At 42.6% G+C, this 144179-nt stretch overlaps 1 protein-coding gene and 1 non-coding gene across 3 annotated transcripts; one reads left to right on the forward strand and one right to left on the reverse strand.

The window, feature by feature from the left end:
* The first annotated feature begins 4983 nt into the window (after positions 1 to 4983).
* Positions 4984 to 79749, forward strand: RALA (RAS like proto-oncogene A). 2 transcript variants are annotated; one of them, XM_045864924.3, is made up of 6 exons: positions 4984 to 5244; positions 30022 to 30125; positions 63968 to 64120; positions 66389 to 66597; positions 71644 to 71818; positions 77745 to 79749. In XM_045864924.3, exons 3-6 carry the CDS (start codon positions 64007 to 64009, stop codon positions 77865 to 77867), a joined length of 621 nt encoding a protein of 206 aa, XP_045720880.1. In that variant the 5' UTR covers positions 4984 to 5244; positions 30022 to 30125; positions 63968 to 64006; the 3' UTR covers positions 77868 to 79749. The 2 variants fall into 2 exon arrangements, with proteins under 2 accessions (XP_045720880.1, XP_045720878.1); XM_045864922.3 differs by lacking the exon at positions 30022 to 30125 and having other exon boundaries at positions 4993 to 5244.
* A 16114-nt stretch (positions 79750 to 95863) lies between these two features.
* LOC123836250 (U6 spliceosomal RNA) lies at positions 95864 to 95969 on the reverse strand. Its single transcript, XR_006788924.1, has one exon. It is a non-coding gene; the product is annotated as a U6 spliceosomal RNA (small nuclear RNA).
* Positions 95970 to 144179: the final 48210 nt, after the last annotated feature.

Below are 144179 nucleotides of genomic sequence, written 5' to 3' on the forward strand. Positions count from 1 at the left end.
TTTGTTTGCTAGAGAGAGAGTGAGAGGGAGCACAAGCAAAGGGAGTGGCAGGCAGGGGGAGAAACAGGCTCCCTGTTGAGCAGGCAGCCGGATGCAGGACTCGATCCCAGTCCTGGGATCATGACCTGAGCCGAAGGCAGACGCTTAACCGACTGAACCACCAGGCGTCCCTCTAATAGGTATACTATTAACATTTCTTTTAAGATGTCAGGAAAGATTAAAAGAAACAATATAGAAATACTTTCAGCTATACAAATTCAAAGCTTCCATGACAAAAAAAAAAAAAAAAAAAAGACCGGGGATTCCACCATTATTTACATACATTTTTTTCTACACAGAAAATGCCTATATCTAACACAATCTTAACCAATTTTAACCCTGGGCAACGGGAGCACTGTAATTAGACAACAGACTTATTATTTAACATGTTACTTGCCTCATGTCAGGTACGGTTCGAAGCACTCTACAGGTATAAACTCATTTAATACTTTTTTTAAAAAAGATTTTATTTATCTGACAGAGATAGAGAGCACAAGTAGGCAGAGTGGCAGGCAGAGGGAGAGGGAGAAGAAGACTCTCTGCTGAGCAGGGAGCCTGATGCAGGGCTCGATCCCAGGACCCTGGGACCATGACCCGAGCCAAAGGCAGACGCTTCACGGACTGAGCCACCCAGGCGCCCCTAAATTCATTTAATCTTAAAACCATGTAACAGACGGGCACCTGGCTGGCTCCATCGGTGGAATATGCAGCTCTTATCTCGGAGTCGTGAGTTCAAGCTCTATGTTGGTTGTAGAGATACTTAAAAATAAAATCTTAAAAAAATAAAACAAAACCATGTAACACAATATGATAAAAAATACTTTAAAAAACTTGAAATTGCTTTTTCTCTCCTACCCCATCATATGTATTCAGTAAAGGTCCAGTGAAAAGATCTTTAACTTGGACTTGTAAGATTTGAGTTTGTTTCTGGGTCTATTTACAGTTCTGGGTGACCTTGGATAAGGTAATGAAACCAGAGCTTCCCAAACCTGACTGATGATCAGAATTCAAAGGAGGGTGTTATATATGTGTGTGCGCACACACATACACACACACATGCACACGCCTGTTTTGGAGGTGATTATATATATGGGTTTTTCTTTTTCTTATTCAACTGATCATCACAATATACTTTTTATTTTCATCCCTAAAATACTTTGAGTATTTATGCCTGACATCATGGATACAAAGATGAATAAAACAAAGTTTTTGCTGAAGACACAGCCATAAACATAAGAATAGCAGCTTAAGTTTTAAAAATTTAAGTCTGGCTGAATTTTAGATTCTGCAGGCAATCACAAGCCAAAAATGTCCGTACTATAAATACGTTCTGGCCTGTCACATCAAGCTGGTAACCACCAAGTACTACAGGGAACAGTGCATTTGAGAATCTCAAAAGTTTGACTTTGACTCTGCTATTTGACAATTTGTAGCAAGTCTTTAAGCCCTCTGGGCCTCTTTTTTTGAACAATGTGTGCCTCACAAAATTGTGAAAACAAAATGAAGTAATATAAATGTTAAGGAACCATGAGTATTATAGACAGGAACATATATTTTGAGTTGCTTTTCCATCAATAGTGACAAATTGTCTATAACCACTGCTTTCTTATCTGGCCAATACACCCAAAGAGGCTTTTGTTGTTAACAGTTGTTAGTATATGTGTAGTTAATGTACATTCATATAATATTTTTATAAATTGGTATATAGTAAGTATGTATATAAAAATATGCACATTATATAGTCATGGATGTTTAAATGTGTTTATGCATATCTTTCAAAATAGAAATACTGAAGCCACGAATCTAATGGGCAAAATTTCATCTACTGTAGGGTAGACACTGGATAAAACCTCACAGGCCTACATATTTGATTTTGTATTTCTGATTAAGCAATGATGGGAATGACAGAAGACTCACAGGAATGCTTCATGTTTCAGATAAACATGTAATTGCAGGTAAAATTCTTATTATTCTATAGGGACATGAATAATGCTTTCATAGAAAATTCCAGTGAACTAATTGCAGTAAACTAATCATTAATTCTAAAACAAGATTCTGACAAAAGCATACCTACCTATACATCCCCCCCAAACATAGATTAGCTATAACAGCAGTGAACATAAGAATTGTAGTTACTAAAAATTTCTTTTACTTTTACTCATACTATATTTAATATATATGGTTTGATCATAAATAATAAAAATTAAACTCACAAGAAGAAATCTAAGCTTATCTTTCTTTTTTTTGTAATCCAAGCCTATTTTAAAAACAGAATCCTTCATGTTCTTTGAGTCACCCAGGCAGCTAATTTAGGAACGCTCATGAGTTCTACTGGATATTAGTGCTAATTATTAATGATATGTAGTTACAATTATACCCTTTCATGCAAGTACCTCAAAGAGCTTTTAAAGCATTAATTTGTTATTTCTTATAATATCTCTGAGAGGCAGGCCAGTAGAGGGTTATTATTATTTCTATTTTACAAAGAAACTAGGGCATGGAGAGGTTCAGTGACTGTGCTAGGATCATATGGTGAACAAAGAACAAAAAAGGGCCTCGAGATCATTGTTCTCATTTCCAGTTCGGTATGGTATCCATTAAAGGGTTGTTTAATACACCTACATGTATTTCTACTCTAGGAAAACTGAGAATAATATATTTGAATAATCTACGAACTAAAGGTGAGAGTTCCTTAGTTTTAATGTTCAAAAATGCTGAATAAAAACTAATAATTACTCTTTGGTTTGCCACTGTAGCTCTTATTTACAGGGCTTTTGTTATTTGTAGCTTTCTGAAGTCTCTGCTCAAATTGATCCATTCTATTTCTGACTGCTTTCAGCTAGGTTAGCGTGGCTATCAACAACTAAGAAGCAGCTGAGACAGGCTGACTAATGAACTTGAGGTTGTCTGTCATTGTGTTCTCATTGCTCACTCTTCTTGAAGTCATCCTCCTTGTTTTCCATTCAACAGATATCTGTGCAGCCTACCATCCTCAATCCTTTGTGGCTGCTTTAAAGAAGTTGTTTATTGTCAATGATTAAGCCTAAAAATTTTTTAAATTAACAATGACATTTCATCTTCTGAGTTTATGATTATATCCTAGTTAATCATTGTCATACTTGGTTTTTTGTAAGCCTGACCTTTCTGGTCCTTAACAGGAACATTAAACATTTGAGTATTAGCACGTCGTTGGGCATACGTATCACCACGTGGGGATTTTTAAAATGTAGTATTTCAGCAATTTTCCCAAGAAAAGGGAGAAGTGGTTCTGAAACTGTGCTCAATGAAGTGAGACTGCAGTGGGCTTGGATGTAGTGATACAAGCCTGTGGTTTCTAACTTTAGCCCAGAATTTCCCCAGAGCTCTAGACCCATGTAGCAACTGCCATTAGACAGCACCACTGGTACTTCAAGCCCGCCAGGTCCAAAGTGGCACTTGATTTCCACATCCCCTCCCCTATCCCATCCCAGCCATTCCCTATCTCATTTCGTAAATTACACCTTTACCCTCTCCCAAAAGCAAAACAAGGCATTATGTTGCTACTTCCATTTGCTTACCCAGAATCTGCCCCCAGCAATCAATTACAATCAGTTTATTTGGCATCCTGATATTTTAGGAATCCACCTTCTTTGGGTCCTCACTGACTCTCCTAATGGTCCTTATCCTGTCTCTTGATTTCACGGCCCCTTGTCTACAAGCCCTCTTACCCTTCTCCTCCCCTCAACTAATGTCCTCTACTAACAACAGCCTAAGCTGTAAAACTGTCCAGGGTCATTCCTCTACCCACTGCTTCACCAAGGAGTGAAAGTTCACAATTTGGTTCCTATCTGCTTCTCCAGATTCATCTTTTTCAGCAACTCAGACTTGAACTTTTAAGTCCTGTCATTACTACCCAGACTTCTAAACACATATTATTTGTCCCTGTGCTGTATGTCCTTTTGTTAGAATCTGGATTTACCATCCCACCCCTTATTTTTGTGTTGGAAAATCCCTTATCTTGAAAATCTTAACGCAGTTACGAGTCATCCATTCTTTCCTCTGAATACCTCGATATACCACACTTCCAATCATAATTATTTGGTTTCATGTCTGCCCATTAGACTGGGTATTCCTCGAATGAGTTGTGCAAAGCAGGGAGTTGGTACTCAGCGGTGGGAGGAGATAAGGGGATAAATATATGTCAATAGATAAGTCTGTAAGTGCTAACGGATGTTAGGCAAGCGATCTATTTCCAATCTGTGGAAGGATTCGAATAAAGCAACCGATTTAGTGGAACCACTTTTAACTTAAGCTACCAAATCACAAGATGGGGGCGCCGTTTGAGCTCAGCGCCGCACCAGACACCAGACCTGCGGTGTCCGGGAGGCTCGAACCCCCTGAGTAAAGGACCACAGACCATCCTCCGGGCCGAGCTCTCCAGGGATCAGCAGTTAGACAGGAGGCCAGGGCAGCTACCGAAACCCTCCAGCCAGGGCAGGCCACTGACCAAACCATCTCCAAGGATTCGGCCCGCAACGAGCCACGTCGCCAGCTCCACGCTGGAAAACCCCGGCCACGGCACAGAGCGGCCTCCACCCTTGGACAACCAGGGAGAAGCGGCTGCCCCCCGGAAGCAAGATGGCGGCCTCCGCTTTCGCCTCCTTCCCCGAGAACCCCCTCCTGGTCCCCAGAAGAGAGACAAGGACGTCGCGGCGCCGACGCCGAGATCCGGGAACCTCCGCGAGGCCTGCGGCAGCTCCCGAGCCCCCGGGAGGCGACTCCACCTCTCCGCGCGCGGGGAGCCGGGGGGGGGCGGTCCAAAGGGCAGCGCAGCCAGCTGTCGGCACGCAGCGGGCGGACGCCGGCCAGCCCGCGCCCTCCCGGCCATTGTTCTCCAGCCCCGGCCCTCAGCACCTTCCTCTCCGCCCACGGACAGGAAGTCGCTCCCCAGCCGGCCCCGCCCCGCTCCCCCAGCGCCCCGGAAGTGATCTGCGGCGGCTGCAGCAGAGCGGCCAGGAGGAGGGTGGATCTCCGGAGAGCGGAGCGCCCCGAGTCCTCCTCCTCCTCCTCCTGCCGCCCAGGCTCCGCCGCCGCCCGTCGGACTCGTCCTTCTGCCGCTCGCGGCGGGGAGCCTCCCAGACGACAAGGGCCAAGCTCTCTCCGGCCGAAGCCAGCTCAGCCGCGGCTTCCGGAGCCCGCGGGGCGGCGGACCGGCTTGCGGTGCAGGTGAGCGATGCCTGCCCGGGCCGCCCCGGGAGGGGTTGGGGCCGCCGGGGCGGTGGCGGCGGCGGGGGTGTGTCCGGGCGGCGGCGGGCCGAGGCCCAGGCTCAGGGCCCGGACGCCGAGATTGCACATCCCGCGTTCTACCCGGGAGCGAGCTGCGGGACGAGCCCGGGCTGGAATCCGGGGCGCGGTGTTCGCTGCTGTGCGGGCGAGCGCACCCCCGAGAGCCGGCGGCTGCGGCGCGGTCCTCCGAGCCGAGCACCTCCTTGAGTTGGCCTCGTCGGAAGGTCACCCTGTATCTCTGGCCCGCCGCGCCGAGGTCCCCGCCTGGGCGGTGCCCGCGACCTGGGGGGACCCGTCGCCACCGCCGCAGTCCCCGCGCTTCCCTCCGCCCCTCTCCCCTCCTTCCCTTTCTTTCACTCCTCGCCTGTACTAGAGCAGTTGCTTTTTAAGCATCTTCGCCAGGGTTTTGTGCCAGTTAAAGGAATGGCTTTTTCAGACTGAAGTCATTAGATGCTCTGCATTGAACTGCACAGGTTTACCCATATTAGAGTAATCTAGCCTCTCAAGCGAGGAAGAGAATATAGATTATTTTTGAGTAGGGGGTAATTCCTGTGATTTGTTCCTTATGGTTTTCCGGAGTGGAAGATGTGATTTGTATGCTTTAGCCTGGGTATATGTGTGTAAGTGGGCAGGGATGACCGCACAGAGAGGTGGCAGTGTTGTTTCAAGGTTTAAGGAGAATTAGGGAGTTAACTGGCCTTTGCTTGGGAAACCTGAATGTCCAGACTTGTGAGAGCTTATCCAAGTGTCTTTGGGGTTGTGTGAGAACTCCAGTGCCACGCCCTACGTGTCACGCTGAAAAGGACCCAATTTACAAATTGTGTTTGGTGTGTGTTGGGGGCAGGGGGAGTGGGGAGGCCTTTATAAAACATGTGTCATAAGTTAATTTTTGTCCTGAAAGTACATTACAACTTTAATCATGTTCCCAAACTCGGATAACAAAATTTGTTAGTAAACTCGCAGTAGAAGGCCTTTTCTTTAGCTTATTAATGTATTTAAATGTATCTTACTAGTTTGTGTTTCTGTGCCTATGAATACAACATTATTATAAAATGACTCTTGTGACTCTTCAGACATTATTTTTAGACTTTGAATTTTTTCAGGGCAGGAACCATGTCTTATGCATTCCTGTGTTCACAAGTGATGACTGGAACGTAGAAGTTATTCCCATATTTCTTCACTGAATGAATGAATGTGTAGGTGATCCCACAGTTGCCTCAGGAGTCATTTATTTTGTTGGCTTTTTGTTTTGTGTTCCAGTTTCTTGGCACACAGACTTTGCGTTGTCTTAATGTTTTTTAGAGTGGTGAAAGGACAATCCAAGAAGAATCCTTTGCTGTTCTTCCAAAACTATCCTCCCCTGAAAGGTTGAAATTATATTTGGGGTATTGTGATTGGACATTGTAATAACTAGTATTCCAGTCTTCAGTACTTACTACTTAAACATGTTTAGCCAGGGTTATTCAGAGATTTCCTAGTGATAGTAAGTTTATGTTTGGGGTTGATAACTGTACCATATCTTAATAAAAAAGAGGAAATTAGGAGTTACCACGGTTTGGAAAACCTGATACATCACAGAATTGCTTATAGTGGCTTATTTCTGCCATGGGTGCATGAAATCCTCTGGCATCCTGATATGACCTTGGCATGATTTACCAGTAGCCACTTTCACGTTTCTTTGCAGAGATCCGGATGTTCTGTGGTGTGTCTGCTGAGTGTGCAGTCATCTGTGTCACTTATTTTGAAGTAGTTTCATACAACCCTTTCTTTGCAGGGCTTTCAGGGGAAAAAAAGGGCTAATTATAGGGAAAAAGCTTGTGTACCATTTGTGTGGGGGAATAATTTTTGTCTATAGATGGTTAGTGCTGATATCTTCTTTCCTCTCCACATGTCTTGTGTGGTCCTACACTGGTTTTCCAAGCTCAGCTTCTGCAGGATATAAATGAATGTACCAGAATCACTTCTTGTATATGTGTGTATCGCTCTTACACACACTTGTAACCCTTATAGATGGGTGACAAGGACAGTCATTTTTGAAATAGTATGTATTTTTAATGAGGCAAAGAATTATGATTTGCAAGTAGCAGGGAGACGGTTTATGGTTTTTATTGGTTTATAAAATGTTTTAACTCTTAGACACTAAGGAGAGAAAAGCCTGCAGTTTCTTATCTCAGCAAAATCACCACTGTACAGAGGTCAGATCTCTCTTTAATTCAGCAACCCTCTTGGTAATAACAGTCTGTATACATTGATTGCCTGCCAAGCACTGTGATAAGAGCTTTAGTTATATTATTTTTAATTTCCACAGTACCTCTGTAGGATAGGTAGTTTTTCCATACTTTACTAAGGTCAAGTGAAGCTATTGGCCGGAGGGTAATACCTAGTATTTAGGAGAGTCTGGATTTGAAAGTAACGATTTCTGGGAGCATTGCATATTGCAATTAATCCTAAAAGGCTGAGGAAAAACAAGTTTCTGATGGAGCTGAACTTCAGGAAATGAATCTAATGATCTCAGCACTCTTGGCCATCAGGTGGGCCCTGGGGTTACCACTGTTTATCTCCAGCGTGCCTACAAATGTGGTGTTACCATCCACTGTGTGTGCCATGATGAAGTGGTTGGTATTGTTCAGAGAGGGGTCCTGAAGGAGGAGAGTGTTAGGAACTCAATAGTGGTGTTGATTACTGCTTTTCACCTCTGAAGTACCTGAATAATCCCTACTGGAGGGGACTATGGAAAACCTATTTTGTAGTGACCTTTCCTGAAATCTTGTTTTTTAGTTCTTTCACTAAAGGAGGTAGTGGGGGGAATGTTGGGGGTGGGGGCAAGAGGCAGAATTGGGAAGAATGTAAAAGAAGCAGAGGTATCCTGGGTCTGTTTTTACCATTTCAGACCATGTATCATTTTCACTTTGGGTTTAATATAGAGGTTTAAAGGTGGCAGAGTTCTTGTAAGGGTCTAATTGCTATTCAGTGCTGGTCGAACTCTCTTTACTCTTCTCAAGACTGTGCAGTTGTGTTTTTTTTTAAATGCACTTTTAATGGTCTTAATTTGAAGGATGTGTTCATCTCTTGGTTAAAAAAAAAAAAAGGTATGTAGCTCTAAGTAAAAAATGGCTCATTCCCCAGCCCCTATTAGGAACAATTATTCTTTGTTTTTCTAAGACACCTTTCTTACTACCTTATTACACTCAAAAGGATTTGGTTACAATATAGAAAAAATGAAATTAAAGCTCTATGAGTTTTAAGTCATGTGAGTAAATTTTAGAAGAGAATTTGAATCTTTGATGTAATTCCTCAACATCAAGAGGGTAGTCTGTACAAGCCAAAAACAGTAAGCTTACATAAAATATTAGGATACTATTCTTCAAGCCCTTCACAGTTAGAATTCTCTTTTAGATGCAATAGACCTAACGCTTGACACACATAATCTTTCTGAAGTCTGGGATCCAATTGGGTTGCTGAATTCACTTATTGAAACTAAGTATCAGGGTTTGACAATGTCATGTTGGAGAATGAAACATAGCAAGATTATGAAATGACTTCTACTCCCAGATGCATCATGAAGGGCAGGCAGAGATCCCCAGTTTCCACAAAGATCATGATTGTAGTCATCTAAGCCACAGGATCCCTGCTTTCTAATGCAGTTGAGTAGCTAGCGTAGTAACTCATTGAAAATGGAGGTTGCCCACTATGGATTGCAAATGCTTTAGTTCATCTGCCCCTCTTACATCTATTCTGGATTACTGCAGCAGCCTGTTAGCCTTTTGTTGCCCACCCCACCTGGATCTGTTCTCCACACTTGGTTAGAGCAGTCGTGACACTCCCCTGCTTAAAGCCTTTTTTGCCGCTCCTTCTTGCCCATTAATAAAATCCAAACTCCTTTAATCCTTAATCTCATATACAAAACTTTCAAGACCTGCTCCTTCTAGCCTCATCTCTTCCCTTTCAGGATATTCTGTTTCAGCAGTACCAAGCTTCTAGAATGCTAGCGTTTTCTTAGTGCCCAATTTCCTCTTCTTGTCGTTGTAGCCATTCCTCCTTACCCCAGTCCGCTGTATGCCTGCTTGTCTTCCAGCACTCAGTGCAGGTTGTACCTCTCCAAAACTGTATCTTGATTAGATTCTTTCTCTTGATCTCATCCCTCAAAAACAAGAAGCCAAAAAACCAACAAATAAAAACTTTAACAACTTTCAAGACTGGGCTAGCTGCTCTTTTTTGGGCTGCCTTAAAATCCAACATAGCACTTTTACCACTATGGGCAGTGCCTTCATTAGTCTATTATAAACTTTGTTGACCACAATCCATAGTAACTACACACATAACTCATAACTACACACATAAATACACTCTTAAAAGCCTTCACAGGCCTTTACCAGAAGTTCCCAAACTTTTTTAGTTCATGACATCCTTATCATATCAATAACTTTTTCACAGCATCCCTAGATCAAAAGAAACACCTAATGGTTTAATTTATTAGATAAGCCCAACCAACTTACTAAGTATTTAAGTCCTAAAAACTTAGTAGCTGTTTGGGAAAAAAATACACATGAATTAAATAATTTTCTTTCTTAACTGCATAGTACTCCATGGTTTATTCAACCAGTCTCTTGTACTTGGACACTTAAGTAATTTCCAGTATTTTTCAATTACAAATGACATTATAATGGAAATCTTTACATATGTGTGTCTTTGTATCGTTGGAAGTAAATATTCAGGATAAATGCATATATAAGATTTGTTGGGTATTGCCAAATTCCTCTCCTTAATGGAGCTGTACTATTTTGAATACCTACCAGCAGTGTGTAAGAGTGCCATGGCCTCACCAACGGAGTATATTGCCAAGCTTTTGCATTTCTGCCAATCTAAGAGGTGAGAAATGGTATCTCAGTATAGTTTTAATTTGTGAATTGAACATTTTTTTGTATACTAAAGGGCCATTTTTTACATTTAAAAAAATAATTGTTCACGTTATTTGCCCACTTTTTATTTTTATTTTTTTAAAGATTATTTAAAAAAAATTTTTTTTTAAGATTTTATTTATTTGCGAGAGAGAATGAGAGACAGAGAGCATGAGAGGGAGGAGGGTCAGAGGGAGAAGCAGACTCCCTGCCGAGCAGGGAGCCGGATGTGGGACTCGATCCTGGGACTCCAGGATCATGACCTGAGCCGAAGGCAGTCGCTTAACCAACTGAGCCACCCAGGCGCCCCTTTATTTATTTATTTGACAGAGAGAGATGCAGCGAGAAGGGAACACTAGCAGGGGGAGTGGGAGAGAGAGAAGCAGCTTCCTGCAGAGCAGGGAGCCTAATGCGGGGCTCGATCCCAGGACCCCGGGATCCTGACCTGAGCTGAAGTCAGACGCTTAACGACTGAGTCACCTAGGTGCCCCCTATTTTATTTTTTAAAGATTTTTATTTATTTATTTGAGAGAGCACACAAGCAGGAGGGCAGCAGAGGGAGAGGGAGAACTGAGCAGGGAAGCCCGACAGCTGGATCTCAGGACCCTGGGATCATGACCTGAGCTGAAGGCAGATGCCCAACCGACTGAGCCACCCAGGGGCCCCATCAAATATATTAATCTTAAATTTATTACATCTGGATTTTTAGTTATCATTAGAGAGTCTTTCTTTATCCCCCAGTTATAGAGGAATTTACCCATGCCTTCTAATACTCAGTATAGTTTCATTTTCCACATTTAGTTTTCTGATCCATTTGGAGTATATTTCTGTATATGGTGTGAGGAATGGATATAATGTTATCATTTTCTGCATGACTATCCAGTTGTCCCAATGCCATTTATTTTTTAAAAATCTTTGCTCCCTTTATCACATACTAGATTTCTATATGTAGTTGGTGTATTTTATTCTGTTGGACTGTCTGACCGTTCATGCACCAGTGCTACACTGTTTTAGTCATAGAGGCATTGTATATGATTTCTTTGTAGGACTAGTCCCCATTATAGCTCGTCCTCTTCATTGTTGTCCCTGCTATTCTTGCATGTTTTATTTTTCCATGTGAACTTCAGCATCAGTTTATCTAAGTCCATTCATTAAAAAGCTTATTGCTATTTTTTATGGAGATTGCATTAAACTTATGATTTAACTTAGAACTAATTTCTTGATGGTGTGGAGACATCTTAACCTAGAACAAGCAATGTTTTTTCATTTTCTTAAATCTACTTTTATGTCTTTGGGGAATGGTTTATGGTTTTCTTCATGCAGGTTTTGAACATTTCTTGTTAAGTTTATTCCTAAGCATTTTATGTTTGTTGCTGTTGTTGTTGCTATTATAAATAGAATTTTCTTATACATCATATCTTCTAACTGGTTATTACTCATGTATGTGAATATTGCAGATTTCTGCTACCTTGCTAAACTCATATTGTTTGAGTTACTTTTATCATTGCTTCTTTTAGGCTCAGATACTATTATATCACCTGCAGAGATTTCATTCCTTTCTTTTCCAGTGGTTATGCCTCTAGTTGTTTATCCTGTCTAATTGCATTGATTAATATCTCCAGGACAGTTAAACTGCAGTTTAACAGTGTCTTTAATAAGAGGTGCTGATTGCCTCATTATTTTTTCTGTGGATATACAAAGATGTACATGGCACTAAATATTAACTTGGATATGGAAGTGCCTTTCAAAGACTGCAGTCCTTCACTGTCTCTATAATTATAAATGGAGAGGCAGAGAAGACGGATTTTCTTAGCGGGCAGAGTACAAAGATAAGCAAGGTAAGGACTGATCTGTAGTTTCCCAGCTCACACAACCAGTCCTAAGTTTGTTCTTTCTTACCTTGCCACACACAGTTTTGTCGAACTTCATCGTAATCTTCTCTCAGCCAGTCATGGATGCCACAGGGTGACCTCCTTTTCTCCTCTGGGCTGAAGCTGCCATGTGTCTCTGATGATCTAAGGGTGCCCTTCCAGGCTTTTGCAGTCTCAAGTGGTTTCTTTGCATTGCAGACAGACAAATTAGGCTTACCTTGTGTTGATGTGGTTATGGCTTGGGTTCTTGGGGCTACAGGTCATGTGGTGAGGCAGGTTTGTAATTAGATGAGTTTATCCATGGGGGTGACCTAAAGTACACAGATGTGGGGTGGTTCCAGACAAGTTTGTAGGGCCTGGATCATCTGTTCTTTCTCCAAAATTCATTTTCAAAGACTTAGTCCTCTAGCTGGAAGCGATATGCTTCTGTGGAAGCAAGTGTTGGGCCTCTAGCACACATTCCATCCACATGTCAATTATGGATACACACCAGTGCTGTCTCCCAAGTTCTAGAGGTGCTTTCATTTCACTGCCATCTAATTCACCCACAGAGTTTAAATAGCATATTTTCTGTAGATTCTTATAATTTCACAATTATCTAGGTCCATTTGTGAACTCCCAATCCACATCCTGTTGTCTTTTCATTCTAAGTATTTCCTTTCCCAGGAGTGCTGGATGGTAGGATATTTATTAATTTCTTGCCCCTTATGCTGAGGAGCTCCTCCCCAAAAGTCCCTACAAGTCTTATTCCATGGCCTGTTGTCCATCTTCACTGTCCCAGGAGCACTGGTAGGTAGGTTGTTTAATAATCTCTTCTTGTCCTTAGGTTGAAGAGCTCTCACTCACCAGGTGAGTGAGTGGTCCATTTGTCCATCTCCACTTTTCCTGGGACTCATGTTGCCTTTTTCTCTCTGGGTCATGTTGCTATTTTTTTTTTTTTCCTTACTTCACCTACCCCTACTTTATCTTTCTAAGTATAGATGCCTTTATTTTTCTCTACTATTTGAAAGAAGGCTGGAGACCTCATGAAACTTCGCCTCTATATACTTCATCTTGCATCTTCTGAGAATAAAGGCATTCTCCTATATAACCTTAATGCTCTTGTAACACACAAGGAAATTAGTAATTCCATAACATCATCCAGATTCAGATTTCCTTCCCTAGTTGCCACCCAGTGTTTTTTTGTTTGTTTGTTTTTTTTTTTTAAAGATTTTATTTATTTGACAGAGCACAAGCAGAGGGAGAGAGAGGGAGAAGCAGGTTCCCTACTGAGCAAGGAGCCCGATATGGGACTCGATCCCAGGACCCTGGGATCATGACCTGGGCCGAAGGCAGTCGCTTAACTGACTGAGCCACCCAGGCGTCCCTCACCCAGTGTTTTTAATAGCTGTTTTTCCTCTGATCCAGGGTCTGATCAAGGTTCATGATTTCTGTTTGCTCATTATGTCTTCTTTAGTCTCTTATTCCATCTTTTCTAATTAACTTTTTTGAGGTATAATTTACATATCATAAAATTCACCCGTTTAAGTTTACAGTCATTTTTAGTAATTGATTGTGTAAACATCACCATAATCCAGTTTTAAAACATTTTTATCACTTCAATAAAATCCCTTTGCCCATTTGTAGTTAATAATCCCCATTCCCACCTCCAGCCCCAGGCAGTCATTAACTTACATTCTTTCTCCACAGATTTGCCTTTTCTGGGCATTACTATAAATGGAATCATTCCATATGTCATCTTTGGGTTGTTGTTTTTTTTCTTTTTTTCTGGTTCATCATGTTGTGGCATGTGTCCATAATTCTTTTTATTGGTGAATAGTAAGTATGTATTCCATTTTATGATATGCCACATTTTGCTTATCCATTTACCAGTTGATGGACATTTGAATTGTTTACCCCTTTTTGGTTATTATGAGTAATTCTGCTATGAGCATTCATGTACAGGCCTTTTTGTAGACATATGTTTTTATATACCTAAGAGTCGAAATGCCTAGTGGTATGGTACATTTATGTTTAACCTTTTAAGAAGGTGCTGAACTGTTTTCCAAATGGCTACATGTTATTTTGCATTTCCACCAGCCGAGTTTGAGAATTCCCATTTCTCTGCATCTTTAACAGTGGTTATAGTCTTTTTAGAAATTATTATGGCCATTCTAGTGGGTATAAATTGGTATCTCAGTGTGATTTAATTGCATTTCCCTAATGACTAATGGTGGAGCATCTTTTCATGTGCTTATTAGCCATTCACAAATTTTCTTTGGTGGAATGTCTACCTAAATCTTTTTCCTGGGGCGCCTGGGTGGCTCAGTTGTTTAAGCGACTGCCTTCGGCTCAGGTCATGATCCCAGGGTCCTGGAATCGAGTCCCATATCGGGCTCCCGGCTCAGCAGGAAGCCTGCTTCTCCCTCTCCCACTCCCCCTGCTTGTGTTCCTGCTCTCGCTTTCTCTGTCAAAGAAATAAATAAAATCTTAAAAAAAAAAAAATCTTTTTTCCTATTTTTTTAAATTGGGTTATCTATCTTGTTATTGAATTGTGAGTTCTTTGTGTGTTTCAGATACAGTCCTTCATCAGATATGTGATTTGCAAAGATTTTCTCTCAGAGAATGCTGTTTTGTTTTTGTAATGATGTTAACCATGAGCCTTGCTTAATTTTTCTCATTTGCCATGGGGCTTTTTTAGACAATTGGAATAAAAGCTAAATCTTTTCTTAATTCTTCCACATGTCTAGCTAGTACAAAAGCAGAGTAAATAATTAAAGACAATGATAGTCACCTTCGTCTTCATTCTGCAATTAAGCGGTGGGAAACTTCCCTTCTGAACCGTAAGAAGCAAATAGAGATAGATACTGCAGATATTAGGGCTCTTTTGGTTGTAAGAGCCAGAAATCCAGTGTAGACTGTCTTTTTTTTTTTTAAGATTTAATTTATTTATTTGACAGAGAGGACAAGCAGGGGGAGCAGGAGAGGGAGAAGCAGGCTCCCCACTGAGGAGGGATTCCCGGTGTCGGAAGACGCTGGGCTCAATCCCAGGACCCCGGGATCATGACCCGAGCCGAAGGCAGACGCTCAACGACTGAGCCACCCAGGCGCCCCTCGAGTGTTCTTTCATGTAGTTTTCTTTAGCTTTCTGAATGGGGGTTATATCTGACTGTCTTGGAGTTCCTACATTCCTACAGATTGCTGAAATCAATTTTTTATAATTAGTTTCCTTCTCTCCTCTTTCATTTACTTGGATTCTCAAGCCCTGTCAGTGTCCATATGTTGTATGATTCATCTTCAAAGTGGTTTTTTAAAAGTAAGGATAGTTCCCAGTTCCTTTTCATGACATTGGGTGTATGATGTGTATGGTGCTTGTGACGATGCTGTTGATGTAGTTGTGGTTTTCCTGCTCTAAAAAGGAGATAATTTTTATCACTTAAAAGGATTCTTATCTAAAATCTTTAATAGAGGGCACCTGGGTGGCTCAGTTGGTTAAGCGACTGCCTTCGGCTCAGGTCATGATCCTGCAGTCCCTGGATCGAGTCCCGCATCGGGCTTCCTGCTCGGCAGGGAGTCTGCTTCTCCCTCTGACCCTCCCCCCTCTCATGTGCTTGCTCTCTCTCATTCTTTCTCTCTCAAATAAATAAATAAAATCTTTAAAAAAAAAAATAAAATCTTTAGTAGATAGCTCTAACCACTGTATAAATACTGTCCCTGAAGTTGCTTCCATACCCTTCCAGTACTCTTTAGGGTTTGTTTTCAGTATGGAAGTGAAATGCAGAAATGAGAACTTAGGGTTTGGGCCTGTCTGTATCAAATGTATCATCTCTCATTGAGTTAGAAGAATGGGCTTTGAGGGGCGCCTGGGTGGCTCAGATGGTGAAGCGTCTGCCTTCTGCTCAGGTTGTGATCTCAGGGTCCTGGGATCGAGCCCTGCGTCAGGCTCCCTGCTCAGTGGGAAGTCTGCTTCTCTCTCTCCCTCTACGACTCCCCCTCTGCTTGTACTCTCTCTCTCTGTCGAATAAATAAAAATCTTAAAAAAAAAAAAAAAAGAAAAGAATGGGCCTTGAAAGGTTTTCTAACGTATTCTTCCACCGTTTACAAAAACCCCTTCAAAACTACGCAGCCATGAGCCATTGCTTAAGCACTTGCAGTGATCTTACGGAAATCTGGGTCATTTTTGGATGTTTTCATTTAAAAATTCATTCTTGATTTGCACTGAAATGTATTATTCTGTGACTTCTCTTTGTGCCTGGTTTGCTCTCTGAAGAAGCACTTAGTACCCAGACGTATTTTTGAACCCTTGTTAAACACAGTATATCTGTTGACAGAATTGAGAACAGGCATTTTGCAGATACCTTTCTTCAAGTAATTGAAGATGGCAGTGATACAAGTCCTTTGCCAGCTTCCCAAGTGTCTGCCTGTTCAGGCCAAAGACCCCTCATTTCTTTAGTTAGTTCCTAACTATTCTGATCACAGGCTTCCAAAAACAATGCGGTAACATTCACTTATTTCGAGGTCAAATTTTACAACTTAAAATATGAAACACACTGAATAGAGGAAGGAGGAAACTTGAATCTGTAGATTTCCTTCTGTGGCCAGGCCCTGACGCTAAACAATTTCAGATTCATTATTTCCATTTAATTGTCCAGATTCAGCCAGATGAGGTAGAAGATGAGGAAACGGAAAGGCTATCAGAATGAGGAAGTAAAGTTTAAAAACAAATAGAAAAAACAACAGACCTTTGAACATCCACAGTAGAAAAGCAAGGTCCTAGCACCAAAGGCTATTATGCATCTGATGCTCAAGAGAATAATTATGCCATCTTTCAGAACTCTTACTTTATATCTAATTACAGTAAGCCTGGTAGTTTGCGTCCGAACAGTCGTTAGGGGTGAAGGGATGCTGCTGAAGGCAAGCACATAGGCAGTAGTGATCAGTGAGGGACAACTATCAGAGGAAAGCAAGAGGCAGAAAGACTTGTACATGACCATAGGAGAATTCACAGTTCCACATTCTAGGGCTACAGAATCCGGGGAAAATGGCCCCGGAGTCATAATAGCCTCTAAGAACAGGAGAATAGTTGCTTATTAGGATTCTGGGTTATCAAGGAATTTTTTAAAAAGCTTACTCAGTTAAGTTGAGGAATTTGTGAGACCTACAATTCTGAACTCAAAAATTTTGTTGACTGCACCTCAAAAATTAAGAGTACTATCCTACCTGGATACTGCTTCTGGTGGCTAAATCGCCCGTTTCTCATCGATTATCATCTCTTTACTAAATTCCCATGATGATGATTTTTTTAATGTGTGTTAAGCATTAAGTAAAATAAGCTGTTCACTTGTTGATGATTGATTGCGGGAGGTAATCTATACAGTTAGAATTTGTCATTTCCTATAACGTTGGCTGAATTACCAAGGTTCTCCCATCTTGGATGTGCTAAGGTTTATTACAGCTTGTCTTCCCTTTGTGTGCCAGCACATTCTGATCCACTTCCCCTGCCATCAGTTGATAAATATTTAGAGAATGCTGTTATTAGACTAAGCAGAACAGTTTAAATTTTCATATAAAAATGTATGTGAGTTCTTCTTAAATTACCTAGTTAACAGTTGCTTTCTTTTGGATTGGGAAGTAAAAGTGTAAGATTGTATTATTCCAGAAATACTTTAGGTTTTACCCTTCTTCTCCTTTTCTTCCAAACCCCAGTTTGTTCACTTGGTTGCTGTTTTGATATAAGTGGTCAACTGCCCTTTATTCTTGTAAGTTTCAACGGTCTCTAATATTATTACATCTTTAAGTCTTTGATGCACATATTGACAATTTGTTCTTCAATCAAAAAAAGATTAAAATATATAGTGCCAGAATATTGATAGGGTCCTTTTTTTTTTTTTTTTTTGGTTGTTTAAAACCTGGTAGTAATCTTGTCAGGGCATTGCTACCATTGAGGATTATAAAACAGTAAGCTTCTCTGTGCTTTTAGTGAAATTTTAGTAACTTTATATTAAGAACAGTTTGTCATGCAGCATAGAATGTATATAATTACCTGACAGATTTGTGAAAAATGTAGGAAACCCAACCTCTGCTTATAAACTACTTTGTGCTGTTTATATGTTGATAGATGAAGAAGTATGATACATTCAGACTTTCCAGTGACTTTCCATAAAAGTGTGAAGTGTTGGGGCACCTGGGTGGTTCAGTAGTTAAGCGTCTGCCTTCAGCTCAGGTCACGACCCAGGGTCCTGGGATGGAGCCCCGCATCGGGCTCCCTGCTCGGCGGGAGGCCTGCTTCTCCCTCTCCTACTCCCCCTGCTTGTGTTCCCTCTCTTGCTGTGTCTCTGTCAAATAAGTAAATAAAATCTTAAAAAAAAAAAGTGTGAAGTGCTCTTTGGCTTAAAATACTGAGACTGTAATTATAACATCATTTGGGTTCAGAACTCTGGACTCATTTTTTCAACTTACTGTCAGTATAAAATATTTTCACTTACACTGAAGTATTTGGGCCAAGGATAAACAGCAGCAGGTTTCCTTTTTGTAGTTTATTTTTCCTAGATTAGTCAGTAAACCTGTGTTTTAGGGCAGGAGGGTTTAGAAGGAAGCATTCTGGGTTTTTTTGTTTTGTTTTTTTGAGAGAGAGCGAGAGCGTGCGCACACATGGGAGCAGGTGGGGAGTGTGGGAGGTGGGTAGGGGCAGAGGGAGAGGGAGAATCTTAAGCGGGCTCCACACCCAGGGCAGAGCCCTACATGGGGCTGGATCTCACGACCCTGAGATCATGACCGGAGCTGAAATCAAGAGTTGGACACTTAACCGATTAAGCCACCCAGGCATCCCAGGAAGCATTCCCTTTTAAGGCAGTCATATGAAAGTAATTTTGAGATGAAAGTTGTTGCTAATGTGTTTTTTCTTCATTCCGAAACTTGGACATGTTGGCAATAATGTTTCATAAATGAAACGAGAAAGGGAAGATTGATAGTAGTTGGGGGATTCCCTTTAGAAATTATAATCTGTTTTGTTTATTCTTTAATATTTGACGCTGATAGACATCCATTTATTTGTCAGTAGAATGAAACTTTTAAGAGAAGTATAGAACATTTTGTGGGAGACAGTGTGGTGTGGTGACATGAACGTAGGTTTTGTTTAATAAAATGTTTGTTGAATGAATAAGCACCTGTTGTGTGCCAGGTGCTGTGCTGGACACGTAAAAGGACCGGCACTCAACCTACGCTTAAGGAACAAGGAGAGTTTTCTGGAAATGACCACCAGGAGGATGAGTAGGAATTTGGTAAAAGAAATTAGGATCAGGTTGAGCTGGACATTGAGGGTTCAGGACCAGGGAATCAAATTCATGCCATGAATTTAGAGTGAGTGTGGTGTATTCCTGAGGGGTAAGGAGGGGAGAGTGCAAAGGCCCTGAGGGAGAGGGTTGGGAGGGTTGTAGACCCATCATAAAGCCCCTCATCTCAGGCCCTTGTGGAGCCATCAAATAAATTTAGGAAGCATTATGATCAGATTTGTGTTTTGATCATTCCCGATGGCAGTGCTTCTGAAATTAACTTTGATGAAGAACTGTTTTTAAAATTCTCAATACGTATCAGACTGAGAAGTTTGTAAAATACGATAAAAATGAATTCCTAAAAAATGAAATTTTAAAAACAGAAAACAAGCCCATTTCAAAAGTTAGATTGAACACATACAAAATCACTCTTAAGTTTCTCTATAAGTTTCCGAATGTATGCTCTCAAATTTGTTCTTTCCTGGTCATTAACTAGTTAGGCTTTGAGTACCTCTGCTACAGAGGAGTGATCTCTTTTTGATCATATGCCCCATCACTACAGAATTCTAGAAACCCCCATGTGTATATTTATTTTTAAATCGCACACATATACTGCTGTGCGGTTATACAGTATACATTATAAATCATAAAATATAAATTAGAAAATAATGGGAGGTTATATAAGCTATTTTAAATTTAAAAATTTTAATAGTATAAATTTTTTCTTTGGCACTAAAACATTGTTTAGTGAAAGCACTGTAGTCAGATGTGCTTTATTATAACTTTTACAAGTCTTGGTTCATTCATACAACAGATAAATAGTATATTAAATCATCATGTTGTATACAATTTCTCCAAATAGAAATTTATCAATTTTACCTCAATAAAGCTGGAAAAAAATAAGTAAAAAAACAAGTGTTATTTAGGCCCTCTTACAGGTGCTAGGGGATACGGTAGACCATAATATATGCCAAAAAAAAAAAAAAAATCTCTGCTTACATGGTCTTCATTCTAGTGAAAGTCACTTCACTTTGTGAAATGGTGATTCAAAGGCTTGGTTTTAGGTGCAATCTGTTCTATATTTGTTTTAATGCTTGTCACATTTGAAATAGATGCCTCATTAAGATATAGATAAAAAATGGGAGAATGATGTTGTTGATTGTGTTGGCTTAAGATAGTCGTCAGTTTTTAATTTTATCTAATAAATAAGAACAGTTTTTCATGAAATTTGTCTTGCTGATTTCCATTTTCTCTGATGTCAGTCAGTTCTTGCAAATTCATCAAAATGTGTTTCCTTTTTTGTGTCTATTTGTAATAAATGTTTTCAAAATCCAGTGAAATTATAGATTTAAACAGGTTAGAAATTAATTTTCAAGTTGGTGTTCAGGTGAGATTATCTTCTAAAGTGGATACATTTACATTCGTAACAGTAAAAGTTGCCAACTCCTGGTGTATCCATTCACTAATATCACACTGTCTTAATGATTGTAGAAGTCTTTATAGTCAGTAGAGTGGGAGTCAGCAAAGGTTTTCTCAGAGGGCCAAAATATCAAATGTAGGCTTTGCAGGCCATATGGTCTCTTAAAACTACTCACCTCAGCTGTTGTAATAAAAAGCAGCCATAGTCAATACATAAGCAGATGGGAGTGGCTATGTCCCAACAAAACTTTATTTACAAACCTAAAACTGCCCTAAAAATTAAAGTCTGTTAAAAAGAAATGCGGACAGAAGAAACAGCATCACTTTTTCGTTGTTCCTATGGAAAATGCATAACCTGAATCTAATCATCAGACAAAACTCAATGAAGAGACATTCCATAAAATATTTGGTTAGTAATCTTCAAAGTTGTTGAGTTCATGAAAGTCAAAGTATGAAGAATTGTTCCAGACTGAAGAAGGCCAAAGAGATGGAACAATTAAATGCAATACATGATTCTAAGCCAGTGCAGAATCTTGGATGGGGTCTGAGGATTCTATGATAGGACTATGTTAATGTTCATATCCCAATGATGATGACTGTATATTGGTTTATAGGGGATTGTCCTTGTTTGTTGGAAATAAACTCAAAAGTGTTCAGGTGAGATGAAGCATCTTATCAGCAACTTACTCTTTTCTTCTTTTTTTTCCTGGAGAGATGGGGGAGAGAGAGAGAGCAGAGGAGGGGCAGAGGGAGAGAGACAACCTTAAGCAGGTTCCACGCCCAGCACGGAGCCAGACGCACAGCTCAATCTCACAACCCTGAGATCATGCAGGACCTGAGCTAAAATCAGGAGTTGGGACGCTTAACTGGCTGAGCCACCCAGGTGCCCCAGCAACTTACTCTTAAATGGCTCAGGGAGAAAATTTTCTGTATTGTAACTTTTCTATAAATTTGAGATAGTTCCAACACTTAAAAAATACATTATCATTAAAAGTAAGTAAAATAGGGGAGCCTGGGTGGCTCAGTCATTAAGTGTCTGCCTCCGGCTCAGGTCATAATCCCAGGGTTGTGGGATCGAGCCCTGCATCCAGCTCCCTGCTCCACAGGAAGCCTGCTTCTCCCTCTCCTCCTACTTGTGTTCCCTCTCTCGCTGTGTCTCTCTCTGTCAAATAAATAAATAAAATCTAAAAAAAAAAAGTAAGTAAAATAAATTTATTATAGGAAGAAACCCAAGCAGCCTAGTTTGCCAACCACTGGGTACTTTGATGACTGTTCTTCAAAATTGGTCTTGGATGTTGGATGTTATACAGATTTTTGTTTTAAGATTTTATTTCTTTATTTGAGAGAGAGAAAGCATGAGTTGGGGGCAGGGAGAGCAGGCTCATTTCTGAGCGTAGGGCCTGACACGGGGATCAATCCCAGGACCACGATACCATGATCTGAGCCAAAGGCAGATATTCAACCAACTGAGCCACCCGGATGCCCCATGTTTCCATACAAATTTTTAAATCAACTGCCAAGTTCTACCAAAAACCTGCTGGGATTTTGATTGGGATTGCATTAAATCTATAAATAAACTTGAGAAGAATTGACATTTTTTTTTTTTTTTACAGTAATGAGTCTTCCAGTCCATAAACATAAACTAAAGCATATTTAGGTCTTCTTTAAATTTTCTCATTGCTGTTTTATAATTTTTTATTTAAAGTTCTCTGTGGTCGCCATCCTCCAAATTGCCCACCAGAGATTGTTGCCTCTTTGTTCCCTTTCACATTGACCAAATGACATCGTGTGACTTCCAAGACTAGGTCATAAAAGACACTTTGGCTTCTGCCTTGCTCTTTTGGATCACTCATCTGGAGAAAGCAGCTGTCATGTTAAGAGAACATTTAGCAGCCCAGTGGTGAGTGACATCTTAGAGGTAGATTCTCCAATGTTTAAGCCTTTAGATGGTTGCAGTTTGACAGCATCTTGACTGTAGCCTCATGAGAGTCTTTGAGCTAGAACCACCTAGCTAGGCTGCTTGAACTGTAGGATAATAAATGTTTGTTATTTTAAGTCACTAAGTTTTAGGGTAATTTGTGCAGCAAAAGACAACACAGTCTTATACATACTTTATTTTTAAGTTTTCATTCTCAAATTCTATGTAATTACTGGTTTTGTTTCCTTTTTTTGTGCTAAAATACATAAGCTATTTACCATCTTAACCATTTTAAGTGTACAATTTAGCGGTATTAAATACATTGACATTCACGTTGTTAGGCAACCATCACCACTGTCATCCGTCCCCATAACTCTTTTCATCTTGTAAAACTGAAACTCTGTACTCAATAAATAATAACTTCACATTCTTCCTTCCCTTTAGTCCCCGAACCACCACATTCTTGCTGTCTTTATGATGTTGATTGCTCTAAATACCTCATATACATGGAATCTTACAGTATTTGCCTTTTTGTGTTAGCTTCCTTTGCTTAGCATAATGTCCTCAGCATTCATTCATGTTGTAGCATGTCAGAACTTACTTGCTTTTTAAGGTTGAATAATATTCCATTGTGTGTGTGTGTTTACCACACCACATTTTGCTTATTCATTTACCCATGGACACATGGGTTGCTTCCATGCTTTAGCTATTGTGAATAATGCTGCTCTGAACACAGGTGCACAAATATTTCTTCAAGACCCTGCTTTCAATTCTTCTGGGTACAAAGCATGACGTGGAATTGCTGGGTCCTGTGGTAAGTCTGTTTTTTATTTTGGGGAGAACTGCCATACTGTTTTCTACTGTGGCTGTGCCATTTTACATTCCCACTGCAGTGCACAAGGGTTCTGATTTCTCCACATCTTCGCCAGCACTTGTTTTCTGTTTTTCTGATAGTGGTCATCCTAATGCATGTGAAATGGTATCTCATTGTAGTTTAATTTGCAGTTCTCTTAACAATTAGTGATGTTGAGCAGCTTTTCATGTGCTTGTTGGCCATTCGTTTACCTTCTTTGAAGAAATGTTTGTTCAAGTCCTTTGCCCATTTTTAAACTAGGTTGTTTGGTGTTTTTGTTGTTGAGTTACAGCTCTCCCTCGATGTTCTAGATATCAATCCCTTATCAGAGATGTGGTTTGCAAATATTTTCTCCTGTTCTGTGGGTTGCCTTTTCACTCTGTCGATAACATCTTTTGATGCACAAAATCTTCTCATTTTCATGAAGTCCAGTTTGTCTATTTTTTCTTTTGTTACCTGTGCCTTTGGTGTCCTGGCCAGGAAACCATTGCCAAATCCAATATCATGAAGCTTTTGTCCTTTTTTTCTTCCAAGAGTTTTATTATGTTAAGTCTTATATTTAGGTCCTTGATCCTGTAATTACTTTTTAGATATTGAAATATAATGTTAAATTAGGACCACATTTTCAGCAATTTTGCTAAATTCACTTGTTAGTATTTAAAATTTGATTGTTTTAGAGTGTTGCCTATGAATAGTCTCAATTTTGCTTCTTCCTATCCAGTCTTTTGCCTTTTATTTCTGTTCTTGCTTTATTGCACTAACTAGAATTTCTAAGACTTTACTGACTAGCAGTGATTAAAGTAAGCAGTCTTGTCTTATCCCTCATCTCATGGGGAAAACATTTGCTATTTTACCTGTAAAGTTTTTGTAAATAGTATTTATTAGTATAAAGAGGTTTCCTTCTGTTTTTATTTTGCTAATAAGGCTTTTCCTGTGAATGACTGTTGAGGTAGCCATATGATTTTCTCCCCCTTTGTGAATTACACATCAATTTGTGAATAGAACCTTGTATTCCTCGAATAAATCCAGTTGGATCATGATTTTTTTTTTTTGATATATCATTGGTTTTGGTCTGCTAATATCTTTAATGTTTCTACATCTTTGTTCATGAGAGATTGTCCTGTAATTGACTTTCTTTTCATTTTCAGGTTTTCATACCAAGATATGTTGGTGTTACAAAATGAGTGGGGATATGGTCCCTCTTCTCTTCTGTATTTTATGGGTCTTACTTTTATAAAATGAGCCATATTAATGGCATAACATTTTGTGCACTTCCAGTTTCAGTTTTGTTACACTAGCTGTGAATTAGGCAGAGAATAAATTTCAGATGTGGTGCTACCTCTATGTGCTTATCCTAGAATCCTCCTTATTCATCAGTATAGCTCCATCAGTGATATATGTACATAGTTTTTCCATGTAGCACATTGTTTTTATGAAAGAAGTACTTTGCTTTTGGAGATCTCTTCTCTGCTACCTTTTGCTTTTTTAGCAAATAAAAAAGCAGCTCTTGTGTGTTATGTTATTCTGGAATCCAGTAAATACCTTAGCTGATATGTTAAAAACATCTGCACTTTAATCTACCTAAGAATCTTGTACTTGTTAACCTAAAACCTGTATGATTTCCAGCACTGTTTGTTGTTAGTGAAATTCAGTTTAATTTTGCCTTTTGTTTTCTGTGTTATTTTGGACGTTTTTACCATGACAGAAACAACAAGTGTTAATAGAATATAATGTGGATTTTGCTATTAAGTAAGAAGCCTGAATGGATGCTTATGAACCTTTACCATTAATTTCAGAGTAATGATAAATAATGAAAGTTTTGAGGGCGCCTGGGTGGCTCAGTCGTTAAGTGGCTGCCTTTGGCTCAGGTCATGATCCCAGAGTCCGGGGATCGAGTCCCACGTCAGGCTCCCTGCTCAGCAGGAAGCCTGCTTCTCCCTCTCCCACTCCCCCTGCTTGTGTTCCTGCGCTCGCTGTCTCTGTCAAATAAATAAATAAAATCTTTTAAAAAAATCTTTAAAAAAAATAATAAAAGTTTTGATTCAGTATTGCATTACTTTAAAGATGACTAAAAAACGTGGAGATTTTCTTATTCTAACCCTTAATTTTTAAAGACCTTATTAATTCTAATTGTTACATAGTACTGTTCCGTAGTCCTTTTATCCAAAATGGATGTGTTTTAGGATTTGGAATCCTTAGACCTAAAGAAAGATAATTTTATGCATATACTAAATATTTCATAATTTGGGGCAGTACCCATTAATCAAATAATATTTCTACAGCAAAGTATATGACTGTTCACACTAAATAAGTCAATAGTACAAATAGTCTCTTGTCTGTTCAGTACAGGTTTTGCCTCACATCAGTTTGCACCATACTTACCTGCAAAAAACTTCATCATTCAGACCTTTTTGTATTTTGGTACTGTGGCTGACTCTTGGTTAGCAAGGAGGAATAGAAATGAGGGTTATTGTTTATACGTTGGAGACAGCTGATCTCAGCGTTCCCCTTCTTTTGTAATGAACTGATATGGGTCCCTGAGCCTGAATGGATCATCATTTGAGTTTCAGTTGTCTGTGAATATCCAAATAAATATGAGTAGTAGCACTCCGGGGATACTAGCAGGGCGTGCCACTGCCCAGGATAAAGACTACAGTTCCCCATCTCCCTTACAGTTAACCATGGCCAGGATGGCTAGTGAGATCAAGCAGAAATGATTTGTGAAACTCCAGGAAGGGCTTTCAAAGTTGAAAGGGTTGTACACCTTAAACTTACTTGTAATGACTGGGAATCCTCTGCGCCATGGGGATAGCTGCCCCCTGGAAAACTGGAAGCATGCTGGTTGCTAGATAACATTGGAGCCGTGTTGTCAGCCCTGGGTTGCCTATAGTTAGATCATCATGGAAATTAATTTCTTTTTTTAACCGTCATTTGGGGTTTTCCATCATTAGCAGCCAGACCTAAACCTAACACAGAATTAGATATATAAATCCATATTACCATTTCCATCTTTCATTTCAATTTGGCCTACTTCTCAGATCTGATTTACTTTGTCATTGTTTTCTTCCATGAAACTGATGAAGAGTTTATACTAGAAGTGAAAATGAGTTGACTGTGCCATTGTCTTATTGCTCACCTGTGCTTGCGTGAATCTTTTCAATTCATGGTTTCTTTTCAGGAAGCTTATTAAATTATCTGTCTTGTAAAGATGTTTAGGTAAAACTTAGATAATATTTTTTATATCTGTCTACCTGGGTCATGTAAACTAAATACACCCTAATATCCTGACAGTTAGTGAACAGCTAGGAGAGCACCACTCTCCATCTCTCTCAGATTGCTCGCCCTTCCCTTAGGTCCGACGCCCTGCTAGTATCCCCGGAGTGCTACTACTCATATTTATTTGGATATTCACAGACAACTGAAATGGGTCTCCATTTGACAGAGACCCAGTGAGGATGTCAGTGTCAGTCAGCATGTTGGCTATTAGTAAAGTTTAATTTCTTTCTCATTTTTTAAGATTAGAAACACATGTAAATACAAGTTCTAATATTTTCCCATATTCCAGTGGCTCATTTTCTATTCATCCTGGGGTGCATATAAGCCTCCTCTCAAGGTCAGTATTCTAGAAAATGCACTGGAAGGGGTCAGGCTATCAGGTGGGGATAATATGATTCTCAGAACAGCCCAGGCTGTTAGGATAATGTCCTAAATAGGATGAGGGGGATTAAGAAAAGCAGCTCGATTTGAAATACTGTGTAGGGCTTGAGTGATTAATTACAAATGAAAAGTTAAGGAGAGGCATCAAGAATAACGGAAGTTTCTGATATGGGTCCCTGAGCCTGAATGGATCATCATTTGAGCTTCAGTTGTCTGCGAATATCCAAATAAATATGAGTAGTAGCACTTGGAAACAGATGGGCTCTAGTCACATCTCCACTCAGCTTGTTAGTATCAAGGATTTCATAAACCTGTATTTGAATAAATGGCTCAACCATTTATAAGCTGTGTGACCTTGGACATGTTACATAACTTTGGGGACTCATTTACATGGTCTATCACAAAAATCTAAAACAAAGAAAATTCCTGGGGTGCCTGGGTGGCTCAGTCAGTTAAGCATCCAACTTCAGCTCAGGTCATGATCTCAGGGTTTTGGGATCGAGCCCCGCGTCGGGCTCGCCCCACTCATACTGTCTCTGTCTCTCAAATAAATAAGACCTTTAAAAATAATAAATAAATCAAGAAAATTCCTATCTACTTTCCAGCCTTATCATTGTGTCTAACATAAAGCCTTGGACATTTAAAGCCCTTAAGTAAGTGTTTCAGCTCCGTGCCACCAACTTAACAGCTGCCCTGCCACTTCTCCTATATAGCATGACATTTTTTCCAGGAAGTCAGACTTAACTTCCCCATCAGCACACCTTTATAGAGGCTGTGGTCAGATGCCTGTGGGCTTCAAGAGTATCTCTCACTGCCTAAGCCTCTAAAGTCATATGTACAGGTTTGGATGATCGTAAATTTTAAAAGGGTCCAAGGTTCCTAGTGCAGTCCTCATTTTACAGATCTGAAAACCATGGTCATTAGAGAAAAACCAAAGACTTCAGAGACTGGTAGGTGGCAGAGCCTAGACCGCTGACTCCTATTCTAGTCTTTTTTAAAATGCTCTAAGTTACCAGGGGCTTTGATTATATTTAAAAAACACTATGAAAGTAGGAAGTGAGAAAAAAGTTAACATACCCGATTTGTTTTACCAGTAAGTTTTCCATCAACTAGGAAGTATTTTTTGTCATTTTTCACGGTTAACTCATTCATTCAACAATTACTACCGTAAGGATCTACTATGTGTTATGCGCTACATAAAGTAATGGAGATGTAACAAACAGTAAACAAAGAAAAATTCCCTGCCCCCGTGAATCTCATATTTTACTGAGGGGAGTCCTAAATGATGTGAGTGAGTAAGACATGTGTTTATCTTCTAGTAGAAGGCATGGCAAGATAATTTAGGACCTTACATTTCATTGTAAGACTGTGTTATTCGGAGTAACATGGAAATTCTTCTCAGGAGTAGATCTATTTTAGAGCTTACAGATTTGCCAGCACATCAGATGTGGGCTGTGAAAAAGGAGGCAAAAATGACTCAAGGGTTTTGGCCTGAGCAACTCAAAGAATGGGGTTGCCTTTTACTAAGATAAGGGGAAAACTGAGAGAGAGAGGTAGGTTGAGACAGGTGATACTAGGAGTTTAGTTTTGGATAGTTTGGAGTTTGGAACACAACCAATTGAAGATGTCGAGTAGGCAGCTGAATATAAGTCTGGCCTTCAGGGGAGAGATGAAATCTGGAGGTGTAAATTTGGGTGTCATCTCATATAGAAGTATACTGAGTGAGGTTATGAAGGAATGAGTATAGACAGAAAACAGGTTCAAGTTGAACCCTGAGATCCACCACACTTAGAACAAAGGGGATCAAAAGGGAGCAGCCATAGAGATTTGAGGAAAACCAAGTGATTATGGTATCCTGGAAATAAAACAAGATATTTTTCTTTAAAGATTTTATTTGTCAGAGAGAGAGCACAAGCAGAGGGAGAAGCAGACTCCCCGCTGAGCAGGGAGTCCAATGTGGGACTCAATCCCAGGACCCTGGGATAATGACCTGAGCCATAGGCAAACGCTTAAGAACTGAGCACGCTTAAGGACTGAGCCACCCAGGCACCCCAAAACAAGGTATTTTAAGAAAAAGGGAATAATATCTGGGTCAGCTGCTGCTGCTAAGTGAAGTATAATGAAGGTTGAGAATTGACGATGGGCTTCGCAACCTGAAGATCATTGGTGATCTTTTTTTTTTTTTTTAAAGATTTATTTATTTGACAGAGACATAGCGAGAGAGGGAACACAAGGAGGGGGGAGTGGGAGAGGAAGTAGCAGGCTTCCCGCCGAGCAGGGAGCCCAATGTGGGGCTTGATCCCAGGACCCTGGGACCATGACCTGAGCTGAAGGCAGACGCTTAATGACTGAGCCACCCAGGTGCCCCAAGATCATTGGTGATCTTAACAAAAGCCTGGTAAGAGTAAGCTTGGGGAGGAGTAGGGGAGAAAAATTAAGACAGTGCGTTGGAGAAATGGAAGGAGGGTTGAGAGTGTTTATTTGGGGGGTTTTTTTGTTTGTTTTTAATTTTGTTTTTTAAGAAAGGAGAAATAACATGTTTACATTCAGTAGAGAGGGACAGATTGATGCATTGGTTTTCTGGGCTTTCTGGAGCGATGTTTGGAGTCAGCTAGAGAGAATGGGATCCTACTGCATGAGTTGGAAGCATTGATCTTACTAGTTTTCATTTATAGCAGGTTGGCAAGCCACAGTTCTGGAGCTAAAATCAGCCTACCAACTGTCATTGAAATAAAGTTTTATTGGAATGCAGCTGTGCCCATTTATTTAGCTATTGTCTCTGGCTGCTTTCAGGCTGTTGTGAGAGTTGCTACAGAGAAGCCTAAGCTATTTACTGTCTGGCTCTTTGCAGAACGGGTTTGCCGACCCTGGATTTACAGTAACTGAAAGAGGAGATGAAATATGAGCGGGAGAGAAGTAGAAGGCAGTGCTAAGGAACTGAACATTTTGAAAAAGGTATTCAAATGTTTTTTTCTGGCTTGGGTCAGACCAGAAGGAAATGAGAACCTTGAATTTAGAGCAAAATGAGTTATAGCCTAGGTGCTTTTTCAAATTAAGGTGGGTTCTTAGAAGGCCTGCAGTCTCCAAAGGTATAAGCCAACCATGTAGTCAGCTATTGCTGTGTTACAAATGACCCCAATCTTAGCAGCTTTAAACAACCAACATGATTATCTCACAGTTTCTGGGGGTCAGGCATCAGAAGCAGTTTAGCGGTATGGTTCTGACTCAGTCTCTCATGAAGCTGCAGTCAAGGTGTCAGCCAGAACTCCCGTCATTTGAGACGTGGAGAGGTCTAGAGGTCTGGCTTTCTGTCTCGCTCACATGGTGCTGACAGGAGGCTTCAGTGCCTTGCCACAGGGGCTTCTCCGAGGGACAACTCACAGCGTGGTTTCCCCGGGAGAGAGTGATGAGAGCGAGTGCCCAGGACAGAAGCCTTAAGTCTTTTATAACCTAGTCCTGGGAGTGACATGCCTTCACTTCTGCTCTATTGTAACGGTCATACAGATCAACCCTGGTACCTTACAGGAAGATACTGCAGAAGGGTGTGAATACCAGAAGGCGGGGGCTGTTGGGAGCCATCTTGGAGGCTGACTACACAGACTCATTTGAACGTCTACAAACTTACATTGTGCGCCTCCAGCTTTGCCGGGTAGTGACCAGTGTTTTCGTAACTGCCCACAGCCGCCAGTAGTGACAGTTTGATTATATTAAAACCCAACCGCAAACACTGTTTAAATATTGTTTCCTTTTTCCTAAGCTTTTTTCTGTTCTGATTACAAAAGAAACATTCATGAAAGAAAACTGGAATTCAGAGAAGTAAAAGGCTCTGGAAATTACACATTTTTCATGTGCCTCTGTTTAGATTACTCTTACTGAGATTTTATTTTGCTGTCTGATGTTTTCCCTGTTTGTACTAATATGTAATGTGTTTTCATATTTCACATTATTTGTGAGCTGCTTTCACATATTTTGTGAAATTTTTCAGCGTCCTTCAGTACTCAGTGTCACTTTTTTTTTTTTAAGATTTTATTTATTTATTTGACAGAGAGAGACACAGCGAGAGAGGGAACACAAGCAGGGGGAGTGGGAGAGGGAGAAGCAGGCTTCCTGCGGAGCAGGGAGCCCGATGCGGGGCTCGATCCCAGGACCCTGGGATCATGACCTGAGCCGAAGGCAGACACTTAACGACTGAGCCACCCAGGCGCCCCTCAGTGTCACTTTTTAATGATTGTTTTATAATCGCATTTTATGGCTATCCATAATTTAATTCTTTTTTTTTTTTTAAAGATTTTATTTATTTATTTGAGAGAGAGAGAGAGCATGAGGGGGAGAGGGTCAGAGGGAGAAGCAGACTCCTCGCTGAGCAAGGAGCCCGATGCGGGACTCGATCCCGGGACTCCAGGATCATGACCTGAGCCGAAGGCAGTCGCTTAACCAACTGAGCCACCCAGGCGCCCTAATTCTTCATTTTTTAATTACGAATGTTACAGTAAATATCCTTGTTGTTAATTCTCTTTGTACAACCATGATTATGATAGCCTTTTTTCAAGTATCCGTTCTTACTAATAATTCACATACAAATTCAACAAAAGCAATAACTCTAGATATAAATTTTATATTTATATTAGTTTTTAAATAGAACCATGGAGAGGCTTCTGTGTTGAGGGTCCATAGACATTATTAGGTTCTCAAAAGTGATGGGGATACTCACGTCCTGAGTTCATTTGCAAAAATAGGTCAGTGACTATAAACTTACCTTACATAAACCTCTTGGGTTGGATATAAGAACATAACACATCTAATGTCCCCCAAACTCCTATATCTTATGATACGTATGTAAGGTAAGAAGAAAAAATGTTTGTGGAGATTTGCCACTTGCTGTAGTGATCTTAGTAAATGACCTCATTGTCAGAAGATTGGATTGCTTTGTAGTCAGATGTTATATAACATTGACATGGTTATATTAATTCATTAAGAAAATTGCACGAAGTATCTGCTGAACTTAGAATTATCTCTGACTATTCCATTTAATTTTTTTCTGAGGCCTTTTTTGGACATTAGTCTTGGAAAAGCTAACTTAGCTTCTGAGAGCAGTGTGTAATTTGTCCATAATGCATAATACATTGTAATTCCAAGTAATACAACATCACATTATCAGATGTGGGAGCAGTCTGTCTCCTTTGCTGGCTCTCTTTTCTCTACCCATCCCCTCAATCAGCAATTTTTTTTTTTTTTTCTGAGAGAGAAAGCATGAGCCAGGCAGGGAGGGAGGGACAGAGGGAGAGGGAGAAGCAGACACCCCACTGAGCAGGGAGCCCAGTGTGGGGCTCCATCCCAGGACTCTGGGATCATGACCCGAGCCAAAACCAGAAGCTTAACCAGTTGAGCCACCGAGGCACCCCTCAATCAGCAATTCTTAACTGGAGTTCCTATTCTTGTTGGGGGAATGTCTCAGGATTTTACCAATACTGATTACCTGTTCTCCAGTCATTTTCTAGAGTTTGATTTGTTTTTCAAAAGTATATGTATGTTTTAGTTATTTGCTAGATACCATGCTAGATGCTGGGATTTTTTTTCAGAACTGAAAAAATAAGCTCCTTGCTGTTGAAAAGCCCCCAATAATTAATGTGGTGTGAAGCACTGATAGAAGTTATGTCCAGAATGCTCTGGAACCACCAAGGAAGTAGCCACTCAGGCCCCAGAGAGCAGTCGGAAGGCTGGACATGCTTCACAGAAGAGGTTCTGTTTAAACAGCTTTCTTTACCCTTATGTACACATTTCACATTACCCTGTTAGGCCATTGTTTTCATTGAAAATGTTTTGATCCAGTTGTATGGATCAAGAACTTTTTTCATGATTTACTTAATATGGTATCAAATATGCATTAAGTTAGTCATCTTAGAAATAGCTAAAAAGTATATTTATAGAGTAAGAAGCAATTTAAATTTAATTATCTGAGTCTCTACCAGCCTCATTTCTACTGTTTGAATCCTTTGTTGGGAGCTTATACACAGTTCATTCATTTTTTTTTTTTACCATAATTAAGTAATCAGAAAGAATCTGCCAGTCAGCCAAAATTTGCCTTTTTCTTTTCCTCAGTATTTTTAGTTTTAAATTCTAAATATTTTCTCTCAGTCTGTAGCTTATCCTTTCATTTTCTTTTTTTTTTAAGATATTATTTTAAAGTAATCTTTACACCCAACATGAGGCTCGAGCTTACAACCCCAAGATCAAGAGTCACATGCTCTACTGACCGAGCTAGCCAGGCACATCTCATTTTCTTTTTGAAAGGGAAAAAAAATTTTTTTAAATTATGAACTCAATCCATTTGATATATCTCAAAAGATGTAATACTTTTCTTCATTTACCAACAGTAGAAGTTAGAAATTAGCTTTTAAAAACCTCAGCAAATGGCAAACAAATCTCCTTGGAAGTCACAGTCACATATAGAGTGCATCCCGGAAAAGAGGAGGGGCAGGTCAGGTACCATCTGCTTTTATGAGTTTCATCAAATACTGGACCTACTCAACGGTGGACAGAAAAGTCAGCTCTCAAAAAGGAGTATGTTACTACATGAGGCTTTTAATACACACCTTCTTAAGAGCACGTAGTGGTGGTGTGGGGGCGGGGGGTAATGACATGTTTTCTGAACTAGATCTAGGAAGTGGAATCAGTTTGTTCTCTATACCTTAAGGGCTGTCCACTGGTTAATGACTTTTTTTATTTTTTAAAGATTTTGTTTATTTATTTGACAGAGAGACACAACGAGAGAGGGAACACAAGCAGGGGGAGTGGGAGAGGGAGAAGCAGGCTTCCCGCTGAGCAGGGACCCCTATGTGGGGCTTGATCCCAGGACCCTGGGATTATTCCCTGAGCTGAAGGCAGACACTTAACGACTGAGCCACCCAGGTGCCGCCTAATGACTTTTTTTAAAGACTAAATAAAAACAAACCAAACACACACACCCAAAATGGAAAAGGAACGAATACTACTAAGATGTCCCTGCCTGCTGTCCGGAGTGGAACCAGGGAGCAGCTTCAGCAGTCCAGATTAGCCTGCTAGAGAGTCATCACAAGTATGCCTTGCTTTTAAACAACAACAGAAACTTTTTTTTTTTTTTGGAAACAAAAGATCAAAAACTAATACTGATCACTTTTCTGACAATATAGAACTACTCCGAATTAACCAGTATCGGGGGAGATGGGGGGCCATACCGATGGGCCCTGCCTCACACAAGTGCGTGTGGGGAGATGCAGGGCATATGTCGTTATTGGAAGGACAGGTCTTAATTTTTGAGTCAGACCTCCCTTTTAGTACGATGCTGACACCAGCCGTGCAGAACGGGCTCTGTAGAGACGTTCATAGCAGCACACGCCTGCGGCTCCTCTTCGGTCTCCGGCTGGCGGGGGCAGCCGGTATTGCGTCATCAAACACATTCTTTAGGCCTTTCCGTATGAGTTCAAAGCACTCCACATACGTGATAGCCTTCAAGCAGTCTCTGGAGTGGTAGGCTTCTGTTTGTTCTTAAAGCTTCTCAGTAGGAGAGCGGTCATCTCTGATATCAGTTTGGGTCCCAACCAGCAAGAAAGGGGTCTTTTCTCAGGTGCTCACTCTTCTTTCACATTTTGAATGAGGACAGAGACAGCAGTGAAACACACAAAGTCCAAGAGTATGTGGCTCTCCACCAGTCATAACCATGACTGCATGGTTGTCAGAAACAGTTGGGTACATATTCAGAGGGAAATGTGTCCTATAGGGAATCAGGAGACGCATTTTACCAGCGGCACCATCCACCATCGCCCACAGCAATGCACTTGTTTATTTGTCTGCAGTGCTGAGACAGTTTTGTATCTTTTGTGAGTATTTCAGATTTTGTGTTGACCTCAGCTTCTCCACTGGGGCCTTTCTATCCTTTCATTTTCTTCTACCTGCATCATTTTTTTTTTTTTTAAAGTAAGCTCCACACCCATGTGGGGTTTGAACTCATGACCCTAACATCAAGAGTCTCATGCTCTACCAACTGAGCCAGCCAGGCACCACTCCTTTCATTTTCTTAACTGTCTTTTACTTTTTGAAGGGAGAAAATACGTTTTTTAAAATTGGTTTTATTTGAATATAGCTGACACACAACATCACATTAGTTTCAGGTGTATAGCATAGTGATTCAACAAGTCTGTATATTACGCTGTGCTCACCACAAATGTAGCTACCACTTGTCACCATTTTGGAATGAATAAATCCCAGGAATAAAAGGCACACCATAGGAATGTAGTGGATGATGGTGTAATCATTTACTTACCTGTCTTTTGAAGAGTAGCAGTTTTTCATTTTGATGTCCAATTTATCAGTTTGTTCTTTTGTGGATTCTACTTTTGGTGTTCTATCTAAGAAATCATTACTTAGGGGTGCCTGGGTGGTGCCTGGGTGGCTCAGTCATTAAGCGTCTGCCTTCAGCTCAGGTCATGATCCCGGGGTCCTGGGTTGGGGCCCCACATCGAGCTTTCTGCTCAGCGGGAAGCCTGCTTCTTCCTCTCCCACTCCCCCTGATTGTGTTCCTTCTCTCCTGTCTCTATCTCTCTCAAAAAAAAAAAAAAAAATTACTTAACCCAAGGTCACCTAATCCAAGGCCACATGCCTAATTCTTTGCTTTCTTCTAGAAATTTTGCAATGATAGGTTTTACATTTAAGAATGGTCCAATTTGAGTTAACTTTTATATGGTACTTTCCTTTTTTTTACATATGGATATCGTAATTGTTCCAGTGTCATTGTTGAAAAGACTCTCCTTTCTGTACTGCATTGCCTTTTGCACCTTTGTCGACAGGGGTCCAAAACTGTGAACAGCCCACTTTTCCATCAGCAGGCGGATAGGTAAATGAGTGGTGGTGTATCCATACAGTGGAGTGCTGTGCTTATACAGGCAACAGCAGGGATGTATCTCAAAATTATGTGGAGTGAAAGAAGCCTGAGGGATACATATTGCATAATTCTAGAAACCCTAGAAAATGCTAATTAACCTATATAGGAAACAGTGTATTTAATTCAATGTATTAAGGAGGGTGGCGATAGAAGGGGAGATTACAGTGGGTCAGACTTTCAAATACATGCAGTTTATTATATATTATACCTCAATAAAGCTGTTACAAATAAAATTCTAAAAATTCTGTAGAATAACACAGTAAACTTTCGATAGCTAATATTTTTCTTTTCTTATTCCTTAATCTTTTCTTCATACAATAACCCCTGCTTTATTATTCCTATTAAAAAATGGTGTGTAGGGCGCCTGGGTGGCTCAGTCGTTAAGTGACTGCCTTTGGCTCGGGTCATGGTCCCAGGGTCCTGGGATCGAGCCCCACATCAGGCTCCCTGCTCAGCGGGAAGCCTGCTTCTCCCTCTCCCACTCACCCTGCTTGTGTTCTCTCTCTCGCTGTGTCTCTCTGTCAAATAAATAAAAATCTTTAAAAAAAAAATGGTGTGTAGATCTCAACAAAGCATTCAGAAAATGTGATCATTGTAAACTCATTTCAGGTATACCTTCTGTTTCTTTATTCAAGTCCTTATGTCATGTCAGTTCCTACAGGGTCTGTTATCTTTCCTTGGTACCATTGTTCAACTGCGTAGAACCCACTTTGTTATCCATTTAACTCAGACTCCCCCAAATGTCCACACTTATTTCACTAGTAGAAACTGAAAAATGATTAGGATCAAGATATATAGGGTTTAAGGGGGAAAGTGTAAAAAAGGAAATGATCGGGGACAGATAACATAGGGAGACAATATTACAGAATTTAGATTTTAACCTAAGAGCACTACGGAGTCTTTGAAGAATTTTAGCTGAGCCATGTCAGACTAATTTCCCTTTTAATGTGATAGGTTGTAGTTACATAAAGAGGCAGGCAATATTAACAACGAGGGGCTTTGTATCAGTCTCTTTGGTATTTTAGTTAAAATGTAGTTTTGGGGGGGTGGCAGGGTCAATACTCTTCTTCTGATACTTTAATTCATTCCCAGGCTTTGTACATTATAGTTGCATCCTGTCAAGTGAAATATTAGTAGCAATCCAAAGTTCAGAGCTACCTCAATTTTCTTGCTTCTGCTTCTTGGATTTGTGAGAGTGACAGCTATATTTAGACTTAAGAATTTAGTCTACTGGAATTAAATACAGGCTTCATGTATTCATCCTTGCTGTTTTTCAGTATGAAATCTTCTAAAATGGCATGTAAATGGTTTTAATATCTTATTTTTCTTCCTTTCAAACCTGTAGAGTCAAGGTTCACTAATTTGGGATTAGTTATGATTCTCGGTAAGGCCCTTCTGATTCTCGATGACAGCAAGAGACAGCAAGAACCCAGAAAGGAAAAAGGTGATTTAAGAGCAGTGGCCAGTCTTCTGGCAACTGGAATGCTCTGTTGTTAAAGTGACTTCGTTGTTAGAAGTTTCTTTGTCTTCATGCAGCACCTGTCACCGCCTAACCAAGACCATGTTTTTCAACACCTGGCATAACATGAAACTACTAGATCATATGAGACTAGTCCTTCAGGAGGTGAGTTGAACTCAGTCCTCCGGTAGGATGGATTGGTGACTGTGGAAGCCCATAAGTGGGTACCAGTTACTGCTAAAATAAACATGCTCAGCCCGTCCCTCGAACTGAACCCTGGGTTTTGGGATAGAGCAAAAGAATGAGAATAAGGGGTACTGGCTTCAAAAGTCATGTGTGAGTACGCAGTGATTTCCCGTCTACTCTAACTACACGGACGCAGATACGTGGATTCTGCTGGACCATGCCATCCTGGGTCAGTTCCAGTTTTAACTCTACCACAGCTTTCTGTGGAATTTCTTGCAAGTGACTTAACTCTTCTCTAGCCCTTATTTCTTCTTATGAAGGATGAGAGAATTGACTATTTTAAGACTTCCTTCTCAGTTCTTTAGTTACATTGTATTTACTTGACTTAACATCTTACAGTAAAACTTCTAGGTAAAAATGGAAATAACTTTTTAAATCCTATCACTTGTAAAATTGGAAGAAACAGGCTAGTATACCGAAGGGGATATTATATTGAATGAGGTCCCTAGGTAAATCTCACTTTCTATGGGGCCTGGACCTTCCAAATGTTAGCTCTTTGATTATCAGATTGTCCTCTATACTGAAGCCTATGAGCCGTACATGATAATGAGATGCTACAACTTTGCTTCTACCCCCAGTTTGAATTTAGGTGCACATGTTTAGTGTTTTCATTTTAATATATGGTTGACTTTTGGTGATGCCGTTTAAAGAGATGGGAAGCTTCCTTGTGCATGGGCCTGCTACCCAGCCTATGATTCCCGACCATTCCTGATGAGCCATGACTATCCCTCATCAGCCCCTTCCACCCACTCTCGCTCACTGGCCCACCCCCCGACCCCACTTACAGTAATAGGACATGCATTCTGCTCTGTATTCTGGCTGTTAGACGTGTTGGAAATGACCGAGGAGGCTTGTCCCTCCTTGACCACATAGACAGTTGCTGTATGTGGGACTTGTTTGAAATTAATGTCGTCCAGTCTCTGTTCCTGCCTCCATCAATCCATCTAGAACCCCAGTGGTCTTTATTCCAGACATAATGATGATTTGCCCTGTGGTATCATTGCTGACTCTGCTCCTCCTCTTCTCAACTGCCTTTCTTTCCCCCTCATTTCCCCATACAAAGTCCAGGTATATTTTTGCCCATTTCTTGGCTAGTGTTAGGAAACTTGCAGCGACAGGTGTACAGAACTTAGTGTCTGGTACAAAGTAGTATATTCAGTAAATGTTAGCTGTTTTTAGTCTTGGCCACTTTCTATTAAATGAATCAGATGAAATTGCTGTTTTGTAAGTAAAAGAAGAAATCTAATGTTGGCAGTTTTATATAGTTCAACTTTATAGATATACAGAGTGATGGTTTTTAACCAGGATGCAAATTAGAATTATCTAGTCAGCCTTTTGCAATATGTAAATATACACTGCCCCCATCCTATCCCATTGAATCAGGATCTTCATGCATGGATCCTGGATAAGTACTTTTTTTTTTTTTTTTTTTTTTTTTAGAGAGTGGGGGCAGTGCACAGAGGGAGAGAGAGAATCCCAAGCAGGCTCCACACCCAGTGTGGAACCCAGTGCTGGGCTCGATCTCACAACCCTGAGATCATGACCTGAGCCAAAATCAAGAGTCTGGCGCCCAACTGACTGAGCTACCCAGGTGCCCCCTGGGTAAATGCATTTTTCCCCAAAGATTTTATTTATTCATGAGAGACAGAGGCAGAGGGAGCAGCAGGCTCCCCATGGAGCAGGAAGCTCGATGCGGGACTCAATCCCAGGACCCCGGGATCATGATGTGAGCAGATGCTTAACCGACTGAGCCCCCTAGGCCACCCCATGGGTAAATGCATTTTTAAAAAGCTCCCCCAATGATTCTGATTCATATTCCTGCTAAAATACCTGTCAGAGAATCTTCCCTTCGGGTTGTTTTTCTTTTAATGTGCAAGTTCTTTTATACATACCTGTATGTTTTTCATGTAATCCATTAATCTGGTCATGAACTGAAACGTTATTTTTATGACTCCACAAATTACCGTTATTTTTAACTTTCAGATACGATCAAATCTCAAATTAAGATTTATCAGTACTCAATCTTGGGAAGGCAAATCTAGGTGCTATAGGATGTTTTCATGATTTTCAAGGAATTTCCCAAGTCTTTCTTTCCCCCGGTTGTGAAAGGTCACTTCACATTATCTTTCATACAACTTAAACTTAGGATTTTGCACTTCACATTATCTTTCATACAACTTAAACTTAGGATTTTGCACTTTTCCAATATACTCTTGCCTTTTCACACCAAAGAGAATAAACAGTAGTAAGCGGGCCACAGTTCAGTTTAACTTACCTTGACTCACGTGACTCACAATGGCAGCTTACCCATGTAATTTTAATGTAGCCAAGAGAAAAGGGAGGGAGTTTCTTTGAACAGCAGCTTCTCCCTTCACTGATGGTAATTTGTGTCCTGTTCTCTTGTTGTTAACCAGTGTTGTGAAATCTCTGGGTAAGTGGGTTCTAGATAAGCCCAAAGTTACGGGCAAAATTTTTCTGTTAGTTCATTGGCAGCTATAGACAAAAATAGTAAAACACAGAAAAGAAGATTCTGAGCTTTTTTCTACCTCCTGCCACCAAGTTCTCTCCAATTTGCATTCCTTCATCATGAAGTGGGCTTGCTTTAGTGGCATGCATACTCTCTTAAAATACAGAGAAATTTAAGGTTAGTGTGGCTCCTGAAGAAAAATGACTCTCAGATTTGTAAAGCATTTCATTAAAGTGTATGTATACACTAAACAACATGCAGCCTTTGCTAGTTACCTCAAAAATGTTTTATCAGGAAGGAATATTGAATTTTACCTAATGCCTTTTTCTTTTCTCTTCTGTTGATTATATGGGTTTTCTCATTTGGCTTATTCATGTGATTAGATCATATTCTAGCATTCTTATTATTAAGCTGTTAGTATTTCTGGGATAAAACACATTTAACTGTAATGGATTATTCATTACTAAGAGGTAAAAATCAGGTATTTGTATTTTACGAAATGTTCTTTAATAAAATTATAATGTGGCCCTTTTTTTGGTATGATTACTGCTATTTTGGTACCACTGGCTTTTATTACCCAAATGAAATGATTTGGGTAGTTTTTCTGTGCAGCCCTTGAGAATTCTCTTTTTATGTTTAAGAGAAATTGCCTTTAAAACTGTCTGGGGCCCGGGGCACCTGGGTTGAGGCTCTGGGCGCTCAGTCAGTTGAGCTTCCAGCTCTGTGCTCAGTGCAGAGTCTGCTTCAGATTCTTTCTCCCTCTACCACTCCCCACTCAAACTCTCTCTCTCTCAAATGAATAAATAAAATCTTTAAAAAACAAACAAAAACTGTCTGGGGCCCAAACCCTGTAGAAAGGTCATTCTTATCAGTTTCTTCCATAATGGTAGTAAAGTTTAGATGGTAAACAGGATTTGGATTTTTAAAAATCCTGGCTTCACTCCAACAGTGTGACTTTGGGCACCTTCTAAAAGCTCTCTGTGGCTGAGCTGTAAAATGTGGGTTATAGTTTTAATGTCCTTTAAGAGTTTCTCAAGATACTCAAGTAGTTGAAAAAGTGTCCAACTTAAATACTCAATAAGTGAAAATATTTATTTTCCTCCAATGTTATTATCTTATCTCCAGGTATTTTTTCTCAATTTCCCTTTTTTTCTTTTTCCTGCTTTCCTTGGGATTTTTCTCCCAGCTTCTTGAACCATATGATTGGTTTGAATGCTCTGTATAAGATAGTCCTGGTGGGGCGCCTGAGTGGCTCAGTCGGTTAAGCGATTAAGCGTCTGCCTTGGGCTCAGGTCATGATCCCAGAGTCCAAGGATTAAGCCCTGCCTGGGTCTCCCTCCTCGGTGGGGAGTCTGCTTCTCCCTCTGCTCCTCCCCCGCTCCTGTGCTCACTCTCTCTGTCTCTCAAATAAATAAAATCTTTTTTAAAAGATAAGATAGTCCTAGAAGAAGATAAAAATTCAAAAATATTAACATTGGGTAATAGGGCCACACAGGTGACTTTTCCCCTTGTCTCTTTACTCTCAAAGTTTTGTATGATGAGTACATGTTACTTTTTATAATAATGAAAAATTGAAGGAGTACACATCCCATGCATGTGTGTGTATGCACGTGTATGCATACGCACACATGCATATGTTTATGTAGGCGGTTGATCAACACTAAGATAACATTAAGAGTACTCCACAGCATTTAGGATAGCCTTCGGAAATGAGCCTGTGGTAAAGAGATTTGCAATGGAGAATTTAGTTGACAAATACTCAAGTTGTTATTAAACATAAGTTCAGATCGTCTATTTCTTATATTCATTGTTAGAGTTTTTAATTAAAAGCAGTGGTATTTCCTGTCTTTTTGCTGTGCCATACTTATACAGTAAGCATCATAGAGTACATACCAAAAGCGTAATGCGACTATGTGGATGCCTGGTGCCATGCATAATAGCAAGTCAGAATTTCAGAGGTTACCAGTTTCTATTTTCTTTCTTTCTGTGTTTTGAATGAGTCCCTGTTATTATTTAAAAAGAATTGGCTGCTGGCCCTCCGCTCCGCCCTGCAGCTCCCCACTGCCTTCTCTCTGCCCACCATGGCCCTACTGCACCCCCGGGCCAGGCACGCTGTCCCGGTTCATTGCCACCTTCCACCCAGGCCTTGCTCTGCGGCCTCTGCCAGAGCCAGCTCCTGGTGGACCCATGTGGAAATGGGCCCCCCAACATCCTATCCGGGGAGTCCCAGAAGCCTTCCAGAGAGACACCAACAGCAAAAAGATGAATCTGGGAGTTGGTGCCTACCGGGAGGTAATGGAAAGCCTTATGTGCTCCCCAGCATCCGGAAGGCAGAGGCCCAGACTGCTGCAAAAAATTTGGACAAAGAATACCTGCCTGAGACTTGCTGAATTTTGTAATGCAGCTGCAGAACTAGCCCCAGGTAAGAACAACCAAGTGCTGAAAAGTAGCAGGTATGTCACCCTGAAGACCATTTCTGGAACTGGGGCCTTGAGGAATGGAGCCAGTTTTCTGCAAAGATTTTTTAAGTTCAGCCAAATGTCTTTCTGGGGAGCCATCCTGGGAAATCAGGGATGCAGGCATGCAGCCAAAGGTTAATTGATACAATAACCCCAAGATGTGCGGCTTTGACTTCACAGGCACTCTGGAGGACACTTTGAAAATGCCACAGCAAAGTGTTCTTCTCCTGCATGCCTGTGCCTGTGCCCACAGTCCCGCCGGAGTGGACCCTCGCCCTGAGCAGCGGAAGGAAATCGCAATAGTGGTGAAGAAGAACGGCATTTCTTGGCATTCTTTGACGTGGCCTCCCAGTGCTTTGCCCGCGGTGATGGCAACAAGGACACCCGGGCTGTACGCCACTTCATTGAACAGGGCATTCATATTGGTCTCGGCTAATCCTGTTGCCAAGAACAGGGGCCTGTATTGGGAGCACGTGGGAGCCGTCACTGTGGTCGGCCAAGATGCTGAGGCAGCCAGAAGCTTGGAGTCACGGTTAAAGATCTTGATCCGTCCCATGTATTCCAACCCTCCCTGATCAGTGGGGCCCAGATTGCCTCGACCATCTTGACCAGCCCCATCCTGACCAGCCCCGATCTGGGAAAACAACGGAGGCAGGAAGTGAGTGTGCGGACTCTACTGATCTCCGGCCTCATGAAGGATGGCTCCTTCCACATTAGCAGCACATCACTGACCGGACTGGCATGTTCCGTTTCACAGGCAGAGAGGCCAAGGAGTTCTCCGTCTATATGACAGAGGACAGCCACATCTCTGTGGCAGGGGGCTACCTTGCCCTGCCTTTGACTAGGTCGCCAAGTCATTTCCCTGGTGACCAGGAACAGAGACAACCTTCCCTTCTCTGGCCTCCGCTGTTGGGAGAGTCACATGGAGGAAGAAGGATGGTGGATAGTGGCGAGCCGGTCACTTCTTTCAACCACAGGACTTAACACTCAACCACTGAATGTGTTTCTCAGAAAAGAACATGTCATGGAATAGGGCAGGCGCATCTGTGCGGGGGAAACTTTGTGGCTCAAAACCAAACTCCTGCTCATCCTTTAACTCTAGCTCTTCCAAAAGAGTTTACATGTACAAGAAAGACCTAGCCCCCCAAAAAACACAAAAAGCAAAAAACCTCTCGATCATACCATTGCGATGTTCCAGAAGCTTTCACTGCCGCACATGATGGTGTTGGGGGCACCTCTGTAGATCCAGCCTGAGAATAGCACCTACGGGAGGCGTTGCCGGAAGACCCGGCTCTAGCATTAGCAGGCAGCCTCGTGTTTGTCCTCCCGTGACTGAGCAAGCTGATTGGCCACAGACCTCCTTACAGAAATCGTGTTGCATGAAAACCAGCAAGCGTGCTGCCACTGCATGAGGAAAATAAAAGATGTCGTTTTCTGTCTTATTTAAGAAAGTGAAAAGGTTCTTTTTCATACTTTCAGGCATTTTAATGTTCCTGTCTTCTCCTTTAGCATTGCTGTTCTTTGCCTTAGGCACAGAGATCGGTAACTAGCCTAGGTTCTCATGCTGTTAAAAGAGCTGTTAGTAGAGGTTAATTGGTAAAAAGGGAACTTCTCTTTATTGCTGTAGAGTTCATCTTTAGCTTGAAATCCCTAGTTTATGGGGCACCTGAGTGGCTCAGGCGGTTAAGCATCCCGCTTCAGCTCAGGTCATGATCCTGGGACTTGGAGGATCCAGCCCCGTGTCGGGCTCCCTGCTCAGCCTGGAGTCTGCTTCTCCCTCTCCCTCTGCCCCTCCCCCTGTTTGTGCATGCTTTCAAATAAATAAAATCTTAAAAAAAAATAAATTCTTGGCTTATAAAAATAGTTTCAGTACTTAATTTGCAGAGCACGACTGATCAGTATGGCCCTTGGTAAATTCTTAGTTTTAGCTAACCTGTCTCGGTGCTATAAAGAACACATTTTTTTAAAAAATCACTTCAATTCTTCTCTATAGCAGCAGTGAAGACTACTGGCTCTCCTTTCTCTTTTCTCCCACTTGTGCCTCACTCCTCCTCCTTTTCTGTGACAGATATTGCCTAATCTTAACTTTTTTCTTTATTTATGATTACTTGGTCACTCATTTCAGGAAACTTATTTATTCTTAAAATTGGTACTGGATAATTGTATTCTTTAAAACTGAGGCTAATTTGGGGCCCCTGGGTGGCTCAGTCAGATAAGCATCTGCCTTTGGCTCAGGTCATGACCCCAGAGTTTTGGGATCGAGTCCCCATATCACGGTCCCTGCTCAGCGAGGAGTCTGCTTGTCCCTCTCATTCTGCACCCGCCCCCCGCCCCGGCCCCACTCGTGCTCTCTTGCTTGCTCTCTTCCAAACAAATAAATAAATAATCTTAAAAGATAAAATTGAGGCTGATTTTAATTAGATGTCTTTGAGATTTTCATAGTTTCTGAATTTGAAGTATTTGGGGATTTCAAGTAAGCCAACAAAGAATTTTAACTCAAGTTTGTAGTGAAAGCCAATAGACTGACTCCTCTGTGTCCCTGACTCCCAGTGAGATGACAGAGGAAAATAAAGTTTACAGACAGAAATTTGTAAATTCATGACAGCACTGAGAATGGGAACAGATGGATGACCATCAGCAAAGCAAAGGTTTCCCAGATTTTAAAGATTTTATTTATTCATTTGACAGAGAGAAACGTAGCAAGAGAGGGAACACAAGCAGGGGGAGTGGGAGAAGGAGAAGCAGGCTTCCTGCCGAGCAGGGAGCCCGATGTGGGGCTCAATCTCAGGACCTTGGGATCATGACCTGAGCCGAAGGCAGACGCTTAATGACTGAGCCACCCAGGCGCCCCCTTCCCAGGTTTTAGAAGGCAGAAGACAGATGGCATTGATGGATGAACCGGGGTGGAGGAAGCCCCAGTCCAGCATACCCATGAGGAAAAGCTGCAAGTGGAATCTCTCCTTCCCCATAGATTGCTGAAGAGACTTTCAGCTGAGTCAGTAGGAACAGAGGAGAAGAGATGGTAGGACATGATATTATGCATGTATGCATTAAGAGCTAACTGGGTGTTCTGCCCACACACCCAGCCCCTACAAATGTTGCAACAACATTGGTTCCCATGCTAATTTTGGAAATCTGCTTTCAAAAAAAGTTTCTTTTTAAACCCTCAGCCTGAGGAGGACTAGGATTTCCAGTGAAAGTGTTAGTGACCCAAGGTAAACTCTCCTTGTTTGGATATTTGGAGAAGAATCCAACCTGTCATCCTGTTGCTTGCCCAAGAACCTTGAAGTGAAGCGTTGTCTGTTAAAATGCCAGTGAACATGGAGTCTCCAGATCTATAATGGGAAGTAGATCTACCCACCACCAGAGGAAACCTGCTATGGTGGCCTGGGGAAGCTAGAGGAAAGAAAGCCTAGCCAATGGGGACATGAAATTACATAAAATGTAATACGATACTGTTGCCAGATTAGTACAGGATATGAATTAACAATTCACAAAATAACTACATGGAAAAAATATTCACACTCTTCATGTAATCAAAGATGGAAGAGAAATAACAGATCTTTTTCCTAATATATAAATAGCAGGTTTTTTTAAAGAATACTAATCGCTAATAGGAATATTGTGAACAATTTTACAGTCCTTTTGAAAAGGAATTGGACATTATGCCTAATAAACCTTTAAACAATCCATTCATTCATTTCTGTTTCTTAGAGTCTACCTCATGAAAAGCATTTTAAGTGTAGAAATAGATGGTCATTCATTGTTACACTGAAGAATTCTAACCGGCTATAACATCTTCTATTACAGGACTTGGTAAGTAAACTGCTATACATCTACAGAATGACATATTAAGTAGCCATAAGAATTACAGCCATGAAGTCAACAAAACAACACTGAAAAACAAGTATGACTTGAGTGGAAAGGGATGCAGAAAGCAAACTTGTGTGTTACAACTTAACCTCTTCCCACCATGTCTCAGTACTTGATTGTGAGATCCTTGAAGTCAGGGATCCTGACTTGCTTATCTCTGTGCCCATCCGCTACTGCCCCCTGATGCCTAGCATGGTACCTGACTCTCAGTAATTATATATTGACTCAGAAGATGGGCATAGGAAAAAGAAACAGGAAGGAAATCCAAAAATAAGCCAAAAGATCAGAGAAGCCACTTTACACAGAGAGAGCTAGCTTACTAATGAAACATGCGTTAAAAAGCAGAATTTAACATGTCTTCATGTGAACTTAGATTCCTTAAAAATATTTCATGACTATTTACTGTGAAAGTTTTTGTCAATATTTCTTCTAATATCTAGGGTTTTTTCTTCTAATATCTAGGGTGTTTTTTTTTTAAGATTGACTTATTTTATTTTAGAGAGAGCACAGGAAGAGGGCAGAGTGGGGAGAGAGAAACTCAAGCAGACTCCACGCTGAGCGCGGAACCCAACACTGGCCCAGTCCCACAACCCCAAGATCACAACCTGAGCCAAAACCAAGAGTCGGTCGCCTAACTGACCGTACCACCCAGGCATCCCTCTAATGTCTAGGTTTGATATAAGTCTTATTTACTTGAATGATTTTTAAGCTGGATCATTCAGACATGATTAATTCAATTCTTTTTTCTGGTTACATTTTTTAAAATAGCAAGGCTTTCATAGACAATATGAAGTTCATAAATCTATCAAGAGAAACTGTAACCATATATATCTATACCTAATTTATAGCTCATACACAGTAGAACCTAAAGCAGATATAAGTTACCCAAATTATACTTTTATATTAGATCTGTTAAGCATCCAGGCTCTGAGTATTATTTCTTTATCCAGTTTTGGAGCTGGTAAATTCAGTAAATAACACTTAATGTATTTAATTATAAGTAACATATTTGCATGGTTCAAAATTCAAATGATTACTATCTGTTATGTATCCTTCCAGAGTTACCATAGCAGTACAGAAGCAAAGTGTATATTGTTTATAATTATTAATTATTTACTGTTTTCGTAAACTACATAATCTTATTTCAAAAGCATGTTTAGGGGTTCAAAGACAAGTGTTAAAATAGCTGTAAATAGTAGTTTATCAGTTTTTTACCTTTCGGGTTCCGCCCTGTTACTTATTTCTCAACATTATTGAAATCAAGTCATAAAAGGATGCCTGGGTGGCTCAGTCAGTTAAGCATCTGCCTTCAGCTCAGGTCATGATCTCAGGGTCCCGGGATCGAGCCCCACATCGGGCTCCTTGCTGGGCAGGGAGTCTGCTTCTCTTTCTCCCTGCCCCTCCCCCCTACTCATGTACGCTCTCCATCTCTCTCACTCTCTCTCTCTCTCAAATAAAATCTTAAAAAAAAAAAAAAATCAAGTCATAATATGGTAACAAAACCACTGAGGCCTGGGTGAAAAAAAACACTTAGGCTATGCTTAGATTCTTGTTTTAAATTATTTTGCTCTATTAAAAGATCAGTATTGATTTCCATTATTTCCCTGCATGAACCCTTCTCACTACCTACCCTTCCCCCCGCCCAACAAAAGGCTGCTCATTCCTCCTCTTTTCCTTACCCATCATGTCCATTCTAGCCAGAGAGTTGGGTGATTTGGCTTGAACTTTCCCCTTTACCTCTCACATCTAACCTGTCCCCAAATTGGTTGAGTATCTCTTGAATCCATCCTCACCTTCTCCCTGGTCCACACTCAAGTCCACGTGGCCCCCTAGCCTTCCAGCCGTTCTGCCTGCCTCTGAATCATAGTATCAGTCTTCAGAACTCCCGGTGGGTCTCCACTGCTCTGAGGAAAAAAATCTAAATTCCTGGTACATCAGGTTCTATTTCTGGCCCTTTTTACTTCTTCTGGCTTCATCTCTCACTCGTTTACCTGGTTGGCTAGTGCTTTGTCTTTTAAGTCTCTCACTTCCTCATTTGTTCTAGAGAATTTTTGTTAGTTTTAACTGTGGCAAGGGCTTTACCTTTGTGCTGCTGTTAGTAATTTTGCCCTGACTGGTGGCAGAATGTATACTGCATAGAAAGGTAGGATCTTCTAAAAAGATGCTTAAAAAGATGAATTTTTATGTTACGCATACTTACTCTATTAGTCATCTTCCATATGCTGTTTTATTCATGTTAACCTTGGCTTTCCAAACAAGCCGAGACCCAAGGAGATAAAGTAATTCGAGCCTTTGTGATTTTAAGTCTGTGCTTTGATATCTGACATGTTTGGCAAATCATATAAATAAATTTTATTATTCAGACAAGGCAAAATGTTAGGCCATCTTTAAGTGGTTTCCAGCTACTGTATCTTTAAAACAGTATTACTTTCCTTAGTTCAGTCTTTATGATAATTTTGTATTCTCCTTATTCAGTGCAGCTTGAATAATTGGAAAATATTATGTTGTTACATTTTAAAAATAAAACAGTGCCTCAAAAATAAAACTTTCCGACTTTGAATGTTGCTCATATAGAGCTTGATTGTATCCTTTAAAGTGGAGGAAGACCTCCTGAGACTTTAGGGTGACAATTACTATAATGTTATATTTCACCTGGACTTCCTTCCACCTTCTCTTTTTAATAATGACTGATTAATAAGGTTTTGTTTATAAATATTCAAAACAGTAGTTTCTTTGTCACTTAATATTTGTCAAAGATATATTGGAATTCTAAAAGTATGAAACAAAAAAATGATGAATGGGACTCTGTCAAAATTAAAAGCTGCTCCTCTTCAAAAAACGTGTAAAGAAAATGAAAAGAGGGGCACCTCGGTAGCTCAGTTGGTTAAGCGACTGCCTTCAGCTCAGGTCATAATCTCAGGGTCCTGGGATCGAGCCCCGCATCAGGCTCCCTGCTCGGCGGGAAGCATGCTTCTCCCTCTGACCCTCCCCCTGCTTGTGTTCCCTCTCTCGCTGTGTCTCTGTCTTATAAATAAAATCTTAAAAAAAAAAAAAAATGAAAATGAAAAGATAAGCCACAGACTGGGGGAAAATATTTTCTGGTAAAGGATTTTGTTCCAGAAAATGTAAAGAACTGAAAAAACAAAAACCCAACTTTTATAAACGGGCAAAAGATTTGAACACCAAAGACATAGATGGCAGACAACCACATGAAAATATGCTTGACATGATTTGCTATTAGGAAAATGCAAATTACAACCACAGTGAAATACTACTACTCATCTACTAGACTGACAGTACCAGAAAGAAAGCAGCTACAAGTCGCGTACATGTTAGTGGAAATGCAGAAGGGTACAGCCAATTGGAAAATATATTTAAACACAAATTTACCATGCAGTTTAGCAATCCCATTCCTAGGTACTTACCCAAGAGAAGTAGGAAAAATATATATATGTTTATACACACACACACACACAAAGACTTCTATGTGAATGTTTATAGCTTCTTCATCCTTAACATCTTTTAAATGGAAACAACCCAAATAAATGTGAATAGATAAATAAATTGTGCTATTTGCAGGCAGCTGAATACCATCCAACATTAAAAAAAGATAATATGCACTCCTGGTACATGTAACAATATCGATGTATCTCAAAAGCCATAGCTAAGTAAAAGAAACCAGGTACAAAAGGTTACATACAATATGGTCCATTTATATAACGTTCTGGAAAAGGTCGTAGGAACTGAAGTTGGATCAGCGGCTGCCAGGGGATGGGGTCATGGGGGAAGATTGACTGCAAAGGGATAAGAGGAACCTTTTGGGGGGGATGGAAATGTTATATATCTTGATTGTGGTGGTGGTTACATGATTCTATACATTTATCAAAATTCATTAAAAGGGTTATTTTATTGTATGTAAACCAAACTGCCTTTAAAGAAAAAGTTAAAGCCAGTTTTCAACATCAGAAACTATCTTCACAAATTTAAGGGTAAAGAAAATTCTAGGAGATAGATCCGATGACTCCTAAATCAGGTCCCTTGTCTTTTGAGTCAGTGGTGTTTTTTTTATTGTAAATAAATTCTTATATATTAAAAAATAATAGTCTTTTTTTATTAACAGGATTTTGTGCCTTTACCAATATATGATCTTCTTTCCCCACAACAGGATCTATCTTCATTTATTTGAATCACTCTTTATAAAGTTAGTACATTATTAAATTGTCTTCATGTGTATCTTAGACAGTTTGTGTCAGTCTTATGTACCCTTTGTGAGTGCTGTTGTAAATTCAGTCTTTTTTTCCATTATATATATATATATATATTTTTTTTTTTTAATTGTTAGACATTTGGTTGTTTCCAGTTTTTGGCTACTGTGAATAAAACTGTGAACATTCTTTTTTTTTTTTTTTAGATTTTATTTATTTATTTGACCGAGAGAGGGAACACAGCAGGAGGAGTGGGAGAGGAAGAAGCAGGCTTCCCACGGAGCAGGGAGCCCAGTGTGGGGCTCGATCCCAGGACCCTGGGATCATGACCTGAGCCAAAGGCAGATGCTTAAAGGCTGAGCCACCCAGGCGCCCCAAAACTATGAACGTTCTTGTACAAGTCTTTTTGTAGACATACATCACTTGGGTAAAGCATAGGAGTAGAACTTTGGGTCATAGGGTATGTATATGTTTAGCTTTTTGAGAAATCACCATTTTTCAAAATAATTGTACCATTTTTATACTCCCATCAGCAAGGCATAAGAGTTCTGATAGTTCATCACCCTTGCCTACATCCAATGTTGACTTTTTAATTTTAGCTATTCTAGTGGGCATGAAGTAGGATATCGTTGTGACTTTAATTTGAATTTTCCTCTAATGTTGAGCCGTTTTTAATGAACTTTTTGGCCAAAAAAATATCTTTTATGAAGTGTTTATGAAGGTCAAGTATTATGCCCAGTTTTTATTGGGTTGCTTATAACTTTTTCATTACTTGGTTGGAGTTATTTATATATTCAGGATGCAAGTCCTTTGACAGACATAATAAGTTGCGAGTGTTTTCTCCCAGCCTGTGGCTTACCATTTAATTTTCTTAACAACCTCTTCTGATGAGCAGAGGATTTTAGTTTTGATAGTCCAGTTTTTTCTTTTGTACTTCATATATTTTGTGTCCTCTCTAAGAAGAAATCTTCTCTCTCAGGGTCTCAAAGGTATTTTCCTGTTTTCTGAAAACTTCATATGTTCACTTTACATTTGAGTCTATCATACATATCAAATTAATTTTTTGATACAGTGTGAGAAATGCATAGAGGTTCTTTTCTCCCAAGGTTTATACAGTTGTTCCAGGACCATTTGTTGAAGATTGTCATTTCCCCCATTTAATTGCTTTGCCCCTTCTTCCATTATACGTTCTAACTGGTTATTTGAAAAGAAATTTATTTTTTATATAACATATTTGTTAACAGAACCATTTACTCTTTGAAATCTCTTTATTTATTTATTTATTTGACAGAGAGAAACACAGCAAGAGGGGGAACACAAGCAGGGGGAGTGGGAGAGGGAGAAGCAGGCTCCCCGCTGAGCAGAGAGTCCGACGTGGGGCTCGATCCCAGGACCCTGGGATCATGACCTGAGCCGAAGGCAGACGCTTAATGACTGAGCCACCCAGGCGCCCCTCTTTGAAATCTCTTATAATAGCAATTTTTCAACTGATTCCTTTGGCTTAAGTATGAAATCATGTTCAGTTAATAATGATCATATGCTCCTTATTTCTCTTTCTGATGTCATCAGATGCTACTTCCAGAACAATGCTAAAAGGAGTGATGATAGTGGGCATTTTTACCTTACTCCTGACAAAAACATTAGTGGAAATGCTTTTGTTTTATCATGAAGCATGATGAGATTTTTAGGGTTTTGGTTTTAAGGTCGCCAGTTTCTGTATTGTGTGAGTACCAATAAATTTCTACTTTGTTAAGGGTTTTTATTAGTAGTGGACTTTTTGAGTTTTATCAAATATTCTAGATCTTATGAAGATACTAATATTATTTTCATCTATTAATATGAGGAATTATATTGACTTCCTAAAATATAAAGCTGTTCTTGCAATATCTGGTTGAATCCCACTTGGTCACTTTGGTTTATTCTTCTAATGTGCTGGATTCTATATGGTAACATTTTTTTATTTAGAGTTTTTACCTGTATTCACATGATAGGTCAGTTAATCTACATTTTCTCTAGTCTCTCTTTGTTAGGATTTCATCGATGTTAAGCTAGTTCTCTGAGGAGGATTTGGAAGCTTTTTCTGGAACAGTAAATAGTATTGATAATACCTGTTCTTTAAATGGCTGGAAAATTATGCCAGTGATATTATTTGTGCCTGGTAATAAACCTTAATAGTCTTAAATCCCTTTCAAGAAAGAATAGTGTGTCTTATTTCCTTGGTCAAGTAAGTATACTCTAACTCTTCTAAAATTGTTAATTTTATACTAAATTCCTGGGGTTTTTTACTGAACAGATATTCTTAATGCAGATAGTGAGTGTCATGGGTGAGTTTGCATGAAATATCTTAGATTTTGAGAAAAAGTCACTAATTTGGCCTCTACCTACTTGTGATTAGTAACGGTTTGATAGGAACTGAACTTGAGTGATCATAAACCTTTAATGCACTATTGAAATTGGAGGGGAGGTGAATGCTTCATTTAATTTCTTTAGTATGAGGAATCTCTTGTTAAGAACTTTTACAGCTAATATTTTTGTTAGACTAAAGCCTAATAGTAAGTGCCTTTATTAGGAAAGTCTAAAGACAATAATGAACTCTGGAAATATGAAGATTGTTGGGATTTTTGTTTTTGGTGGGCAGGGACTGTTTGATATCTTACTTGATAAGAGTATTCCTCATTCAGTATTGGAGAACTACATGGATCGTTTGTTAGAAAGTTTCTTAAAGTTTAAAATAGAGAATTTAGAATTTGGATTGAAGATTTGTTGTCTGAAGCACCTTGCCCTTTCTATACGTGCTAGGCTGAGTAATGGCCCACGATATCCATGACCTAATCCCTGGAATCTGTGAATGTTACTTTCTGTGGCAAAAGGGACCTTACAGGTGTGATTAAGTTAAGGATCTTAAGATGGGATACTTATTCTGGACAATCTGGGTGGGCCTTAAATGTAATCATAAGTGTCCTTTTTAAGAGGGAGATAGAAGGGGGGTTGACTACGGTAGAGTGACCACAGAAGCAGAGATTGCAGTGATGCAGCTACGGAATTTAACTCTTTTTGCAAAGGGATTTAAAACTGCTTAGGGCCAAGGGAAGCCAGTCTCTAAAAACTGGAAAAAGCAAGGAACAGATTCTCCCCTGGAGCATCCAGAAGGAATCTGCACAGCTGACACCTTGATTGAGCCTTAAGACTCATTTTGGATTTCTGGCAATCAGAAGTGTTAAGACAATAAATGTATATTATCTGAAGCCTCTATAGGTTTGTGGTGATTTGTTACAGCAACCACAGGAAACTCATACCGTGCGGCTACCTGTCCACTAAAGCTCAGCGGCAAGGCCTCGGCCTGTGGAGTTCACAGTGCCTTTGTGGGTGGAGGGAGGGAAAGAAGGAAGGCAGAGGGGGAGGGAAAATCAGGGAATTCGTATTTTACACGACTATTTTGAGCATGGTTATAGGTGTCTAGTTTCTGAATGAAGCAGAGAAAAACAGGATCGAGAACTTGAAGCCCACCCATAACCAAACAGGCTCTAGAGTATTATTCTAGGACATCCCTTTTAAAAAACTGAACAGTAAAAGGTAGAAGATAATTGAGAAACCAAATGAACCAAACCCTTTGAAATTCAAGAATCCCTATCTCGTAAGTTGAGGGGGGGAAACCCTGCACACACATGGAGATGTCCTACTTTAATTAAAATGTAGATTCAGTCCTTCCAGTTCCTAGTTTGGATGAAAGTTCCAACGAGGTAGTTAACTGCACTTTTGCCAAGTGGATGCAAGAAATAAACAAGCTTATATTGTTAATTTTATGACTAATTTTAATTCTTTATTTAAAACAAGTTGTATATACACATGATGCAAAATTCAAAAAATGGTATGCAGTGAAAAGCGGTTGTCCCACTTCTATCCACCAGTGACTTCATTTCCATCCTCACTGGCAACTCTGTGTTACCATTATTTTGTATTATTCCAGATACAATAAACAAGTAAATTCCTAAATAAGAATCTTCCTCATCTGTGTATGCAGTTCATAGCATACGAGGTACATTGTTCTACATCTTGTTTTTTACACTTTAACAATATGTTGGAGCTCCCTCCATATTACTGGGTAAAGAGCATCCTTGTGTTTTGTGGTTGGGGTTATTCCCTGTATCCAGCTTACACTCCCACTGCAGCGAATGAATGTGCCCGTTTCTTTACACCAGGGATAGATAAACTGTCTGTAAAGGGCCAGAAGTAAACATTTTAGACTTGTGGGCCACATACATTCTCTGTTGTATATTCTTGGTTTGGTTTGGTTTGGTTTGTTTACAGTCCTTCAAAAACAAAACCATTGTTAGCTCACGGGCCATCCAAAAAGCAGGCCAAGGGGCTATCGTTTGCTGACCTTTGCAAACATACTGTTATCAACCCGTTGGGCAAAACAGTGGTGTCCCAATGTAATTTTATTAGTATTTCTCTTATCAGCAAAGTTGAGCATGTTAGAGCCATTTATATTTCCTTTCCTGTGACTATTCATATCTTTTACCCATTTTCCTGTAGTTGTTGATCTTATTTATAGTAATGGGTTTTTGTTTTTTGGTTTTTGGTTTTTTTAGATTTTATTTATTTATTTGACAGAGAGAGAGACAGTGAGAGAGGGAACACAAGCAGAGGGAGTGGGAGAGGGAGAAGCAGGCTCCCCGCCGAGCAGGGAGCCCGATGCAGGGCTCGATCCCAGGACCCTGGGATCATGACCTGAGCTGAAGGCAGACACTCAACCGACTGAGCCACCCAGGCGCCCCTATAGTAACATTTTATATAGGGAAATTATCTCTTTGAAATGAATTGCAAATATTTTCCTCAGTTTTATCTTTATATTCTTACTTAGCTTGTAGAAGATTTTGTCATGTAGAAATTGTTTTGAGGGCGCCTGGGTGGCTCAGTTGGTTAAGCGACTGCCTTCGGCTCAGGTCATGATCCTGGAGTCCCAGGATTGAGTCCCGCATCGGGCTCCTTGCTCAGCGAGGAGTCTGCTTCTCCCTCTGACCCTCCCCTCCTCATGCTCTCTCTCTCTCTCATTCTCTCTCTCTCAAATAAATAAAATCTTTAAAAAAAAAAATTGTTTTGAGTAGTAAAATTTGTCAGTTATTTGATGATGAGTGGTCTGCAGTAATTCATGCCTTTCCCATTCTGAGATTATCAAACAGTTCTTTTCAGGGTTCTCCCTGCCCCGCCCCTCCCCGCCCAGGTGCTTTTGTGATATATATTTTTTTAAGATTTATTTATTTATCAGAGAGAGAGAGCACGAGCGGGGGAGGGGCAGAGGGAGAGAGAATCTCAAGCAGACACCCTGTTAAGGGAGGAGCCCACCGCACAACCCTGAGATTGTGACTTTAGCCAAAATCAAGAGTCGGAGGCTTAACCAGCGGAGCCACCCAGGTGCCCTGGTGCTGTTGTGGTTTTATCATCTAAATCTTTGATCCACTTACAGTTTATATTGGTGTGAGGAGAATGGATCCAACTTTATTTTTTTCCAGATGGCTCACCAGTTGTCCCCATACCGTTTATTGAATTATCCTCCATGCTCCCCTTCCCCCCTCCATTTGAAATGCCATCTTTATTACGCACTAAACTATAGTATGTATTCAGATCTATTGCTGTATATTCTGTTCCATTGATCTTTCTAGACAGGCTTTGCTTTTGAATTACAACTCCCTCACTGAATTGCTGTGTGATCATATTTCATTGAGGAAATATAGATGCAGTTAAATAAAGAAATGATCAAATCTGTCTGCAACCTTCGCCTATACCCCTTTTCTTCGCTTTACCTCCCCTCCTGTTAAAAAGGAAGAGATGGCCCTCCTCCTGCGTGACCCTTCTCCATTCCTCTGGCCCACTATTAGAGGTACTTTGCCCCTGGAAGCACCCTCTCTTCTACATCATTAATTTCTCTTTTCTTTACTTATTTTTGAAGTATAATTAACATATAGTGTTATGTTAGTTTCAGGTGTACAGTATAATGGTTCAACAATTCTATACTTTACTCAGTGCTCATCACAATAAGTGCACTCATTTTTTTTTAAGAGAGAGTATGGGGGGGCTGGTGGTGAGGGGCAGAGGGAGAGAATCTTAAGCAGGCTCCACGCCCAGCACGGAGCTGGACACAGGGCTCGATCTCATGACCCTGAGATTATGACCTGAGCCAAAATCAAGAGTCAGACGCTTAACCAACTGAGCCACCCAGGTGCCTCGGTAAGTGCACTCTTAATCCCCTCTGTTTATTCACCCATCTCTCTACCCACCTCCCCTTGGGCAGCTACCAGTTTGTTCTCTGTATTTAAGAATCTGAGTTTTTGTTTGTCTCTTTTTCTTTGTCTCTTTTGTTTCCTGAATTCCATGTATGAGAGAAATTATATGGTATTTGTCTTTCTCCTTCTGATTTATTTCACTTAGCATTATACCCTCTAGGTGTTTTTGTGTTGTTGCAAATGGCAAGATCTCATTGTTTTCATGGCTGAATAATATTCCATTGTATACACAATTTTAGCACATCTGCTTTACCCATTCATCTGTCAGTGAACACTTGGCTTGCTCTCATATGTTGCTTATTATATATAATGCTGCAATAAACATGGGGTGCATATCTTTTTGAATTAGTGTTTTCCTTCTCTTTGGGTAAATTCCCAATTAGTGGAATTACTGGATCATATGGTCATTCTGTTTTTAATTTTTTGAGGAACCTCCATGCTGTTTTCCACAGTGGCTATGCCAATTTGCATTCTTACCAACAATGCAATGAGGGTGCCTTTTTCTCCACATCCTCTCCAATACTTGTTTCTTATGTTTTTGCTTTTGGCCATTCTGACAGGTGTGAGGTGATACCTCATTGTGGTTTTGATTTGCGTTTCCTTGATAACTAGTGATGATGAGCATCTTTTCATGTGTCAGTTGACGTCTTTGTACGTCTTTGGAAAAATGTCTGTTCGAGTCCTCTGCCCATTTTTTAATCAGATTGTTTGATTTTTTTTGGCATTAAGTTGTATAACTTCTTTGTATGTTTTGGTTCCTAACCCCTTATTAGAGATATCATTTGCAAATATCTTCTCTCATTCAGTAGGTTGCATTTTGTTTTGTTGGTTTCTTTTGCTGTGCAAAAGCTTTTTATTTAGGGCAAATCCCAGTAGTTTACTTTTGCCAATGTTTCCCTTTCCTGAGGAAACACATCTAGAAAAATGTTTCTACAGATGATATGAAAGAGATGACTGCCTATGTTTTCTTCTAGGAGTTTTATAGTTTCAGGTCTCACATTTAGGTCTTTAATCCATTTTGAGCGTTTTTTTTTTTACCCCATTTTGAGTTTATTTTTATGTATGGTGTAAGAGAGTGGTCCAATTTCATTCTTTTGCATGTAGCTCTCCAGCTTTCCCAGCACTATTTGTTGAAGAGACTGTCTTTTTCCCTTTCTGTATTCTTGCCTCCTTTGTTGAAGATTAATTGGCCATATAATCATGGGGTTTTTTCTGAACTGTCTATTCTGTTCCATCTATCTGTCTGTTTTTGTGCCATACTGTTTTGATTACTACACCTTTGTAGTAAATCTTGAAATATCCAGCTTTGTTCTTTCTCAAGACTCCTCTGGCTACTCAGGGTTTTTTGTGGTTCCATGCAAATTTTAGTATTATTTGTTCTACTTCTGTGAAAAATGTTGGTATTTTTATAGAGATGGTATTAAATCTGTAAATTGCTTTGGGTAGTATGGACATTTTAATAATATTGGCTCTCCCAGTCCATAAGCACAGAGTATCTTTCCATTTGTGTCATCTTCAATTTCTCTCATCAGTGTTTCATAGTTTTCAGAGTACAGGTCTTTCACCTCTTTGGTTAAGTTTATTCCTAGATATTTGTTTGTTCTTGGTGCAATTGTAAATGGGATTGTTCTCTTAATTTTTCTTTCTGCTACTTCAGCATTAGTGTATAGAAATGCAACACATTTCTGTATATTAATTTTGTATCCTGCACCTTTACTAAATTCATTTATCAGTTCTAGTAGTTTTTTGTTGGTCTGCAGGATTTTCTCTATATCGCATCATGTCATCTGCAAATAGTGAAAGTTTTACTTCTTCCTTACTAATTTGGGTGCCTTTTTTCTTGTCTGATTGTTGTGGCTAGGATTTCTAGTACTATGTTGAATAAAAGTGGTGAGTGGACATCCTTGATCTTAGAGGAAAAGCTCTCAGTTTTTCACCATTGAATATGATGTTAGCCATGGGTTTTTCATGTGGCCTTTATTATGTTGACATATGTTCCCTCTAAACCTACTTTGTTGAAATTTTTTATCATGAATGGATATTGTACTTTGTCAAATGTTTTTTCCTGCATCTATTGAGATGACCATCTGGTTTTTATCCTTTCACTTGTTAATGTGTTTCTGCCTCTTTTAGATGATTGTCATATGAACATCCATTAATAATGTTTTAAAAGCAACCAAACAATAAATTTGTCCATCTATGGCCTCATTTCTTCATCTTCAGAGTAAAAGTGCACTTCTGTACCTCCTGTTTTCTCTTCAACCAACTCCATCTGGGCTATGGTTCCTACCACATTGGTGCAATGACTCTTCCCAAGGTCATTAGCAACCTTCATTTTGCCAAATCTGGTACTCTTATCTTATATATCTTGCGGTAAATCTCTTATCTCGTCATAGCTCAGTCTCCCAGCAGGATTTGACATTTAACCACCTTCTGACTATACAGTCACTGGATTTTCTCCTGAGTGGCCACTTCTGAATGAGACTGCTGGGTTGTCTTAGGAATCTCTCCTCTGCTGCCTTTTCCTGTCTGTCTTCATCTTATCCCCAAGTGAGTTCATTCAGATTTGTGACTTTAAATACATCTGTAAACTGGTGCACCTGGGTGGCTCAGTTGGTTAAGCATCTGACTCTTGGTTTCAGCTCAGGTCATGATCTCAGGGTGGTGAGATCAAGCTCCACGTCAGGCTGCGCACTCAGTGGGGAGTCTGCTTGAGATTCTGCCTCCCCCACTCATGCGCGTGCGTGCTTTCTCTCTCAAATAAATAAATAAATAAATAAAATCTTTAAATACATCTGTAAACTAACCTTCAAATTCTTACGTCCATCTCTACCCTCACTCCTGAATTCCAGACTAGAACGTCCAGTTTCCTTTTCAATTCGAAGCTGGAGCAGAGCTTAGGATTTCTTTCGCAGACCTATTCCTTCCTGTCTTTTTCCATGTTCGGTAGTGGCACCACCACACAGTATTTTTAGAAGATACTCTTGTTCCCCCCACACCCCCACCATCTCCCCCATGTCAGCTGTTTCTCCAGAAGTACGCCAGGTAGCATAGCAGTTGGGAGAGCCAGGCTGCCTCAGTTTGAGTCCTTACTCGGCCTTGAGTGAGTCAACTTCTGTGATCCTCAGCTTTCAAATGAAATTAAGATAGTACATCTCACAGGACTGTTCATTCATAACATGTGGTACCCAACTGAATTGATATGTGTAAGGTGCTCTGAGCAGTGCCTGGCACTAGTGAGTGCTCAGTAAAGGTTTGTCGGTGTTGTCCCCAGTATAGATAGATTTGATAGTTCTGCAAGTACTAGTTATGGGGGCCTAGTAGTATCACCATTTGGGCTGCAGCTGCCATAGGCCAAGCATCTGCCCTCTCTTAAGTGGACTGTGAGACAGCCTCCTGGGCCCTCCGCTCTTGCACCTCTCCCAGCCACTCTCCACATACCAGCCAGGCTAGTCTTCTTAAAGGTGTAAGTGCAATTATGTCACTATCTTGCTTAAAAACTCTCCAGGAGCTTCCCTTACAATTAAAATTAAACTCTGACACCTTTCCATGGCCTGCAAGGCTTTTTGTCAGTTGGCCTCTTCTATCTCTCAGTCTCACCTCCTGTTACTCTCCCCACTGTTACTCCGAAGGCTCCATCCACTCAGGACTTCGGCTTGGTCCCTAAAACATGCTAGACTCTCCCATTTTAGGTCTTTGCACTTGCCATTCGCCTGGAATGCGCTTCCCTCAGAGCTGCCTGGTTCTCTCATAAAATTCAGGTCTCAACTTAAATGCTACCTCTTCAAAGGAGTCATCCTTGACCATCCTGGTTAAACTAGCCTGTCCCCCTACTCTTTAGCCTCGTGCCCCTCATCTTCTTTATTGAACTCAGTGCTATGGAATTTTCTTATTTATGTATGTGTTTAAGTTCTAGGTAAGAAGGGGCTTCGGCTTATTTGCCATCAAAACAACATCTAGACTAGGAATTGGGAGCTAAATGCCAAGTTTTTGAACTGGGAAGAGAGGAGTGTCTCCTCGGTGGAAGCTTCTTGTCCTACATAGCCTCTTGAACGTATGGGATATGCAGCTCATAGTTATTAGGGACCGATTGCACTTTGGAAAAATATCTTTGGGAATCTGCCTTTTTTATATCTAAATCACAATATTTTACAATATTTAAATACCTTATATATTTAAATATGTATATGAAATAAATATGTAAATTTTGAATTATACATTACAAATATTTAAATAGTATTTTAAATTGTTCTGGAAAGAAAAGTGTTCTAACCTAGTTGCTATTGCTGCTAAATGTTTTGCTTTCAAAACACACACACACACACAGCTCTTAGAGTATACTTACTGTTTTAAAAATAAGACAGTAGTTACATAGTCATGAAGTGATTACAGCTACCAGCAAATAAGGATCATAATGGTGAGAAGTCATTTCCTGATTCACGTAGGGACACCAGCAACATCATGTTCCATAAACTGCTTAGGCTGGGAAGACTTCAGGCTTTTAGTTCCTTATCTGAAATAATGCTGTTATTTTTCACTATTTCTGAGCAGTGATAGTCATTCATAATCTAATGATTGGTCCCAGGAAAAAGGGGGGACTCAATTCTTGTGGTTGAGTTGATCAAATTGCTGGCCTCCAAGTACAGATTCCTTACTGGATGCTTCACAGTGCAGGCTGCTTCTGCTAAAATGATTGTGATACACGATAAGAACGGGGCCAGCAGTGGCATAGATAGCGTCAGCTCAGGTTATGCTCCGTACAGACTGAAAGGACCCTCAAAGTATAACATGTTCATGCTGTTAAATGGATAGTAAGATTATGGGTGGTTGTGGTTTTTTTCCTTAAGACTTTTCTGTTTGAGGGGGCGCCTGGGTGGCTCAGTGGGTTAAGTGTGGGACTCTTGGTTTCAGCTCAGGTCATGACCTCATGGGTTCTGAGATCGAGCCCCTTGTGGGGCTCTGTGCTCAGCAGGGTGTCTGCTTGAAGATTCTCTCCTTCTGCCCCTCCCCCAACTTACACATACGCACTCTCTCTTTCTTTCTCCCTCTTTCTCTGTACAATAAATAAATAAATCTGTTAAAAAAAAAAAAAAGACTTTTCTGTTTGGGCAAATAGTCATATGGGTGTGATCTCTGGGCGCAGCCTGAGAATTGCCCAGCTCTTGAGTGCCTGTAAGCCAGTGTGTGAGGCACAGACCCACAGTGGACTGTCCTTGCCCAGACTTGTGATCGGATCTCTAGTATCAATGGCCACTTTATACCAGTACAGTCTAAATCACTCCCCAAGGCTGTCAGACTGAGAACATTTATTTGTTCATTCAGGATGTTTGTACTGAATGGCTGATTTCGCCGAGCCATGTTAGTCACGTTGAGCGTAAAGTAAAGCAAGTAGGCATGGCTCCCTGCACTCGAGTTGTTTCTGGTGTATTAGGGAAGAAGACCCGGAAGAAGCAACTAACACATTCAAGCAGTTTCAGCCTGTAATAATGGTTATGAGGGAAAGTATCATCAGATGTTGTATGAGAGCACAGGGCAGGGGAGAGCCTAACTAATTGAGGTTGAGAGTTTGAGGTAAGGCTTGAGACCCCAAAACTGAGAAGTCTTAGCCAAATAGAATATAAGTATGCCAGACGCAGGCTACTGCATGGTGAGGGCCAAGAGGCACCGAAGAGTACCTGCAGAACTGAAGGAGGCCAGTGGGGGGCTGATGCAGCTGAGCTGGGAGACAGGACGGGGAGGTAGGCAGGAGGAGGTGTGAGCTGCAATTTGGGAAAGCCATACTGCCGACCAGAACCAGTCAGAGGATGCTGAGAAGAAAGGCTGCTGCCAGCCTCTTGAACCTCAAATAACAAAAGGCTTCTAGCTTGGGCTCCACATGCTGCTGGTTGTGACCTCACGGCCTCTTTTTCTAAGGCCAGGTACTGGGTGCCATAGTGTGGAGCAGCGCTCCAGCTTCTGGAGGAACCTGGTCTTCCCACCCTGAGCACATACAAGTAGTACACAAGTGCGTGCTCTGAATAGAGTGAGGGCACACTGCATCCAGCCATTTAAGTTAGATTGGCCATCTACTCCATGATGCCCCTTGGGAGGTGTGATATACAGTATTGGATTCTATCTATAATTCTGCTGCCAAGTTACCGGGATGAGATTTCTTCATTTATAAACTGACAGTGAGTAAACCTTTCAGTCGGCAACCTCTTTTTTTTTTTTTCGTTGCGGGGCTGGGGCGCGGGTCAGTTGTTTCTTACTAGAATTAGAAGAAACATCTCTTTAATTATTGCCAATAAAGGTTAATATGAAAACAAAGTGGAGCGCCTGGGTGGCTCAGTCGTTAAGCGTCTGCCTTCGGCTCAGATCATGATCCCAGCATCTCCGGGGATCGAGCCCCACATCGGGCTCTCTGCTCCATGGGAAGCCTGCTTCTCCCTCTCCCACTCCCCCTGCTTGTGTTCCCTCTCTCACTGTTTCTCTGTCAAATAAATAAATAAAATCTTAAAAAAAAAAAAAGAAAACAAAGTGATTGTTTAGCCCGTTTTCATAACCTGTGTGATTATATTCTAATACCTGTAACACTCCATTATTGTCAGGATGTAGTTGCACTGGGAAATTTTTACTTTGGGTCACAGCTCATTACTGAAAATGAGCTGTTCTAGGAGAAATGCCTGCCCTTGATTCATATACTTGTATTGTCATGGTCTTCTCTGATAAGTCGTTCTTCCTCTAAATGAGCATACTTCATGTGCCATCTGTTGAAAATCACCACAGTGATTTCATGAAAATGAAAACTAGTATCTTGAAGCCCAAGGACACCGTATCTTTTTCCTACACTTGGAATTCTGAAGAAGAATGTACTGAGCATTACTTATTTTTTCATTCTTCGTTTTTAGATTCTTCTTACTCCTTTGCTGCAAACTCTGTGACACAAGATGGCTGCAAACAAGCCCAAGGGTCAGAATTCTTTGGCCCTACACAAAGTCATCATGGTCGGCAGTGGTGGTGTGGGCAAGTCCGCTTTGACCCTACAGTTCATGTATGATGAGGTGAGTGCCCATTTTTAATGAATAGCTAAGTTTGGGCTTTCAGAGAGGATTTCTGTGGCTTCGTTTTGGTGCTGTTTTAGATGTATTCCTGAATCGTTGAAAGCTACTGTAATCGTTTTTTCCCATTTTTAAATTCAGAGCCAACGTTTGTACACATCTTGATTTAACAAATCAATGACTTAAGATCCTTAAAAACTTTATACTTTAAAAACAAAACGAACCTGGAAACAGTACCTACTTAAAGCAATCTAACTTTGGCTTTTTCGTTTTAAGTGTTTAATGGAGGTTCCCACCTTGAATTAATAGATCCGGTAGATACAGTACCTAATTGAGACTTGAAGTTGACATAATAAGGTGTCCTGTGATAATAATAATAATAAAAAAATAAAATAATTTAAAAATAGTGAAAAAATCTGTTGTAGTATTTGGCATGGCACTGCACTCACCATTAGACAGGTAAAGGCTGTGTCCCTAAAACGTAATTACGAGAAGGCTACAGATTTGTGTGCCTGTATTTATATCAGACTTTACTGCCCCAGAGTTAAGGTCTCAGCCCATATACAACAATATATTCTTTCCCCAGAAGATTCTTACCAAGCCTAAATGATTTAAGAGTTGATAATCCAGCTTAAGCATTTATCCTCAACTCTTCCTTCCAGTAGAAGCAAGATTTTATGATTACTCTTTCTTACTTAATCCTAATAACAATCCTGGTATGGTAGTATCCCCATTTTACAGATGAGAAAACAGAACCTCAGAGAGGTTTCTCAACCTGTCCAAGAGGAGTGTGATCGCCAATGAGTAACGGAGCGTGAAGCCTGGTCTCCTAACGACAAATCCTGCAGACCCTTACCACCCGATTGCCTGATCATCAGCATTTCTGTCACACGCGCAAATGGCTTAAATCCAGCCAGTTGTCTCGCTGACTGGGGACTATGGCAAAAAAATTGGAAACAGAAGAGATTGAAATGGTTCTTTAAATGAACTTGCTGATTTATCTGTTAAATCTGTTTTCCATACTATGCATTTTAATAGCTAGTCTTTCAAACTAATCGCTAAATCCGGCCCCTTCTTAACAATAAGGAGGAGGTCAAAAGTAATACTATTCACATACCTGACATTTGATGAATGGTTAAGCTTTCACTTAGTATTCATCAATATTAATATTCACAGTAGTATCTGATGTGATATCTGAATATTTGTATTTGTTAAATCTTCATAAATATTTAATACTTATAAAAATAAGCATGGAAATATGGCAGAATGTTCTGTAGCCTTTATAGTTAAAAATATACTGTGTTCATTTTTTAAATAATTATATATTGAGTATCCTCCATGTTCTAAACTGTTCTAAGCTCTGGGAGCTACAGTGATGAGTAGAATAGTCAAGGTCCCTACTCCCAGGGGTTATATTCTCATAGAGGGATATAGACATGAGCAAATAAACAAAGTATCAGATAATGAAAATATTTTTAGGAACTAATTTAAAAAAACCTGCAAAAGTATGTATATCTACATACACACATGCTAACAATGATACACTGATCAAAAATACCAAGATGAGATTTACAGAGTTGAAGATAGATGTGGGAATGTAAAGTTGTTTAATTGTATTATTTAAAAAGTCAGACATTTAGAGAGAGATCTCAAAGTTCGTGATTTGTTGTTTTGCTGAGTAGTATAAGCCACTTTATTGACTTGGTTCATTTTAGAAAAGATTTCACAGCAACTTTTTTTTTTTTTTTAAGATTTTATTTATTTATTTGACAGAGAAAGAGAGAGCACAAGTAGGCAGAGAGGGAGAAGCAGACTCTCCACTGAGCAGGGAGCCTGACGCGGGGCTCCATCCCAGGACCCCGGGATCATGACCTGAGCCGAAGGCAGCCGCTTAACTGACTGAGCCACCTAGGCGCCCCTCACAGCAACTTTCAATGCTTACCTCAATACTGACTCACTTTCAAGTTATTTCCACAATTCTGGCATGAAAATTTATATTTAGAGTCACATTGAAAGGTTTTTATATATTTGATTAAGTAGATGTATAATCATTTTTGCAGGAAGAAAAAGGCACAGTTTTCAAGCTGTAAACCATCTAAACTTAATCATTCATCCCTTGCTTTTTGCAAAAGTAGAAGCCACCGAATTACCTAAAATGAAAATGTAAATTAATGTTGTGTTTACCACTGGGGAACACAGAAGGAAGAGTGCATGGGAGCTCTCTGTACTGTTTTGGCAACTTCCTGTGAATCTGTATTTCATCTTTTCCAGTTTGTGGAGGACTATGAGCCTACCAAAGCAGACAGCTATCGGAAGAAGGTAGTGCTGGATGGGGAGGAAGTGCAGATCGATATCTTGGATACAGCTGGGCAGGAGGATTATGCCGCAATTAGAGACAACTACTTTCGGAGCGGGGAGGGTTTCCTCTGTGTCTTCTCTATCACAGAAATGGAATCCTTTGCAGCCACGGCCGACTTCAGGTATGGTGGGGACTGAGGCCTTTGCACTGACATCCCGCACAGCGATGTCTTCCCCCAAAACAAGCGGACAGCTGGAGCTGGCTCCTCGTTACTCTTTCACTCTGTGTGTAATTGCGTTTATTCCCACTGTGACAGCCTCAATACCCGCTACTCAAGTGTTTCTCTTTGGAGTATACTCCTACTGCTGCCGTAATACTTGACACTTGGCTCACCTCGTGGAGCTCTGCCCCAGATTTTAGATCTGTCTCTGTGAGTCACTGGTGTTACGGCGCCTCCGTGAGGCTCCGCAGGCACATCGCCCTCCCCCCATGACACACATGCCTGGCAGCACACGCTGATTGTTTTAATAGAAATAATAACACTTTAGATTGGCACACAAGGTTCTGTTATCTATTTCTTATATCTTATGTACTATTTGCTTCATCAAAATCTGTCATCCATTTGGTTTGCAGGGGGCTGGTTGGTGAAGGGGAGAGAGGTTCTAAGAGAGATACGGCATAAGTTCTTGAGTAGTCTCAGATACTACATGCATAATCAAAAGTATTCTTTTTTTTTTAAGATTTTATTTATTTATTTGACAGAGAGAGATAGCGAGAGCAGGAACACAAGCAGGGGGAGTGGGAGAGGGAGAAGCAGGCTCCCCACTGAGCAGGGAGCCCAATGCAGGGCTCGATCCCAGGACCCTAGGATCATGACCCGGGCCAAAGGCAGACGCCCAACGACTGAGCCACCCAGGCACCCAAAAGTATTCTTTAAAAATATATATATTTTATTTGTTTATTTTAGAGAGAGAGTGTGAGCAGGGAGAGGGAGAAAGAGAACCCCAAGCAGACTCTGCACTGAGCACGGAGCCAGATGTGGGGCTCGATCGCACTGGGGTCACGACCTGAGCTAAAACCAACAGTCAGACACTCAACCCACTGAGCCACCCAGGCACCCCCAAAAGTATTCTTTAATTACATTTGTTTATTTTTGTGTTGCAAATTTGCTTTGGTATGAGGGACGCAAAAGAAACATGTCGTGTATCCTCTATTTTCAAGATTCACACAGCCTAGTTGAAAAAGGCATGAAACCAAGAGCAAGGTAGTGACAAAGTAGGAGACGTGGGCAGTGATCATTGCCGGGATCCCGGAGAGGAGAGAAGCTGAGAGGCCTTCATGAGATAGGTGAGCCTGGATAAGAAGGATTTCCACTGATGAGGAAAGAGGTTTTCCGGTGGTTGAGCAAAAACTGAACCTGGGCTTATATAAAGCTTCCTTTTCATGTCCACTTGAAAGTCTCAAGAACTTAAAGGAATTTAAGAGAGCATTCTTTGCAAAAAAAAAATGTCATTGAGAAACTTTCAAAATGCAGATTTATGGGGCACCTGGGTGGCTCAGTCAGTTAAGCCTCTGCCTTCAGCTCAGGCCGTGACCGCAGGGTCCTGGGATCGAGCCCCGCGACAGGCTCCCTGCTCAGCAGGGGTTCTGCCTCTCCCTCTGCCCCTCCCCCTGCTCCTGCTCACTCTTTCTCTCAAATAAATAAGTAAATGAAATGCAGATTTATTTGTAAAATTAACTTTATTGGTTTCTCTAAGGAAGGAGTTTTATATGTGATAAAGTGAAAGGGTGCAGGCCCTGGGAACTTATAATCTTGGGAGGCATGTTGCAAGTTATATAAATGTCAGTGCTCATTCACTCATTTAGCAAATATTTGAATGCTTGTTCTATAGCAAGTCCTGTTCTAGGTAAGGGGATAAATGTTGTCACCAGAGTTTGCCAAAGCCAAAGTGGTATCTCAGGGGAATAAAGTATTTTTACACCAGGAGTGAGAATCTTGGGCTACTGCTGTGACAGAGAAGAAGTGAATCATTCATTGCTCTTCTGTTGTACCTCCGTACCTCCGACATGTTGCCTTCCCATAAATAAAAATAGTCCCAGTGACTCAGCGGCAACAGGAAAGCATTTTTGAGGCCATCTGAATGGTTACGCTCCACATGGTCTAACCCACAGTGGCAGCTCCTCTCTGGAGCCTTCCTGGGCCTCCCGTCTCCAGGCAGAGCCCACCGTTTCCTCATCTGCACACACAGTGTGGTTGCAACAGCGCCTCCGGCACACTTACCACACTCCCAGAATCTGCTTGGTTTGCATGTGTTTTCCCTGACGAGGGGAGAACTCTTGAGAGCAGGACCCACTCGTTAACCCATCTGAGTATCCCTAGTACCCATATTTGGCCCGGTCCCTGGCATGTATCATACAGGGCATGCTTAGTAAACAAACGTTTAATAGAAGTGTTAGAAAACGCTCGTTTTGGGCGCCTGGGTGGCTCAGTCGGTTAAGCGACTGCCTGCGGCTCAGGTCGTGATCCTGGAGTCCCGGGATCGAGTCCCGCATCGGGCTCCCTGCTCGGCAGGGAGTCTGCTTCTCCCTCTGACCCTCCTCCCTCTCATGCTCTCTGTCTCTCATTCTCTCTCTCTCAAATAAATAAATTTTAAAAATCTAAAAAAAAAAGAAAACGCTCGTGGTTTTTTTTGGTTCTCACTTTTCTTATGTCAAAAAGAAATTGGACCAGTTTGCGAAGGTGCTTTCCTGTTCTAAATTCTATAACAGCCTCTAACACTCTATTTAAAGGGGGCGTCACATTAAATAAAATGTGTATGAAGATTATAGACATAGCATTGCCTTTCTCTGACATCCAGGAAAGTAGCTTATTCAAACCAACTAATTAACTCTCATGAATATTGTCCTCTCACCCCTGAACCCAGTAAGTCCAGGCTTTCCATGGCCTCGCCTCGTTTCTGATAGCATTCATTAATGCTATCACTGCATTTTCAGTATTGGTCTTCCTGAAGCACCTGACTCAGAGTAGCTTAGTAGGTGTTTTATTAAGAAACTAATGACTGTATATACATATGACCAGAAGTACCAGAGTCACAAAAACCAGAGTCAGTCTCTGGTGGTTAGTGAGATCAAGTGGTAAGCCCGTTGTTGTTAACATCTTAGTTGAGGCTGTTGATCCCAAAGGAAACTGGTTAAAAAGGCACCAGCACATTTGTTGTTACCGGCACTGGAAAAAGATAATGACTGGCCCATATTCCCTTCACAAGCACATCAGAAATGTAACAGTAGTAATGGTGAGTGTTGACATGCTCTTTGCAAGAGGTCATGTGCGTGGTGGGAAACATCACAGCCCTCCAGTCCTGTACAGCTCAGCACGTGTCCCCCAGTTACTGTGCCCCACTGACCTTGTTCCTTCCTAAAAGGGAAGGGAGAGAGGGAGAGAGAGAATCAGCGAAAGATGGAGGTGACTGTGTGGTCCATAATCTATTCCTGCTAGAAATCTGGGAATTTGGGTGCAGAGAACTGCGGCAAACACTGAGTCTGTTAGAATGTTTACGACAACATCGGTCATCAGGTGAATGAATACTAAACATAACCCTGCCTGATACTCACACACTGCTCACCACACACCAGGCACTGCTCTGAGCATGAACAAGGTGCTAGGGAATTTCACAGATTCTAAGACACACATTTTTTGCATTTTATCATCTCTTAAAATCAGGGCTGTGTCTTGTAGTGGGACATCTTACAGTTGTAACTAGCAGCGGTTTTTCTCAGTGGTGCATGACATAATGCGTGCAGTGAGCAGCACTGAAAGCCCGTGGCCCACTGGGGATGCTCAGTAAATTGCTGGCGGTGATGGAGGTGGCAGTGGTATTCAGGCGACGCTGTCTAAGAAGCACAAAATAGACAAATCTGAGATTAAGCCTGGGTGAAGATCCATATTCCATCTCAAACATCACGATAGATCCCTGCAAAATCAGTGTCCTCTGCTGACCTGTCATTCTAATCACCCCTTTAATTTTCTCATTTTCTCTTAGTCTAAAATATTGTTTCTGTAGTTTCAGCATCTCTTCATTTCAAAGGAGAGGCATTGGTAAGGTAGAGAATGTTGATTTTAGAAGAAAACCTCTTTCTCCAGTAGAGTACTGGTAATCGTTAAGAACAGCTAACATGTGTTGAGCATTTACTCTGTGCCAGGCTCAGTTCTACTTTACATTTCATCCTGCTGGCAACCAGATAAGGAAGGTTCTGTTGTTAGCCCCATTTTATACACGAGGAGACCAAAGCAAAGTACTTTGCTCAGAGTCACGGTTGACTAGGAGGGACAGAGAGCCATGATACCTTTAAAACTGGTGACGGCCTATAACTTCTCTCTAAACACAAAATCTATACTCAAGAGATATCTGGCCCTTGTGGGGCTTTTAAAAACATTTAGTGGGACCATCGATACGAGGTAATAAGGATATGAGTAAGAATAAGAATGGTGCTCTCTCCCTCTGTGGTCTTCCTCCCCAAATCCCATAACCCCAGTTTAATCACAAGAAAAACATCAGACAAATCCCGGTTGAGAGATGTTCTACAAATGAGCTGACCAGCAAGTCTCAGAACTGTCAGGGTCATCAAAAACAAGGAAAATCTGGGAACTGTCAGAGCCACATGGAGTCTAAGGAGAGCTGATGACTAAATGTCATGTGGGATCCTGGATGGGATCCTGGAACAGGAGAAGGACATTAGGTAAACACTAAGAATATCGAAATAAAATTTGGACTTCAGTTAATGATGTATCAGGATTGGCTCATTAGTTGTGGTAAACGCATACACTAGCGTAAGATGTTACCAGTAGGGGGAACTGGGTGCAGAGAGTACAGGAACTCTGTACTGTCTTCACAACTTCTCTGCAAATCTCAAATCACCCTTCTCATAAAAGTTTATTTTTAAAAAGCATTTGGAGGAAGTTGCACTTCCATTTTGTACCTCTACTGCCATATTTATATTGTCTTCTCTGGTGTATTGTTCCTTCATCAGAAAAGTGAGTATGTAACACAAGTGATTGATGATAGAATGAGGAGGTCGTGCTGCTCATGTCCCACCATGCAACGAATGAGCTCATTGTTACTATAAAGAAACATGTAAATAAATGCTCGTTGCAGATGGTATTTGTTATTTTGTTAGTCTAACACATGGGGGTAATATTAATATTTCTTTCTCATTTCCTCTCATCCAGGGAGCAGATTTTAAGAGTAAAAGAAGATGAGAATGTTCCATTTCTGCTGGTTGGTAACAAATCAGATTTAGAAGATAAAAGGCAGGTTTCTGTAGAAGAGGCAAAAACGAGAGCCGACCAGTGGAATGTTAACTATGTGGAAACATCTGCTAAAACTCGAGCTAATGTTGACAAGGTAAAGGGCGGCCCTTCTTACAGCTACATCGTGTTAACAATACATTGATTCGCTCTAACTCCGCTCCATTGTGTCTAGAGATTTGTGCAACTTTCGAACAGTGATTTAATATGTGCTGATTGTTATCCGCCCTGAACGCTCAAGTACAACATGTTCAGAATTTCTTACTTCACCTTGTCCTCAGGTTCCCAAGAGACATTGAAATACGACACACCACTTTTTTTCTAGCACTGACAGGATTTCTGACCTGAATCCCTGCCCTTTTTAAATTTTTCTTTTTACTTAATCCTGATGGGCTGGGTAATTTATTTATTTTTTTTTAGATTTTTTTTTTTTTTAATTCATTTGAGACACAGAGATAGAGAGAGAGAGAGAAAGCATGAGCAGGGAGAGAGGCAGAGGGCGAGGGAGAAACCAAACAGGCTCCTCGCTGAGCCAGGAGCCTGATGGGGGGCTCGATCCCAGGACCCTGGGATCACGACCCGAGCTGAAGGCAGACGCTTAACCATCTGAGCCACCCAGGTGCCACTGGGCTGGGTAATTTAGAAGGCAGGGTGTTAAGTCCCCTGAGCTGACACCTGCCCAGCCCCATGTAGGTTCGCTCCCAAGACAAAGGAGCCCCAGATGAGAGGGCTTCGAAATTTTTTACTACACCTACACTCCCCACCCTCAACCTGTTTTTCCCTCTGCCCTCTTCTGTATCTCCCCCCTTTGCTCAGGTGGCCCTTTCCTGAGTTCAGGTGAGGAACACCCTTGTCTCCTTTCTAGGAGCCAGCCCAGGTGCATTATTTCATCCTGCTGCTGGAGACCTACATCTTCAGTGTTCAGGAAAACTGCCCCCTGGGCTGAGGCATGGGCTCCTGGAGCGCCCCATGTAGGGCCTTTTCCAGCCATCAAGCATCTCAGCTCTGCCGAGTGCCTCGCAAACTCTAACTGGCAGAATCGTCTGTGGAACTTCATAAAAACGGGTTCCTGGGTCTGACCCCCCGAGATTTTGATTCATTTGCTGTGGGTGGAACTTGAGAATTTGCATTTCCAGTAAACTCCCTGGTGGTACAGACTATGGCCCAGGGGACCACACACTTCAAGTAACAGTGCTTCTGGGTGGCCTCAGGTTTTAGTGAACTGGTCTGCTTGTTGCCTGTAGATTCATAACGCTGACCCAGAAATCATTAGGCTAAAAAAAAACTAGAGATTCTTAAAAAAAAGAAAAATCAGAGACTCGTTCTGTTCATTTACTGTAGGTCTTAAGACAATGTCATTATACTGTCTTAAGCCGATTAGGTTTTTTTGTCACATGGTCAGATTCCTATAGGCCCAAGATACCTGTACAAAATGAGTGTTACAAGATTTCTACTCCGTATACTGGTTTCTCTAAAGCTATGGCAAATGTATTTAAACTACTAATGAAAGTATGTCTTAAAGTTCAGTGTGTTTGGAGTTTTGAGAGGCAACATTGAATATTATTAGCGTTGTGTGTGTATTGGGGTTCCTCCTAGTTGATGTCTTGAGCAGGTAGAACACACTCTGTTAAAACCTATTTGAACTGAGGGGAATGGGGAGAGGAGGCGAACAGGAACCAACCAAGCCGTGAAGCTGTCATCCCAGCGATCCCTATGGTGTCATCTGCTTGCATGAATTTTTTTGCCCTATGCATATATTGTCAAAGGAGGAAAGGTCAAGGTATAGGGCTATTTTAGTTACTCTCGCTGCGTAAGAAACTGTACCCCCAAAACTTACGGGTGAAAACAACCATTTATGCTCATGGAATCTCTGGGCCGAGCATCTGGACAGCTCACAGGGGAGATGGCCTGTCCCTGCTCCACAGTGTCTGGTGCCTCCGCTGAAAAGCTTCAAGTCTGGGAACTGGAAGCCTCTCGGCTTAGCTTCTAAAGACCGTTAACACGTGTCTGGTTCAGCCAGTTGATGCTGGCTGTTGTCCAGGGACACCTTGGTTCCTTGCCATGTGACCTTTTCCAGGTGCCCTACTTGAGGCTTTCTTCCAGCAGGGAGGTGGGGTGGGTGCCAAGGGCCAGTGTCACAAGAGAAGAAGAACCAGGCAGGAACCACGTCACCTTCTCTGACCCAGCCACGGGAGTTTACACGGCATTATTTCCGGTTTGTTCTCTTGCCCGAAGGAGGCCCAAAGTCCGTGTCGCCCCCCCCCCCCCCCCGGGTCAACAGGAAGGGGAATGGACTCCAGCTCTTGATGGAGAGTGGCAAGACACCAGAAGAACACAGAGGGAGTATTGCTGTGGCCGGTTTTGGAGAGTGTAGTCTGTAGCCAGTGGTCACCTCTCCAAAGCAAAATTAGATGCAATGTGGCAGCTTGTAAACCAAGGTACACGTTCATACTGAATACTGTGATTGCATGTACTGCTACCCCCTGAAGAGTGCACATGCCGGATAAAATACCTCAGTGGCTAAATACAAGTAACTCGCAGCAGCTATTCAGTTTCTAGAATTAGGTGCTATGTGGTTTCTTGCTGAGGAAATCATGTTCGTAGTTGAAAGAGCTCATACTCAGTAGTGTTAATAAGACACAGGCACTGTGGCCAGCACTAGGCATGCATCTTTAACCCCGTAAAGCAGAAGTGCTCTTCTCATGCTCACTTTTTAGATGAGGAGCCTGAGCTGTGGAGAGATGACATACTGGAGTCAAGTTCAAAAGGCCTGTGATGGCAGCTGCTGGCTCTGGGTGTGGCCGACTCTGGGGCCCACATCCTCGCTCTTCTACTCCACACGGTAGTTGGAGTACCTGTGGTTCCCCCCCGGGGTGTGTGTCACCCACTGTGGGAACCTGCTACAGGTTTTTCTGGGCTCGTGAGTGTTAACATTGTCTCCTGTTATATTGGGAAGTGTCTTGTTTTGTCACAGAAAACAAATCCTAGCTCCCCTACAAGACATTAAGGGCTCATGCCGTGTCCTCTTTTGGATTCCCAATAGACTATCGAATGAAGTTTCAAAGAGGCAGATTTTGAATCCACCCTGTGAAAAGCTTCGTGACCATCTGAGTGGTCGAGCCGGGGCCTCACCGGTCTCAGAGGCCACGTCTGTCACAGAGGAGTCACCCAGAGGCGAGAGGACCCCCTGGCAAACCTGCTTGCGGACTCCCTGGGTGCCAGGTTCATCTCATGACCTTGTTAGTGGCCTTCTGGCTAAATGCTCTGACTCTCTAAAGCGTAACTCCAAGGTTACTCCTAATTTCTAAGGAACGTCTTGGAGGAATGGAAAGAGGTTGAGCAAGTAGATGGATGTCAAAAAGGAGAGTATGATTTCTTACATGAAGAGCAAATTTTATGTCGGGAAAAGAATTTTAGTAGAAATGTACTGTATTTTTAATTTTTTTTTTCATTAAAAACATGAACACATGCTTATTGTGTAAAGAAAAATTCGTAGTAAGGAGAAAAAGGGAATCACTCTTCACCCAAATTCCACTCCACTCCCCTTCCTGTGAGGTAACCAGTGGTAATTCAGGTGTGTCTTTCCAGATGTTTATCTGCATTTAAAGACCAGTATATAGAGTCTAAGGGAAGGCTTGTGTTTGCTTGTGTTTCCCCTGTATAAATAGGCTTTTTACAGTATATATAGTACATTTATATACTACATATATATAGTATTTCTGTGTATGTAGATCATGCATTTCTGTAGTTTGCTTTTTAAATTTTATAACAGGGGTGCCTGGGTGGCGCAGTCAGGTGAGCATCCAGCTCTTGATTTCTGCTCAGGTCAGGATCTCAGGGTCGTGAGATCGAGCCCCACGTTGGCCTCCATGCTGGGCATGGAGCCTACTTAAAAAAAAAAAAATTCTTCCAAAGTTCATTCCATAGTGATGCATCTGCATCAGAAAGCTTCAGGGGAGCCCTCTGACGTTACACGTAGCTGGTTTGGAAGCTTCCTGCCTCTGCTGGCCCAGCTGTGGGCTCGAAGGCCAAAGCATTCCGAAATCACCCCAGGGAAGCCAAGGTGCAGCAAGTGAGGCAGAGACCCCTGGGGTCTGCGTCACTGTGTGTTTCAGTCTCCTGCATTCCCTGCGGGTTTTCTTTGCTTCATTTTTCCCTGTTCTAACCATTTGCACCCCTTTGTTGGTCCTGTGTCCATTTGACTTAAGCCATTAGTCTCTAATCACTTGCCTTTTTTTTTTTTTTTTTTTAAATAGCTTCCTTGCTTTCTGACTGACTTTTTGTTTCTTGCTCCAGATCAGGAATCAGCCGTTTATCTAAGGAACACTGGTTCCCTTGGGAGGAATGGTATTTAGCAGCCATAGCCTGAGGACAAATGCGCTCACCATTGTTAACGTCATTGTTTCAGGGCCTTTCAGTGAAGTGCTGGGAAATGTGTATTATTAAAGAAAACAGATCATGAGAGCATACTGTTACTTCTAATTCAGTTTTAGCCTTCAGGATTTTCTGCCTCTCTGACTTTGTACCTTCTCTCTTACACTGAGGGCTAACCTACATTAGCATGCTTGCTCTCTTACCCTATCCTGCAACTTATATATAAGATTGTGCCCTGTTCCTATTAACAGCTAAATTACAAAGTGAAGTTTAAGATTGGTCTTGTTTTGTTTTTTATTTGTTGAGGTTTTGTTTTTATTTTTATTCTTAGCTTCTATTCTGAGATGTATATTCCGTATGCTGTGTTTTAAAGTCTCTTGAGTTCTTTCCTCTGTATAATTATGTCACCAACTCTGTGTGTAGTTCATCTTAATTTGTTTTAGTTTGATTTTCAGTCTTTGGCAGCTGCTTTTTTGTGTTTAATTTCATTTTTTAATATGTAGAACAGTTAGTTGCCAAAGTAGAAGTTGTATAATGAAGCATATTCAGACACGCCTCACTGTTCCATGTCCCCTGTTCCCTTCATCCCGAAAATAATAGTAGTGTTTGGTTTATCATTTCATCATTTCTGTTTCAGATGCGGGCAAATCCACATAACTCCTGCAGGTAGCTCTCTACCTACGCTTTCCAGCACCTCGCTTTTTCAGTTAGCCTTTCCTTCAGAGAGCTAGAAGCACACCGGCCATTACATAACATACATTTGTTTACTTACAACAGTCACAATGCACAAGCTAACTAGAATTTTTGAAATCTTTGTTTTCCATTGAGTTCTTAATAAATCGGTGTGGTGTCACTTCTTACTTCATGCTTACGAGAAAAAGAGAGAAAACAGAAGTAATAACTGAATTTTTTTAATTCAGAATTTTAGAGTATAGACCATGAAAGTTATTCATCCAGTCATCATCCACATACTCATAACTCTTTGTGTACGGTGTGAGCCCATGTCCTTCTAGACCCTTGTCTGTCTGCCCTCAGACATTTGTTTGTGATATTTAACTTTTGAGTTGTTACACTAGTCATTTTTAAATTATTATGCTAACAGCTCTCATTTGTCAGTTTCTAGACATCAGACAGAATTGATAAAATCTCAGCTATGTTGCAACAAAGAAAATTGTTTTCTTAGTACCTGGTATCAAAACGATAAAGGAAGCACTCATTTTCCTCAGCTTTGTTTCTAAAAATGGAGCTGAAGGAAAACAAGTTATTAAATACAAATTTTATTAAACATAAATTAATTACCTTTAAATATCAATTGGTGAAATACATTCATTAATTGTATAAACGGAATCCATTGAGCTATAACTTTGGAACTGTCATTTGTAGTGCTCTTGTCTTCTTTATCTTGAAAATTGGGGTGGAAGATTAGGTTATATGATGTGACCAATTTTACCGAAAAGTGTAACTCAGAAAATTTCCCAGTATACTTGGAGAAGGAGACTGGTTTTGTGCTGTCTCCTCCCTCTACTCCCCAAACAAGAGCTCTTAAGTAGTTATTCTTAGTTAATTCCCAGGGCTTACTGCTGTGGTTCCAAGAAGTACCAACCTCATATTATCTGTTGGCTTTATTTACCCTCTTTTCTTCTTTCTAGGTATTTTTTGATCTGATGAGGGAAATTCGAGCCAGAAAGATGGAAGACAGCAAAGAAAAGAATGGAAAAAAGAAGAGGAAAAGTTTAGCCAAGAGAATCAGAGAAAGATGCTGCATTTTATAATCAAAGCCCAAACTCCTTTCTTATCTTGACCATACTAATAAATATAATTTATAAGCATTGCCATCGAAGGCTCAATTGACTGAAATTACTTTAACGATTTGGAAATTGTTATGTATCACTAAAAGCATGAATTGGAACTGCACTGAAAGTCAAATTCACTTAAAAAAGAAATCAATGTGGCTTCGCCAAGAAGCACAGTTCAACTTCTTTCATAATTGCCTACATTTATCGCGGTCCTGAATGTAGCGTGTGGGCTTGTGTTTCGAGGGCAGTCTTTCTGGAACTGTTAGAGCTGAGACGGGGTGGGGGGGATGGGAGGAAAGGCTACTTCCTCTGGTTTATTATAAAGCTTAAATTTTATATCATTTTAAAATGTCTTGGTCTTCTACTGCCTTGAAAAATGACAATTGTGAACATGGTAGTTAAACTGTACCACTTTTTTTAACCATTGTTATGCAAAATATAGAAGAAAAGTGATTGGCATGATTGTTGCATATAGTTAAATTGAGAGTAATTCATCTGTGAACCTGCATCAATTACCTGGTGATTAACGTGGAAAAGTGGTGTGAACTTGTACATGGAAATTTTTGAATATGCCTTAATTTAGAAACCGAAAAATGCCCGGTGACATCATTCTGGGTGTGTCCTCACTGGTGCCGTGGGCCCGTCGCCCCGTGTGTCCTGTTGAGAGCATATTTGCCTGGTACGGAGTACAACTTTTGTGTAGAAGGTTCGTAAAACATAAGCGTCTGCTAGGAGTCTGTCCAAATGTAAAATGTGTGCCATACTCTGGTTCTTGAACGCAAGGGTCCAGAGCATCTTGATTACTTTTAATTAACCTGTAAGGTAGTTTGCAATGAAGGGCCAGCATATACTTGTAAGATAATTTTAGACCGTGAGGGTTCAGCACAGTCACGTTTCAGTGATCCCTCTTTTTCTCTAAGATGCCAGTCCCTGGAAATCCCTTTCTGCGAGCGGTGAGCATGTGTTAAGCTGTTGGTTTCTCTGGACCAGGGCACAGGAGAAAGGTCATTACTGCTGCTGCATTGTGCGCTGGGACACTTGGGGAAGGCGGGCGTGCTGGCCTCCTGTTAATTTCTCAGTCTGTGCTCAAGAGGTGACAGCTTGGCTCTGGGAGAGTTTTCAGGAGTCTCTCTAGTCCGCGTTCATCAGCAGAACACCAGAGCCACATTTTCCTGACGCTAACACCAGGCAGTCGACCCCGAGGGTCGTGCAGAAAGCCTGTTTGGCAAATGCAGGCCACACATGGGCTTGTGTCGCCGTTGGGTGGTGCGCCCACTGGAAGAATTCTAGCGTGCTATTGGGGAACGTAAATTCAACGGGAAATATACCGCTGCCCAGATTTTTCTTCTCTTCTTCGGACTGGGGCTAAGACAGTTGATGCAACAAAGTTCGTCTTTCTTTTTTGCTCAGTCCTAATTTCAACAAGTCAAAGATGTGTTCAGGCATTCCAGGTAACAGGTGTGTACGTAAAGTGAACAAAAATAGGCTTTTTAGGAACTCTGCTCTTTAGGTATTACATCTGACTTGTCATGTTAAATATTTGTCCTTAAAGGGTTTGAGATGTACATCTTTCATTTCATATTTTTCATAGGCTATGCCATGTGCAGAATCAAAGTTACCAATGTAACACCGGCCCCACGGGCCCAGCGATCTCCATGTGTACTCATTGCAGTCTTATTTAACCAGGGGTCCTAACCACTAACATTGTGACTTTGCTTTAGACCTTTCCTCTCCTGGGTACTGAGGTGCTATGAAGCAAACTGACAAGGATGCATCACATGTCAGGCTGATGCCACTACCCGATTGGTTTATTTGCAATTTGAGCCATTTAAAGACCAATAAACTTCCTTTTTTTAAATGCTTGTGGTGTTACTTGATGTTTACTATATATATATATAACACATAACATTCAGATTTACCAACCTGGGCATCTTTACAGGAGATTTTAAAACAGCTAAATTCCTGGGCACCTGGGGGGCTCAGTCAGTTAAGCGTCTGCCTTCAGCTCAGGTCATGATCCCAGGGTCCTAGGATCGAGCCCCACGTCGGGCTCCCTGCTCAGCGGGAAGCCAGCTTCTCCCTCTGCCTCTGCCTGTCGCTCCCCCTGCTTGTGTGCTTTCTCTCTCTGTCAAATAAATAAATAAAACCTTAGAAAAAAAAATAACGTTAAATCTCCTTTGCTCTCAGTGTAGGGCTTTCTTTTGGGTAACGCCAGATTCCCCAGATGACAGTAGCATCGGTGCTCGGCGGCAGCCCGGGCTCAGACGGGGGAGAATCCCATGTGCACCACTGCAAGGAAGATACCTGTATGTGGTCATGAAAGTCACACTGTGTGCAGTACTTCTAGAATACTACTGAAGTCCAGAATGACTAGGGGATGGTTTTATACTCATGTTCTAATCAGAATGATCCCCACAGATCATTTAATTTCCAAATTGTGGCAGGAGTCACCACCCTGCTACCATCTCATCAAGCCTCAGACCATTCATTCTCCCTCACATCGGATGTCTGGTGGGAAATGGTGGCGTATTAACTGTCAAACAGCCTGTGGGTTAGAAACGATCTGGCCTGATTTTGACTGAGCACTACCTTTTCAAAATCCAGTTGATTTTAATTTCTTACTTAATTCATGAATAGCGCCAGAATGAGCACGTTTGAGTTATAATCGGCATAGTTTTAACCTCACTGAGCCCATTTTTAAAAAGATTTTATTTTGGGGGAGAGAGTGAGTGTGCATGTGCGGGGATGGGGGGCACAGAGGGAGAGAAGCAGACTCCCCGCTGAGCATGGAGCCCAACTCCGGGCTCAATCCCACGACACTGAGATCATGACCTGAGCCGAAACCAAGAGTCGGACACTTGACCGACTGAGCCCATGGACCTATTTTTAACACCAATATAGGGTATGCTGTTAAATATTACATACCAAAGGTTAGATTAAGTTACAGTCTTTTTTTTTTTTTTTTTTTTTTAAAGATTTTATTTATTTATTTGAGAGAGAGAGAGAGAGAGAAACAGCATGAGAGGGGGTAGGGTCAGAGGGAGAAGCAGGCTCCCTGCTGAGCCGGGAGCCCGATGTGGGACTCGATCCCAGGACTCTGGGATCATGACCTGAGCCGAAGGCAGTCGCTTAACCGACTGAGCCACCCAGGCGCCCGATTAAGTTACAGTCTTAAACTAAATCAGAATGTCATGTCTCAGAATTGTGCGACAAGGACATAAAACTTAATATTTGGCAACCTTATATTACCACCTTTAGAGTAAAACCATCAAAACATTTACCAAAAGTTCCCACAAAGTTTTCAAAATAATCCTTTTGATTGAATCCAGTGTGATAAGTATCCTTCAGCAAATTACTTTGGAAGTCAAGAGTGGCAGGTCAATAGAGGTCTTCATGCCTTTCCTTTTCAGTAGATATGTGTATGCCCACTTGTGGGCACTGCTGGTAATATAACAAGGGGAAGGACAGACATGAGTGAGGGGCGACTAGAGATTCTCGCTGAAGAAAGGACCTCTGTGCCCCATGCAGAAGGAAGGAAAGTTAAAAAAAAAAAAAAGATGAGGTCTACTTACTCTGAGCTAGACCCCCTATGATTGGAGATCTCAGATGGGGTCCCATTTCTTATGATTGTCAACATGTAAAATAATCATAATAAGGGGCACCTGGGTGGCTCAGTCGGTTGAGCATCCGTCTCTTGATCTCAGCTCAGGTCATGATCTCAGGGTCGCTGAGTTTGAGCTCCGCATTGGGTATGGAGCCTACTTAAAAAGATAATACAGGGGCGCCTGGGTGGCTCAGTCGTTAAGCGTCTGCCTTCGGCTCGGGTCATGGTCCCAGGGTCCTGGGATCGAGCCCTGCATTGGGCTCCCTGTTCCGCGGGAAGCCTGCTTCTCCCTCTCCCACTCCCCCTGCTTGTGTTCCCTCTCTCCCTGTCTCTCTCTCTCTGTCAAATAGATAAATAAAATCTTTTAAAAATAATAATAATAATAGCAAACTGCATCCTATATGCCAGATACTGTATATATGTATTTAATGTTCATCCTGCGAGGCAGCTGCAAAAAAAAAACCCCTTTTTTGCAGATGAAGGAACAGGCCAAAGAGCAGTTGAGTAACTTGTCCAGGGGAGCTTTGGCCATCTGCACTCTCAGTCTTCGCAGAACACCATTTCTGGAGGGCAGGCAGGGCCGGGGGCTAATCTGATAGAAGAACAAGATGGCTTTTAGCAAGAGCCCCAACGAGAAAACAAACAGCTGAAGCCTTTAGGTGCCTTCGAGCACCCAGGAGGAAGCGCTCCGAAGGGCAGAGTGTTCCAAACAGCCGAGAACCAAGAGTGTGTTGAATGGAAGGGAAAGGAGTGGACAGATCTGAAAGCTAACATCTCCGGGGCCCCCCGCGGCAAGGAATTTCAGGCTGTAGCCCCGGGAGTTGTCTGCGGACTGACCTTGGCAAAGGATGCCCGACATGGTGGAAAGATCCTCAGATGTATTTTCCAGAGTCCTAGAAGTTGGCTTAGAAAGGGCCAGAGCCACCATCATTCCATCGGTCTTATAGGCCAGCATGGGGAGGAAATTGCCCAAGATCACACGAGTCATGTAAGAACCAGAATTAGAATGCGCGTGTTGGCTTCTGACTGCAGCTCTTCCGATTGTTCACCTTTCCAACTTGTGGGTGGTGCCGAAGGTGCTTTACCTGGAGACAGCGCGGGAGAGACAGAGGCTCCCAGAACCCGGCAAGCTGACTCTGCAGGCCGGCCTCCTTGGCTTCTCCGTGGCCTTGAGGAGCTCCCACAGGCCTCAGGTTCTTGGTTGTAAAACAGGCAGTCACTGCCTACCTCCTGGGATGATTGTGAGCATGGCCCAGAGAATACACTATGTTTACTACAGGGCATACATTTTTTAAATGCAGAGGAAGGTTCTAACCGTGCCTGGCCCCCTGTTGTTAATAAAAACCATGCCTGTGTGACGTTCTGTTGGGCACTGATTAATCCAGGCGGATACCTCCTGAGTCCATGCATTTCGTGCTGGCATGTGAGAATAAAAGGAACTAGGACACTTGGAGAAGGAGCCAGAGACTCGGGTTATCCCGCATCTGTACTCTCTGAATCTTAGCACTGAAGGGACCCTCCGATGAGAAGGCACAGGGACTGGGAAGTGACGTCTGCAGGGACCAGTGACAGGTGCGAGGTCCTAGCAGGAGAGGCAGAACCCAGGCAATCCTGCACGGCGGGCTGAGCCCCGCTTCATGCCTTTCTGTCCCACTCCGGTACCCCATGAAAGTCAGGAATTTCTCCCAGCGAGGCCTGAGGACCGTGGAAGGGAGGACAGGTCAGATGCAGCTACTGGTTCCTCATCCTCACTGGAGCACTGGGGAAGGGGCAAACTCAGGGGTCCCTAACGTGGCCATGGATATTCTCTGTGGCCCCTGATACGAACACTCCTGCCGAGAGGAGCTGTTCGTCGGTACACTGACCCGTTGACTGAGTCTGGGGCGATGCAATCATTCAATATTTTGACCCTTGGTTTGCAGGAAGCATGCAGTTGAGCACTGCTGAAGAATTTCATTCCTGAACAATTTTCTTAGAAGATCTTATTTTTTACATAATCTCTACACCCAACACAGGGCTCGAACTTACAACCCTGAAATCAAGAGTCACATGCTCCATCGATGGAACCAGCCAGGTGCCCCCTGAAGAATGTTTTTTAAGCAACCCAAGGTACCAGGTCCAAGAGTTTGTGGGGTTGAACTAGCACGCCCCACTTCATAGGCTCTGAGTAAGTTTGCATTTTGGGAAGTCTGGGGTGGTTCCCTGGCTCAAGCCACTAAAATCGAATAAGCTGCCTTCGTCTAGATCCTCCATTTGGGTGGTCGGCTTGCAATCACAAAATCGCATCAGTGAAGCAAGCGGGTGAGAAGGCACATACACCCACATATGTGGACACGCCATACCTTGCCTCACTCTCATCTGGCCCCCAGCGTACAACACTCCTGAAATGCCGTAAATCTCAGAAAAGCAACAGTAAATGCAAAGATCAGCTAAGTAAGTTGTGAAACCTAAGTCACGGTTTTACGTATTTATCCGAGACAGAGTAACATGCAGGAGCTCGACCCATGCAGGACTTGGAAAGGCCAGCTCCAGCCCGTACTGAATCAAGGTTACCCCCTGTCCCCCCACCCTGACCCACTGGGTGTCTGCCAAGCAGAGATGGAAACATTCAAGACACTCAGCAACTGCTTTGTCTTTCTGCTCCTCTGCTGGGTCACCGTCCTGGTGCCAAGGACAAAGGTTTCCAGGAGAGGAGGGATGAGCCTTCTGAGGCTATCGACCACGTGGGCCTTGGAAGGCCATGCTGGGACGGTCAAGGTCTGCATGTCTTGGCCGCACGCTGTGCTTCTAGAATGGAAACCTCTAAGCGGGGAAGCACGTTCCTTTTGTTCCAAGACAGACCGTTCGTTCGTTTGTTCGTTCGTTCGTTCATTCATTCATCAAACATAATTCTTCACTCTTCTCCATCTTTACCACCTCCATTCTCATCCAGGCTAAATGATTTCACCTGAGCTGTCCCGACAGCCTCCTGGTTTCTCACTGTAGCCACCCTTGCTCCCCTCCTAACCCCACCCAGTCCATCCTGGATACAACCATCAGAGCAAAGGTCAGACCTGATCAGATCCTCCCTTTGCCTAAACCATCTCATTAACTTCCAAGTCTTTTTTAGGATAAACACAGAACTCCAAAAAAAGATGGAGTCGGCTGAAAAACATCCCCTCAAAGATGTCTATGTCCTCACCCCCCAGAACTTGCGAATAGGTTACTACCTGACATGGCAAAAGGGACTTTGCAGGTGTGATGAAGTAAGGCTCTTGAGATGGGGGATCATCCTGGATTATCTCGGTGGACCCAGTGTAATCACAAGGGTTCTGATAAACTAGAGGCCGAAAGGTCAGACGTAAAGTCAGAGAAGGAGTTAGGACAACAGAAGCAGAGAGCCAAGCGATTCAGTGCCATGATCTGACCCACCCTGGATTATAAATTCAGTGAGTTAGCAACAGCGTTGCTTTTCCTTACCATCCCATCCCCCAGGGCAGCACACAGCCTGGTACATATTAATGCTCCACAAGCTTTTATCACTGGACTGGATGAGGTTGGCCCACAGATAAAACAGCCTCGGGAGCCTTCAGACCAGAGAGGAGGCAGGGTCTACAGATGGCAGCAAACAACAGAGGAAGTGCTATTGCAGTGTGAAAAAGTCCCATGGGAAGAAAAAGTGGGGTGTCACGAAGTCACTCCTATCCATGGAGCTGTGTTGTCTGTTCAACTTTTTATTACAGAAAAACTTAGTCATTCTTAAGAGTAGAGAGAAGAGTAGGACACCCGCCCACACCCTGTACCTTCCATTCAGTTTCATTAAGTAGCAACATCATGCCAATTTTTTTCATCTTTTTCCCAAAACTACATTTTTCTTTCTGGGATATTTTAAAGTAACCCCAAGAAATTATATCACTTTACCCATAAGTACTTCTCTTTTGTTTCTGAATATTTTAACTTCTTTTTTTAAAGGAGATATCCATTTATATTTTATTTATTTATTTTTTTAAGTAATATCTACACCCAACATGGGGCTCAAACTCATGATCCCGAGATCAAGGGTTGTACGCTCTACGGACTGAACCAGCCAGGCGCTCCCATTATTTCTGAATTTTTTTTTTAAGATTTTTTATTTATTTATTTGAGAGAGAGAATGAGAGGGAGAGAGCATGAGAGGGGGGAGGGTCAGAGGGAGACAGCAGACTACCTGCTTAGCAGGGAACCCCATGTGGGACTCGATCCTAGGACTCCAGCATCATGACCTGAGCCGAAGGCAGACGCTTAACCGACTGAGCCACCCAGGCGCCCAATTTCTGAATATTTTAAAACAAATTCCAGCTATTATGTCATTGCACCTATGAATACTTCAGCATGCACCTTCAATAGGTAAAGATGATTTTTGTTCATCACACCTAACAAAATTAATAATAATTCCTTAGTATCATCTAATACCAGTCTATATTCAAATTTTTGCTGTTTTCTCCCCCACCCCCCAACAGTCTCTTTGTTTGTTTCTATTGGGATCCAAATACAGTCCACACATAGTATTTTATTGCATGTTCAAGTCTTTTATTTTTTTAATATTTTATTTATTTATCAGAGAGAGAGAGCACAAGCAGGGGGAGCAGCAGAGGGAGAGGGAGAAGCAGACTCTCCACCCAGCAGGGAGCCCAATGCCAGCCTCGATCCTAGGATCCTGGGATCATGACCCGAGCTGAAAGCAGACGCTTAACCGACTGAGCCACCCAGGCGTCCCTCGAGTCTTTTCTTTTACAAATTTTTATGTTACAGTAATTTTAGATTTACAGGCCAGTTGCCAAGATTGGACAGAGAGTTCCTGTATATCCCTCTCCCAGCATAACCCGGTCACACTTGTCACAAGGAATAAATTCACACTGGTACACAAGAGTTAAGCTACAGACTTCGTGGGATCTCACCAGTGTTCCCACTCTTCCCGTGTCACGTTCTAATCCAGAATCTGCACTGGACTTAGTCTCATGGCTCCTCTGTCCCTTCCGGCCAATGACAGTTCCTAACAGAGATGAGCTGGAAGCATGTGGTTGCAGGGCCCGTGGCACAGAAGGCACCGTCAGTGTGGGACCCCCTAACCCTCACCGGCCACGTGTCTGAATCCCACTCCTCTTCACCGCCCTCAGCTGGTAGGCAATCGACATAGGAAACAGTGGGTCTTACATTCAGAAGTCACATGGTTGTCCGCCAAGGCCTGGGGAAACACGCACATCTTGGAGGGTGATTTGGAAGGATCTAGTAAAATAGAAAAAGCACGGGGCACCTGTGTGGCTCAGTTGGTGGAGCATCTGACTCTTGATTTCGGCTCAGGTCATGATTTCAGGGTCGTGCGATCGAACCCTGTGTCGGGCTTCGCACTCAGCGCAGTCGGCTTGTGATTCTCTCTCCCTCAGCCCCATCTCTGTCTCTCTCTCCCTCCCTCCCTCTCTAAAATAAATAAAATCTTAAATACATAAATAAGTAAATACATAAAGCACATACCTTAATGTTCGCAAATTCCCTTTCTCTGCACCTTGCTAAAGAAACACTCCCACGTGTGCTCAGAGCCCTGTTCAGGGCAGTTCCCGGCTGCACTGTTCGCTGGAGAAGCACTGGGAAACACCTGGATGTATAGGAGCAGAGGTGTGGCTAAACATAACTTAGTCACACAAGGCAAGGCTTTTACAACAGTGTGAAGGGACAGACCAGAGATACCCATCGGCATTAAGAAGCTCTCTAAAATATCCCTAATTCAAAAATGCATCTTGCGCTATGATACAAACAGTATAACGTTTTTGTAAAACCCATATAAAAAACAGCACCATATACATTCTGTGAGTTTGTGTATCTTGAGAAAAGTATTTTTAAAGAAATCTAGGTGAGGGGGCCTGCGTGGCTCAGTCGGTTGAGCGACTGCCTTCGGCTCAGGTCATGATCCTGGAGTCCTGGGATCGAGTCCCGCATCGGGCTCCCTGCTCAGCAGTGAGTCTGCTTCCCCTCTGGCCCTCCCCACTCTCATGCTTGCTCTATCTCATTGTCTCTCTCAAATAAATAAATAAAATCTTTAAAAAAAAATCTAGGTGATATGCCTCAAATACATAATGATGGTCATCCCTGGGAAGGTGGTGGAAAAGGAAAGGATTTGGGGGTTTAAACTTTATCGAATTTATTTTACTATTTTTTATTTTTTTTTAAAGATTTTATTTATTTATTTGACAGAGAGAGACAGCCAGAGAGAGAACACAACCAGGGTAAGTGGGAAAGAGAGAAGCAGGCTTCCCGCGGAGCAGGGAGCTCGATGCGGGGCTCGATCCCAGGACCCTGGGATCATGACCTGAGCTGAAGGCAGACGCTTAACGACTGAGCCACCCAGGCGCCCCTATTTTACTATTTTTAAATAAAGAACGCATTCGTGTGGGGTGCCTGGGTAGCTCAGTCAGTTGAGCATCTTCTTTTTTTTTTAATTTTTTTAATTTTTTTTTTTATTTATTTCTTTGACAGAGAGAGACACAGCAAGAGAGGGAACACAAGCAGGGGGAGTGGGAGAGGGAGAAGCAGGCTTCCCGCTGAGCAGGGAGCCCGATGTGGGGCTCGATCCCAGGACCTTGGGATCATGACCCGAGCTGAAGGCAGACACTTAACGACTGAGCCACCCAGGTGCCCCTCCTTTTTTTTTTTTTTAGACCTTTTTTCTTTAATATTTTATTTATTTGTCAGAGAGAGAGAGCACAAGCACGGGAAGTGGCAGGCAGAGGGAGAAGCAGGCTCCCCGCTGAGCAAGGAGCCCAACATGGGACTCGACCCCAGGACCCTGGGATCATGACCTGAGCCGAAGGCAGATGCTTAACCGACTGAACCACCCAGACGACCCGAATATCTGACTCTCGATCTCAGTTCAGGTCTCGATTTCAGGGTCGTGAGTTCAAACCCTGTGTTGAGCATGGAGCCTACTTTAAAAAAAAAAAAAAGGATGCATTCATGTACTACTTACATGGTTGAAACTAATGTTTTTAAGTATATGATTACATATATCCAACAAAGGCCTTGTATCAAGAATATATAAAGAACTCTTAATATATATATTAAAGAATATATAAAAAACTCAACAGTAACAAACAAACTCCAATTAGGAAACAGACAAAAGGCATAAACAGGTATTGCACTAGCTGGCAAATAAACATGAAAAGGTGTTCAGCATCATTAGCCATTAGAAAAAATGCAAATTAAAGACACCGTCAAGATAATGAAAAGGCAAGTCACAGACTGGGAGAAAATATTTGCAAAAGACACATCTGTTAAAAGACTGTTATCCAAAAACACACAAAGAACGCTTAAAATTCAACAATAAGAAAACAACTCAATTTAAAAATGGGCCAAAGACCTTAACAGATACCTCATCAGAGAAGACACAGGGCTGGCAAATAAGCATATGAAAAGATGCTGCACATCACAAGTCATGAAGGAAATGCAAATTAAAACAACCAGATCCCACCACTCACCTATTAGAATGGCCAAGATCTAAAACACTGACAACACCAAATGCCGGTGAGGATGTGGAGAAAAAGACCCCTCCTTTGTTGCTGGTGGGGATGCAAAATGGAACAGCTACTTTGCAAGACAGTGTGGTGGTTCCTAGAAAACTAAATATACTCTTCTCATAAGACCCAACCATCAGGTTCCTTGGTATTTACCCAAAGAAGTTGAAAATTTTCATCTGCACAAAAACCTGCACTTGGATGCTTATAAGCAGCTTTATTTTTAATTGCCAAAAATTGGAAGCAACCATGATGACCTTTGGTAGGGGAATGGATGAATAGATTGTGGTACATCCAGTAATGCAATATTGTTAAATTCTAAAGAATTAAGTGCATGTCACTAAGTGAAAGAAGCCAGCCTGAAAAGACTACATATTGTATAATTCCAACTAAATGACACTCCAGAGAAGGCAAAATTATGGAAATAGTTAAAAGATGAGTGGGTTGCCAGGGTTTAGAGAGGAGAGATGAATAAACAGGCAGAGCACAGAGGATTTTTAAGGCAGTGAAAATATTCTGTGTGATACCATAATGATGGATACATCTCATCATACATTTGTTCAAACCCATGGAATGTACAACACCAAGAGTGAACCCTAATGTAAACTATGGATTCTGGATGATAATGATGTGTCTGTGTAGCTTCACCAATTGTAATAAATGTACCCCGCACTCTTGTGGGGAATGTTGATAATGAAGGAAGCTATGCATGTGTAGGGGCAGGGACTGTATGTCTCTTGATTTTGGTGTGAACCTAAAACTGCTCTAAAAAATGAAGTCTGTTTTAAAAAACATGGAGGGGCACCTGGGTGGCACAGTTGGTTAAGCCTCTGACTCTTGATTTTGGCTCAGGTCGTGATCTCAGGGTTAGGAAATCAAGCCCCGAGTCAGGCTCCATGGTCAGTGTAGTCTCTTTGAGATTCTTTCCCGCCCTCTCTCTGTGCCCCTCCTCCCACCCCACCCCACTTGCATGCATGCTCTCTCTCACTCAAATAAATACAACTTAAAAAATAAATGAATAAAAATAAAAAATAGAAATGCATGGGAAAAAACCCTCTCTATTTGCAGATGACATGATTTTGTATATAGAAAATCCTAAGGAGGGGGCACCTGGGTGGCTCAGTCGGTTAAGCATCTGCCTTTGGCTCAGGTCATGACCTCAGGGTCCTGGGATCGAGCCTGGCATCAGGCTGCCTGCTTGTCGGGGAGCCTGCTTCTCCCTCTCCCTCTACCCCTCCCCACTACTTATGCTCACTCTCGCTCATGCTCTTTCATTCAAAAAATAAATAAAATCTTTTTTAAAAAAAAGACAAAAAACAAGAAAAATATATAGATAAATTGGACTTCATCAAAATTAAAATTGTTTGTGCTTCAAAGAATACCACCAAGAAAGCACAAAGAATGGAAGAAGATATTTGCAAATCATAAATCTAAGGGACTTGTATCTACACTCTACGAGAAAACTCCTACAACAATAAAAAGACAAATAACCCAATTTAAAAATGGACAAAGGATTCAAGTAGACATTTTTTTCCAAAGAAGATATGCAAAAGGCCATAAAGCACATGAAAAGATGCTCGATGTCTCTAGTCATTAGAGAAATGCAAGTCAAAACCACAGTGAGGGGTGCCTGGCTGGCTCGGTTGGTGGAGCGTGTGACTCTTGATCTCAGGGTTGTGAGATCAAGTCCCATGGTGGGTGTAGAGATTGCTTAAAAATAAAATCTTTAGGGGCACCTGGGTGGCCCAGTTGGTTAAGCACCTGCCTTCAGCTCAGGTCATGGTCCCAGGGTCCTGGGATCGAGTCCCAAATTGGGCTCCCTGCTCAGTGGGGAGCCTGCTTCTCCCTCTCCTCCTTGCTTGTGCTCTCTCGCTCTTTCTCTCAAATAAATTAATTAGACCTTTTTAAAAATAAATAAATAAAAATAAAATCTTAAAAAAAAAACACCCACAAAAACCACAATGAGATCCTACTCACCCACCAGGATGGCTGGAATCAAAAAGACAATCACAAGCGCTGGTGAGGATGTGGAGAAATCAGAACCCTCATCTAGTACAGCTGCTTGGGAAAACAGTTTGGCAGTGTTACAGGATTTCTTTTCCTGTAGTGCCTGGGGTTCTTGGTCACGCAGCTTCGAAGAATGAAAAGATAGACCAAAGAGTGGTGGACAGCAAATCAAAGTTTATTGAGCAAAAGAATAAGTTTATTGAGTGATAGTACCAAGCTCCCAAAGAGGGGGGGGACCCAAGAGGGTTGCCTCTGGATTTTCTAAGTCTAGGGGTTTTTATGAGCTTGTGGGCGGGCTGTTTTAATCTGATTAACTGTCCATGCACATCCAATCAGGTTGTTGTCATCTATTACATGGGAAAGGGTGGGGGGCTCCTTCCAGTGTGGTGTAAAATCCTTTTAAGGTTGGTTTCCTCTTAGGGCAGGGGTCTCTTTTCCAGGCCTGCCTTTCTTCCAACTATCCTTCATTGGCAGTTCCTGGAAAGGTTAAACACAGAGTTACCATAGAATCTGGCAACTCCATTCCTAGGTACATACCTAAAAAAAAAATAAAAACCTAGATCCACACAAAAACTTGTATGTAAATGTTCATAGTAACATTATTCAAAACAGCCACAAGTAGAAACAATCGATCAATTCATACTAGCCAATGAATTCGATCTATAAGGTAACCAAGCAATTCTATCAATTCATCATAGCCCAAAGTGGAAATGATGGGGAAATGGAGAAACAAAGGTGCTACATCCATTCCATGGACTATAAAATGAATAAAGTCCTGATTCCTGCTGCAGCCAGGATGAACCTTGACATCATCCTCAGTGAAAGAAGCCAGAATACAAAGGGCTAAATAGATATGATTATAAATATTAGATAATTCCATTTGTATGAAATGTCCAGAACAGGCGAATCTCTACAGACCGAAAGCTGATCGGTGGTTGCCTGGGGCTGAGGGCTGGGGAGAAATTGGGAGTGAGTGCTGACTGGTGGAAAGTTTCTTTTTGGGGTGACGGGAAGGTTCTGATTGACTATGCTGATGGTTGCAGAAGTCTTTTACTACATTAAGATCTTGCCACTGAACTGTGCACTTTAAATGAATGGTATGTGAATTATATATCCCTCAAGCTGTTACCTTTCAGATGAAGACTGCATGCTGTACGAGTCCATTTATAGAACATTCCCCATCTAGAAACGGGTGGGTGTGAACACAAAGAGGCAGCAGGAAGTTCTGTTTCAGTGATGAAACAGATCTGTATCTTAAATACAAGAATTTCTATACAGATCTATACAAGTAGCAAACACAAATGAATGCAGGGGTTTTTTTATTTAAAAAGTGATGAGAAGTGGGGCACCTGGGTGGCTCAGTTGGTGAAGCATCTGCCTTCAGCTTAGGTCATGATCCCAGGTCCTGGGATGGAGCCCCGCATCAGGCTCCCTGCTCAGCGGGGAGCCTGCTTCTCCCTTTCACTCTGTCCCTCCCCCTGCTTGTGCTCGCTCTCTGACAAACAAATAAATAAAATCTTAAAAAAAAAAAAAGTGATGAAGCGTGAATAAGGCCTGTAAGTCTAGAACAGTCTTGTGCCAATGTCAATTTCCGGGAGTGAGGGGAAGGGTACACAGGACTCTCTGGCTAATTATGCCGTGTCCTGCGAGCCTATAATTATTCCAAGATAAAAATTTTAAGATAAAATAGAATTTTCCAAAACTGGAATTCTCTCGCTCCTGAGAAATGATGAGTTTGTAAAAGGTTGTGTGACTCCTTGTATCAGGATGGCAAAAAATATATAGTTAGTTCGTCCAATGGCTGGCAATTGGAAAGGCTTTTCTAGAGCAAAACTTGGATCTGCAGCTCTACAAGCCAAGGGACCCTCCGTGGGTTCCCCAGGCCTGCATGTGTGATCTGGAATGTGGAATTCTCCCAGAAGTGCCTGGAAGCTCTCGAGGGCTCCAGGTGACCCAAAGCTCTTTGTCTTCCGAGGCTGACACAATAGCTCAGTTCAGCTCTCCCTGAGCAAACCCAGCCCCAGCCCCAGCTCTTACATAATGAAGCTGGGGGTAGACAGGGAGTGGGGGAGAGGCTCTTTCCAGAAACAACTCTGATAAGAAACGGAGCAACTTCCAGCTCCAGGAGCCATTTGAAGATAGAGACCAAGTCTTACTTTTGAATTTCCCCCCAGTGCCTTGCCCAAAACAGGAGAAATGCTTTCTGGATGAAGACCTGTTAAAGTTCCCTCTCAGTCCCAGTGGGTCTCAACTCTTGGCTACGCATTAGAGCTTCTGAAACATCTACCATAGCCAGTTCCACACCAGAGCAGTTAAATCACATTTTGTTCTTGTTTTTCTTGCTTTCCGATTTCACAGCATCCTCAATATCATTCTTCCATCACCCTCCTGGTAAGCTTCTGAGGGACGTTTCTTATGATGACCCTCAGTAGAGGACAGAGCTCAATCCCCAGCAGGATTCAGTTAAACGTGATTGCCAGTTTGGGGCTTATCTAAGCATCCATCAATTTGTTGTCTCTATTTTAGTACATGTGTCGGCAAGCCCTCTTGCTCAACTATAGACCCCAACCATTAAAATCAGAAAGAGACAAGACAGCTTAACTCCTGCTCTCACTGAAACCCATGGTTCTTATTTCTCATTGCACTTTCTTGAGGCATTGAAGATGTTTTGCAATGACGGGAACATTCCAATTGCCAGGTCGGGAAAGCCCCCATAGCAATGGAATACCTAGAAGACCACCCCCCCGACAGGTCCCCTTCCCTGCCTGTGATCACATGCTGAACACAACCCTACCACCCTCACCAGAGATCACTGGCTCTCTGCCTGTTCTGTTGCACCTGCCCCGGCTACCAGCACCCGAAATAAATCTCTCCCTTTCTCTTTTCCAAAAACCTCGTCTCTTGAGTTATTGGCTTGTCTTGAGACAGGTCTATCTGAGTTTGGTCGGCAACAGCGTTGGCAAACCCAGCCAGGAGCTATGCTTTCGATTTGTCCAGCTCCCCCCTCCCCCCGCCGGGTTTTCCTGGGCAGATGGCCTTGGCTGTGCCAGGGCTCACCCGCTCATTTCCTGGGTTAGCGCCCGTTCCAGATCGTTGGGTAACACGTACGCATAGAAAGCATAAACCCCAAAGAGCAAAAGTTGTACAGTGAGAAGGAAGTCAACTTCCCACCTTGGGTCCCCAGAAGCCACCAGCTTATGTTTTCTCCGGACAACGCACACATATACTCCTAATAGAGATGTGTCTTAGATGATCGAACTCTCGTGTGCTTTTGGTGTGCTATATATGGTTCTAGAAAGGAAGATACCTTTAGGATATGCTGCACTCTGTCTACATCGCAGTGCATATTTGTGTAGTAAAAGCTCTGTTTCTCAAACTTATTTGAACCCAGAATTCTTCTTTGGGGGAGATTCTTTTTTTTTTTTTTTAAGGTTTTTTATTTATTCATTTGAGAGTGAGAGAGAGCACAGGCGGGGGGGGGAGGGGAAGCAGAGGGAGAGCGAAGAGCAGACTCCACCCTGAGCAGGGAGCCCAATACAGGTGGGACTCGATCCCAGGACCCTGGGATCATGACCTGAGCCAAACACAGCTGCTTAACCGACTAAGCCACCCAGGCGCCCTTGGGGGAGATTCTTAAAGACAACATCCAGTACTGGCATTTTCTGACACTGCATAGAGGTGAAAGCTCATGGGGCAGGGTCATATTTCATAAATTAGCTAGTGTGTCTTCACTCCTGGTCATTCCTGGGCCTTCATGACTTTTCCCCTATGAGGGCATAAGCTGTAGCACTCTGGGCTCACAACCCAAGAGAAAGGAGGGGAACAGCTGCACAAAAATGTCAATTCTGGGTGTCTGGCTTTCAGATTACATCTCTGAGACAAAAACATGAGAGATAAATCTTTTGAGTTTCAAAAGTCAAAGCCCCAAGGGACTCAGGGCAGACAGTTTATGGCAGAAATCATAGATTTGGGTGAATGCAAGGGAGTAATTTTTTCTCTGCCCTGGAGAAAAAAAGTCAGAGGAGCAGAGAGAGATGAGGCACTGGTGAGTGCCCCCGAGAAGGAGAGGAGGTGACAGAATCCCCAAGTAAGTTTGAAAACCTAAAAGCAAAAGGACCTGTCCTCACTTCCCCGTGGTAACTCTGACGGGAAACCAATCCCCATGGTGAAATCCCAAGTCCAGGACGGCACAAAGTGTATTAGTTGGAACTCGGCTCTGCTGCTATGGGTAGACTCTCCACAAGAAAGAATTTATACACTTTGAAATTTCTTTCTTTTTTTTTTTTAAGATTTTATTTATTTATTTGACAGAGAGAGACACAGCGAGAGAGGGAACACACGCAGAGGGGGCAGGAGAGGGAGAAGCAGGCTTCCCGCTGAGCAGGGATGCGGGGCTCGATCCCAGGACCCTGGGACCATGACCTGAGCCGAAGGCAGATGCTTAATGACTGAGCCACCCCGGTGCCCCGAAATTTCTTTCTTTTTTTAAAAAAAATTTATTTTAATTCCAGTGTAGTTAACATACAGTGTTACCTTAGTTTCAGGTGTACAACATAGTGATCCAGCATTTCCATACATCGCCTGGTGCTCATCACTGACAAGTGCCCTCCTTAGTCCCCTTCACCTGTTTCCCCCCATGCCCCACCTCCTGCCCCCTGGTAACCATCAGATTGTTCTCTATAGGTAAGAGTCTGTTTCTTGGTTCGTCTCTCTGGGTTTTTTTCTTTCCCCTTTTCTTATTTGTTTCTTAAATTCCACATATGAGTGAAGTCATATGGCATTTGTCTTTCTCTGACTGGCCTATTGCACTTAGCATGATACCCTCTAGATCCATCCATAAAAATATGGAACACTTCACGAATTTGCGTGTCATTCTGGCTCAGGCGCCATGCTAATCTTCTCTGTATCATTTCCAATTGTTAATATATCAAAGCAAGCACTGAAAATTCTTAATTTGGTTTTTTTAAAGATTTCATTTATTTGAGAGAGAGAGAGAGAGAGAGAGCACAAGAGCAGGGTGAGGGGCAGAGGGCTGAGCAGGGAGCTCGATCCCGGGACCCCAGGATCATGACCTGAGCTGAAGGCAGATGCTTAACCCATTGAGCCACCCAGGTGCCCCTGAAGTTTATTTCTCTTTAAAGTAGAAGTCCAGGGGCGCCTGGGTGGCTCAGTTGGTTAAGCGACTGCCTTCGGCTCAGGTCATGATCCCAGGGTCCTGGGATCGAGTCCCACATCGGGCTCCCGGCTCAGCGGGGAGCCTGCTTCTCCCTCTGACCCTCTCCCCTCTCATGCTGTTTCTCTCTCGCTCGCTCTCTAATAAATAAATAAATAAAATCTTTAAAAATAAATAAATAAATAAATAAATAAAGTAGAAGTCCAGGTTGGCTGTCCAGGGCTGGAGGGGTGCTCCACACTATGAAGACCCCAGGCTCCTCTGTGTTGCTGCCTGGTCTCCCATGGCCTCAACATCAGAGTTCAAGTTCTGGGCTGCAAGAAGGAGGAAGAGACAGTGACAAAGCAAAGGGAACCCACATGCTGTTTCCTAAGAAAGGGCTATGGATGCTCCTTCGTCACAGTCACTTAACAGGAGCTTAGGCGCCTGTTATTATGGGTTGAACGATGTCCCTCAAAAAGATGTTGAAGTCCTAATCCCCATACCTGTGAGTATTACCTCATTTGGAAATAAGATCTTTGCAGATATAATCAGGTTCAGATGAGGTCATTAGGGTGGGCCCTAATCCAACATGACCCATGGCCTTGTAAGAAGAGAGAGAGACACAGACACTGGGAGACACGTAGGGAGAAAACAGCATGTGATGCTGGGGGCAGACATTCCTCTACAGGCTGAGGAGCTCACGGAATGGCAGCCCCCAGCAGCAGAAGCTGGAAGAGGCGAGGAGGGTTTGTCTCCTAGAGCCTCCAGAGAGAGGGTCCTGTGACACCGTGATTTCGGAGCTCTAGCCTCCAGAACGGTAACACAATAAAGTTCTGTTGTTTGAAGTCACCCAGTCTGTGGGACAAAGTGGACAATAGGGAGGCACGGTGGCTTCTGAGTGGGATCATGACGTGAGGGAAGTTGTTCTAAAGAGACTATCTCCCCATTGTGCCATTACAATACTTAGCGACTGATACAGGGGCCAGCAGGGGCCGAATCTTGAAGGACCTTGAATGGCAGGCTTCGGAGTCCTCCGAGGGTGGAAAATACCCACCATGAGGTGCCGTCATTTACTCTTTGAGAGGATCCTGAGACAAGGTCATGCGCAGAGGGAAGGCCATCAGCAGACCTTTCTAGGCTCCTGCAGTCCGTGTCTTATCTAAATGAGCCAAAGGTGGCCTCCCTGTATCAGTCCCTAGGCTGTTCATTCCTTCACTGTGGGCTGAGACCCATCAGCTCAAAAGGCCCCCAGGGCAAAACTCAAATTTTTACACATCCGCTTATTTAAAAAGTAGCTCAAACAAGCAGATTTTTAACCATTTAGAGCCTGCCTGCTTTGCATACCTTGCAAGGCACAGCTCACCCCATGTCTGTGAACCAGAGATAAGATAGAGTCTGATAGTTACAAGACTGCAAGCTGCCCTTTGACTCAGACACTCCCCCACCCCCATGCTGCTGAGCAAGAGTAGCTAGACCTCTTTGAGTCCCACATCCCTGGGGGTTCCCTTGCCTCCCTCTCCTGGGTGGTGGCACCTTCAGCTCACTTGAAGCTTCCGATGGTCTCAGGCCATGAGGGACTTCCCCTGGAGTGCAATCTTGTTCAAGCCCAACTTTGTTAAAGCTTGCTTGTGACTGCCCCTCATGGTCACATGTTTTTCCTTGGCCAGGCCCCAAATCCCTCGAACCTGGACACCGTACCCCTCTTACTCCCACCTGAGACCGCAGCTCAGAATAGGACAGTGGCTCAAACCCAGGCCCTATTCCTCCTGGGTGAACCTCTGATCAGAGACCAAAGGGGAGAGAACGTACTGGGGCAGAGGGGATAGATACTACCCAGGGGCCTGGAGAGTTGGCCCTGAGGCCTCAGTCCTTAGCATGAGGGAAGGGCAGTTTTGGGGATATGGTTGGGATGCCATCAAGAAAGGATGCACTCCTTAGTGAAACGCCAGACTGTGAAAAACACTTAAACGCGAAATCTTAAAAAAAAAAAAAAAAAAAAAAGTCAAATTCATAGAAACACAGAGTTGAAAAGTGGTTGACAGAAGCTGGGGTATGGGGGAAATAGGGATGGTAAAGGGGTATAAACTTTCAGCTATGAGATGAATAAGGTCTGAGGAGCTGATGTAAAACACGGTGACCATAGTTGAAAACACTGTATTGTATAACTGAAATTTGCTGAGAGTAGATGGTAAATGTTCTCATAAAAAGAAGGAGAGGGGTGCCTGGGTGGCTCAGTCGTTAACCGTCTGCCTTCGGCTCAGGTCATGATCCCAGGGTCCTGGAATCGAGCCCCACATTGGGCTCCCTGCTCAGCGGGAAGCCTTCTGCTCCCTCTCCCACTCCCCCTGCTTGTGTTCCCTCTCTCGTTGTGTCTCTCTCTCTGTCAAATAAATAAATAAAATCTTAAAAAAAAAAAAAAGGAAAAGGAGAAGAAAGAAAGAAAGATAAACATGTGAGGTGATGAATGTGTTAATTAACTAGATGGGGGGAATCCTTCCACAATGTATACATATATCAAATCACTGCGATGTACCTTCAAATATCTTTTTTTTTAAAGATTTTATTCATTTATTTGTCAGAGAGACAGCATGGGTGGGCGAGAGCAAGCACAAGCAGTGGGGAGCGGCAGGCAGAGGGAGAAGCAGGCTCCCTGGTGAGTGGGGAGCCCAATGCAGGACTCAATCCCAGGACCCCAGGATCATGACCTGAGCAGATGCTTAACCAACTGAGCCACCCAGGCGTGCCAACGCTTCATATATCTTATAATTGTATATGCCGATTATACCTCAACAAAGCTGAATTTTTTTTTTAAGGAAGGGGGGGTTACCCTCTTTTAGGGCCATGTCTGGTCATGATCTCTTCGCTGCATCCAGCACAAATGATCACTCTCAGAGCAGAGTCTGGGGTCTAGCATCTAGAAGGCAGGCTCGAATTCCCCCTAGAATGCCACCTCCTTGAGGGGAGGAAGCTGGTTGTCGCTGCACTACTCTATCTCCAGTCCTGGCAACAGGGCCTGGCTCACAACTAGCCCTTAACAGGCACTGAGAAAGGGAGGGAGGGGGGAATGATGAATTTCCCTCCAGGGACCCTCTCCAAGCTGGGCTGAGCCAGGTTCTGTGGCCTTCTAAGGAACAGCCCCAGAGCCTTCTGGGCCCAAAGAATCTTTGACAAAGACAACCCCCTTCCTCACCCCAACCACAAATACAAGTGCGTAGATGCTTGCCACCTAGGAATGTCCACTCGGGCCCCTGCGGCTTACACACCCCCATTTTTCACTGTCTGCTCGCCGCCTCCAGCAGGAGGAAGTGGAGAAGGCTGGCATTCAGGCTCCGTATAACCCGGGCCCTCCTTCCCCCCCATGTACACCTCAGCTCAGCCAACTTCTGTTTCCAGGGTGGCATTTCCCTTCTCCACCGTCCCCAATCAAGAAAAGCCTTCTTCCTCACCCGTACCTCCCATTGCTGCCTGAACCCCACTCAGCCTTTCCAGGCAGAAGCAAAAGCGACCCGATTCCTTAGGGAAGCGTTCTCTGACGATGCTCCTCTCCCGTCTCCCCCCGCTTCCCCCCCACCGACCCACCCCCAGCGGCCACCAGCAGAGAAACTGAATTCAGGAGGAGGAGCAGGTGCGGGGGGTGGGCGGGGAGGCAGGTGAATCTGGGGAGAACACGAGAGGACGTGCCCGTGGGACATCCAGGAGGAGCGGAAGCTGCGACTCTTGGACTCCCACCTGACTCCTCATCCAGCACCATCCTTCCCAACCCCCAGCCCGAGGGTCCAGGCTCGAGGCTCCAGGCTCGGGGCTCTGCTCCCGGCCAACGCCCACCTAGCTACCGCCGACGTCACAGGACTCCCGCTATCTCATTGGCCGGAACCTCTCTCCGCACCCCCTTGCGTGGGAAGGAGGGGAGCCGTGGTCCGGGTGACGCGGGAGGCGGTTTCGTGGCGACTGCAGCCCGGCTGCGAAGAAGGAACCAAGCTGGGCGTCCCCCGGCCAGTTCTAGGACTCGGGATCCCGCGGGGCAGAGGCCACTGCGTCCGCAGGGCCCGGAAACCGGACGCCGGAGCCTCCCAGCTCCCGCTCGGCCGCACCTGCCGAAGGGAGGCGCGGCGACGGAGGCGGGCGGGCAGCCTCCTGCGGGGCCGCGAGCGCGCTCGCCTCCAGCTTTGTTCTCGCCGTGGCTTCTCCTCTGGCCACGTTCGCCTTCTGTGGCACCAGAGAGAAGGGACTGTGCGCGCTGGTCCGCAAGCAGCTTCAGCGTCACAATGGGAGGTTATCTTATTAACCACGAGCCCTGCATTCTAGACCTGGTGTTGTCGCTGGCCTCAGTTTCCTCATCTGTAAAATAGGGATGTTGCGATTTGGACCGCGGAGCGGGGTGCAGGGGCATTAGAGTCCCTCTAGACGTGGTTCCACGCCGGGGGTCTCTCAACTGCCAGGTGTCTTTAAGGGGTTTAAGATGAAGGGACTTGCCCCAGGCCCCACAGTTAGACAAGTGGCTGAGTCAGAACATTGGTCATTTCCAGCGCTTCTCACCAGCAAGGCACTGGGTGATCTTTCAGAGCCAGCGTTTCCTCATTGGTAGACTGTGACTCCCTCTTCCGTGGGATGTACCTAGAATTATGTGAAATCACGGAGAAAAGATGCCAAGCGCATGGTTCTTAACAAATGGTCATTATGGTGTCTTAAGTTAATATTTAATAAAGAAAATGGATTTTTGTCCAATGTGGATTCTGTGTTGGGTCCCCATGTGCCTTCTGTTAACTATTTCCCCCTTTGGCGAGTCTGGCTTCCCGTGCCTCTCCCTCCCCCAGCCCTCAATTCTGTAATTCCCAGGGGCTCAGCTTGCTTGCTTCTCTCTCCTCCTGATCTATCCCCTCCATCCTCCTGAACATGCTGTACCCCAACCTGCTGTGATCTCCTAGGTTTACTATCTCCAAAGACAAGGCCACAGACTTTGCCGTAACTGTTTTGTAGTTTTTACCACAGGAACACATTTGGGTGCAAGAAAAATAACGAACCAATGCAATTGTGAAGCTTAAGGAAATGATACCAAGATGTAATGTAACTGCTCTGCTAGACACTTAAATATTAGCATCCCTCTGGCTGCTGGCCTAGGCTCACCTCCCACCTCAAGCACAGCTCTGCAGACAGTTCCCAAATCTCTGTTGCCAACTCATATATCTCTGACTTGTGGACTCAGCTTGTACTGTGCAATATCCTCATTCTTCCATTCGAGAACATGGGCCCTCCCCACTTCTCTGCGTGGGTTTCAGGAGGAATAAGTCCGTGAAAGACAAGCCCCCACTTCTGATCTAACAGCCTGGAAGTGGGTGGATCAGGCGGGAGCCCACCTTCCTCGGCCAGCAGGAATGGGGGATGCTGTGTGAGAGAACTGAGCCCCCTGTGCACATGTTGCTTAGTCTGATGTTTTGAGACCCATGAGATTCTAGATTCCCCACCTCAGGCAAGAACTGAAAGTGGACCCCAGTGGAATGAAGCTAGAGAGCTCGCGGGCTGGGGAAATCTTCTGATACACCGTTTTCTCCTTTCTCCTCTAGTTAACTTAGGCCTTCTAGAACTCGAGGCTCACAAATCCTTTTATGGATCCCTTTCTCCTCAAAATGTACTTAGCGCATGCTCTTCTCCCTGTCTAGAACATTCCCAGCTCCTTGTTCTGGTCCTGCACCTACATCTCCACCAGGCTATTTGTGACCCGTCCTTCTGATCTCAACTTAGATGTCGCTTCTTCTAGGAAGCCTTCCTAAACCTCAAAAATTGGTTAAATATAATTAACAGATGCATATCACAGTATGTAGGAGTGAAGTGACACAACGTCTAGGATTTGTCTTAAAATATGTTGGAAAAAGTAAAGAGGGATAAATGATCAAGAGTGACCAAATTTTGATACTTAATGAAATTGGAGGATTGTATATGAGGATTCATTATACTATTCTCTCTTCCTTTGCACACATTTGAAATGTTACCAACTAAAAAAAGAGAGAAAGAGAGAAGAAAAGCACATATACACATACACAAAATCTTCGTTAGGAGTGACAAGGCCAGGCATAGACCCTTTTGCCTTTGGTCAATGTCCTGTTCTTTGTCTCATGAGGGATTAGCTTAGAACTGTTTGTCCCCTTGAAACTAGGTAGACAATGCAGCGCCTGGGTGGCCCAGTCAGTTGGGCGTCTGCCTTCGGCTCAGGTCATGATCTCAGGGTCCTGGGATCAAGCCCTGCATCTCCCTCTCCCTCTGCAGCTCCCCCTGCTTGTGCTTGCTTGCTTGTTCTCAAACAAAATCTTTTAAAAAATTTTTTTAAAAATTAAAGAAAAAGAAACTAGGTAGATACAGAGATAAACATTCCCTGTTTAGCTGACTGAGACTTCCCCTAATTGCAAAACAATCCCACTGTTAAGTCCTCCGCACCTGTAACCTGTCTACTCATCCCCACAGAAGTCAGGCAAAACTGCCCTGTCTAGACACTCGGACCTTCAGGTCTGGGAGCTATCTCTAATGCAGTTGACTGATTGACAAGACTTTATCTTTGTCTGTACTATGGTTTCATAGTATTCCTCTCCATCATAGATATTTTGCTGAACTGTAATTGCCTATCTGTCTATCTGCCTGTCTGTCCTGCCCAGCATCAAGCACAATACCTGGCATAGAGTCGATACTCAATAAATATTTGTTAAAAAGTGATCGTTCTGCGACTGTTCTTTCTGATCTAGCCAAGAGGGTTCTTCTATTCAGGACTTTCTAGTTTGCAGGAATAATGTGTACCATATGTTTATTACAGAATGCTTATCTTTCTGTTCTCTGTAACAGAAAAATGAAATCTAGCTCACTTAGAAGTTTTGTACTTTTAATAAACAAATTAAAAAGAAGGAAGGGACAGAACATAGTTCTGTATTGGGTCTTCTTTTCTTTCTTTTTTTTTTTTTAAGATTTTATTTATTCATTTGTCAGAGAGAGAGCTCACACAAGCTGGGGGAGCTGCAGGCCCCCCGCTGAGCAAGGAGCCCGATGCGCAACTCGATCCCAGGACCCTGGGATCATGACCTGAGCCAAAGGCAGACGCTGCACTGACTGAGCCCCCCAGGCGCCCCTGTATTGGGTTTTCTAATGGTTTAGTTCCAAGACCATTTTCAAGGAGGTCGCATCTTCCCCTTTCCAGTGAGAGACAGCTGACAGTGGAGCTCACCTGGGTGTTTTGTTTTGTTTTGTTTTGTTTTATTCATTTGACAGAGAGAGACAGCGAGAGAGGGAACACAAGCAGGGGGAGTGGGAGAGGGAGAAGCAGGCTTCCCTCTGAGCAGGGAGCCCGATTCGGGCCTCGATCCCAGGACCCCGGGATCATGACCTGAGCCGAAGGCAGACACCCAATGACTGAGCCACACAGGCACCCCTCACCTGGGTGTTTTAAAAAATACTGATGCCTGGTCCCCACTCCCAGAGATTCTGGTGCAATTCATCCAGGGTGTGGCTGGCCAGTGGATCCTTGAAAGTTCCCCAAGTGATTCCAGTGTGCAACCCCCACACTGAGACTCACTGTTAGATCAGAGGCATCCTCGGGGTCCCCTCCCGCCCAGCTGGTGGGAGCAGCCTCAGTGGGACAATGGAGTGAGACTGCACTTGGGTGGCACATCCCAGGGATTGGCAATCTGACCGGCAGTCTCACTAATGGTAGCCCTAGTCAACTCCAGACAACCCGGTGTCACCAATCTCGACAGGTGGCAGGGAGCCATCTCTGGGGTGGGTCAAGGTCTGGCAGCCCCGATCTGATCACCAAGAGGCCTGGTTGGGGGAGATTGGTCTTTAGCCAGACCACAAAAGTGGCTGAGAGAGTTGGATGATGAAGAGGAGTAGCAAGGCTTGTGTTGCTCGGTCTCATGGGTTGACGACCTCAGCGTTCTCACCTGAAAGTTACCTGCCTCATGAGTCGTGATGGGGAATAAACGAGTCAGTGTACTGAAGTGTTACTAAGTGGGGTCTTAGCTACAATGACTGTGGCTTGGAGAGGTGAGGAAATGGGGTAGATGTTTCAGTGGATAAACTAGGAGGATCTCTTTCCCTACCAGTGGGATCTCCTCACAGGAAGGTGTTCACAGCTGACTTTGTCTCTAGTTCCTATCTTAATGAAAACGTGGCAATGTTTACACTTTCACGGCATCAACGAACTTCTGGTTCACACGTCGTGTAGTTTTCGTTTACTAACATGCTTCATGTTCCAGCAGGCTTCCGATCATTGCGTTTTCCTCCTTTGGAACATCAGCGAGACATTGGGGTTTACACTAGGACTTGCCATGTTTGAAAAGGCACCTTTTAGCATGATGGCACAGAGTGACGTTTGGGAAGGACCCCAGGTCTGGGCTGCTCTGTCACCAGAGCTCCTCCCAAGTCCTTTGGGCTGGTGACCCTGCAGCTATCAAACTTGGAGCACAAGGGTAGCAACTCCACCTGCTGACAGGGTTAAACAAGAATATTCTGCCCTCACTGTTAATGCCGCTTCTTTTGCTCTCCTGAAGGAAAACAGTCCAGGTACTGTCAACAGTTTTGATCAAAAGCTGCTAACACAAGGTAAAAAACGACTTCATAAGAACAAAAGAGACCATAGACTACTTCCTAATTCCCTGGAAATTTGAACCTCTGTTGAAAGGATTGTTGTATCTGAAATCCAAATTCTGAAATTAAGAGCCTCGAACATAGCAGAAGCAGGGCGGCGACATTTAGGAGTGTCTTTGGTGTGTCAGCCAATGATAAATGCTTTACGTACAATGAAATATTTCAAATCCTCTAAACACAATTATCTTCATTTTTGTTGGTCTGGAAGAGGAAGCTCTTAAATTGAGGCAACACCCCCAAGGTAGCGTGGCTGATAAGTAGTGGAGCCTGGAACGCCATTCTGGATCGATCCAGGGTCTAAGTTCTTAGGGGAGGCAAGTTAGCTGTTTACTAACAGCTGGGCTGTCTTAATGTGAATGAAATGACTAAATGTCTCTAGAGATATGGGTTTTATGGGGCACCTGGGTGGCTCCGTCAATCAGGCGTCTGACTCTTGATCTCAGTTCAGGTCTTGATCTCAGGGTTGTGAGTTCAAGCCCCACTTTGGGCTCCACACTGGGCATGGAGCCTACTTTAAATAAATAAATAAATAAATAAATAAATAAATAAATAAATAAATAAATAAATTTTCAAAAAGAAAAATATGGGTTTTATAGAAAAGGTAGAAAATATATTGAGGCAAATATAAAAGCAATCAAATAATCAATCCCCCATCCAAAGTTACTGCTGATAACATTTTAGTGTTATGTCTGAAAACATCAGTATATCCACCTGCTTTTGTCATCTGAGCCTTTGTAGTGAGCCTTTTTCTAGGTCAATAAATGTAGATCTGTGTCATCTACGCTTGGTTGGATAGCATCTCAGTGTATGTCTCCTAAATTATTCATCTGATGCCCCTACCATTGGACATTTAGATTGTTTCTTACTTTTATTTTTTATAAACAGTGCTCCAATACATTTCTTTGTACATCTTTGGGTGATTTTTTTATTGTTTCCTTAGGAAAAAAAATCATAAAAGTGAAATTGCAAGGTCAAAGGGAATGCACCTGCTTTGTAAAAGACAAACTTATATATTAAAGTATATCTCGTATACAGAAAGTGCACACATGATAAGAGGACAGTTTGATCAAGTATCTCAAAGGGAACACACATGTGTAAATACTACCCAAAGCAAGAAATAAAAAAATATGAACAACCAGAACCCCTCTCCTCCCTCCTCCCATCCTTTCCTGCCCTCACTTTTCCAGATGTAACCACTCTTCGGAAATTTAACACCAAAGATTGATTCTGGCTGTCTTTTTGCTTTGTATACATGGAATCATGCAAGTGTGCACTCATTTGTGTCTGGTTTCTTTCACTCACTATTATCTTTGTGAACTTAATCGTGTTGTTGGTTTAGCAGTAGTTCATTCATTTTCACTGACGTATTTTTTTGGTATATTCTAATAGTGGATTTTTTTAAAAAGATTTTATTTATTTATCCACAGAGAGAGACACAGCAAGAGAGGAAACACAAGCAGGGGGAGTGGGAGAGGGAGAAGCAGGCTTCCCGCCAAGCAGGGAGCCCGATGCGGGGCTCGATCCCAGGACCCCGAGACCATGACCTGAGGTGAAGGCAGACGCTTAACGACTGAGCCACCCAGGCGCCCCTCTAATAGTGAATTTTTTTTAAAAAGTCTATATTCGGGGCATCTGGCTGACTTAGTCGGTGAAGCATGTGACTCTTGATCTCAAGGTTGTAAGTTTGAGTCCCACATTGGGTGTAGAGATTACCTGATAAAATCTTTAATAATAATAATAATAATAATAATAATAATAATAATAATAATAATAATAATAAATAAGTGTATATTCATGAGTAACCCAGCCTACCAAGAGCCTCTCTTGTGCCCCCTACCAGTCACTGTTCTTCACAAGGTAACCCCTCTTCTGGTTTTGATCACACTTGATTTGTTTTGTCTATTTTTTTTTAAGATTTTATTTATTTATTTGACAAGGAGAAAAAGCACAAGCAGGGTGAACAGCAGGCAGAGGGAGAGGGAGAAGCAGGTTCCCCACTGAGCAGGGAACCTGATGAGGGGCTTGATCCCAGCACCCTAGGATGGTGACCTGAGCTGAAGGCAGAAGCTTAACCGACTGAGCCACCCAGGCGCCCTGTTATGTCTATTTTTGAACTTTCTATATAAGTAGATCATACAGTATGTGTATTCTTTGATGACTGTCTTATTTCCCTCATTGTTTTATCTCTCAAATGCAACCACATTGTTGGGTGCAGCAGGAGATCATTCTCTATTGTTGGAAATAAATTTTATGAATATACAACGATTTACTTATCCATTCTACTGCTGATGGGCACTAGGACTTTATCTAATTTCTGGCTATTATCAATAATTCTACATGCACATTCTTGTACATGTCTTTAATATTTGGAGGAGAAATGTCCCTATCCACTATTTTTCCTTTTCAGAATTCTTGGACTGTCTTTGTATGTAATTATTCTATGTAGATATTCTTTAGTACCATTTGGAAAAACCTCAGAAAAGGTAACGTTAGCATTTGATTTGGACAATGCAAAACACAGAGGTTAATTTAATATCTTAATTTTAAGAATTCTTACTCAGTGTTTATCTTATTTTATTTAAAGATTTTATTTTTAAGTAATCTCTACACCCAACATGGGGCTCGAACTCACAACCAGGAGATGGAGTCTAACGCTCCACTGACTGAGCCAGCCAGGCGCCCCTCATTTAGGGTTTATTTATCAAAATCTTTATGTCTCTTGGCAAAGTTTTATAGTTTTCTTCACATCATTTGATGCATTTATTTTTAAGTTTGTTCCTCGGCAGTTTATATCTCTGGTTGCTTTTGTAAATAGGATCTTCTTCCAGGGAGGTCTTTAAATGACGCAGTGCAAAAGAAATAGCTGAGTACTGCTTAGAAATTCAGTTATCTTACAGAGATTTTGCTTGTCTCTTTTGTTTGTAAACAGTCATTTAGAATGTTCACAGTGATTTAAGAACGTGTCCCCTCCGCTTTTAATCGCATGGTGGTAAAAGATAACATAGAATTCCAGAGAAATCCAAAATTACATGGTGGTGTTGGAATCATTCCCAGCGGGGCAGTCGCTGCAGGATTTCTACTCCAGCTGACCGGGGAGCATTTAAAGACGGGGTCATGATGCTAAAGGCTCTTACAGAGCTTTCAGTTTCCACAGAGAGATCCCACAAGACATCCAGTAAGAGCAGGAACTTTCCAGACAAGACAACCACCTGGGAAAAGGCCCCATCGCCCCACCCCCATCCCATGTGGAGAAGTCCCTGCAGGATCGGCTGCCCACACGGTGCTCAGTGCTCTTCACGACTCTGGCTGACCCGAAAAGACCCCAGGAAGTGGCCAAGGGTATGAAGGGCTGGAGGCCGGAAGTGGGTGGTGAGGCGGCCCTGGGGAGACTGAGTCAGGGTCCCGGGTTTGTGTCCTTCTGTCTCCTTCCATGGGTGCCTGAGCGCCAGTCACCTAACTCTCCCTGCGTCCAAGTCTGGGATTTTCGCTTCCTTCCCAGTGAAGTAAAAAACATAACTGGTGAAATAACCATTGAGAGAGAAACAAATAAAAATACTTTTTTAGGGGCGCCTTGGTGGCTCAGTCCTTGAGCTTCTGCCTTCGGCTCAGGTCATGATACCAGCGTCCTGGGATCGAGCCCCGCATGGGGCTCCCTGCTCAGTGGGAAGCCTGCTTCTCCCTCTCCAGCTACCCCGACTTGTGTTCCCTCTCTCACTGTCTCTCTCTGTCAAATAAATAAATAAAATATCTAAAAATAAATAATAATACTTTTTTAGGCATCATTATGGCAAATTACATTTATCTCAGTTTTTAATTCTGTTTAATAAGGAGCAAGCTGGAAAACTTGAGCTTTTGGGTTCTCCCTCTGTAAAGCATGTAACAATCTGCAAGTGTACACGTGAGAAGCGCTTCTTAAAAGGACCCTTTTAAAAAATGGGGAATCCTTTTGTCATGGGAATAACTTCCCCCTCTAACTCGATGCAGTAAGATAGTAAGTGGTAAGCATTCTGTTTAATCATGTAAACAACTGCCCAGTGTGGGAGGGGTATGTGTAAACACACCGAATCCTTTTTATTCACACTCTGCTGTGTCCTTTCTGTGACAGACACCGGGTCATTCCATGCCTCCCCCCTCCCCCCAGGAAGCCATTGTGTGACCCCAAAGAGATTAAATATGTGAAAGTGCTTTTTCACTGAAGAGCTAGACAGATTGGGGGTTATAATCAGGTTGGGTGATTTCCTGGGGTCCCTGAGCATCTGGGAAACCAGCGAAGAGGTAGCCCACTGAGAAAGAACAGGAAGGGCCAAAAATGAAGTGATACCCAAGGCAGCTGGGAGTCAAATCAGCCCTTTGAAATGTAATTTTCTTTTTTTCTTTCTTTTTCTTTCTCTTTCTTTCTTTCTTTCTTTCTTTCTTTCTCTTTTTCTTTCTTCTTTCTTTCTTTCTTTCTTTCTTCTTTCTTTCTTTCTCATCAGTGAATTCCTTTATTTTTGTTTTCATTCAAGACATAGATGTAAGTAGAGGGTTTGGAAGGTTTTTTGGTTTTTGGTTGTTGTTTTCAGTCAAAGATATGCCTGACATTATTTTATTTTATTTTTATTATTTTTTTATTAAGTCCAGTTAGCCACTGTATAGTACATAATTAGTTTTTGATGTAGTTTTCAATGATTCATCAGTTAAGTATAACACCCAGTGCTCATTACAGCCCATGCCCTCCTTAATACCCATCACTCTGTTACCCCCTCTCCCCACCTTCCTCCCCTCTGAAACCCCCAGATTGTTTCTCGGGGTCCATAGTCTCTCAGAGTTCATCTCCCTCTCTGATTTCTCCCCCTTTGGATTTCCCTCCCTTCCCTGTAGTCCTCCGTGCTATTGCTTATGTTCCACATATGAGTGAAACCATATGATAATTGTCTTTCTCTGCTTGATTTACTTCACTTAACATAATCCCCTTTAGTTCCATCCATGTTGACGCAAATGGTGGGTATTCATCATTTCTGATGGCTGAATAATATTCCATTGTATGTATGAACCACATCTTCTTTATCCATTCATCTGTTGAAGGGCATCTCAGCTCTTTCCACAGTTTGGCTATTGCGGACATTGCTGCTATGAACATTGGGGTGCATATGGCCCTTCTTTTCACTATGTCTGTATCTTTGGGGTAAATACCCAGTAGTGCAATTACTGGGCCATACGGTAGCTCTATTTTTAACGTGTTGAGGAACCTCCATACTGTTTTCCAGAGTGGCTGCACCAGCTTGCATTCCCACCAATCGTGCAAGAGGGTTCCCCTTTCTCCACATCCTCACCGACACTTGTTGTTTCCTGTCTTGTTAATTTTAGCCATTCTGACTGGTATAAGGTGGTGTCTCATTGTGGTTTTGATTGGTATTTCCCTGATGGCTAGTGATTTTGAACATTTTTTCATATGTCTATTAGTCATTTGTATGTCTCTTTTGGAGAAGTGTCTGTTCATGTCTTCTGCCCATTTTTTGACTGGGTTATTAGTTTTTTGAGTGTTGAGTTTGAGAAGTTCTTTATAGATCTTGGATATCAGCCCTTTATCTGAAATGTCATTTGCAAATATCTTCTCCCATTCTGTGGGCTGCCTCTTAGTTTTGTAGACTGTTTCTTTTGTTGTGCAGAAGCTTTTTATCTTGATCAAGTCCCAAAAGTTCATTTTTGCTTTTGTTTCATTTGCCTTTGGAGACGTGTCTTGAAAGAAGTTGCTGTGGCCAATGTCGAAGAGGTAACTGCCTATGTTCTCCTCTAGGATTTTGATGGATTCCTGTCTCACATTGAGGTCTTTCATCCATATTGAGTTTATCTGTGTGTGGTATGAGGAAATGGTCCAGTTTCATTCTTCTGCATGTGGCTGTCCAATTTTCCCTTATTGAAAAGACTGTCTTTTTTCTATTGGATATTTTTTCCTGATTTGCCAAAGATTAGGTGACCATAGAGTTGAGGGTCCATTTCTGGAGTCTCTATTCTGTTCCATTGGTCTATGTGTCCGTTTTTGTGTCAGTACCATGCTGTCTTGGTGATCACAGCTTTGTAATATAGCTTGAAGTCAGGCAACGTGATGTTGTTTTTCTTTTTCATCATTCCCTTGGCGATTTGGGGTCTTTTCTGGTTCCATACAAATTTTAGGATTTTTTTGTTCCAGCTCTTTGAAAAATGCCAGTGGTATTTGAATAGGGATGGCATTGAAAGTGTAAATTGCTCTGGGGAGGATAGGCATTTTAACAATGTTTATTCTTCCAATCCATGAGCATGGAATATTTTTCCATCTTTTTGTGTCTTCCTTGATTTCTTTCATAAGTGTTCTGTAGTTTCTAGAGTATAGATCCTTTACCTCTTTCTTTTTTTAATTTTTTAAAAGATTTTATTTATTTATTTGAGAGAGAGCGCACATGAGAGGCGGGGAGGGTCAGAGGGAGAAGCAGACTCCCTGCTGAGCAGGGAGCCCAATGCGGGACTCCATCCTGGGGCTCCAGGATCATGACCTGTGCTGAAGGCAGACACTTAATGGACTGAGCCACCCAGGTGTCCTCTTTTTTTAAATTTTAAAATTTATTTATTTGAGAGAGAGAGAGCATGAGAGGAAGGGGCAGAGGGAGAGGAAGAAGCAGGCCTCCTGCTGAGCAGGGAGCCCAAAGCAAGGCTCATCCCAGGACCCCGAGATCATGACCTGAGCCAAAGGCAGCCACTTCATCAACTAAGCCACCCAGGTGCCCCAAAATGTAATTTTCTTTCTAAGCTGGCCTGTTCAAAATTGGGCACTGGTTTCCATGGAAAAATGCTGTTTGTCTCGGCTGTGAGACCCCTTTCACAGCTCCCAGCCCAGCTGCCACGTGGGCCCAGCCCAGCCAAACCCTGTTCCTGAATGCCAGGGGATGCAGCAGCCACGTGGCTCAGAGAGGGGGTGACCACATCTCCCGGCTTGCCTGCGACACTCCCCATCTGTGCCTTTGTCCTGGTGTCACTACTCAACCCGCCCTTTTCTCTCTCCATAGTGCCCCAATACAGGGGGGATAAGTGACAGATTTTCCTTACTGGGAACCCAACTGGGGTCTGTTCCTTCAACAGTTAACAAGACTTGGAAGCCTAGGTTTGGAAAGGGTCCAGGGACATGGTGCTGGTTCCCCAAAAGTAAAAGGAATGGAGGAGAGTGTGCGAGAGGGTCTAAATTGTTCAGCCTCAAACAGGACAGACCCTGAGGGCAAGGATACACACTTTGGTTCACCTCCATGTCTTGCTCCCCCTTGTTTATGTGAGTGCGCACACTTGGGCTCCACGTTCTAGGAACCTGCGTGCAGAAAGCAAGGTACACTGATGGCAGCCTGAGGTTGGGAGGAAATCAAGCATCCATTCCAGCTAGCATTTGGAACATCTAACATGTTCCGTTGAACACGTACTGACATCCTCCTCTGGGCCAGGAATAGGCGTAGATACTGGGAATCCAAAAAGGATTTCAGGGGGGTACACAGAGTTGGAATACAGTGAGGTAAGTGCTGGAGGTGAACTCCAGGGGCCACAGGAGCCCAGAGGAGGAACCGGCTCACTTTTCCGGGGAAGGAGGTGGGGTGGTGGGGTGGGTCCCAGTAAAGCTGTCATAAGGGAGTGCTTTGAGCCTGGGCTGCAGATAAGACAAGGTATCAGCCCTCTCCATGTGGGAGGCAGGGAATTCTCAGCTTTCAAGAGCCAAACAGCGTGATCGGAAAGAAGTAAGCAAGTGTGAACTGGCAGGAGGCCGGCAGACAGATGAAGAGGATGCGTCTATACCTGGAGGGTGGGCTGGCGCTGCTTCCAGACTTCCCTCTCAGGGACCTCGGGCCAGGACTCAAGCTGGGGCTGGGGCTGAAGGTCCCTGGCATCCAGATGGCCTGTGGGAGGGAAGGGTGTGGCTGAGAAGCAGGCAGGCTCAGATAAAGTTTATCTGATACCAGATAAACTTCCTGGGGAGCAGGGTGGAACTGTGGGCAGAGGATGGCCATTCAGAGAAGCAGAAAAAAATGGGTAAGCCCCAAGCACCGGGTTACGCTCACTTGGCTAGAGGGAAAGGTTTAGAAACAGGCCTGCCCTCACCTCCCCCCTCCAACCCCCTGTACCCTCTGTGGTCCCTCCAACTGATGGCTTTGCTCAGCAGTCTGGACACTGAGGATGCCATTAAGTTTTAGGGTCTGGTTGAGGTAGCTCAGTGGCTCTCAAGCATCAGTGTCCCCTCAAGAGGCCTGTTAAAACACAGATTGCTGGACCCCCTCCAGAGGCTCCCAAACCATAGGTCTGGGGTGCCCGTAAAAGCGCACTTGTAACAGGTTCCTAGGTGATCTGGTTCTCGGGTTTGGAGAACTACCCAGCTAACCCCTGCCTGGTCTGGCTTTGACCTGGGGCCCTGGTGGTAGTGGGGGGGGCTGTCTACCTGGAGCTGAGGAACAGGCCCGTGCATTGCACTCAGAAGGCTGTGGGTGGTGGGCTGGCCTGACTCTTCAGGTTCCCCCTTTATAAAAGGGTAATTCTGAGTCTCAGATAAAACCTTTGACGTGAAAGTCTTTTGTGGACCGAGAGGTGAGATTCAATTTTAGTTATTAATGTGCTCAAACCTGAAGTTGTAAAATGTGCTGGTTTCTTCCAAAATCATTATAGCCGCGACCTCAGGACCTCGCCCACATCAGGGTCTCCCAGGCTGCTTGCTTATAATGCAGATGGTGTTGCTCTGAATCTTGGGTTGGGGTCCATTTACATTTTGCGAACCACTAGCTTATGCTGGGGAGTGAGTAGGAGATGCAAAAGTCATTTTCAGTTTTCTGGTCTGCTGTTGGGTCACTAAGATCGTCCCCTGTCCTGCCCGGGGCCCTGTTTCCACGCGGCCACATCACTGGAGGAGCCTCAGTTCTCTAGAAGGTTACTTCTGGGCTGCCAGGCTCCCAGCTACGTGCCAGGCGCCACCTCCTGGCCTCACGATTTTCTTACTCTTCTTCTCCCCTGGTGTTCATCAGATCCTCCCACGTGAGTGTTCAGAACCTTTTTAATGTCAGAAGGAAATGTGGTTCTCTTGCATGTGAGAAATTTCAGTGTCTCTTTAAATGTCTCGGCTGCTTGTGATTTTGCTGTTCCAGTGTTTTGGCATAAGCTATCCAGAAAAAGAGGTTTGGGCGTTTAGGTCGCACGAGTGCAGTGCAGATTGGGCGGATCCCTTCTTGTAACATTTCTTTGGAAGTGCCATGTCCCCTGCACGGGTGTGGCTCACTGCGAGCAGCCAGCTGAGCCCCTGGAGGGTGCGTGCAGCTCGTGGATCCTGCTGTGGCTGAGTTCAGCAGTGAGCAGTTTTCAGCGCCACCTAGCATTTCCTGAAGAAGAAATCACGCAGAAGCCAAGGTGAAATTCCCACTATGCTCAGATAGTCCCCTGATGTATCGATCGCGCGGAATAAATTGGGTGCTTTCTTGTAGCAAAACTGTCTGTGCTGCTATAAGACTCTAATGCAGTCGTGAAGAATATGCTGATATGGAAATGCCTCTAAAATTAGTTGTGAAGTGAAAAACTCCAAGGTGCAAAAAAATAAAGTGCCACATCTCAGTAGGCGGGCAGAGAAGGTGTCTGTGGAGACCTAACAACCCGAGACTTCCTCTAAGACTCTGCTGGAATTGTCTGGTCCCCTTCCTCACAGCATCCCGGAGCTGGAGGACGTTTTAGAGCCATTCTTCCCAGCTAGAACGTGCACACCAGTACATGGTGACTAGTAAAAGGTAAACTGAGGCACGGTAAAAAATCTGGGGGTTATTCGAGCAAGCATCATTTGAATCAGGCAGGACCAACAAATAGTGGTCAGGAGCACTCTGGACAGGAGCCGGCAGAAGAGTTTTGTTGTTGTTGTTTTTTAAGGTTTTATTTATTTATTTGACAGAGAGAGACAAAGCGAGAGAGGGAACACAAGCAGGGGAAGTGGGAGAGGGAGAAGCAAAGCAGGCTTCCCGAGGAGCAGGGAGCCCGATGCGGGACTTGAACCCAGGACCCCGGGATCATGACCTGAGCCGAAAGCAGATACTTAACGGACTGAGCCACCCAGGCGCCCCTGGCAGAAAGGTTTTTATCGAGAAGATATGGAAGCAAAACAAAGCAAGGATTTGATTGGCTGTTGCTTGAGTGGTTGCCTTATTTGGGATAGCCTAGTTGGCTGTTTGTCCTTAAATTTTGTTTTCTGGAATTTAAGGGCGCTGACTCTGGCTTAGGTTTTGGGTTATTTACAGAGACTACCAACGTGTTAGAGCCACCTCGCTCCATGGCTTACATTGGGGTTCACTCTTGTAAGTGGCGTTTACTCTCATTGTCATTCTGTGGGTTTGGACGTATTTATTTATTTATTTATTTATTTTTAAAGATTTTATTTATTTATTTGACAGAGAGAGAGATAGCGAGAGCAGGAACACAAGCAGGGGGAGTGGGAGAGGGAGAAGCAGGCCTCCCGCAGAGCAGGGAGCCCGATGCGGGGCTTGATCCCAGGACCCCGGGATCATGACCTGAGCTGAAGGCAGACGCTTAACGACTGAGCCACCCAGGCGCCCTGGACGTATTTATAATGATGTGTATCCACCGTACAGAGCAGTTTCACTGCCCTAAAAATCCTCTGTACTCCACCGAGCCATCGCTCCCTCCTCCCTGACAACCAGAATGTTCTAGAGCTGGAATCACACAGTGCGTAGCCTGTCCAGACGGGCTTTTTCACTTTGTAATATGCACTTCAGTTTCCTCCATGCCTTTTCATGGCTTGATGGTTCGTTTCTTTTTAGCACTAAATAACATTCTATGTTGTAACCGGGGTTTATTTATCTGTTCACCTACTGAAGATTCCAGAACCTTCTCATCTCCTCAAAGGGTAACCCTATACCCATTAAGCACTCCGTCCCCATGCCCTTCTCTCCCCAACCCCTGGCCACTACCGATCTACTCTTGGTCTCTATGGATTAGCCTATTCTAGACATTTTGTACAAATGGAATCTCATGACTTCCTTTGCCTTCCTTACCCTCTCGTCTTTAATTCATTTGTTCCTCGTGTTCAACTTCTCTAGTTTCTCAACACTTCTCTCTACAAAGTGTGAGACTGTGTTAACATCCCTTGGAGTCTCTGCGTTTTAAACCCATATTAACGTAGCAGGTGTAAGGCAAGGAGCATGTATATATTTTGAAGCATATTTCTGGGCCTGGCTGGGATCCCACTCTACCAGCACCACCTGGTTCATCCTTAGAGTCACCTGGAGACTTGCATGAGATGCAGAGTCCGCCTGCCCACGGGGGGACTCTTCTCCAGGGTGTCTTTGGTATGGCTTCTAAATATCTTTTTGTTTGTGCACACCTGTGAGCACACTGGGGCAGCGTGAAGGTGGTGGAAGGGCAGGCCCCAGGGTGTAGCATTTAGGGAACCGCTCATACTGCCCCTTTGCCTCATCCCAGTCAGGGCCCTGCTCTGGGGTCTCCTAAAATTGTGGAGGCAAAACGTCTTCCCAGGGAGCTGGCACCAGTGGCCTGTGTCCGAACAACACAGGTCATACCTACAAGTCCTCCTGATTTAAATGACATGGGTTTTCACTGTTACCTTTTATTTATTTATTTATTTATTTATTTATTTATTTATTTATAAAGATTTTATTTATTTGACAGAGAGAAATACAGCGAGAAAGGGAACACAAGCGGGGGGAGAGGGAGAAGCAGGCTTCCCACTGAGGAGGGAGCCCGATGCGGGGCTCGATCCCAGGACCCTGGGATCATGACCTGAGCCGAAGGCAGACGCTTAACGACTGAGCCACCCAGGCGCCCTCACTGTTACCTTTTAAAAACTGATCTTTTTAATTACTGGTCACAGCCGCAGGGCAATGTTTCTAGAGAATGCATACCTTCGGACCTAGAGAGGTCCAAGAACTATTCATAATTCCTGACATTACATTTTCTCACACGGAAGGTTTGTAAGATGCTATTTCCTAGGCTGCTATAACCAGGTTCCATAAACTGGGAGGCTTTGAACAATGTATTCAGTGTGGGAGGCTGGAAGTCTGAAACAGGTGTCCACTGGGCTGTGCTTCCGCTGAAACCTGTAGGCAAACCTTCCTTGCTTCTTCTAGCTTCTGGCGGCTGGCAATCCTCTGTGCTCCTCAGCACGCGGCTGTGTCTCTCCAATCTCTGCCTCCACGGCCCCATGACCTTCTTCTCTCTGTGTCTGGGTCTCTGTGTCTCTGTCTCCAAATATCCCTCTCCTCAGAAGGCCACCAAGTCACTGAATTTAGGGCCTATCTGGACCCATTTTGAGTTCATCTTAACTTGATTCCATCTGCAAAGACTTTCCTTCCATATAAAGTCACATTCATAGGTTTCGGATGGACATGAATTTGGCAGGGTGGGGACCCTATTCAACATGGGACAAATGCTTTCCCTGTTCAGTTGTACACCTCCTGGTTTTTCATTTGATTCAGATTCATTTGCTTCCCCCAGCTCCAAATAAACTGGAGTCTTTTGTGAAGATTTTAATGGATGTTGCCTACCATCTGGCAGCAATTTATAAAGAACAGAAAATTATATTCTTCTGCCCAGGTGAATTGGCACAGCAAATTATCCTTGTGTTCTGCTCCCCTGTAGAAAGGCACGTGTATAAGGGAACATCCTTTAGGGTTTCACCACCTGTGCCCACTGCTGTCTTTCAAAATGTAGGAGAACATTTAGTCCACCTCAGTTTATAGTCAGTTGAGCCCCATGGAGGCTAAGTGATTTCCCAAGGCCACACAGTTCATCAGTCACCAACAAAATAGTTACTGATCCCCTACTACATGTAAATCTCTATGCTCGGTAGCACGGAGGCCAGACTGGAACCCTTGACTGCTTGATTCCTGGCCTTTGCTTTTTCCTGTTTAAAATGCTGTTTCAGGGGCACCTGGGTGGCTCAGTTGGTTAAGCGTCCAACGCCTGATTTCAGCCCAGGTCATGATCTCATGGGTCATGGGTTTGAGCCTCACGTCTGGCTCCACGATCAGCGGGGAGTCTGCTTGAGATTCTCTCCCTCTCTCCTTCTCCCCATTCATGCTCTCTCTCTCAAATAAGTAAATAAATCTTTAAACAACAACAACAACACGCTGTCTCAGCTCACAGCCTCCTATCACCTGCCTCTGAACATCAGACCTTATCGGCCTTTACACTGTGTTGACTTACGGTGAAAAGCAGAGGCAGTAAATTTGTTGGTGCTTCAGAATCTGTGAAGGCAGTGGCGCCGACTTGTATAAGTCATGGTGGCATTCTTCTAACTCTATGCACTGCTGATTGCTTTAAAAGTCAGTATCATTTAGGAACTTTGCTGACAAAGCAGTAAAAAGTCACTCATTATATCAAATCTTGTTCCTTGCGTACACATCTTTTTACTATCCTGTGTGTGAAGTAAGTATGCATAAAGCGCTCTGCTGCATACTGCAGTCCAACGGTTGTCCAAGAAGATCACTTGACACTTTGAGCTGCAGACGGAACTAGCTGCAGCGTTCATGGGGCACCAGTTTTACTTTCTGAAAGAACACCTTACAGACAAACTAGATTTATTCACCCTTGAAGATTTGGCAGGCATTTCCTCGAAAGTGAATGAAGGGAGCTTGTCACTTTAAGGACAACAATTGACAGCATTTGTTGACAGTGATACAATTTGAGTTCTCAAGTAAAAACTAGAATTTTTGGAAAACTTGTACCCACCAGTATGAACTTGATGGTATCCCAACATGTAAAGGCTTTTCTGATAAGGCCAGTAGTCATATTAACAAAGGTGATTTTTTTAATATCACATAATGAAATGTGTTACCTTTTGTAAGATTTGTATAACTCAGTTAATCAATATTTTCCAAATGACTGATGCATGATGTTGAAAAAAAAAAAAACATGCATGGGTAAAAGATCCATTCAAAATGCAGGGTGGATTTTAATGTAGCAGAGTATGAAAAGTATATTGATATGGTTTCAGGTTCCACACTGCAACTTGGGAGACTACCACTTGTCAAGTCTGGGGCAATATCAAAAATAGCTACAGTTATCTAAAGATGTTATTAAAATACTCTTCCTCTTTCCAACTACATAACAGTGAGGATGTATTTTCTTCAAACCCTTTAACCAGAGAAGCACATTACAATAAACTGAATGAAGAATATGAGAATCAAAGTGTCTTCTATTAAACTAGGCATCAAAGAGATTTCCCCAAAAAATGTAAAAAATGCTATTCTCCTCACTGAATGTTTTCCTGTTTTAAAAAATATTTATTTAAAAAATTTTTTTTTACTTAACATGTAATGGGTTTGTTATTGTTATTGTTGTGGTCACCCCTTGGAGATATATGGACCCCACATCCCAAATTTGGCTCAGCTTTTTAGACTGGAACATCACACATACACCAAGAGGGCATAAAACAATTTATTACTTGCATAATGAGGCTTTTTGGGAAGAGCAGGGCAGGCTCCCAGGATGGTCCATATACGGCTTGAGAAAGAAGGGAGAGGTGACTGGCTTGGAGTTTTATCATGGTTAGGAGGTGGGGCTGGAGCAAGGGTTCCCTCATATGGACCAGATCTTCTGTGATCTGAATTTTTTGTTGGCACCAAGGGAAGGAGCTCATGAGTTTCTTTTTGCCTTCTCAGTTGTGGGCAAGAGGGAAACATGAGCAGTAGAGGTTGAAAGATTTCAGCACTCAAATATCAAAAATGGAGTCAGACTGATTATTAAAATTCACTCCTGATATTTGACTACTGACTGAAAATGCCATGGTTCATTTAACTGAATGTGAACTTGTAACAGATAAGCTACTACAGTGCTCAATGAAACCAGTAGCCTGAATCTGGTTAGGGAGTTCAGTTGAAGACCTCATTCAAGGTCCCAGCATCATGTATTTTGCAAAGTGAAATGTGTGGCTTGGTCACTATCAGTAAAGTTTGGGACTGCAAAGAAATGTCTTGGTGAACCCTCAAACTGTGGTTTTAGTACGTACAGAGATATGTATGACCTCGGTTTATAATTTGGGTGTCTGTTAGCAATAGATTTCCAGAGCTCTTTATCCATAAGGATGTGGCCTTGGAATTGTTGCTGCCATTGGTTGGGCCAGATGGCCGAGCACTGGCAACGAATGACCTTAGTACCTATAAAAGTGTGCAGATGGGGTCAATTGTTGGCCAGGGACCCATGCTAAACTGACTGCCTGTAGTGCAGCTAATTGTGCTCACCCTTGTGTCCCATCCTTAATAAGGGATGTCCCAGTAAAGGGATGGAAACCAGCAACTCTCCAGCAAGGTCCCTCATGTGTGACGATGGCAATGCTGTCTGTAAAGTGTTCAAACTCCCATTGCTATTCACTCTACTGATCCTCAGGGGTTCCCCAGGTAGCCAAGGGGTCCTCCAGAATGATGGCATCTGGCAAAGGCTGAGACATATGACCCAGGACTACTTTAAAGTGGGTCTCTGCATCGGGCTCCCTGCTCGGCGGGGGGTCTGCTTCTCCCTCTGACCCTCCCCCCTCTCATGTGCTCTCTCTCATTCTCTCTCTCTCAAATAAATAAATAAAATCTTTAAAAAATAAATAAATAAATAAAGTGGGTCTCAATCCAGGCCCTAAACACCAATTATCGAAACTTTCCACTTGGGTTAGCTACATCTCTACCAGAGGCTTGGTAAGACACGGCAAATGCAGCACAAAGTAGCACAATCCAAAGTGCAGTCCCCCCAGCAGGTAGCAGCACAGCTCAAAGAACACTCTGGCCAGCAGGCAGCCGCTCAAAATACATGCTTGGCAGCGGGCAGCGGAGCCAGTGAGCAAGCCAAAGCAAGAGAAGAGAGACTCTTGGTGGTGGTCACCACCGAAACACCGTGTTCGTTGTGACAGCCGTTGGGCTCATCCTGCCTCCTTGGGGTGACCACAACAGTTATTAATATAAACCTTAAAAAATTAATATATTTTAGGCTGGTCCGAAGGTAGTGAGTTATCTCTGTTGATTGTTCACAGTCATTTACAGATTGAATGCCTTGTTCTACTCTTTCCCCCTTCTCACAACTGCACTTGACTAGTCTAAAATATATATATTTATATTTTTATATAATATTATTTTATATAATATATATAAATAATTATATAAATTAAAATTATATAATTATATATATATTATATAAATATATATTATATATAATTACATATTAATATATAGAGAAATAATAATATATAATATATAAATATAAATACATTTATTTATATTTATATTTTAAATTCTCAGTTTTAATTTCTAATACAGAAAATAGTAATAGCTATATCCCACACAAGCAAAAACTTTGGGAGGTCCTGCCTATATTTTAAGCCTATGAAGAGATCCTGAGAATCACTGGCATTTTAAGTGTAAAACTGAAACAAAAGTCTCACGGAACAATTGTTCCCTGATATCATGTAATGCACCCTGATATTTTCTCCTCACTCCTATTTTGTTTCATCCTTTAAAAAGTGCCAGTCATACGCATGAATAGTTCTTTAGCTAAGGCTTAAAAACACTGAAGTAAAGCATGAAGATGGTATAATGTAATTTTCTGGGGGGCACTTTTTACTTAAATTAAACATGGTTGTTGTTGGAGAAAGAAGTGTCTAAGCTCACATTGCCCCTTTGGATCATGTTCTCACTTGTAAATGGAGTTGAAGTTACCATAAAGTTAATGAAGCTCAGGCTTTAAGACTCCTCACCTACATGGGTCTCCTCTTCTAGGGCCCTCTGCCTAATTTTTATGGGTAATTTGGCATTCTTTTTCTTAAAGATAGCCACCCAATCTGTATAAGCTTCAGACCACACAAAACCTAGATCCATGCCTGCTTCTAAACCATTTTTTCCCCAGGAGATGTGCTAAAATGTTTTAAAATAACAAAAGTTTTGCTGCTTTCCTAGTTAGAAATAATAGTAATTATTAGAAACACAGCTGCTGATTGCATTAGGTCCCTTTAAAGAAACTCACATGAGTTAGTATCAATGAAAAGATAGTTGACTCTAAGAATACACATGTACTGGGATGAGAGAACTATCCAGAACAAGTCTGTCCCTTTCTCCAGTAGTGGCCATGTGAATCTAACTAATGGCCTCTCTACTTCTTTCCTGTGAGTCTGTCCACACTGTCCTCCTCTTTTTACCACTGGGCTTCTTCATACCCTCACTTTGCCTATGGTCCACAATGAGCCCTCACTTGGCTCTTACAGCTAGCTGACCCAGTCTGTCCAACATCATAGGTTGCTGGCTTGTCTGAGATGGGTCGCTTTTGGATCGAATGCCCAGTAAGCCATAGCTGGGGGTACGGGACAGGGTCGTGAGACACCAACCTTAGCAGGTAAGGCCACAGAATTTGTAAATAATTTGTAGGTAGGGCCTTACTCCTTAGCAGAGACCGGTCAGCAGCAAGCTCAGCGCACAGAGGTTATTCTGATCACTCAAACTTTGAGTTTTTGCTCCATATTCTTAATTAGATTTTAGTTCAATATTAACTTGATTAAAAAAAAAACTTTATTTATTTTAGAGAGAGGGTGCGTGAGTGGGGAGAGGGGCAGAGGGAGAGAGAATCTCAAGCAGACTCGCCACTGGGCATGGAGCCCGACGCGGGGCTTGATCCCACAACCTTGAGATCATGCCCTGAGCTGAAATCAAGAGTCAGGCACTTAACTGACTGACCCACCCAGGCGCCCCTTAACTTATTTTTGAAGTGCCCCTCCCAAATACATACGGGTGTTTCATTTCATTTTTCACTGTTTAATTTTGGAACACAAAGGAGAATTTTTGTTTTTGGTATTTTTCCATTTAAAAAAAAACATATTTCTTTTGGAGCGTATTGATCTTCCAGTTGCCTACCTTCTGGATTTTTTGCTAATCACTGGAGATTTGGTGCAAGTGAATGATTTCAAAGAAATAATGTGCTGCTTAGCTTTGCTACCTACCAGTCTTAAAGAATGGTTATGACAGAAGAATCAATAGTATGCATAATAAGAAGTTTAATTGTGATATTCTTAGCTGCTGGAGAATTCAAGTTGAATCTTGGCCTTTAATTTGTGAGAAAGATACACAAACGCACTGCGTAAGTCAATTCCAAAATGTCTCCAGTTTCCTTTGTCTCCCTGGCGACATCCTACAAGTCTCTGAATGCTCAGTGTGGTACATGCTACTCCGTGTTATTGCTGTGTTGTTGGTGGCAAAAAAATATGTCTCTATGGCTTTTTTTTGTTTAATCTGGAAGCAGAACCACGACATGAAACGTGCACAAGTTTTAGCCCTTCTGGATAGTGGTAGGAGAGAAGTCAGGAGTGGAACAGATTTCATACATAAGGAAGTCTGTGATGGGCATGGATTCCGTAGCTGGGCAGGCACTGCCCAATTTGGAAAGCCAGGCAATAGACGATTGCCAGACCCCACCCTTGCTCTGCAGCAGACAACCCTGCAGGGCAGTGGTTTTCCAAGTGGGGTCCTGGGACCAGCAGCATCAGCCTCACTTGGGAACTGACTAGGAATGCACATTCTCAGGCTCCTCTCCAGACCTGCTGAATCAGAGACCCGCAGGTGGGGTCTAGCAATGGGTTTTCATAAGCCCCCTAGGTGATTCTGATGCAGGCCAGAATTTGAGAACCATTGTTTGGAGGCTTGCATTTCAAGGTATAGGGATATGCAATACACACACACACACACACACACACAGTACTAGGAACAGGACCAAAAGGACCTGTAACCGACAAGATGCTACTCCCCTACTTTCAGGCCTTTATTCAGGTTGTTTCTCTAACTAGAATATTCTTTCTCTCTCCCTGTCCAGGCTTGTCTGTTAAAACATTGCTCATTGTTCAAAGCCAAACCAGTTCAAAACCTACTTCCTCTGAGAAATTTCTCCAGATCCATCCATCCCTCTGAAATGTGAGATCTGTCTTCTGAAGGGAGACCAATAGAACATAGCTTGGTCCTAAGATACTTAACAGTTAGAAGCTTGACATATCAGGTAAAAATAATTTGGAATGAGTATAGGGGGCTCTCTCCCCTGATGACTACTAATTGATGCCTCTGGATAGAACTTTCCTTTGCTTTTGATCATCAAGTTATGCATGCTCCTGTGCAAGGCCTGATTCTTCCCTTTCCTGGAATGTTTACTTGAGATCAGGGGTCACAGATCAGAAGTCAGCAAACATAGCCCACAGCTTATTTTTGTATGGCCTCTGAGCCAAGAATGTTTTTTACATTTTAAAATGGTTAGAGGGGCACCTGGGTGGCTCAGTCGTTAAGCGTCTGCCTTTGGCTCAGGTCATGGTCCCAGGGTCCTGGGATCAAGCCCCGTGTCGGGTTCCCTGCTCCATGGGAGGCCTGCTTCTCCCTCTCCCCCTCCCCCTGCTTGTGTTCCCTCTCTCTCTGTGTCTCTCTCTGTCAAATAAATAAAATCTTAAAAATAAATAAAGATGTTTAAAAAAATGGTTAGAAAATACAAAAGAAAAATAATATTTTGTGACACATGAAAAGTACATGAAATTCAAAATTTTATGGGATTGGTGAGACATAGCCTCCCCCATTTATTTATGCTGTCCACGGCTGCTTTCTTGCCCCAAGGGTGAAGTCAAAGAGTTGCAGCAGAGACCATATGGCCTACAGAGCCAAAAATATTTGCTGTCTGTCCCCTCACAGAAAACATTTGTCAACTCTTGTTCTAGATGACGTCTTGTTTCCCTCCGTCCCTTCATTCAGGTCTCCGCTCAAATGTCACCTTATCAGAGAGGTCTTCATGGACCACCCTACCTAAATGGAATGCATGCCCCCCATCTGCTCTTTGCATCCAGATGATGCAAGAAGAGTGTCTAAAAGAACTTGGGGGCTATTTTCCTCTCAGTTTCACAAAAAAACAAACCTTTAGCACTCATACTTTTTTCTTTTTTTTAAAGATTTCATTTATTTATTTGTCAGAGAGAGAGAGAGCACAGGCAGGGAGAGCTGCAGGCAGAGAGAAAGGGAGAAGCAGGCTCCCTGCTGAGCAAGGAGCCTGATGCGGGACTAGATCCCAGGCCCCTGGGATCATGACCTGAGCCGAAGGCAGACACCCAACCAACTGAGCCACCCAGGTGTCCCAGCACTCATACTTTTAGCACTTACACTCATACTTTTAGCACTCGTCTTCAGCTGATGTTATATATTTCTTTGTTTATTGTAGGTCTCTCCTCATTAGAATCCAGCTTCATGAGATCAGAGCCGTTGTTTTGGGTCATTACTGCATGTCCAGATGCTCTTAATTAAGATTTAAATGAATGAATAAATATTCTCTAATAAGAATCCCTCCCAGGACATTTCCTGGTGGTTAAATTATTTTATTTTTGGAGGGACAGGGGTCAGTTAAGTGTAGTTTCTAGACTAAGTGGCAGTAATATAGGGAAAATTTGAGATACAGTCTGCTTTAAAAAATAATGAACATAGACTGTGGGATAATTTTTTAATTAAGACCTGGAGGCAAAGCCTTCAGACCTGGTGGATGTTTATTGAAACAGTTCCTCTGGTATGTAATGAGACTATCCAGAGTTGCCAGTTGGAATTCTAGAAATTGATTTAGACCACTTTTTAAATTTTATTTTATTTTTTTATAAGTTTGGGGTTTTTAAAAATTTTTTATTGTTATGTTAATCACCATACATTACATCATTAGTTTTTGATGTAGTGTTTCATGATTCATTGTTTGTGCATAACACCCAGTACTCCGTGCAAGAACATGCCCTCTTTAATACCCATCACCAGGCTAACCCATCCTCTCACCCCCCTCCCCTCTAGAACCCTCAGTTTGTTTTTCAGAGCCCATCATCTCTCATGGTTCGTCTCCCCCTCCGATTTCCCCCCCTTCATTCTTCCCCTCCTGCTATCTTCTTCTTTTTTTTTTTCTTAACATATATTGCATTATTTGTTTCAGAGGTACAGATCTGTAATTCAACAGTCTTGCACAATTCACAGCGCTCACCATAGCACATACCCTCCCCAGTGTCTATCACCCAGCCACCCCATCCCTCCCACCACACCCCCCACTCCAGCAACCCTCAACCCTTGTTTCCTGAGATTAAGAATTCCTCATATCAGTGAAGTCATATGATACATGTCTTTCTCTGATTGACTTATTTCGCTCAGCATAACACCCTCCAGTTCCATCCATGTCGTTGCAAATGGCAAGATCTCATTCCTTTTGATGGCTGCATAATATTCCATTGTATATATATACCACATCTTCTTTATCCATTCATCTGGACCACTTTTTTTATTTTAAAGAGGTTTTAGGGACTATTCTGTCTCATTCTGTTTCTCTTTTATTTCAAAATTCTTCCACATTTTAATCCAGTGTTATAGAAAATAGAATATAGGCCCCCCAGATGGGTTCCAAGATATAATTGCTATTTAATTTGGGATAAGAAAGTTTCTGGAAAAGTAGCCAGCATCACTCAAGAGCCTCAACTGATCTTCCCAGGCCCCTTCAATCTGAAGTCAGATCAGTTGTTTTTAAAGGAATTGGTCATCTGTCTTTCCTTTCTTTTCCTAAGGCTTGTCTTCCTTATTAAGAAACGGCCTCAAGTTTACCTTGCGTTGGGTGAAGAGAACTTCATCACAGGAATCCACCTTTTCCCTTCCCCTCTTCAACAGAATAAAAGTAACCATCTGAAAGGACAGATTTTGTCATTATATTAGGGAAATTTATACGAATAACATCATCTGGGCAATCTGAATTATGAGATTACAAAGTTACAAAGTTTTTTTTTTTCAGGAAGATGCACATTGTCACTTTTGGGAGAATTATGACTTTTGATTAAATTCTGAAGCTTTTGGTTTTTTGTGCTTTTTTGATATCATGGTCTAACCTTTAGAAATATCTGTGGCTTGGCTGTGGTTACACAGCCACCTTAGGACCCAGGTGTCCATCTGTCTCCCAAGGCTCATGCCCCTTCCCTGCATCCTCCAACACCTCCCTAAAACACTCCCCTGCATTTTTCTCCTTCCAGATCCACATGAAGGGAAAGATGCAAGCTAGGCCATCACTGAGTTTCCTCTGTTTAATATTTGTCTAAATTGTTGATGAAGAATGGGAAGAGACTGATTTAAATTGGATTCTTTTTTTTTTTTTTAAGGTATTTCTGGACTCTGCTGAGTGGAAAATAAGAAGTTAATTATGGAAAATAAAAACGAGTACATTCCTACATCAAGGAATGGTGGGACTTTTTTAAGTTTGATGACTACAGGAATAAAATGTGTGCTCTTCAAAGTACACTAAGCACTTAGGTTCAGAAAATATTTTCTGAAATACTCTTTGGATGTAAAACAAGAGATTGGTTTGTGCTGGCACAGATATATCTGGGAGGGTTAATGCCTCTGTGCTTAAAGAAACTGCCCCGGGGTAAGACAACTGGCGTAGGATCTGTTATGATGGCAGTTGACCATTTAGAATCTTTACAATCTGAAGAAAAACAAGCATGAGAAGAAGTGCGGAACAGCCACAGATCATCACCCTACACCAAGAGCCCTCCAGTTTCTGTGCAAGATGAAAATTCTCTGTCATTTGAAAAAGCAGGAAAATAAACATTCTAACAATGACAGTTTGTTTGTTTGTGAAACTGAGGAAAATAGCCCCCAAGTTCTTTAAGACAGATCATGGTCTCAAAGACCTATAGGTTAGAACAAAAACAAAAGCAAAAACTGGGCTTACGTTCATTTACTTGAGTAACATTTAGTGAAATTATTTCAAGGACATACTTTTATTTTTTAGTACATACTTTGCAAAAGTAGGATAAATATGCAATTTCCTGCTGCTACCTAGAGCTGAGAGTTAGTTCAACTGAAAAATAAAACAAAATTAGACAGACTCAAATATCTCTCAGAATGAGTGGTGCTACGAATAAAAGAAGAGATATTAAAATATTTACTGCATAAAAATGAAAAATTAGGTGGGGGCCTGGTTTTGGTATCTCTCACTTTCACCGCACATAGTAGATATTTATTGTTTTGGTGTGTGTGCTCATCAGGCACCCATTATGGGGAGAATGCACTGGATATTTGTTGTTGTTTCTGTTGCTTTCATCCAGTTCTATTCTGTAGAAATAGTATTCCAATCCTGCTGTGGAAAACCAGCCCTCCCCCCTGTCTGAGCCCAGCAGATGAACCTGAATCCAGCCATCGGCTCCCAGGGAGTGGTATGTGACCCAAGCTAAGCTAATCAGCACTATCTATTTCCCCTGGCAACAGTAATTGGTTCAGAAAGAACACATGACCCAAATTGGACCAATCAGGACATAAAACACTCAATTCAAAAAAATTGATGCGTGACCCAGACCTTACTGGATTCTTTCTCAGAAGATGTGAATGGATAAAGAAGATGTGAGATATATACATGATATATGTATGTATATATTCACCTGCTGGGTTCAGAATACTATTTATGTGTATATTTTTGCCTCACACACACACATATGCACACACACACACATGCAATGGAATATTACTCAGCCATCAGAAAGGAAGAATACTTACCATTTACATCAATGTGGATGGAACTGGAGGGTATTATGCTGAGTGAAATAAGTCATTCAGAGAAAGACAATTATCATATGGTTTCACTCATAAGTAGAATATAAGAAACGGCACAGAGGATCATAGGAGAAGGGAGGGAAGACTGAATGGAAAGAAATCAGAGGGGGAGACAAACCGTGAGAGACTCTCAACTTTAGGAAACAAACTGAGGGTTTCAGAAGGGGGTGGGGGGCATGGGGTAGCCAGGTGATGGGCATTAAGGAAGGCACGTGATGTGATGAGCACTGGGTGTTATACACAACTAATGAATCATTGAACATTACATCAAAAACTAATGATGTATTATATATTGGTTAATTGAATTTAAATAAAAAAAAGAATAGAGCTATTGCTATCATGCATTGCTGGTGAGAATGCAAAGTGTTACAGCCTTACAGAGGGAAATTCAGCAATATCTAAAGAGGCTGACAACAGAATGCGATTTATAATCTGTGGTTTTCTTTGCCTATAAAAGATGTTACCAGGACAATTAGTGAAATTGGAATAAGGTGTGTGGATTAGCTGACATAGCAACTTTAATATCTGGATTTTGATCATTGTATTTTGATAACTGTATTGTGGTTGATATCCTTATTTTTAGGTAATACACACTCAAGTATTTAGACATAAAGCGTCATCACATCTGCAACTCACTCACTCATGTTTCAGGAAAATTACATTATACACACACACGCAGAGATAATACATTAAAGCAGGGAACAAGAAAAAGAATGGTAAGGCAAATGGAATAAGGAGTTAGCAATGGAGGAACATGGTTAACGGTTGTGGTGTAATAAGAGATACATTTGGTCTTTGTCCATGGTTCCTGGGACAGAGTTCCGAAAACCCTTGACATTTTGCCACTCATAACAGGCCCCTTTGAGCACATCTGAGTTTATGCTAATGAGGTGACTTATGCTGGGCCCCAAAGCTAGCCGGAGCTGGTCACCAGAGAGATCAAGTAATTAGAGGGTTGGAAATTTCAGCCATGCCCACCTCTGGAAAGGTGAGGGGGCTGAAGATTAAGCTCTATAAAAACTCCTGAGCAACAAGGTCTGATGAGCTTTAGGGTTGGTGAAAACATCCACGGTTTTGCATCCCAGTTCCATGGGGACAGAAATTCTTATCCTCAGTACCCTTCCAGACCTCACCCTATATAACTCTTCATCCAACTATTCATCTGGATCCTTTAGAATATCCTTTATAATAAATGAGTAAATGGAAGTAAATGTTTCTCTGAGCTCTGTGAGTGACTCTAACAAGATGATTAAACTTGAGAAGGGGGTCATGGGAACCTTCAATTTATAGCCAGGTCAGATACAGGTGAATTGTGATTGCCACGTGAAAACAGGGAAACAGCCCTTCACTGTGGGATCTGATGCTATCTCCAGTTAGACAGTGTCAGAACTGAGTTAACTTGCAGGACACCTGGGTGGTGTTGCAGAATTGCTTAATGTGTGTAAAAACCAGCACACCTTTGGTGTCAGGAGTGAAGTGTGGGAGTAGTGTTGAGAGTAAAGGAGACACACAGGAAGTGAATTTTCCTTCACAAAGGGTATAAAGGGATTCTTTCTTATTTTCATAACTCTTCTGTAAATCTAATTATGTCAAAATAAAATTTACTGAAGAAAAAGAGCAGGAGGGAGAGGAGGAAGTGGCAGGAAAGGAGGAGGAAAAAGAAGAGAGTTGCTGTTGGCAACCATCTTAAAACCACACTGGGAAAGGCTGTCTCAAAATGGAATAGACCCAGAGACAGCAGAGCCAAGAGGTGGATCCAGGTGACTCTGCTGGAGCCCTAGGTTAAGCTTTAAATTAGTGAATCAGCTCTTCCCCTATACTTTTCAGCTTACATGAGTCAAAAAAGTCCTTTTTCATAAGACTTGCTGGTGAACTATGTAATAATTCACCAGATTCCAGTTGGAAGCTACTGCATTTCTTTTGTTTTCTTCCATTTTTATTTTTCAAGTTGTTTTCATTCCTAAATAAACACTGAAACTACACAGTAGAGTTCAAAGAAGCTACACGCTTTGCTGGCAAAATATGAAAAACTAAAAGAAGAAGAGGAGGACAGAAATTACTTAGAGAAACACAACCATCAAGAATTACATGGACAACTCAACAACAACAACAACAAAAAAGCAAATGACCTGATTTAAAAATGAGCTAAGGACTTGACTAGAAATGTCTCCAAGGAAGAAGGACCAACAGATATATGAAAAGATGCTCAATAGCACGAATCATTAGGGAAATGAACATCAAAACCATAATGAGATGTCACCTCACACCTATTAGGATGGCTACTATTAAAAAAGAAAACAAACAATATAACAAGTGTTGGCGAGGATGTGGAGAAATTAGAATTTTTGTGCACTGTTGGTGGGAATATAAAATGGTGCAGCCACTACAGAAAATAGTATGGCGGTCCACCCCCTATCCCCCAAAAGCCACAAACATAGAATTACCATATGACCCAGTATATATCCCAAATAATTGAAAAGGTATTGAGTAATTGAAGAGTATACACCCCAGCATCTCAAAGAAGCATTTATACACCCATGCCGAGAGCAGCATTGTTTACAATAGCCAGCAAGTGAAAGCAACTCAAGTACCCATCAGCGGATGAATGGACAAATGCAATGTGTCATATCCATACAAGAAATGTTATTTAACCTTAAAAAAAGGAAGGGAAAAAAAAAAGGAAAGTCTGACACAGCTACAGCCTGGATGAACCTGGAGGACATGATGCTGAGTGAGATAAGCCAGTTGCAGAAGAACAAGTACTGTGTGAGTCCTCTTAGATGAGGTATCTAAAGCCGTCAAGTTCATAGAAAGTAGAATGGTGGTTTCCAGGGGAGATGGGGAGTTAGTGTTTAATAGGTACAGGTTTCAGTTTTGCAAGATGAAAAGGATTCTAAGGATGGATGATGGTGGTGGTTGCACAATAATGTGAACGAACTAACCTAATGCCACTGAAATTTCAGTACTTTTTTTAATGGTTAAGATGGTAAATTTTATGCTATGTGCACTTTACCACATTAAAAAAAAAAGAGTTCTAAAAACAAAGAACTTGCTGTAGGACAGATTAAACAACTTACAGAGTTTGGGCAGAAAATGGCTACAGTAAAAAAAAAAAAGATCAGCCAAAGGAAGTGAAAATTTGTCAATCCTGAGGAAAAGTAAAATCTATTGTAAAAATCTAAGATAAATCTATTAGAAAATGTAGCAGAAAATCAGGGAAACTTTAACTAGAAGGGAATTTGACCCTGAGACATTGGTGTTACAAGATTACAAGCAAAGGATTACTAAATAGGGATCACTGGGCATGAGCTCTCTTCTTCTTCTAGAAGTTCTAAGAAAGATTGCCTCTGTCAACATACTCCTCTGACCTTCTCGCTGATGCTTTCCATTTCAGTCTTTGAGATTTATTACTTTGACTTAAGGCTTTTTTCCTCTGTCCTAACCTTGGTCCTATATTCCAGTACTACATTACAAAACCTATTAAACACTCTCCACCTGTTCTTCAAACCAGTATGTCAAAATGTATTATCTTCTCCTCAGCATCCACTCCTAAAGGATCTTGTGATTTCTGCCAATCGCTCCCCCCCTTGCCTCCAAATTTTTCCTCCCCCACCTCCCGTGCCCCTGTATCTGCGTGGTGATTCCATCCTGGCATGTCTCCCTCCCTGGAGTTGGAGATGAAGTTCTTTTCCCAGACCATGGAGGCACCAAAGTAGTTCTAGATGACAAAGATTATTTCTTATTTGGAGATGGTGACATCCTCGGAAAGTATGTAGACTGAAATAAATCACTGAAATGGCATCAAATAAAGGTGCCCATTCCAGTGAAGTTGTGAAATCCTTCATCATGTGAGTAATTCTCATGGCTCTCCCTTATAATAAACTAATGGTATCCAAAGAAACAAACAGAAAGATTCATCATGAGAAAAATATAAAAGCTACCTTCCTTAACAAATTCCATTCCTCAACACAATCCTTGTACATATATTTTTACATATTTTTTCCCAAAATTTCCTAAAGAAAATAATGGATACTTCCTAGGAGTCCAGCCAGACCACAGTTTATGAATCATTATGATTAAATAAAGCCTATAAGAATCAGTTCCACTATATAGAACATAGTGTGTTCAGTCTGAGATTTTGTGTCAAAAAATCTCTCCAAGAAGAAAGAGGAACCCTCCTACTCTGTTGGTGGGAATGCAAGCTGGTGCAGCCACTCTGGAAAACAGTACGGAGGTTCCTCAAAAAGTTGAAAATAGACCTACCATATGATCCAGTGATTGCACCACTGGGTATTTACCCCAAAGATACAAAAGTAGGGATCCGAAAGGGTACATGCACCCCGATGTTTATAGCAGCAATGTCCACAATAGCCAAACTGTGGAAAGAGCCAAGATGTCCATCGACAGATGAATGGATAAAGAAGAAGTGGTATATATACACAATGGAATATTATGCAGCCATCAAAAGGAATGAGATCTTGCCATTTGCAACGACGTGGATGGAACTGGAGGGTATTATGTTGAGCGAAATAAGTCAAACAGAGAAAGACATGTATCATATGATCTCACTGATAAGAGGAATTCTTAATCTCAGGAAACAAACTGAGGGTTGCTGGAGTGGTGGGGGGTGGGAGGGATGGGGTGGCTGGGTGATGGGCATTGGCGGGGCGTATGTGCTATGATGAGCGCTGTGAATTGTGCAAGACTGTTGAATCACAGATCTGTACCTCTGAAACAAATAATACATTATATGTTAAAAAGAAGAAGAAGAAGAAGAAGAAGAAGAAGAAGAAGAAGAAGAAGAAGAAGAAGAAGATAGCAGGAAGGGAAAAATGAAGGGGGGGAATCGGAGGGCGAGATGAACCATGAGAGACTATGGACTCTGAGAAAGAAACTGAGGGTTCCAGAGGGGAGGGGGTGGGGGATGGGTTAGCCTGGTGATGGGTATTAAAGAGGGCAGGTTCTGCATGGAGCACTGGGTGTTATACACAAACAATGAATCGTGGAACACTACATCAAAAACTAATGATGTAATGTATGGTGATTAACATAACATAATAAAATAAAAATTAAAAAAAAACTCTCCAAGAATTACCAGCCTTTTAGAAGAAGGGTGTCTTAAGAGGGTTATCAGACAAATATTATTGTTTAATAATAATTTTCTATGATCTAAATTTGTTCTTTGTATCACCAGACTGACCCTTAGGTAAAACTTGAGGGAAAGGGAATTCAGCTCAATATAAGAAAAAAAACAACAATAGTGTCTACAACAGAATGGGCTGACTCAGAGGAAAGTAATCTGCCCCTCACTGGGGGAGTCAAGCTAACACAGGATGAGTGTTTGTCAGGAAATTGTAGAATGGATTTAAGCATTAATTGATGGCGAGAAGTAAAGGAACTCCTCGATCAATGGTTCTCAAAATAGCCAATCATCGGGATCATTTGGAGAGCATGTTAAAACTCAGATTCCTTGGCCTCACTTATAGAAATTCTAATTTAGTAGGTCTGGGATAGAGCCTGGCATGTGTATTTTTACAGAAATCCTCAGAAGACTCTAACATAAAGCAGGCTTTGGGATCTACTACTTTATGTTGGTTTCTCAAACTGGGGAATAGTCTCCCCCATATATGCACCCCTCACCCCCAGATCGGTAGACCTCATTTTAAGAAATGTTGCACCTAATGTCAAACTGAAACAATCACTCTGCATTTGTGATTTTTTTTTTTGTGGAATTATTTTATCAGTTATAAAGACAAAACATATATTTTAGTAATAATACATAACTGGAAGTTTTATAGATAGCCTTTGATTTCTTGAGGTAGTGTTTTCCCAGCCTGAACATTCTTAGCTTCATTCTATATAGTTATATCCTTCTTTTTTTTAAGATTTTATTTATTTATTTGAGAGAGTGAGAGAGCATGAGCAGGGGCAGAGGGAGAGGGAGAAGCAGACTCCCCTGCTGAGCAGGGAGCCATACGTGGGGCTCGATCCCAGGACCCTGAGATCATGACCTGAACTGAAGGCAGATGCTTAGCTGACTGAGCCACCCAGGTGCCCCATAGCTATATTCTTAATAGTGAACATATTCACTATATTTGTAACCCAAGAATATAGTTGAAGGGGCACCTGGGTGGCTCAGATGGTTAAGCGTCTGCCTTCGGCTCAGATCATGATCCCAGGGTCCTGGGATTGAGTCCTGCATCGGGGGCTCTTTGCTCAGCGGGGAGTCTGCTTCTCCCTCTCCCTCTGCCTCTCCCCCTGCTTGTTCTCCCTCTGTCTCTCTCACAAATGAATAAATAAAATCTTAAAAAAAAAAAAAAGAATATAGCTGGAGAAAGTACTTTGAGGAACACTGTACTAGAAGTTATCCAAAGATCCTGAGATTCAACAATCTGGTAATTGGAGTTTCTGCTTTGGGCTCAGTTAACTCGTAAGAAAAGTTCTTAGGTGGGAGCTGGGGGTGGGAGTGCAAGAGGGGGCAGGGAAGTGGGCAGGTGACCCATCAGTCCTTGAGGACAGGACCTGTGGCTTTTAATAGCCCTTTGCCACGGCCCTGAGTAGTGCCTGGCACAAGTAGGCAGTCAATAGATATTTGTTGAATGCTGGAAGGAAGGCAGGAGGGGAAGACAGACATGTTTGTCAAAACCAGGTCTTCTGCCCATATTTGTGGCTAAGCTAGCCACATAAACTTATGAAAAACCATTTTTGAGATATCAAGGAAATTTAAATATGGTTAGAGTATTTCCTGTTATTAATTTATTATAAATATTATTAATATTAGTGTATTTGTTTAGATATTACTAATACCTAAATTAATTATTACTTTTGTCAGGTGCAATGATGGCAGAGTTGATTATGTTTTATTTATGTTTTATTTTTATTTTTTTAAAGGAATTTGGAAGCTTTCCTTCCTGTTTCCTTTTTTTTTGGAATAATTATTTTTATTTTATTTGTTTATTTATTTGACAGAGAGAGAGGGGGAGAGAGCACAAGCAGAGAACCCAACATGGGGCTTGATCCCAGGACTCTGGAATCATGACCTGAGCCAAAGGCAAACACTTAACCCACTGAGCCGCCCAGGCGCCCCAAGTGATTATGTTTTAAAAGATACCTTCCAGTGAGAGATGTATACTCGAGTATTTACAGGTGAAATTTCACCATGTCTCAAGGAAGAGATGAAACAAAATTGACAAACTGTTGCTAATTGTTGAAGGTGGGTGGTGTGCACACAAGGTTTCACTCTAGTTAGTATACATTGTTCTATTTCTGTCAATGTAACAAAAAAGTGAGTAGACTCTTTCCTGAGAGAATCCACGATATTTCCTTGTCCTAAGGCATGTGTGTAATGAATTAATTTTGCTGCTATGTATCCAGCACAGGACTAGTTATGTAGTTTCCTGGGATAACGGAGAAAATAGTCACTCAAAATACACAAAGTATTTTCTTTTTTTAAAAGGTTTTTTAATTAATTTATTTGATAGAGAGAGAGGTAGTGAGAGCACGAACACAAGCAGGGGGAGTGGGAGAGGGAGAAGCAGGCCTCCCGCTGAGCAGGGAGCCCGACGTGGGACTCGATCCCAGGGCCCCGGGATCATGACCTGAGCCGAAGGCAGACGCTTAACGAGTGAGCCACCCAGGCCCCCCGCAAAGTATTTTCTGTGTGGTTTCTCCTCATCGGCTGAGAAAGTTTAGAGAGTTCTAAGACCTGTAATCTAGCAGGGACACCCCATTAGGAAATGGGGAAGCAGAGTCAGGGCTTACTTACCCTCTCTTTGCCTCAGTTTGCTCACATGTGAAATGGAGATGATAATAGCATGTACCTTCTTCTAGGTGGTTGCAGTGAACCACCTGCCCTCGTTGTTGTCTTGGACAATTGTTTTTGCCCCGTCTGAGCTTGGTGGCTTTTGACCAAGGCCAAAACTGGGGGTTAGGGACCAGGAAGCAATGGAAGGAGGACAGTTAAGGGCTACTCTCTGGTTGCCTCTCGAGCTTCTCTGTTCTCTCATCCGGGGTCCCCATAGAACTAAGCCTCATCTCCCTCCTTCTGTCCGGGCCCTACAGCAGTGCATATGCCTTTCAAGATTTCCTAACCGTGACTTGGGAGTTGAAGGGCGGGTTTTGTAGTGGAAAGTGCTGACTCCGGCTGTGCAGCTGCCACGGACCTGCTTTCCTACCCTTGACCCCATGACTCTGGCTGTGATCTTGGCCAATTTCTCCGTAACTTCTCTACTTCTGTTGTGAAACTACGGTGTATCACCCAACACGTTGGAAGGACTGAATGCAAAGCATTATATGTACTGTGCCCACCGGACTGCATGGTACACGGCAGGTGCCCGACGAGCCAGTGGTAAGGGCAGGACAAGGCTCCCGTGGTTGCCCCCCCTCCCCGTCCCCCGCCACAGCCACTCAGACCTCACAGGATGATCTGCAGCTTGGATGTTAGACGCCAATCATTGGTTTCTATGAACGTCAGGGCAGAGAAGATCCAGGGAAGGGTTGGTGAGCTGCTCAGGCGCTGATGGCAGGTTTTAAGTGAGGGGGATGAGATTGCACACAGGCCAAGGGCAAATGGGGGGAGGGGAGGCGGAGTAGGAGAGAGGGATGCTCCAAGGGACGCAGGGAAAGCCTGAGTTACCTGTAATTACGAATATATCCTACAAATAAATAGAAGAAATTTAGATAGTGCTTCCTGTATGCTGCGGATTAATCTAGGTGCTTTACACATATTAACTCCCGTAAACCTCTCAGCGGCCTATGAGGTAGGTGCTATTACCCTCTTCATTTTACAGACAAGCGACCTGGGACGAAGAGGGTTAAGTAACTTGCTCAAGGTCCCTGCAGCAGGTAAGCGGTTGGGCTGGGCTCACACCAGGCAGCCCCCACTAACATCCTCCCACCAAACCATGAAATTGGTTCTTGTGTGGCCCTGTGTTGAGGATTACCACATTTGGTTCATCTGTTTTCCTCCCCAAACCGAGTCATCCTAATAATCCCCTGGTTCACTCAGCAGGGACACCTTGAGTCTCCAGGATTTTCTTCCTCTTCAAGCCTCAGTTCCCGCATCCTTCCCGGCTTGTCCACTGTCTGTTCTTAGATGGGGTGTCCTAGTGTTCCAGTCTATCAGTCAGGGTTCAATAGAAGAAAAAACACCACCACTCAGAGTGATCTATAATAGGGGACTTCTTATAGGCACTAAATACTTTTGGAAGCTAGTTAAACAGCCTATGTAGGGCTGGTCCTGGGGACTGAAGTCTGCAGGGCAGGTACTCCGGAGGTAAAGATGAAGATGGATATGAAGTGGGGAAGGCCAGGACAAACAGACTTACAACCACAAAGCTGGAACCAAAGGACAGATCGGAACCCACATATGTCTTTCAAAAAGGCTCCAGATTCAAGGAAGTGGGTGGTGTCCTATAGGAACAGCGAAGCCCTCCACTATGGAAGTAAGCACACACCCAACCCGAGAGCCAGAAGCTGAAAGAAGCTCCCATGGGGGCAAGAGGGGCAGTGAGCCCAGCAGCCGTCCGCACCAAGGTCAGCCAGCAGATCAGGACAAGAGGGACATGCAAGCCCCATCATTCCTTCTCTGGATGTCCAAAAAGCTGAGGGGGAAAAATGGCTACAGAATTCCCTCTCTTGAACATTTACTTTGTGTTTTGTTGTAGAGCGAAGGCATATTTCCTGCGGCCAGCCTCTGGTCTGAACACCTGTGTGGGTCCTTTGCTTCTCTTCAGAACCCCCCACAACCTCTGTTCTCGAGCCTCTTCTCCCCAGAGAAAAGTAAAAATTCAGTCATGATAAACAGAAAATCCCACAGAGTCACCAGGGCTCTTGAGGAGTTTGAGAAGGGCAGCTAATTTTTTTAGGGTTTTAATAATATAAGCATTATGTTCAAAAATATATTTTTGCTTAATTCCGGGACAGTGTCTTTTGACTATGCCATAATTACACGAAGTAACATAAATGACGGTGTAATTGATTCTGATCTCCAGGGTAGGTTGAGGCCCAGAGTTGCTTTTGTAAAATATTCTAACCTTTGGAGATAGTATTGGCTGGATCCGTGGTTGTCAAACTTCGGCCTGTGGCAGAATCACCTGGAAGGCTGCTTAAAACTCTGGTGGTTTCCATCCCTCTGATTAGGAAACTCTGCGGTGGGATCTGAGAACTTGCGATTCTATCAAGTTTCCAGGTAATGATGATGGTGCTGCAGCTCTGGGGACCACACTTTGAGAACCATTGGCTTTTTGGGTAAGATCACAAGCTTCCAGGTCAGACTCAGTGGGGTGGCCTCCCAGATCACCCTCTGTTGTGTGACTTTGGGATCTTCAGTACCCCATGCCTGTTTCTTTCTATGTAAAATGACAATAATAATGGCGTCTACTTTGGGGGGGGGGTTATGGTGAGGATTAAATAAATTAATCCACATGGAGTATGGGTACTGTATGTATCCATAAGTATTTCATCCACAAAATACTTTCTCTGCATAAAAAATGGATATGGCATACAGTAAATACTCAAATGTTTGCTACTATTTTAATTCAGAAATCGTTTTGTGAGTCAGTGATCATACTGCAAATGCCTATTACAAAATATGCCAGATCCACAGATCTTTCACATTCGTCAAGGCTGAGTCTAGAAGAAATTGAAGTTTTTAAATTTAATTTCTTAGTAACTACTTGTGAACTTTTCATGTGTCTTCATATTTGTCTTTTCGTATTTCTTTAGTGATGATCACGGGGCTTGCAAATACCGAGCAAATGCATTAGGAAAACAGTATAATGAAAGAAATCTAGCAAGTGCCGGCTATTTTACAAAATACCATTTTAAGGGCGCCTGGGTGGCTCAGTCGTTGAGCGTCTGCCTTCGGCTCAGGTCATGATCCCAAGATCCTGGGATGGAGCCCCACATCAGGCTTCTTGCTCAGCGGGGAATCCGGTTCTCCCTCTCCCTCTGCCCCTGCTTGTGTCCTGTCCCTTGCTGTGTCTCTCTCTGTCAAATAAATAAAATCTTTAAAAAACAGAAAACAAAATACCATTTTAATTGGAAAAGCTCTCTTTACAGACAGAAGGAGTTTAATTCCCTAGTTGAACAGAAGGTGGCAGCACCACATGGGAATTTTGCCGGAGACGATGGCTCTGAGCCGCCTGCCCCGCCCCCGCCCCAACCCCCTGAGGCCAGCTTTTTGCACTTTGAGCCCCGTTTCCTGGGTCTCAGACTCTTTCTTATCCTTGTTTAGGCTTTAGAACATCAGCGGACCGAGACCCCTTCCTAGTGGGGACTCCAGTGTCAGTTTATGGGTTAAAAAAAGTTTCACCTCGGCCGCAAGACTAATCCGAACAGGTCCCTAGGCCCCTCTGAGCCTCAGTTTCCCCTGTGTGAAACGAGAACCCTGGAAGAGGGGCTCTCCGAGGTCATCAGCCCCGACGGCCGCGCGTTCCAAGTTCAGGGTCAGAGTTAGGAGGAGGTGGCCGCCGGGTGGGTGGGTTCGCGCTCCCCAGCGAGTCTGGGCTGCAGGAATCCAGACTGGCGGGTGGGCGCCAGTGGGTGCCGGAGACCAGCGTCCTCTGGAGCATCCTGTTTACTGGGCATAAGGAATGTAAAACATCGTGTGCTGTATTAAGACAAACCAGGAGCTTCAGTGGAAAGTTACATCAATTTTTAACATAAAACTGATGACATCAACAAAATTGCATGCCTTCGGGAGACTTTTTAAGGGGCCACCTGTCCGCTCTCTTCTGTCTTTAGGGTTATTTCCGTGGAGACTGTCGCTTTGGGCAAGTATTTTATTTAGCTGAAGGTTAACGGGTTTTCTTCAAATTTCTTTCGGAGAAGGATGCTCTAGCGCCCTCTGGTGACGCATCCCAAGTAAGCCATCGCTCGTCGGACAACTTTTGACACCAAATAATCCAGTTTTTGCCTTTTGAGCTCTATGTCACTGGGCTTCTGGACTATTAATTTTACAGCTAACTCTATGATCCTCCAAGATTCCACCTTGGTAATATGGACTGCAAGCAGCGTGGAGCAGAAGCGCTCATCAAGTAACTTGGTGGAACGGCCAAGTCTTTGGTGTTGGCTCATTTCATAGGAGGACATGCCTTCCTTCCAGAGCCGGTTGTCGGTCCTAGCGGGGAGAGCGCACGTCTGAGAGGAGCCTCGCATTTTCTGTGCTTGCGGTTTAGATAGTTGGCTCTCTGGAATCCCCTTGCCCTTATCCCTACCTCCCATCTCTGGGCAATCTTGGTGAGTAAGTGGCCAGATCCTGCTCCTTGTGCCTGGAATTGTTGCTAGCAATAGCAGTATTTCTCCGGGGACCAACTGCATCGGAGTCTCCTGGGCTGCTGCTTACATTCACACTCCTCGGGTCCAGCTCTGGATTTGCTGCATTAGAATCTCCGAAGGTAGAGGGGCGCCTGGGTGGGCCAGTCGGTCAAGTGTCCGACTCTTGGTTTCAGCTCAGGTCCTGATCTCAGGGTCATGAGATCGAGCCCGCATGGGGCTCCACGCTCAGCGTGGAGTCTGCTTGAGATTCTTTCTCCCTCTCCCTCTGCCCTTCCCCACTCATGCTCTCTCTCTCTCAAATTAATCAATCAATCTTTTAAAAAAAGAATCTTTGGAGGTAGAGATGAGAATTACACATTTTAAACTGGATCCGGAAGTGATCATTAGGCAAGCCTAAGTTTAGGAATTGCTTCATAGATTTGTGACTCATCGTCATGTTGTCCTCTGTCCACATAACAAATGTGTGCATTTCTGCTGCCACTTCCCCACCCTGCTGTCAACAGGATTGTACCTTCTTAGATCTCAGCCCCAACCATGTTGCACAAGCCGGGACCTCCTGGCTCCTGTTAGAATAAATTTCCCTGCTCTTTCCTGGACCCCACTTTTCCTTCATCAAGTTAGTGAGTCTGAGGTGGCAGCAAGACGCTTTGCTGAGCAACTTGAAATTATATGCCTAATAAAGTGTTAAGGGGCGCCTGGGTGGCTCAGTCGGTTAAGCATCTGCCTTTGGCTCAGCTCACGATCCGATTGAGCCCCACATTGGGCTCCTTGCTCAGCAGGGAGCCTGCTTCTCCCTCTGCCTCTCCCCCTGCTTGTGCTCTCACTCTCTCTCTCTCTCTCCCTCTGACAAATAAATAAAATCTTAAAAAATTAAAATAAAGTGTCAATGATTAAGAGATTACAAAAGCATATGTAATCTGATATATACATAGACACAGAATCATTCACATTTCAACAAAACAAAGCTACCTACCAAAGCAACTGTGTGGTATTTTGATAGCTTTGCTCAGCTGAGGCACCTTTTGTCTCTATTTGTGTCTATGTCTGTCCTTCTGTCCGTAGTAGGTATGGCACTGACTTCGTGCACTTGACGTTAACAGGATTACCTTGACATTGAACATCTGCTGTTTCTGTCAGAAACAGTGAGGGCAGGGGCTGGAACTCACCCTAGGCTCAGGGACTTGGCGTCGGGAAGGACAAAGCCCAGCTTCTTTCTCAGGGCAACAGTCCCTTCCCTGCACACTCACTCAGGGGACATTATCTTAGACGTCTGCAGCTGTCTGCCCTTGGACCTGTTTTCAGGTATACTTTTCCTCTAACCCAAGTGCTTCCTTGCCCCGCAAGGCTCACAAATGAGGCTGAGAACGAAACAGCGCACCAGTTTTCTAAAGGCTGGTCACTGGTATCCCGAGCGCTGATGCCCACATCTCAGACCCCAGAGCAGTGCTGTCCCACACGGGAGCCACAAGCCACATGTGGCCACTGAGCCCTTGAAATGTGTCCCATGCGGAATGTGGTTTAAAAGTAAAACACACACCAGATTCTGGAGACCTAGCAAGAATGTAAAATATCTCACTAGTAACATAAATAAATATTGATTGCATCATGTTGCAGTGATGATATTCTGGATATACTGTCTTAGATAAAATATAATACTAAAACTAATTTCAGTTGCTTATTTGTCCTTTTCAAATTTGGCTACTAGACAGTTTAAAATTACATAACGTGGCTCAGACCCTGCTGATCTGAGCCTGTGGTATTTCTCTGATGGTCCCTACTGTCACTAAGCTTTTGGGGCTTAACCACTTCCCTAAGCTACGTGGTCTGTCTGGTTCCTTCTAGTTCTTGCCCATCTGGTCAGCCTTCTCCTATTGCCACAGAGCTGTGTGATGCATGACCACTCTTGCTGGAGAGCCTTGCTGGGGAGCCTTGCTGGGGAGCCCCAGGTGGCTCAACGCACAAGTCTAGCTGTCAGGAGATTCTTTCATAAATAAGCCAAAATATGCTTCCCTGGGACAGATTTCCTTTTTCTTTTCTTTTCTTCTTCTTCTTTTTTTTTTAAAGATTCTATTTATTTATTTGACACAGAGAGAGAGAGAGCACAAGAAGGTGGAGCGGCAGAGGGAGAAGCAGGCTCCCCACTGAGCAGGGAGCCCGATGCGGGACTTGATCCCAGGACCCCAGGATCATGACCCGAGTGGAAGGCAGACGCTTAACCCTCTGGGCCACCCAGGCACCCCCTGGGACAGCTTTCTATGAGAATAAATGAGTCATGCTTAATGACTAGATAGTGACAATTTATGCCATTTCTTTAAGTGATTCCCTATTGCAAGTTATTGAGTTATTTTCTGGTTTCTAAAAGTTGTGTTATGATAATCATCCTTACAGTCAAATCTTTATACACGTTAGATGATTTCCTTTGGATCAATTTGTATTAATACAATCCTTAAAGCTTTTGACACCATTCTATATTATACGAACACCGTTGGGCATTATGATTTTTTAAATCTCTGTAATTCTTTAAAAGAATGGTCATTTTTGTGAAAAATGTGACATGAAAATGGCTTAAAATGCGTTTCAAATGGTAAATGTTGTTTTCCTTTGCTTTAGTGGTACGGTATTTTACCTTTCTTAGTTTGTTTCAAACTTCACTTCTTCTCCAGCTCCCTTTCTGTTGATGGTAGAAATGAGATAGAATTCAAATGTCAGTTCTGTGTGCGTGTTTTCTTCTAGAGCGTTCTACACGCTCCACACAAAACTATCGTAAAATACACATTTTTCTACACCCTTTATTTTCATATTTCTTCTTCTTTTTTACCCCCTTTAACAAATGTCACCTGTTACCTTTGTCTTATAACAACCACAGGAATCGTTTTAAGCAGCAGTTTCCTTTCCTTCCCTTTTTTTTTTTTTTTTACATTTTATTTTTCTTTCCTTTATTTTCATTTGTCTTTTCTTCAGGTGAAAGAGGAAGCAGTCGGATCCTGAGTATCCGGGGGACCCACGATGGACAAGTTTTCTCACCCTGGGAAGGGTGGACACTGAGTCCCTGGACCGGGCTGAAGACCCCTCTCCTCTAAGACCTGCTGGTGGGGGCAACGGATGAAAAAGGACCAATTTCTCCTTCTTATAAGGAAACCCCAGTTTCTCCTCCACGACCTCCCCAGGTCCATTTCTTTCTTTTATTTCTCTATCTAAGTTTAACAATGCTTTGCATGTCATTGGCACTATACAAACGCTTGTTGAATGAATGAATGAATGGATGAATGAAAATATCAGTGGGTGAACACTAACCCTGCAGATCCCTGGGTAGGCTTGTTCAAGCAGATGGTCATCCACGGGAATGACTGACCATGAAGGACCAATGAGTGACAATGACAGTGTAGCGTGAACACTATTGGGCTATTATGGAATCATATATTGTTAGAGCTGAAAGAGGCCGTTGAGCTTTTCATGTCCCAAGGCCCCAAACTGGTAAATACCGTTAGACTTCAG

The sequence above is a fragment of the Mirounga angustirostris genome, unplaced genomic scaffold, assembly GCF_029215605.1.
Source record: "Mirounga angustirostris isolate CCGP_5_RB_7025 unplaced genomic scaffold, mMirAng1.0.hap1 SCAF_12, whole genome shotgun sequence".
In the NCBI taxonomy this organism is placed as follows: Eukaryota; Metazoa; Chordata; class Mammalia; order Carnivora; family Phocidae; genus Mirounga; species Mirounga angustirostris.

Coding starts and splice junctions, on each gene's coding strand:
- RALA (XM_045864924.3), top strand. CDS start 64,007: ATGGCTGCAAACAAGCCCAAGGGTCAGAATTCTTTGGCCCTACACAAA. Junction 64,121..66,388: donor TACAGTTCATGTATGATGAG/GTGAGTGCCCAT, acceptor CATCTTTTCCAG/TTTGTGGAGGACTATGAGCC. Junction 71,819..77,744: donor CTCGAGCTAATGTTGACAAG/GTAAAGGGCGGC, acceptor TCTTCTTTCTAG/GTATTTTTTGATCTGATGAG.